A 144,179-nucleotide genomic window follows, 5' to 3' on the forward strand; every position below is an offset into this window, starting at 1 on the left:
TCAGCCTTAGTATTTACTTTCGTGCGTAAATACATTTCCGTACATAATTAAAAAATAATAATAATTAATTAAAAGATTTTGATCTTATCTGGAAAAATAACACTTCACGAACTTACACACCCATTCCGTTACGTTAATACAATCATTGCAACATTAATATGCAGTAAACCATCCCGCTTCAGCGGGGCTTACAATAATATTAATTATCCTTATATTAAAAAAAAAAAAAAAAACCTTGCTTCCTCATAAACACACTCTCGTCTTGTCTTTTGCTTCCTTTCTTCCCGCCCTTGACTTATAAATTTGACTGGCCCGTGATTTGAGATCTCGGTTGCTGCAGCACCTTTGCCGTCAGCATTTGACTGACAGTAGCTTCCGGAAGTTTATGCTGTCGTCTTTCCGTGGAAGTGACGTCGCGCTGTCAACATGTAAGATGGCGGCTCATCACAGGCAGAATGCGGCTGGGCGGAGGAAAGTCCAGGTAAATGTACAGTATTAACGATAACCCCAGATAGGAGTGCGGGCACAGGGGCACGATGCTGCCTCACACCTGACCCTGTGTGGTAGTATCGAGGACAGATGATGTACAGCTGAAGCGTGGGGTCCACTTGACACAGCGCAGTGCTGCGAGGGGACAGGTTCCAATGCTGGTCTCTCTCCCTGGTGTTTGTTCGTCTGGGTTGGATCGGTCATATAAGTACATCTGTAAAGCGGACAAGAGCTAATATCACTGCCCGACCACTAAGTTAACAAACTGGATTTCAAATGTGTAAAATAAAAAGAGACAAAATTAAGCTGAATTGCAAAAGGGCCGGGGTCCTGTTTTTTTAAAAAAACTGTAGTGTGTAGGTCATGCAGTCGTAGAACGGCAACCGTGTTTAGATAGAATTAAGTCGTGTGCAAATCTATGACAAAACATCAGCCATCAGCATGTTGTGTTCTTTTCATTTTGGCAAGCGTTATTTACTGCGTCCGTTTCCTCTTACCGTGATCAGTTCATATTTAGTAAGGTTTGTATGATGTGCAATGCTGCTGTAGTATTGCATATATTCGCAAGTACCTGGTACAATACAGTAAACACTTCATTACGGTTTCTGTAAAAATACAACAATTATAAGGCTTCTGTTGTGGAATAACTCCCCTGGACCGCGAAACATTTCACTTTTCATATTAAACGTTTTATTCATATAATGCAATTACCGGTACTTCACAGATTCCTCTATTTTCAGGTCGTCCGTGATTACAGGGAAATGCTGCATATTTAATTGGATAAAGTTGTATAGTTTTGCAATGTTCAGAATGTGGAGTCAGTTGGCTATTAATAAATAGCAAGCCCGCTGTGAAATTAAACATTTAAATGAATAGCATGCTATTTGTGTATGTATGGTTGCATTCAGTGCGAGAAAAGACCTCTGAATCCATGTTTTGTAGAACATTGGTTTAATGCATGAATCGGAAGTTAGACTAAGGTAGAATATATGGTCATCTGCTGTAAGTTCACAAAAAGTACAATTTGGGGATGCGTACAGTCTTTTTTGGTGCTTGTTGAAGGTTATTTAGAATGAAGGATTAACCTACATGGCAGTTATTTTTGTAAGTGCAGATAAAAATGGTCCTTCCGATGGAGGATTAAGGAAACCCTGTTTGTTCTAGGCCTTGCAATGTGGATTTATTTATTTTCTATTTGGGGAGTGCTAAATATAATGTAAATAATTGCAGCACTGTTGTGGTTACATTGACCCTGCTTTTACATTAAACGCAGCAACTGTAAATGCAAACCCACAGTGACACCGGGTCTCTGTTAAAATGCCTTAAGGGCAGGTCCATAATGTCAGGCATACATTTCAGACTCTGTAGAGGCGAGTAATCATTAGTATAATCATTTCAGACTCTGTAGAGGCGAGTAATCATTAGTATAATCATGAAGTGTTTTTTTACTTTGCATAGTCAACCAATTAGGACTGTAATTCAGACATAAATCATCCTGGGTCAGACCGGGTCTCTGTTAAAATACCTGATGAAATGTTAATGTTTAAAGTACTGTTGCCCTACACTGACTGGCTACAAGATTAGAGAATGTCTTTAAGAGCCCACCATGCATATCTCCCAGCATGCATTGTTTGAGCATCTGAAGGTTTAGTGATTTGAGCCGCTGTACAGTAGCATGCCTTTTGCTTGTCCCAATACATTGCACAAGTGTGCAGGCTCTATCCATCAACTCTATCCATGTATTTTTTCTTCTTTTTTGCAAACGTTGCCATTTGATATGTGCTAATATCCAGTGATGTAAGAAAGGCAATAGAAATATTTGCTTGTGGTTTGTCATGTTTGTAATAAGAAGCTTTGTGATGTTTTTTAATACATGTTCCTGAGACTGGTTTCCTACGGTAGTACTGTATAAAATGAAAGCAACATCAAAACCACCCAATGTCTCTCTGAATGTTTTTAAGTTGGTTGACGTGTTCCCTCTGTCTCTCATGTTTTTGAGTTGCTTGACATGTTCCCTGTGTCTCTCTGAATGTTTCTAAGTTGGTTGACGTGTTCCCGCTGTCTCTCATGTTTTTAAGTTGGTTGACGTGCTCCCTCTGTCTCTGAATGTTTAAGTTGCTTGACGTGCTCCCTCTGTCTCTGAATGTTTTTGAGTTGCTTGACGTGCTCCCTCTGTCTCTGAATGTTTAAGTTGCTTGACGTGCTCCCTCTGTCTCTGAATGTTTAAGTTGCTTGACGTGCTCCCTCTGTCTCTGAATGTTTAAGTTGCTTGACGTGCTCCCTCTGTCTCTGAATGTTTTTGAGTTGCTTGACGTGCTCCCTCTGTCTCTGAATGTTTAAGTTGCTTGACGTGCTCCCTCTGTCTCTGAATGTTTTTGAGTTGCTTGACGTGCTCCCTCTGTCTCTGAATGTTTTTGAGTTGCTTGACGTGCTCCCTCTGTCTCTGAATGTTTTTGAGTTGCTTGACGTGCTCCCTCTGTCTCTAATGTGTTTCTAATCCACTGCACTGCACTGCTGTGGTGTTGCTGCAGGTGTCCTATGTAATACGGGATGAAGTAGAGAAATACAATCGCAATGGGGTGAACGCACTGCAGCTGGACCCCACGTTGAACCGGCTCTTCACTGCTGGCCGAGATTCCATCATCAGAATCTGGAGTGTGAACCAGCACAAGGTACTGTAGCTGTCTATTGATCACTCCCATAGTTGTGAAGAGGAGTGCTGTAAATAGTGTGTATTAATGCTCTTTTGTTGAATTGAAAACACTGAAGTTGTAAATACCAAGTCTTCAAAAAACGAAAAACAAGTTTCTCTTTTGCTAAAATAGCTGAGAGCCCTTTTTAACGGAAAAATAAAATTGCCTTACCTTAAATATATAATAAGACAAACATACAGCTGTAGTTGGGTTGGAGGCACAAAGCAAAGCTGAGTGACTGCCTTCAACCAATAAAGCCATATGTTAATGCAACACAGCGCCTAAACGCTGGAGTGTGTTATCTCGCTTATAAAACGGATACCATTTAAGAAAAAGTGTGTGTGTGTATGTGTATGTATGTGTATGTATATATATATATATATGTGTGTAGGTATATATATATATATATATATATATATATATATATATATATATATATATATATATATATACAGTACTGTGCAAAAGTTTTAGGCAGGTGTGAAAAAATGCTGTAAAGTAAGAATGCTTTCAAAAATAGACATGTTAATAGTTTATATTTATCAATTAACAAAATGCAAAGTGAGTGAACAGAAGAAAAATCTACATCAAATCAATATTTGGTGTGACCACCCTTTGCCTTCAAAACAGCATCAATTCTTCTAGGTACACTTGCACACAGTTTTTGAAGGAACTCGGCAGGTAGGTTGGCCCAAACATCTTGGAGAACTAACCACTGTTCTTCTGTGGATTTAGGCAGCCTCAGTTGCTTCTCTCTCTTCATGTAATCCCAGTCAGACTCGATGATGTTGAGATTAGGGCTCTGTGGGGGCCATACCATCACTTCCAGGACTCCTTGTTCTTCTTTATGCTGAAGATAGTTCTTAATGACTTTCGCTGTATGTTTGGAGTCGTTGTCATGCTGCAGAATAAATTTGGGGCCAATCAGATGCCTCCCTGATGGTATTGCATGATGGATAAGTATCTGCCTGTACTTCTCAGCATTGAGGAGACCATTAATTCTGACCACATCCCCAACTCCATTTGCAGAAATGCAGTCCCAAATTTGCAAGGAACCTCCACCATGCTTCACTGTTGCCTGCAGACACTCATTCGTGTACCGCTCTCCAGCCCTTCGGCGAACAAACTGCCTTCTGCTACAGCCAAATATTTCAAATTTTGACTCATCAGTCCAGAGCACCTGCTGCCATTTTTCTGCACCCCAGTTCCTGTGTTTTCGTGCATAGTTGAGTCGCTTGGCCTTGTTTCCACGTCGGAGGTTTGGCTTTTTGGCCGCATGTCTTCCATGAAGGCCACTTCTGACCAGACTTCTCCGGACAGTAGATGGGGGTACCAGGGTCTGCCAAGTTTGTTTTCTGCCAAGTCTGAGCTGATGGCACTGCTGGACATCTTCCGATTGCGAAGGGAAGTAAGCATGATGTGTCTTTCATCTGCTGCAGTAAGTTTCCTTGGCCGACCTGTTTCTTTGTGCTTCTTCAAAAGAGCTTGGACAGCACATCTGGAAACCCCTGTCTGCCTTGAAATTTCTGCCTGGGAGAGACCTTGCTGATGCAGTATAACTACCTTGTGTCTTGTTGCTGTGCTGTCTTGCCATGGTGTATGATTTTTGACAGTAAACTGTCTTCAGCAACCTCACCTTGTTAGCTGAGTTTGGCTGTTCCTCACCCAGTTTTATTCCTTCTACACAGCTGTTTCTGTTTCAGTTCATGATTGTTTTTCAACCTACATATTGAATTGATGATCATTAGCACCTGTTTGGTATAATTGTTTAATCATACACCTGACTATATGCCTACAAAATCCCTGACTTTGTGCAAGTGTACCTAGAAGAATTGATGCTGTTTTGAAGGCAAAGGGTGGTCACACCAAATATTGATTTGATTTAGATTTTTCTTCTGTGCACTCACTTTGCATTTAGTTAATTGATAAATATAATCTATTAACATGTCTATTTTTGAAAGCATTCTTACTTTACAGCATTTTTTCACACCTGCCTAAAACTTTTGCACAGTACTGTGCGTGTGTGTGTGTGTGTATGTGTGTGTATATATATATATATATATATATATATATATATATATATATAAAAATTACAGTGCCTTGCAAAAGTATTCAGACCCCTGACCAATTCTCTCATATTACTGAATTACAAATGGTACACTGAAATTTCGTTTTGTTTGATATTTTATTTTAAAACATTGAAACTCAAAATCAATTATTGTAAGGTGACATTGGTTTCATGTTGGGAAATATTTTTAAGAAAAATAAAAAACTGAAATATCTTGCTTGCATAAGTATTCAACCCCCACACATTAATATTTGGTAGAGCCACCTTTCGCTGCAATAACAGCTGTAAGTCTTTTGGGGTAAGTATGTACCAGCTTTGCACACAGTGTCGGAGTGATTTTGGCCCATTCTTCTTGGCAGATTTGCTCCAGGTTGTTCAGTTTGGTTGGACGACGCTTGTGGACCGCAATTTTCAAATATTGCCACAGATTCTCAATGGGATTGAGATCAGGACTTTGACTGGGCCACTGTAGGACATTCACCTTTTTGTTCTTGAGCCACTCCAATGTTGCTTTGGCCTTGTGCTTGGGATCATTGTCCTGCTGAAAGGTGAATTTCCTCCTAAGCTTCAGTTTTTTAGCAGACTGAAGCAGGTTCTCTTGCAGTATTTCCCTGTATTTTGCTCCATCCATTCTTCCTTCAATTTTAACAAGATGCCCAGTCCCTGCTGATGAGAAGCATCCCCACAGCATGATGCTGCCACCACCGTACTTCACTGTAGGGATGGTGTGTCTTGAGGCATGGGCAGTGTTGGGTTTGCGCCACACATAGCGCTTTGAGTTTTGGCCAAAAAGCTCTATCTTGGTCTCATCTGACCACAAAACCTTTTCCCACATCACAGCTGGGTCACTCTCATGTTTTCTGGCAAACTCCAGACGTGCTTTCAGATGGTACTTTTTGAGTAACGGCTTCTTTCTTGCCACCCTCCCATACAGGCCAGTGTTATGCAAAGCTCTTGATATGGTTGACTGGTGCACCATTACTCCACTCCCAGCCACTGAACTCTGTAGCTCCTTCAAAGTGATTGTTGGCCTCTCTGTGGCTTCTCTCACAAGTCTCCTTCTTGTTTGAGGGCTGAGTTTTGAGGGACGGCCTTTTCTTGGCAGTGCCTGGGTGGTGTGATGCAGCTTCCACTTCCTGATTATTGATCCAGCTGTGCTCACTGGGATATTATTTTGTACCCTTTCCCTAATCTATGCATTTGTATTACTTTATCTCTATCTCTAACTTCTGTAGAATGCTCTTCGGTCTTCATTTTCCTTCAGATTCACAGCCTGACCAATGATCCTTCAACAGTGGGGTTTTTATCCAGAAAATGTGACAGCAACTTTAATGGTTCACAGGTGGAGGCCAATGGTAAGGTAATTGTGTCCTTGTTGGGCAATTTCTTTCATCGGTGTAAACTGGGAGCTTCCACAGCACAGGGGTTGAATACTTATGCAAGCAAGATATTTCAGTTTTTTATTTTTCTTAAATATATTTCCCAACATGAAACCAGTGTCACCTTACAATAATTGATTTTGAGTTTCAGTGTTTTAAAATAAAATATCAAACAGAACGAAATTTCAATGTACCATTTGTAATTCAGTAATATGAGAGAATTGGTCAGGGGTCTGAATACTTTTGCAAGGCACTGTGTGTGTGTGTGTGTGTGTATATATATATAATGTATATGTGTGTGTATAGAATATTGTGTTCAGTTCTGGTTATCTTGCTTATAAAACGAATAGTCATTGTCATGGAAACGTGCATTATCCAAGTTGCTCTCGCATATCTGCAACTTTCAGTGTGGGAAATACAGTAGTTTGATGTCTTAAAATATCTCTGCAGGATTTTCCCGCACTGAAAGTTGCAGATATGCGGGAGCAACTTGGAAAATGCGTGATTCCCGCGATCCTGCGCTGAAATTCAAGCCCTGAATGTATATGTTTATTCCAAGTTTAATATGTCTTGTATTGATAATTTATTAGTCGAACTGTGCTTCGGCAATAATATGTTCTGCCATGCATTGTACGATTTAACTGCATGGTAAAAAAAACTCCAACAGCCAGTCCGTGTGCAGCATCCAAACATTCAGCGTTATAATGAACACCCTGATTTGTATCCAGGCTACACTGCTCCATTTAACCCCTGATCCTTTTGTGTTTCTGGCAGAGCTTGCACATCATGCCACTCAGTTCCTTGCTGTAAAAAAGCCTTTTCCATTGTTTTCCCCACATGTCATATTCGCTTTCTACAAGTTGCTCTTCGTTGACTGTAAGCTGCTCTTTTTCATTTTCTTTTTCATCATCCATTTCGATTTGGTAATTTCCACATTCATTCACTATTTTTGCTTAAATTTATTTTTTCAGCAGTCATTAACGTTCCAGCCTCTCTAAGTGCTTAAAATGGAAAACCCACCCCTTTAACTCTCTGATTGGTTAAATGTAGCGCTAACACAGCTGTCATGTGGTTCATATATATATATATATATATATATATATATTACCCAGCGCACGCAAGTGATCGAGTCTGCTAGCAGCCCAATCATTCCTTATCATTAAAGGCACAGTAGCATCTGCAAGACAGGCGGCTCTGGGTTTTTCAGCTGGGCGGCGACTTTTATCTGACTTGTATTCTTTTATTGTTTGGTCTTGTTTCACAGACCTTTATTTTATTTATTTATTTTTTATTGTGAAACACTTGGAGATGTCTTTGCCATGAAAGGCGCTACATAAAAATAATTTGATTGATGGATGACTACGATGTATAATGAAGTAAAATGTATAAAAACTGTAAACTGCTAGATTTCAGAAGTACACACAGTGCTTAGCTGGATCAAACTGGTAATTGCTAACGTCAGTGTGGTTATTTAAGTATAATATGGTTGGGAGCACTTTTTTATGGTTGGTAACACTTTTATTTTTTTTAAATTGCAGCAAGACCCCTACATAGCATCAATGGAACATCACACAGACTGGGTCAATGACATCGTACTTTGTTGTAATGGAAAGACTTGTAAGTATTTCACCCTTTGAATGTATCTAAACAGTGTTCTAGTAGTATATGCTGTACCTGTTGGTAATATAATATGGTGTGTTTACTCTGAAAGCATTTGCATGGACAGTATAATAACAACAATAACAATAGAGTTTATTTATTTAGGGTCATCTAGACTGAGGGATGGCAGAAGCACCTTGACTAGGCAGCCCCCTGTATGAAGCAGTCACACATGTTTAGTTACTTTGAATAACAGTTCATTCAGGTTGCACTGTGCACCAAGGGCTCTAATAATCCATTGCAATAATTAATTTTATTAGTACCGAGTCAACAAAGAAAACATGCCTATTCTGGTCTAAAATTCTAACTGCGTTTAAAAAGTAATCAGCAGGCTGTTTGAAGCGAGGTGGCTGATACCTGTAGATCATACCTGTAGTATACAGCAGACAGGAATACTTTTTGTCTGGGCTGACTCAGCAGTTTGTTTTCTGAAAGCTGTTTATTTTACGTTCTGTTCAGCAGCCTCTGTATTAGCTTTTTGTTTAATGTGTGATTCTGAAGCTAAATAGCGACTGATCGTATTTTCTCCAAAGACACATTACATGATGTGCAAAACAGTTACCTCAGTGTGCATGTACAGTTTCTTTGGAAAATATCTTGACACAATCATCAGCCGAAATATACTTTGCTTTTTTTGCTTTGTCATCCATTTCTGGTATTTTACCTCCAATGCTGAAAACTAGATTTTAGCAACCTAAATCAAAACAATGCAGCACTGACTCTGTCCCACCCCTTACTGTACAGCACAGGTCACAGAAAAGCCAGTACAGACGCACTGATAGGCTGATTAAAACATCATTGTCATTTGAACAGTAAACAAGAACGTTAACCGCTTTGGAGTATTTTTTTATAAATGTTATTTGTCTAAGGAAGTTATTTTTTTTTTTTTTACCTGTGCAATGCACACGGGACGGTGAAGGAATAAAAAAAGCCTCTCTACAGAAGGAAGACGCGTAGTTTGCGTTGTGCAGTAGTTTCTTTTTTTTTTCTCTCTGTACTTGTTTGGTATGCATGGCCTCTAAAAGAGATGAATTTCGCAGTGACCCCTCAATTTCCTGATTTCTGCGAAATCGCGATTTAGGTAGACCCCTAGTTATTACACTTTGCTGTGCTTTTACTTTTGCTAAACTTTTATAAGGGTAAGGTACAAAACCCACCAGTGGACCTGCCCAAGTAACCTTCGAATACATTTGAATTGAATGTTATTGCCTTGAGACCTTGTTTTATTCCTATTTGTTTTGTAGTAATATCCGCTTCATCAGACACCACTGTCAAAGTCTGGAATGCACACAAAGGATTTTGCATGTCAACGTTGCGGACACATAAGGTAAACTATACTATATATACTGTGTGTGTGCGTGTGTGTGTCTATATATATATATATATATATATATATATATATATATATATATATATATATATATATAATGTGTGCGTGTGTGTGTCTATATATATATATATATATATATATATATATATATATATATATATATATATATATATATATATATAATGTGTGTGTGTGTGTGTCTATATATATATATATATATATATATATATATATATATATTATATGTGATTTATATATAAGCATATACCTCTGGTCTTGTTTTCGTTGCTCAGGACTATGTGAAAGCGTTGGCATATGCAAAAGATAAAGAGGTGGTGGCATCGGCAGGGCTGGACAGACAGATATTCCTTTGGGATGTAAACACCCTCACAGCACTGACTGCCTCAAACAACACGGTCACCAGTAAGTATCTTGGGGGGGAATAATCCACCAATTAAAATGCATCGTTTAGATTCAAGTAAAGCCATTGCTTATATAGACCATCCACCTTCAGAGCTTCAGTATGCTTAGCATGCCTACACATGATGCATGTAAACTGTACCCTTGCAATGAAATCCTGATGCAGATTAGTGCGTTGTACCTCTATTGTTAGTAAGAACTGCTGACCTTTTAATGCCCCTTGTTGACCCTCTTACAGCTACCGGTATCCCCTACTGTGTCTTTGTTTTATAAAATTGCAGATCAAAGCAAATTGATGTAAGCGGTGTGAGTTTTTAGTCTGGGTGTTATCAAAAAGCTTTTTGTGAGAAATCGCAGTTATAAAAGGTTGTTCCTGTTTTCGAGTGGTATTAATAATCAAATGTTGTTTTGATGTGATGAAGCATTTTACTTTTCTAAGTCAGTGTTATAGGTAGTAGGGAAATTACTTTGCAGGCATTATGCACACAGTATTCTTTATTTTATTTTTTTGAAGTATATCTTTGGTGGGTTTGTGATGTCTGCTATAAGGACCCAGTATTGATCCCAGGGCATTAAGGCTAAGGCAGAGGTCACTAACCCCTGATGATGGGGTGCTAGGTGTCGAAATAGGGCTCAATTAGACTATGCCTTATGAAGTGAATCTGGTACCATGTCATCACCCTAGTTTCTACGCCTGCACTCCCGCCAGGTGTCGGCCAGAAATGTGACAAATGGCTTCATTGTTGTTTTCACCGAAGCGACATTTCATCAAAATTGGGTCTCCTAGGGCAATAGCAAAGCAATTTCACAGAAATGTATCCGCTGAATAAGATTTCCAACCCCATATTAAAAAAAAAAAAAAAAAAAAGTGCTATTAATATATCCAGTGTCTGTATGTGCGTGTATATATGTGTAAATGTTTTTATGTTCTGTGCTGCAAGCACAATTTAACAAATACGAAAATGAATCTTCTGTAAAAGTAAGCAGCATTATTTAGATGGCCTAGGTTCTGGAGTTGCTCTTTCATAAATGTCTTTAGCCCAAACTGTGCCAACCACTGAGTTTTTGCCAAAGAAGTTTACTAAGCCCCGTCCCGTTCTCGTAGACCCAAACAGATCCTCACTGCTAACTCTCTTGACTGCTCTGTCACAAAACAGCTTCCTCCCTGAAGAGGTTTACTCAGCCCCCGTCCCATTCTGGTAGATCCTCACTGTTAACTCTCTTGACATTCTCGTAGACCCTGACTGCTAACTCTCTTGACTGCTCTGTCACGAAACAGCTTCCTCCCTGAGTGGGAACAAGGACTCCATCTACAGTCTTGCCATGAATCAGATGGGAACAGTAATCGTTTCTGGGTCCACAGAGAAGGTTGGTTTCTTTTCAGCTTCTTCTAAACTGGCATTAGACATTATAGACCAGGTTTAACAGGTATAATACATTTAGTTTAGGACCTGAATGGACATTTTAATTAATTTAGTTAAACGATTGAGAACATGGTTGGAACAAAGACCTGGTCAGGAATTGCCCGAACAGGGAGTCGCCCCTACCTGATTTAAAACCTAAATTGTCAAACAGTGTTGGCAGTAATCCTGTTTGGAAATATTTCTGTTAAAAACAATGTCATTTTGATGCAGCTGGTTTAGTTTTCGTTGAAGACATTTTAAATAAATCGTGCAGCTCTATGCAGTGTGTTCAGTCATTTACCGGAAGCAAACTAAACCGGCTGCCAGGTTCCAAATGCAGTGTACAGGAAGTGCATCAATCAGGGAAACGTTTGCTGTATTTATTTTTAAGTGCTAAAGAATATGTAGACATGTAGACACTATTCTTTCAGAAATGGGGATTTTCACAGGAAACTACATATTGTATACATTTCACAGAAATCGTGAAATCTGTAATAACCATGACAAAAATACAGCCTTAAGCAGGAGTATTACATAGTGTTATACAAAGATAACCCTTGCGTACAGTATGTGTAAAGAACATAGAGTGTTGTACATTTACATTGATCTCTTGCTTGCTGAAACAACAGGTTCTGCGAGTGTGGGACCCACGGACCTGTGCAAAGCTAATGAAGCTGAAAGGACACACAGACAACGTAAAGTCTTTGTTATTAAACAGAGATGGAACACAGGTGAGTCTCTGAGAGAACCGTGCAGGTAGAGTGACATGTCCACATTTGAACTAATTCTGTGTACTGTGCACCAGCTTCACGTTATAGCCAGATGCAGGTTTTTTTTTTTTATTTAAATTTTTTTTTTTAAAGAGAACTTTCTTTTGGTTTAAAAAAAAAAAAAAAAAAAAATGAAACTTGCAAAGCATGCGCTTTATGTTAAATAACAAACTTTCCTGCATTTAGTGACGCCGAAGAAATCCTGAATGGATTTCCTTTTCCGTATAATCCTCATGGACATATGACTCTCATTGGTGGGGGGGTACCAGGGCTGGTTGTTTCTTGCTATAAGAACGGGGGCAGTAATGCCTCCTTTTGCTAGTTTGTTTGATGCAGAAAGGTTTTCAGCAAGCAGCAGAGTGCACGCTGTTACAACGTGGTCTGTGCCAGGTGCAGCAGCGCCTCTGCATGCTGTGATTCTGGTTTCAGTGCACTGTGCTCTCTTTGCAGTACACTATCTAACTCCTCTTGGAGCTGGTGCCAGTGTTCACAGGAGTGTTAGAGAATAGAGCAGGGGGAGGAGCCCCAGCTGGTCTTTGATATATCAAATGCAAGCAATCCACCCAGAAAGTCATGGTCACTTTACTGTTTTTACTGTCCTGAAAGTGAAACCTTACTATTTAAATGTGTTTGTTGACAGTCAGAACACAAGTGCAAAATCCAAACGCAAAACCAAAAATATTATGGTATGGTTGTTATTCATATCAAGTATAGAACATTTTTAACTGTCAACATCAGGACAGAGTCACTGTAGTACAGAGAAGGATGTACAGTAGCTACTGAATAATAGACCTGCTGCTTGTACCCTGCAGCGATTGTCTTCGACTCTACAGTCATGCCAATAAGGAAGCTATCTGCACACAAGTCTACTATTACAGCACACTGGTAGGTTTGCCTTTGATCCAGTGCCACACCGTTCTCTGCCATTCAATGCCAGGCTGCCACTCTACACATAGAGATATATGAACTGTGGCTGCCTGCATCGCTGAAAAAGAAACCAAAAAGAAAAACTTACCATTACCATTTTACTTGTAAACAAAAAGGCCTGTTGTTTAAAAAACAGGAATAGCGATATGTGTAACGAGGTAAAGCTAAAAGTAGAAATGTATTTATTTACCTGTAAAGTTGTAAGGGAGGTTTGTGCATGCGGGTGCCCATCTTGGGGAGGGCGTGGCCGGGAGCCCCAGGTTATTAAAGGGCCGGGCAAGCACACCTTCACAAGTATAGGGGGAGGTTTTGACCTTGGAAAATAAAAAAGGGAAAACGTGTTTTTTAACTTTGCTATCGGAATAAACAGCTTCTGAAAATGTTTGTAAAATTAAGACTGTTTATTCTAAAAGATTCAATTTATTAGTTTAGATTGTTCCAGGGGGTAGGAGCCGAGCTAGGTAGCCTGCTATAAATCCCTCCTGGTAGTTAATTTGAGAGAGAGACTCTGTAGATCTGAGCTGAGAGAAGGGTGTTCAGTTATTGCACCACATTGCTGGTTCATGGTTTTAATGTATTTTGATGTATATAGGAGGCTGTGTGATCCAGTGGTTAAAGAAATGGGCTTGTAACCAGGAGGTCCCCGGTTCAAATCCCACCTCAGCCACTGACTCATTGCGTGACCCTGAGCAAGTCACTTAACCTCCTTGTGCTCCGTCTTTCGGGTGAGACGTAGTTGTAAGTGACTCTGCAGCTGATAAAGGCGTCTGCTAAATAAACTTAAAATTAAGGTATTTACAGTATAAAACTTTAAACAAAATATATAAAATATAAAAAGCAACAACATAATGCATTAAAATATATATATATATATATATATATATATATATATATATATATATATATATATATATATATATATACAGTACTGTGCAAAAGTTTTAGGCAGGTGTGAAAAAATGCTGTAAAGTAAGAATGCTTTCAAAAATAGACATGTTAATAGATTATATTTATCAATTAACTAAATGCAAAGTGAGTGAACAGAAGAAAAATCTAAATCAAATCCATATTTGGTGTGACCACCCTTTGCCTTCAAAACAGCATCAGTTCTTCTAGGTACACTTGACAAAGTCAGGGATTTTGTAGGCATATAGTCAGGTATATGATTAAACAATTATACCAAACAGGTGCTGATGATCATCAATTCAATATGTAGGTTGAAACACAATCATTAACTGAAACAGAAACAGCTGTGTAGGAGGAATAAAACTGGGTGAGGAACAGCCAAACTCAGCTAACAAGGTGAGGTTGCTGAAGACAGTTTACTGTCAAAAGTCATACACCATGGCAAGACTGAGCACAGCAACAAGACACAAGGTAGTTATACTGCATCAGCAAGGTCTCTCCCAGGCAGAAATTTCAAGGCAGACAGGGGTTTGAAGATGTGCTGTCCAAGCTCTTTTGAAGAAGCACAAAGAAACAGGCAACGTTGAGGACCGTAGACGCAGTGGTCGGCCAAGGAAACTTACTGCAGCAGATGAAAGACACATCATGCTTACTTCCCTTCGCAATCGGAAGATGTCCAGCAGTGCCATCAGCTCAGACTTGGCAGAAAACAGTGGGACCCTGGTACCCCCATCTACTGTCCGGAGAAGTCTGGTCAGAAGTGGCCTTCATGGAAGACTTGCGGCCAAAAAGCCATACCTCCGACGTGGAAACAAGGCCAAGCGACTCAACTATGCACGAAAACACAGGAACTGGGGTGCAGAAAAATGGCAGCAGGTGCTCTGGACTGATGAGTCAAAATTTGAAATATTTGGCTGTAGCAGAAGGCAGTTTGTTCGCCGAAGGGCTGGAGAGCGGTACACGAATGAGTGTCTGCAGGCAACAGTGAAGCATGGTGGAGGTTCCTTGCAAGTTTGGGGCTGCATTTCTGCAAATGGAGTTGGGGATTTGGTCAGAATTAATGGTCTCCTCAATGCTGAGAAGTACAGGCAGATACTTATCCATCATGCAATACCATCAGGGAGGCATCTGATTGGCCCCAAATTTATTCTGCAGCATGACAACGACCCCAAACATACAGTGAAAGTCATTAAGAACTATCTTCAGCGTAAAGAAGAACAAGGAGTCCTGGAAGTGATGGTATGGCCCCCACAGAGCCCTGATCTCAACATCATCGAGTCTGTCTGGGATTACATGAAGAACACACATTGCATATTATTTATATATCTAGTTTCACGGTTGGTCAACTTGGAATAACCTGTGAGAGTTTATGGAATATTTGTAGACAATCAGTCTGCAAAGACAACTTTTCAGAGTCTGCTTTTGTAAAATGTAAAATTAAAATAACAGAAAACACTTGAAAGAGTTCCCACTTGATCACTATCTCTGTGTGACCTTAAATAAGCAAACCTGCAAATTCAATAACTTTCCAGTCACTTCTGTAGAATCTCCATGTGTACTTGTTTTGTAAATCTATCTGTGAGTGAGAGAGCACGTGCGTTTACTTTTAAATGAATGCATTATAATTGTACAACAACCAAGCTGGTTAAACTGTAATGCTTATTATTAGGAGTTAAAGAATAAACCATGTGTAACATTAATAGATTTAAATGTAACCTAAAGATTTATTTACAATACAGTATTTTGATATGTCCAAGCAGCAACTATATTTATGTTGTGTGTGTCACTGGGGTGAGTTATAAGTTGGAGATTCTGGGGTAACAACACCTTGGTAACGCAGACAAGGAAGCCAGACAAAGTAATTATCAAAAGGAGGTTTAATTATTAATTGTACAATTAATTTTTAGAATACAATTAATTGTATACTAAAACTATTAAAAGCAATCAAATTTAACTATGCAAAAACACACTATTAAAATGGCTAAGCACATAAGCAGGGGTGGAATAAGACTCCCATTGTATAGCAGTAGCAGCCATTTTGGGTTTTCTGACCTGCAGACTTCTTCAGTACAGTTTATACAAGGGCCTGCAGTTAGTAAAACCTGAAATGGACCATCCCTGCATATGCAATTAACAATAAAAGTAATAGCTAATTCAATAACAGCAAAGGTAACAGTAACTATAGCAATAGTATTCAAAATTATAGTTGTATCAATAGCAGCAATGTTAGCAGTAGCAATAGAAGTAATACAGCTATATAAACAGCAACAAGAATGAACAGAATAGCAATAGTTTAAAACAATTCAAATATCCAGGATCCCGCTTCTCAGTGTCCTGAAGCAGTGTGAACTCAAGCAGGCTGCAACAGCTCTAGAGGGAGGGGTGTCGGCTGGACACAGAGGCGTTCTATAAATAATAGTGCAGAGTGAATATACAAAATCATATTGTGATTAAATAATAGTGCAGAGTGAATATACAAAATCATATTGTGATTAAATAATAGTGCAGAGTGAATATACAAAATCATATCGTGATTAAATAATAGTGCAGAGTGAATATACAAAATCATATCGTGATTAAATAATAGTGCAGAGTGAATATACAAAATCATATTGTGATTAAATAATAGTGCAGAGTGAATATACAAAATCATATTGTGATTAAATAATAGTGCAGAGTGAATATACAAAATCATATCGTGATTAAATAATAGTGCAGAGTGAATATACAAAATCATATCGTGATTAAATAATAGTGCAGAGTGAATATACAAAATCATATTGTGATTAAATAATAGTGCAGAGTGAATATACAAAATCATATCGTGATTAAATAATAGTGCAGAGTGAATATACAAAATCATATCGTGATTAAATAATAGTGCAGAGTGAATATACAAAATCATATCGTGATTAAATAATAGTGCAGAGTGAATATACAAAATCATATCGTGATTAAATAATAGTGCAGAGTGAATATACAAAATCATATCGTGATTAAATAATAGTGCAGAGTGAATATACAAAATCATATTGTGATTAAATAATAGTGCAGAGTGAATATACAAAATCATATTGTGATTAAATAATAGTGCAGAGTGAATATACAAAATCATATCGTGATTAAATAATAGTGCAGAGTGAATATACAAAATCATATTGTGATTAAATAATAGTGCAGAGTGAATATACAAAATCATATTGTGATTAAATAATAGTGCAGAGTGAATATACAAAATCATATTGTGATTAAATAATAGTGCAGAGTGAATATACAAAATCATATCGTGATTAAATAATAGTGCAGAGTGAATATACAAAATCATATCGTGATTAAATAATAGTGCAGAGTGAATATACAAAATCATATCGTGATTAAATAATAGTGCAGAGTGAATATACAAAATCATATTGTGATTAAATAATAGTGCAGAGTGAATATACAAAATCATATCGTGATTAAATAATAGTGCAGAGTGAATATACAAAATCATATCGTGATTAAATAATAGTGCAGAGTGAATATACAAAATCATATCGTGATTAAATAATAGTGCAGAGTGAATATACAAAATCATATTGTGATTAAATAATAGTGCAGAGTGAATATACAAAATCATATCGTGATTAAATAATAGTGCAGAGTGAATATACAAAATCATATCGTGATTAAATAATAGTGCAGAGTGAATATACAAAATCATATCGTGATTAAATAATAGTGCAGAGTGAATATACAAAATCATATCGTGATTAAATAATAGTGCAGAGTGAATATACAAAATCATATCGTGATTAAATAATAGTGCAGAGTGAATATACAAAATCATATTGTGATTAAATAATAGTGCAGAGTGAATATACAAAATCATATCGTGATTAAATAATAGTGCAGAGTGAATATACAAAATCATATCGTGATTAAATAATAGTGCAGAGTGAATATACAAAATCATATTGTGATTAAATAATAGTGCAGAGTGAATATACAAAATCATATCGTGATTAAATAATAGTGCAGAGTGAATATACAAAATCATATCGTGATTAAATAATAGTGCAGAGTGAATATACAAAATCATATCGTGATTAAATAATAGTGCAGAGTGAATATACAAAATCATATCGTGATTAAATAATAGTGCAGAGTGAATATACAAAATCATATCGTGATTAAATAATAGTGCAGAGTGAATATACAAAATCATATTGTGATTAAATAATAGTGCAGAGTGAATATACAAAATCATATTGTGATTAAATAATAGTGCAGAGTGAATATACAAAATCATATCGTGATTAAATAATAGTGCAGAGTGAATATACAAAATCATATCGTGATTAAATAATAGTGCAGAGTGAATATACAAAATCATATTGTGATTAAATAATAGTGCAGAGTGAATATACAAAATCATATCGTGATTAAATAATAGTGCAGAGTGAATATACAAAATCATATCGTGATTAAATAATAGTGCAGAGTGAATATACAAAATCATATCGTGATTAAATAATAGTGCAGAGTGAATATACAAAATCATATCGTGATTAAATAATAGTGCAGCGTGAATATACAAAATCATATCGTGATTAAAGCAAAATAAATAATAATACACATGAACAAAAATAATACAAATAAATCAATAATAAGGTGCTGAAGCACACCTGCAACACTTGTAGTACTGTTTTTGATATGTTGTCCAAACAACTAGATTTACAGTAGTTTTTTTATGTTGTCCAAATAACAGCCTACAGTAGTGTTTTGATATTTCCAAGCAACAACTGTATTTACAGTCCTATTTTGTCCAACCAATTTTATTTTCCCTTTTCTCTCTGCCATCTCCGCTTTTCCATGCCTGGAGTTCAGACCAGGTCATTTCCTGTGTCATCCCCTGATCTTTGTAAAGGTTAAACACCCTGGCAGGACAATAGATGTATTTTTCTGTTTGGTCCCTGTTTTAATGCCAATCTGCAGAACAATCGGCCAGACCTCTTTTTCTGCTCTACTCTTTGCTTTGTGGCATCAACACTTTTGTAGAGCAGTAAAAGTACCTGATGGTCCCTTCTTTGGTTTTCTTTAACTGCTGTTGCTGCTGATGTTGTCTGTCCATAATTTCTTGCACAGTTTTTTCAATTGACTCTGGTGTTAAGGCAGTGGATGGAGCAGTAGATGTTAACAGCAGTGCAGGTGGGTTGACAGCTGCAGGTGACACGGTTACCACTGGGACCTGTACAGTGGCACTGCCTTCAGTTAAATTATGCCACAGCAGCTGAGTCTCCTGGAGCTTTTCCGGACTGGTGTTGAGGGATGAGCTGGTGTTTTTCATCTTTGCCAGGTGTTTCACATACCTAGATATGTGCTGCTTGGTTGTTGGATGAAGCACATTCTTTGGATCTATGCAGGAGCTGTTCAGCCATGGCTGAATAATCGTGGTCAACCAGTCTTAAAGGTGTTGTGTGGATTTTCTTTCCAGTAGGCACCTGAGGAAGGGGTGGTGGAGATGGTCTTGCTGGTAGATGAAAGGAAAAAAACAGCAACAGCATGATGTAGTTTACTATATAAGTTATTCTGTCTCTTGTATAAGAGATATCATTGCGCTGTTTGCTTAGCCTGAACTGTTGTGCTTTGCTTTGTGGTCCACGTGTGAGATGACATGTCTTGTACATTAAGAAACTCTCTTCACACTGGTTATTAACTTATTATAAATTAAACAAATAGAAAAGCTAGCCAGCAAATATTTGTTTTGTTCTTGCACTTGTCTGTTTGGCACTTCTTTATATCTGCACAGGTTGCATTTGCTTTAATTGTAATTCAATTGTATTTGCTTTTACTTGTAACTATATTTACACTTTAAAACTTTCAGTTAACTACACTGTCTGTAATGCTTTTTAAACGATATTTACATGGTTATACTAGCACATAACTTATTGTAAAGTATTGCAATTACAATTGTAACTGTAAGTCAACCTGGATAAGGCATCTGCTAAGCAAACAAATAATAATAATAATATAAAATTAGTTATAACCGCATCAATCCACATTAACGGTATTTGGAAACAATATTAGTTTTATATAATATAGTTAGAATAGCTCCTTTTTTGACATTTACTCACTCTTCTAATATTAAACAATAACAACAATAAACACATTCTTACCTATTTCACTCCGAGCTACGCGAGCAAGTTATGTTGTTGATATCTCACTCACTGTAAGTTTAGGCACAGACCTGCACAACGGCGCCAAACCCATGTAGCGGCGGCGGCAGCAGCAGTATTACATCCGTAGTGGTTTAGTACTACCATAGAGAATGAATGGGAAATCGTTTAGGGCGGTTTAGCTAAACAATTCTCGATCGCCGCGCGGGTAATGAATTGCTGTTCTTCACTGCAGCGTACAGTCTGCTGCTCTCCTTGCCCCCGCTGTGCTTTTCACCACTGGTCATATTGTGATTTCTTTAGTTTGTTTAAAAGCAATCGAGCACTGTGTGTTGCAGGAAGTACGCGCCAGCCTTGCTAAAATACCTAAAAACAAAGTTTGTACTTTAAGAGAACGTTGCACTTGGATAATGGCAGGGCTGTGGCAGGCACTGGTTGTCCCTATGATTGAAATGTCTGTTCTCTGTGGTGCAGTGTTTATCAGGCAGCTCCGATGGGACAATCCGCCTGTGGTCCCTGGGCCAGCAGAGATGTATAGCCACGTACCGAGTCCACGATGAAGGGGTCTGGGCTCTGCAGGTCAACGAGGCCTTCACCCACGTTTACTCGGGAGGACGGGACAGGAAGATCTACTGCACAGACCTGCGCAATCCAGACATCAGGGTGCTCATCTGCGAGGAAAAGGCATCGGTTCTGAAGGTAAGGAGCTGCTCATTGGGAAGATGGGTGCCCGACGCCTTCTCTCTGCTCCAGTTCAAGCACGGTAAGCCATGTCCATTTCAGAGACCTGGTATTGATTGTACTAAATCTAATGCCAGGCACGAGAAACTGTTTTTAGAAGGCAAGCAAGGCTTTTTAGCGTTTAATCGCACAAAATGCAGTAGCTGTAATAGATACATTTGTGTTAATTGAATAATCAAATTTGTGAGTTAATTAAATAAACACCATAAATTGGTTTTAAAAAATATATATTAATGCATTTGCTGAAACAGCAATATAAGTGTTTAGTAGCTGAATATTTTTGGTTACTATTCATACAATTTCATATACAGGACTTCAGACGTGAATAATTCCAAAATTAATCACTTACATACTTTAATAATTGATCAGAACACTTAAAAGCTAAAAAAAAAAGAAACATAACCTTTTGTCAGATTGCTGTATCACCTGTTGTCGTACTGTAGGCCCCTTCCCAATTTGTCCTAGAATTACAACTGGCCTCACCCCTCCCCCCTCCCCGCAAAAAATAAAAATCTGAATGAAGTGTCTTTCTTTGGTGTCTTCATTCTGCTCTTGTTGTTTAGATGGAACTGGACAGATCAGCGGACCCCCCTCCAGCTATCTGGGTGTCCACCACAAAGTCCTCCGTAAACAAATGGGTAAGTACAGAGATGTTCTTAACCCATTGAGTGCCATTGTCCTCCTTTTAAGACAGGCTACTTTTGTTTGGAGCATTTGTAACTGGCATCTACCAGTTACTTTCATTTTCTCTTATTGTTATGATAGCTCACTCTCATTTTTGTTCTTTGTTCATTTTTCTTTAGTCCCTGAAAGGTATTCACAATTTCCGAGCATCTGGTGAATATGACAATGACTGTAGCGCTCCCCTGACACCACTGTGCACACAACCTGAACAAGTGATCAAAGGTGAGCTGTCTGAATTGATCAGAGGTGAGCTGTCTGAATTGATCAGAGGTGAGCTGTCTGAATTGATCAAAGGTGAGCTGTCTGAATTGATCAGAGGTGAGCTGTCTGAATTGATCAGAGGTGAGCTGTCTGAATTGATCAAAGGTGAGCTGTCTGAATTGATCAGAGGTGAGCTGTCTGAATTGATCAGAGGTGAGCTGTCTGAATTGCATTCCACTGACCCCCGGATTCAACATGTATACATTACACAATGTACCCACTGTCTATAGGGGAGAGGTCACAGTTAAATGAATGGCTTCCAAGGCAGTCTGTCTAAAAGTCAATTAAAGGGGCAGTTAGATCTGACAGGTGTCTAGGGCTGCTAGATTAAGCCTGGAAGAATTAACCCAGTCCCTCGAGAGCTTGAAGTCAGATGAATTTATCAGCAAAACCTTCTGAGATCAAGGTCTCCTAGGGAGTAGAGTCCTGGGGTAATAGATGACATTCAGTGGCATCAGTCACCTAGTTCAAACAGTTCACTGTACAGTTACTAACCACAAACAAATATGCCATAGGTATTGGACTGTATTATCCAATGTAATAACATGATTGTAAGCTTCCATCATGTCAGACTCGCATCTTTACTTGTGCTTATTACACTGGGAACTCTAGAATGCTTAAGTCGGTTTCAAATGCAGATTTATATTTGGCCTACAGGTTAAATGTGTTGTAGACAAATTGGAAGAGTAGGGCTGAGGATTTTTATGGAATGTTCTTTTTTGTTTGTCCACTAGGGGGAGCTAGTATTATTCAGTGCCACATCCTGAATGATAAGAGACACATACTTACCAAAGACACCAACAACAATGTGGCATATTGGGATGTACTCAAGGTGATTATGATGCGGTTCTGTTCATCGGGTTTTGGATTTACAGAGTCGTGGAAGCATGTTGTAACTCGGCATTTGTTTTTTTAAACAGGCCTGCAAGGGAGAAGATCTGGGAAAGATAGAATTTGATGAAGAAATTAAAAAACGGTTCAAAATGGTGTATGTGCCAAACTGGTTCTCAGTAGACCTGAAAACTGGGGTGAGTCTTGGTGTTTCCTCTATATTGTTAAAACTGTGTTTTACCATGAATTGCAGGCTACTGCAAATATGATTCAGTTACCAACAGTGCAGAATGGCTGGGTAGCATTTGCTCTCTCTTTTATCCAAAAAATGATTTTCCTAAGTGTTGAGTTCCAAGACTGGTACAATATCCAATGTAGTGTTGTCCTTGGCAGTCCTTAGCCAGAAGCCTGTTTTTGAGGGTAAAATGAAGAGACAGCGTCACACCCAGTCACCACATTGGTAGTAAGTGGATCATATTTGGGGTACCACAGCACTTGTGGGAGGGACTGTTCATTAAAATCTCTTGCATGTTTTTAAAGAGGAGATGATATTCTATTCAGAGATACCCGGGTGTAACAGGGGAGATCTGTGCTGACTATCTGGAGTATCCGTGGTTCTGCAGGACGAGGGCAGCAGTCTCGTAAGATCCGTCTGTCAGCCATGGCGATGACATGGAGAGGTGGGGAAGAGGGTGTGTTGGCTTTCCCTCTCTCCTGAGTGGCTGAGAGGCGGGCCTTGGGAGATTGCTCAGCCCATAAGTACTGCACTAGGTTATGCATTCGGGTGGCCATGACCGGGGAAGTCCAGTGACGCTAGCTGAGGAGGCGAGCATAAACAAACACCGAGAGCGAGCGAGAGAATAAAATCAGACGAGCGTGGCGGAGAAAGACAGCCAGCCTTAAATAAACTATTTATTAAAATACATGGTTACGTACCCGAGAGGACGTGTGTAGTTATAGGGGAACCTTGGCCACCCCAGTGTATAGTGCACAGCGACGCGTAGGACGGAGACCCGAGCTGACCGGCATAGCGGCAGTATGGGCACTGCGTAAGCAGCGTTTTTCATTTCGCCTTTGGTTTTCATTATTATTTTTGAGCACCTGTGAGTGTGCCTGCAATTACCTGTGTTGGTAACCTGTGGTTCTGATTACCGTTGCTGGTATACAGGACACAGACAACGGCGCCCTCTGCGGGCTAAAATAAATTAAAAAAGAAAACGAAAATAAATAAAACTGGGCACCTTTGCGGTGTTTACAAATAAAACCTTCTGTCTCCTGTGTGTGTCAGTGAATTGCCCACCACCCTTCCACAACGGGTATTTATTAAGTGAGGGGTCTGAGTGAGGAAAGACAGACAATACAATCCCAGGTAGGCTCGTTGCTCCAGGGGTTAAAGAACAGGGCTTGATACAAGGAGGTTCCTGGTTAAAATCCCGGCTCAGCCACTGACTCACTATGTGTGAGCCTGAGCAAGTCACTTAACCTCCTTGTGCTCTATCCTTCAGATGAGACGTAAAACCGAGGTCCTATTGGATGTGACTCTGCAGCACCCCCTAGTCTCTAAGTCGTGTTGGATAAAAGCGTCTGCTAAGTAATAATAATAATCCCCACCCCTAGTGTTGCAGTAAATCCTTTGAACACTACTGTAAGTGTAACTGTTAGTGGATTGCTAGTTAAAGGGTTCTTTTTGTTATGTAGTCTGAGGTTAAAGCAAGGCTGTTATCAAGCACTGCTGGGTTTAGCTGTGACCCATGTCCTGCTGGACTGTATTCGATTCTCTTGTATTGGATTTATTTTATAGATGCTGACAATCACTTTGGATGAGAGTGACTGTTTTGCTGCCTGGGTGTCTGCTAAGGATGCTGGGTTTTCCAGTCCAGATGGTTCAGATCCCAAACGTAAGTCATGATAGAGCCATATGATATTTCATGAATCATTCCAGCTGCCAGCTTCAGTGTTTCACTATGGAAACTCCTCGGGCACAATTTAAATGAAATTTAATAGAGAAAAGTGTAAAGTATTGCATGCAGGAAATAAAAATATGCATTATAAATATCATATGGGAGATACTGAAATTGAAGAAGGGAACTATGAAAAAGACCTAGGAATTTATGTTGACTCAGAAATGTCTTCATCTAGACAATGTGGGGAAGCTATAAAAAAGGCCAACAAGATGCTCGGATATATTGTGAGAAGTGTTGAATTTAAATCAAGGGAAGTAATGTTAAAACTTTACAATGCATTAGTAAGACCTCACCTAGAATATTGTGTTCAGTTCTGGTCACCTCGTTACAAAAAGGATATTGCTGCTCTAGAAAGAGTGCAAAGAAGAGCAACCAGAATTATCCCAGGTTTAAAAGTCATGTCATATGCAGACAGGCTAAAAGAATTTAATCTATTCAGTCTTGAACAAAGAAGACTACGCGGCGATCTGATTCAAACATTCAAAATCCTAAAAGGTATAGACAATGTCGACCCAGGGGACTTCTTTGATCTGAAAAAAGAAACAAGGACCAGGGGTCACAAATGGAGATTAGATAAAGGGGCATTCAGAACAGAAAATAGGAGGCACTTTTTTACACAGATAATTTTGAGGGTCTGGAACCAACTCCCCAGTAATGTTGTTGAAGCTGACACCCTGGGATCCTTCAAGAAGCTGCTTGATGAGATTCTGGGATCAATAAGCTACTAACAACCAAATGAGCAAGATGGGCTGAATGGCCTCCACTCGTTTGTAAACTTTCTTATGTTCTTAACAGCACCCTTCACTGTGACCTGTGACCTGTAAAAATGAATATGATCACTGCTACATTGTTTGTAACTTCTGGATATATAAATTATGTTTTCCCCCACAAAACCATTTGATCTGATATGACATATTCCTTAGATTTTGCTACCAGGGATGCTTTGGTTTTCACAAAAGCCTTAAGGGTATTGTTCCTGCTTATCTTTCAAGTCATTTGATATAAATAAATACAAGATTGCATCACTTTATTCCATTATGCAACCTATTCAAAAGTGTTGTAGGGTACTGCTCATGTGTTTCCCTAGCTGGCTGCTTAATTCCACTAGGTATTCAGCTGATGCAGAGTTCCTGTGTCTAAGACATCAGAAACAATGCTTCCCATGGTGGGAAAATAAGGTTTCCACTTGGCTAAGTATAGGGAAGCGTCTGGTTTGAGCTGTGAAGATAATTACATGGTGTGCTGGTAGAATAGAAAGCTTGGAGAAGCCTCCTGCTATGAGCAGAATGCTTGTTTATCACCCCGGTCACAGGGGTTCTGGCTCTAGAATTGATTTATCGGTTTGTGCCCATGTTTACAGCACAGGTACAGTCACATCTCTGCAGTGCAACAGCAGAAGCACTTAGATACTCTTAGATAAAGGGAGACAAGTCGGCAAAATCTGCGGTTCGTCATTCCAGCAAAAGCAGGTGATAAAATAAACATGCTTCCTCTACCACAGGGGCCACTTCAGGAAGACATGTCCCTCTGTCTTACCCAGCTGGACTGGAAACTAGAGATGTGCAGGTCATTCAAAAGACTTTGAGTTTGGTAGCAGTCCCAGAAAATATATATCAACCGGGGGCGAGTTTCACAAAGCAGTTCTAGGTAGCAGTCTGTTAAATCCAATTAACTTTCATAATCAAATGAAAATAAAAACACATGTATCCTTTAATCCTATAGACCTGCTGAATGGGTTTCTACTGAGCTTTATCGTATCTTAAAATAATGTTTTTCTAAGCTGGTAGCACTAAGATATCTTGCTGTCTAGCAGCCTGCTAAGTGCTGGCAGTGCTTTGTGAAACTGGCCCCAGAAGATCAGTGTGTGCAAAGAATCCTATTGGTGCCAGTGAATAAAATGGTGCATACAACCACATGTCTTTCCTTCTTTAGTAAACCTGGGTGGGCTGTTGCTTCAAGCTCTGTTGGAATACTGGCCAAGAACACATATCAACCAAGCGGATGAAGAAGAAAATGAAATAAACCATGGTGTGTATCTTCAGTTCCACCGGTTTGTTTAGAATATGCCATGCTGTAGAGCAGATATGACATGATCTGCAGAAACGTGAATCATGCTAACACGTGTCCTTAACACAGGAACTAGGAAGGCTGTCTAGGTCATTGTCTCACTAGTCACACAAAAAGAATTGTGGTAAACCTTTGACTTGCAGGTCAAAATAATGTTTAGAGCAGATGATCCAATATGGTAAAACCTTTCTGCATTACGTACAGCTTTGGCTCCTCTTGCTTTTGATGTAACTCTGGGAAATGGATGTAGGTCATCTATAAACAGGTCCATCTTCTGCAGGAGTATAATCGAAGACATGTTTTACAAACTTGGGTCATGCTCACCACCTTTCACCTGGCTCCGAGCCGCAGCTACGAGGATGATGTCTGCAGCGGCAGCCGATTTGAAGGATCGCACACCTTATTATGTATTTATATTTATTGCATTTATATAGCACATTTTCTACAAAAGTATCGCAAAGCACTGTACAGTACATAGCAGAAAAAAAGAACAAACCACAATACATGTGTATAGCATGTCACACGTACAACTGCCATAATCAGACCATTTAAATAACAGTATACACATAATACAAAAGCAGCAATTTTAAAGTTACATTAAAACCCACTAAGATAAGAAAGCTATATTATAAAAGTGCGTTTTTAGTCTTGACTTGAAAACTGTAACGGTCCCAGCTTCCCTGACAAGCTTCATCTGTTTTTCGTTCAATGATGACAGTTTTATATACTATGTATGAGTCTTCAGTCAGTTCTGCTTCCGCACTTCCTGCTGAGAATTTCTTATAAATCATTTAAGCTGGCAACTTCCAAGTGTTGTTTTAACTCCTCTAGAAAAATCTGACAGCAACTTTGAGCTGTGATCTAGAGTGGCTGTTGTGTTTTTGGTTTTCAGATGATAAAGACCTAAACTTTGACTTCAATTGAATTTGCTTCATGCTCTACACAATACATATTCGTATTCTGTGCTCACATTGTCACATTCGATAGTGGGTGTCATTACCAGTGTTCATTAACAGATGACCCTTTTACTGCTGCATTGCTTGAAATCCAGGCCCTCTCAGTCATACACACCACATGCTTTGTCTTAGTCTTACAGTTGGTGTACAGCTGTATTCTATGACTCCAGTTTGTTACAGGTGGTGTCCAGTCAACATTAACCATTTCAGTGCCACATTCTTGTAACCGCTGAACATGTTATTGATACAGAGCACTTGCTTTAATTGCCTTTACAAGCTGTATACAACTATTGTCTCAGTAAAGTTCCAATGAAGGTGATGTCCACTGTAGAAATCCAGATCTTTCACATTTCCATATTCCTCATGTTTTGAAACTATTCAGCCATTCTGTCCGATATGACATACTTGGTGCGACCCAAATGCTTTGTTTTTGTTCACAAAAACTCCTGTTTCTAGGTGTTTGGTGTTGGTGTTAGTAATGCATGGTGCTCGTGTCGTTTCATATCAGGTGTTTATTTGTGTGTATTGGTTTGCATGCAGGTGATGTGGTTCCCTGATTGAACCATTCAGTCTGTATAGCCACTGCTTTGTTTTCATATATACATGTTTTGTAGTTAACGGAGAACAGGAACCCCGAATACAGAAAGGAAATGGGTATTTCCAGGTGCCGCCCCACACGCCGGTCATCTTTGGTGAAGCAGGGGGGAGGACTCTGTTCAGGTTAGTAACCTGGCCCTGCTCCAGCATTACTGACACCTGAAGCAGGGTTTCTACCTTACTGGATAGCAATGACCAGCACCTTTCACAACCCATCAGCACCTTTCACAAACAACCAGCACCTTTCACAACCGATCAGCACCTTTCACAACCGATCAGCACCTTTCACAACCGATCAGCACCTTTCACAAACAACCAGCTCTGTACACAGCATCATCACCTTTCACAAACAACCAGCACCTTTCACAAACAACCAGCTCTGTACACAGCATCATCACCTTTCACAAACAACCAGCACCTTTCACAACCAACCAGCTCTGTACACAGCATCGCACCTTTCACAACCAATCATCACCTTTCACAACCGATCAGCACCTTTCACAAACAACCAGCTCTGTACACAGCATCATCACCTTTCACAACCGACCAGCTCTGTACACAGCATCATCACCTTTCACAACCGACCAGCTCTGTACACAGCATCATCACCTTTCACAACCGACCAGCTCTGTACACAGCATCATCACCTTTCACAACCAACCAGCACCTTTCACAAACAACCAGCTCTGTACACAGCATCAGCACCTTTCACAACCAACCAGCACCTTTCACAAACAACCAGCTCTGTACACAGCATCAGCACCTTTCACAAACAACCAGCACCTTTCACAACCAACCAGCTCTGTACACGGCATCATCACCTTTCACAAACAACCAGCTCTGTACACAGAATCATCACCTTTCACAACCAACCAGCACCTTTCACAACCAACCAGCTCTGTACACAGCATCAGCACCTTTCACAAACAACCAGCTCTGTACACAGCATCATCACCTTTCACAACCAACCAGCACCTTTCACAACCAACCAGCTCTGTACACAGCATCATCACCTTTCACAAACAACCAGCACCTTTCACAACCAACCAGCTCTGTACACAGCATCAGCACCTTTCACAAACAACCAGCACCTTTCACAACCAACCAGCTCTGTACACAGCATCAGCACCTTTCACAACCAACCAGCACCTTTCACAACCAACCAGCACCTTTCACAACCAACCAGCACCTTTCACAACCAACCAGCTCTGTACACAGCATCAGCACCTTTCACAAACAACCAGCTCTGTACACAGCATCGCACCTTTCACAACCGATCAGCACCTTTCACAACCAACCAGCTCTGTACACAGCATCATCACCTTTCACAACCGACCAGCTCTGTACACAGCATCATCACCTTTCACAACCGACCAGCTCTGTACACAGCATCATCACCTTTCACAACCAACCAGCTCTGTACACAGCATCATCACCTTTCACAACCAACCAGCACCTTTCACAAACAACCAGCTCTGTACACAGCATCAGCACCTTTCACAACCAACCAGCACCTTTCACAAACAACCAGCTCTGTACACAGCATCAGCACCTTTCACAAACAACCAGCACCTTTCACAACCAACCAGCTCTGTACACGGCATCATCACCTTTCACAAACAACCAGCTCTGTACACAGCATCATCACCTTTCACAACCAACCAGCACCTTTCACAACCAACCAGCTCTGTACACAGCATCATCACCTTTCACAAACAACCAGCACCTTTCACAACCAACCAGCTCTGTACACAGCATCAGCACCTTTCACAACCAACCAGCACCTTTCACAACCAACCAGCACCTTTCACAACCAACCAGCACCTTTCACAACCAACCAGCACCTTTCACAAACAACCAGCTCTGTACACAGCATCATCACCTTTCACAAACAACCAGCTCTGTACACAGCATCATCACCTTTCACAACCAACCAGCACCTTTCACAACCGACCAGCTCTGTACACAGCATCATCACCTTTCACAAACAACCAGCACCTTTCACAACCGACCAGCTCTGTACACAGCATCAGCACCTTTCACAAACAACCAGCACCTTTCACAACCAACCAGCTCTGTACACAGCATCAGCACCTTTCACAAACAACCAGCACCTTTCACAACCAACCAGCTCTGTACACAGCATCATCACCTTTCACAAACAACCAGCACCTTTCACAACCAACCAGCTCTGTACACAGCATCGGCACCTTTCACAACTGACCAGCTCTGTACACAGCATCATCACCTTTCACAAACAACCAGCTCTGTACACAGCATCATCACCTTTCATAACCAACCAGCACCTTTCACAACCAACCAGCACCTTTCACAACCAACCAGCACCTTTCACAAACAACCAGCTCTGTACACAGCATCATCACCTTTCACAAACAACCAGCTCTGTACACAGCATCAGCACCTTTCACAAACAACCAGCACCTTTCACAACCGACCAGCTCTGTACACAGCATCAGCACCTTTCACAAACAACCAGCACCTTTCACAACCGACCAGCTCTGTACACAGCATCGGCACCTTTCACAACCAACCAGCTCTGTACACAGCATCAGCACCTTTCACAAACAACCAGCACCTTTCACAACCGACCAGCTCTGTACACAGCATCGGCACCTTTCACAACCAACCAGCTCTGTACACGGCATCATCACCTTTCACAAACAACCAGCTCTGTACACAGCATCATCACCTTTCACAACCAACCAGCACCTTTCACAACCAACCAGCTCTGTACACAGCATCAGCACCTTTCGTAACCAACCAGCACCTTTCACAACCAACCAGCACCTTTCACAACCAACCAGCACCTTTCACAAACAACCAGCTCTGTACACAGCATCATCACCTTTCACAAACAACCAGCTCTGTACACAGCATCATCACCTTTCACAACCGACCAGCTCTGTACACAGCATCATCACCTTTCACAAACAACCAGCACCTTTCACAACCGACCAGCTCTGTACACAGCATCAGCACCTTTCACAAACAACCAGCACCTTTCACAACCAACCAGCTCTGTACACAGCATCATAACCTTTCACAAACAACCAGCACCTTTCACAACCAACCAGCTCTGTACACAGCATCGGCACCTTTCACAACTGACCAGCTCTGTACACAGCATCATCACCTTTCACAAACAACCAGCTCTGTACACAGCATCATCACCTTTCACAAACAACCAGCACCTTTCACAACCAAACAGCTCTGTACACAGCATCATCACCTTTCACAACCAACCAGCACCTTTCACAACCAACCAGCTCTGTACACAGCATCAGCACCTTTCACAAACAACCAGCACCTTTCACAACCGACCAGCTCTGTACACAGCATCATCACCTTTCACAAACAACCAGCACCTTTCACAACCGACCAGCTCTGTACACAGCATCAGCACCTTTCACAAACAACCAGCACCTTTCACAACCAACCAGCTCTGTACACAGCATCAGCACCTTTCACAAACAACCAGCACCTTTCACAACCAACCAGCTCTGTACACAGCATCATCACCTTTCACAAACAACCAGCACCTTTCACAACCAACCAGCTCTGTACACAGCATCGGCACCTTTCACAACTGACCAGCTCTGTACACAGCATCATCACCTTTCACAAACAACCAGCTCTGTACACAGCATCATCACCTTTCATAACCAACCAGCACCTTTCACAACCAACCAGCACCTTTCACAACCAACCAGCACCTTTCACAAACAACCAGCTCTGTACACAGCATCATCACCTTTCACAAACAACCAGCTCTGTACACAGCATCAGCACCTTTCACAAACAACCAGCACCTTTCACAACCGACCAGCTCTGTACACAGCATCAGCACCTTTCACAAACAACCAGCACCTTTCACAACCGACCAGCTCTGTACACAGCATCGGCACCTTTCACAACCAACCAGCTCTGTACACAGCATCAGCACCTTTCACAAACAACCAGCACCTTTCACAACCGACCAGCTCTGTACACAGCATCGGCACCTTTCACAACCAACCAGCTCTGTACACGGCATCATCACCTTTCACAAACAACCAGCTCTGTACACAGCATCATCACCTTTCACAACCAACCAGCACCTTTCACAACCAACCAGCTCTGTACACAGCATCAGCACCTTTCGTAACCAACCAGCACCTTTCACAACCAACCAGCACCTTTCACAACCAACCAGCACCTTTCACAAACAACCAGCTCTGTACACAGCATCATCACCTTTCACAAACAACCAGCTCTGTACACAGCATCATCACCTTTCACAACCGACCAGCTCTGTACACAGCATCATCACCTTTCACAAACAACCAGCACCTTTCACAACCGACCAGCTCTGTACACAGCATCAGCACCTTTCACAAACAACCAGCACCTTTCACAACCAACCAGCTCTGTACACAGCATCATAACCTTTCACAAACAACCAGCACCTTTCACAACCAACCAGCTCTGTACACAGCATCGGCACCTTTCACAACTGACCAGCTCTGTACACAGCATCATCACCTTTCACAAACAACCAGCTCTGTACACAGCATCATCACCTTTCACAAACAACCAGCACCTTTCACAACCAAACAGCTCTGTACACAGCATCATCACCTTTCACAACCAACCAGCACCTTTCACAACCAACCAGCTCTGTACACAGCATCAGCACCTTTCACAAACAACCAGCACCTTTCACAACCAACCAGCTCTGTACACGGCATCATCACCTTTCACAAACAACCAGCTCTGTACACAGCATCATCACCTTTCACAACCAACCAGCACCTTTCACAACCAACCAGCTCTGTACACAGCATCATCACCTTTCACAAACAACCAGCACCTTTCACAACCAACCAGCTCTGTACACAGCATCAGCACCTTTCTAACCAACCAGCACCTTTCACAACCAACCAGCACCTTTCACAACCAACCAGCACCTTTCACAAACAACCAGCTCTGTACACAGCATCATCACCTTTCACAAACAACCAGCACCTTTCACAACCGACCAGCTCTGTACACAGCATCAGCACCTTTCACAAACAACCAGCACCTTTCACAACCAACCAGCTCTGTACACAGCATCAGCACCTTTCACAAACAACCAGCACCTTTCACAACCAACCAGCTCTGTACACAGCATCATCACCTTTCACAAACAACCAGCACCTTTCACAACCAAACAGCTCTGTGCACAGCATCATCACCTTTCACAAACAACCAGCACCTTTCACAACCAAACAGCTCTGTACACAGCATCGGCACCTTTCACAACCGACCAGCTCTGTACACAGCATCGGCACCTTTCACAAACAACCAGCACCTTTCACAACCAAACAGCTCTGTACACAGCATCAGCACCTTTCACAAACAACCAGCACCTTTCACAACCAACCAGCTCTGTACACAGCATCAGCACCTTTCACAAACAACCAGCACCTTTCACAACCAACCAGCTCTGTACACAGCATCATCACCTTTCACAAACAACCAGCACCTTTCACAACCAACCAGCTCTGTACACAGCATCATCACCTTTCACAAACAACCAGCACCTTTCACAACCAACCAGCTCTGTACACAGCATCAGCACCTTTCTAACCAACCAGCACCTTTCACAACCAACCAGCACCTTTCACAACCAACCAGCACCTTTCACAAACAACCAGCTCTGTACACAGCATCATCACCTTTCACAAACAACCAGCACCTTTCACAACCGACCAGCTCTGTACACAGCATCAGCACCTTTCACAAACAACCAGCACCTTTCACAACCAACCAGCTCTGTACACAGCATCAGCACCTTTCACAAACAACCAGCACCTTTCACAACCAACCAGCTCTGTACACAGCATCATCACCTTTCACAAACAACCAGCACCTTTCACAACCAAACAGCTCTGTGCACAGCATCATCACCTTTCACAAACAACCAGCACCTTTCACAACCGACCAGCTCTGTACACAGCATCAGCACCTTTCACAAACAACCAGCACCTTTCACAACCAACCAGCTCTGTACACAGCATCAGCACCTTTCACAAACAACCAGCACCTTTCACAACCAACCAGCTCTGTACACAGCATCATAACCTTTCACAAACAACCAGCACCTTTCACAACCAACCAGCTCTGTACACAGCATCGGCACCTTTCACAACTGACCAGCTCTGTACACAGCATCATCACCTTTCACAAACAACCAGCTCTGTACACAGCATCATCACCTTTCACAAACAACCAGCACCTTTCATAACCAAACAGCTCTGTACACAGCATCATCACCTTTCACAACCAACCAGCACCTTTCACAACCAACCAGCTCTGTACACGGCATCAGCACCTTTCACAAACAACCAGCACCTTTCACAACCAACCAGCTCTGTACACGGCATCATCACCTTTCACAAACAACCAGCTCTGTACACAGCATCATCACCTTTCACAACCAACCAGCACCTTTCACAACCAACCAGCTCTGTACACAGCATCATCACCTTTCACAAACAACCAGCACCTTTCACAACCAACCAGCTCTGTACACAGCATCAGCACCTTTCTAACCAACCAGCACCTTTCACAACCAACCAGCACCTTTCACAACCAACCAGCACCTTTCACAAACAACCAGCTCTGTACACAGCATCATCACCTTTCACAAACAACCAGCACCTTTCACAACCGACCAGCTCTGTACACAGCATCAGCACCTTTCACAAACAACCAGCACCTTTCACAACCAACCAGCTCTGTACACAGCATCAGCACCTTTCACAACCGACCAGCTCTGTACACAGCATCAGCACCTTTCACAAACAACCAGCACCTTTCACAACCAACCAGCTCTGTACACAGCATCGGCACCTTTCACAACCAACCAACTCTGTACACAGCATCGGCACCTTTCACAAACAACCAGCTCTGTACACAGCATCAGCACCTTTCACAACTGACCAGCTCTGTACACAGCATCGGCACCTTTCACAACCAACCAACTCTGTACACAGCATCGGCACCTTTCACAAACAACCAGCTCTGTACACAGCATCAGCACCTTTCACAACTGACCAGCTCTGTACACAGCATCAGCACCTTTCACAAACAACCAGCTCTGTACACAGCATCGCACCTTTCACAACCGATCAGCACCTTTCACAACCGATCAGCACCTTTCACAAACAACCAGCTCTGTACACAGCATCATCACCTTTCACAACCGACCAGCTCTGTACACAGCATCATCACCTTTCACAACCGACCAGCTCTGTACACAGCATCATCACCTTTCACAACCGACCAGCTCTGTACACAGCATCATCACCTTTCACAACCAACCAGCACCTTTCACAAACAACCAGCTCTGTACACAGCATCAGCACCTTTCACAACCAACCAGCACCTTTCACAAACAACCAGCTCTGTACACAGCATCAGCACCTTTCACAAACAACCAGCACCTTTCACAACCAACCAGCTCTGTACACGGCATCATCACCTTTCACAAACAACCAGCTCTGTACACAGCATCATCACCTTTCACAACCAACCAGCACCTTTCACAACCAACCAGCTCTGTACACAGCATCAGCACCTTTCATAACCAACCAGCACCTTTCACAACCAACCAGCACCTTTCACAACCAACCAGCACCTTTCACAAACAACCAGCTCTGTACACAGCATCAGCACCTTTCACAAACAACCAGCACCTTTCACAACCAACCAGCTCTGTACACGGCATCATCACCTTTCACAAACAACCAGCTCTGTACACAGCATCATCACCTTTCACAACCAACCAGCACCTTTCACAACCAACCAGCTCTGTACACAGCATCAGCACCTTTCATAACCAACCAGCACCTTTCACAACCAACCAGCACCTTTCACAACCAACCAGCACCTTTCACAAACAACCAGCTCTGTACACAGCATCATCACCTTTCACAAACAACCAGCTCTGTACACAGCATCATCACCTTTCACAACCGACCAGCTCTGTACACAGCATCATCACCTTTCACAAACAACCAGCACCTTTCACAACCGACCAGCTCTGTACACAGCATCAGCACCTTTCACAACCAACCAGCACCTTTCACAACCAACCAGCTCTGTACACAGCATCAGCACCTTTCACAAACAACCAGCACCTTTCACAACCAACCAGCTCTGTACACAGCATCATAACCTTTCACAAACAACCAGCACCTTTCACAACCAACCAGCTCTGTACACAGCATCGGCACCTTTCACAACTGACCAGCTCTGTACACAGCATCATCACCTTTCACAAACAACCAGCTCTGTACACAGCATCATCACCTTTCACAAACAACCAGCACCTTTCACAACCAAACAGCTCTGTACACAGCATCATCACCTTTCACAACCAACCAGCACCTTTCACAACCAACCAGCTCTGTACACAGCATCAGCACATTTCACAAACAACCAGCACCTTTCACAACCAACCAGCTCTGTACACGGCATCATCACCTTTCACAAACAACCAGCTCTGTACACAGCATCATCACCTTTCACAACCAACCAGCACCTTTCACAACCAACCAGCTCTGTACACAGCATCATCACCTTTCACAAACAACCAGCACCTTTCACAACCGACCAGCTCTGTACACAGCATCAGCACCTTTCACAAACAACCAGCACCTTTCACAACCAACCAGCTCTGTACACAGCATCAGCACCTTTCACAAACAACCAGCACCTTTCACAACCAACCAGCTCTGTACACAGCATCATCACCTTTCACAAACAACCAGCACCTTTCACAACCAAACAGCTCTGTGCACAGCATCATCACCTTTCACAAACAACCAGCACCTTTCACAACCAAACAGCTCTGTACACAGCATCGGCACCTTTCACAACCGACCAGCTCTGTACACAGCATCGGCACCTTTCACAAACAACCAGCACCTTTCACAACCAACCAGCTCTGTACACAGCATCAGCACCTTTCACAAACAACCAGCACCTTTCACAACCAACCAGCTCTGTACACAGCATCATCACCTTTCACAAACAACCAGCACCTTTCACAACCAACCAGCTCTGTACACAGCATCATCACCTTTCACAAACAACCAGCACCTTTCACAACCAACCACCTCTGTACACAGCATCAGCACCTTTCTAACCAACCAGCACCTTTCACAACCAACCAGCACCTTTCACAACCAACCAGCACCTTTCACAACCAACCAGCACCTTTCACAAACAACCAGCTCTGTACACAGCATCAGCACCTTTCACAAACAACCAGCACCTTTCACAACCAACCAGCTCTGTACACGGCATCATCACCTTTCACAAACAACCAGCTCTGTACACAGCATCATCACCTTTCACAACCAACCAGCACCTTTCACAACCAACCAGCTCTGTACACAGCATCAGCACCTTTCATAACCAACCAGCACCTTTCACAACCAACCAGCACCTTTCACAACCAACCAGCACCTTTCACAAACAACCAGCTCTGTACACAGCATCATCACCTTTCACAAACAACCAGCTCTGTACACAGCATCATCACCTTTCACAACCGACCAGCTCTGTACACAGCATCATCACCTTTCACAAACAACCAGCACCTTTCACAACCGACCAGCTCTGTACACAGCATCAGCACCTTTCACAACCAACCAGCACCTTTCACAACCAACCAGCTCTGTACACAGCATCAGCACCTTTCACAAACAACCAGCACCTTTCACAACCAACCAGCTCTGTACACAGCATCATAACCTTTCACAAACAACCAGCACCTTTCACAACCAACCAGCTCTGTACACAGCATCGGCACCTTTCACAACTGACCAGCTCTGTACACAGCATCATCACCTTTCACAAACAACCAGCTCTGTACACAGCATCATCACCTTTCACAAACAACCAGCACCTTTCACAACCAAACAGCTCTGTACACAGCATCATCACCTTTCACAACCAACCAGCACCTTTCACAACCAACCAGCTCTGTACACAGCATCAGCACATTTCACAAACAACCAGCACCTTTCACAACCAACCAGCTCTGTACACGGCATCATCACCTTTCACAAACAACCAGCTCTGTACACAGCATCATCACCTTTCACAACCAACCAGCACCTTTCACAACCAACCAGCTCTGTACACAGCATCATCACCTTTCACAAACAACCAGCACCTTTCACAACCGACCAGCTCTGTACACAGCATCAGCACCTTTCACAAACAACCAGCACCTTTCACAACCAACCAGCTCTGTACACAGCATCAGCACCTTTCACAAACAACCAGCACCTTTCACAACCAACCAGCTCTGTACACAGCATCATCACCTTTCACAAACAACCAGCACCTTTCACAACCAAACAGCTCTGTGCACAGCATCATCACCTTTCACAAACAACCAGCACCTTTCACAACCAAACAGCTCTGTACACAGCATCGGCACCTTTCACAACCGACCAGCTCTGTACACAGCATCGGCACCTTTCACAAACAACCAGCACCTTTCACAACCAAACAGCTCTGTACACAGCATCAGCACCTTTCACAAACAACCAGCACCTTTCACAACCAACCAGCTCTGTACACAGCATCAGCACCTTTCACAAACAACCAGCACCTTTCACAACCAACCAGCTCTGTACACAGCATCATCACCTTTCACAAACAACCAGCACCTTTCACAACCAACCAGCTCTGTACACAGCATCATCACCTTTCACAAACAACCAGCACCTTTCACAACCAACCACCTCTGTACACAGCATCAGCACCTTTCTAACCAACCAGCACCTTTCACAACCAACCAGCACCTTTCACAACCAACCAGCACCTTTCACAAACAACCAGCTCTGTACACAGCATCATCACCTTTCACAAACAACCAGCACCTTTCACAACCGACCAGCTCTGTACACAGCATCAGCACCTTTCACAAACAACCAGCACCTTTCACAACCAACCAGCTCTGTACACAGCATCAGCACCTTTCACAAACAACCAGCACCTTTCACAACCAACCAGCTCTGTACACAGCATCATCACCTTTCACAAACAACCAGCACCTTTCACAACCAAACAGCTCTGTGCACAGCATCATCACCTTTCACAAACAACCAGCACCTTTCACAACCAAACAGCTCTGTACACAGCATCATCACCTTTCACAAACAACCAGCACCTTTCACAACCGACCAGCTCTGTACACAGCATCAGCACCTTTCACAAACAACCAGCACCTTTCACAACCAACCAGCTCTGTACACAGCATCAGCACCTTTCACAAACAACCAGCACCTTTCACAACCAACCAGCTCTGTACACAGCATCATAACCTTTCACAAACAACCAGCACCTTTCACAACCAACCAGCTCTGTACACAGCATCGGCACCTTTCACAACTGACCAGCTCTGTACACAGCATCATCACCTTTCACAAACAACCAGCTCTGTACACAGCATCATCACCTTTCACAAACAACCAGCAGCTTTCATAACCAAACAGCTCTGTACACAGCATCATCACCTTTCACAACCAACCAGCACCTTTCACAACCAACCAGCTCTGTACACGGCATCAGCACCTTTCACAAACAACCAGCACCTTTCACAACCAACCAGCTCTGTACACGGCATCATCACCTTTCACAAACAACCAGCTCTGTACACAGCATCATCACCTTTCACAACCAACCAGCACCTTTCACAACCAACCAGCTCTGTACACAGCATCATCACCTTTCACAAACAACCAGCACCTTTCACAACCAACCAGCTCTGTACACAGCATCAGCACCTTTCTAACCAACCAGCACCTTTCACAACCAACCAGCACCTTTCACAACCAACCAGCACCTTTCACAAACAACCAGCTCTGTACACAGCATCATCACCTTTCACAAACAACCAGCACCTTTCACAACCGACCAGCTCTGTACACAGCATCAGCACCTTTCACAAACAACCAGCACCTTTCACAACCAACCAGCTCTGTACACAGCATCAGCACCTTTCACAAACAACCAGCACCTTTCACAACCAACCAGCTCTGTACACAGCATCAGCACCTTTCACAACTGACCAGCTCTGTACACAGCATCGGCACCTTTCATAACCGCCCAGCTCTGTACACAGCATCAGCACCTTTCACAAACAACCAGCACCTTTCACAACCAACCAGCTCTGTACACAGCATCGGCACCTTTCACAACCAACCAGCACCTTTCACAACCGACCAGCTCTGTACACAGCATCAGCACCTTTCACAACCAACCAGCTTTGTACACAGCATCGGCACCTTTCATAACCGACCAGCTCTGTACACAGCATCATCACCTTTCACAACCGACCAGCTCTGTACACAGCATCAGCACCTTTCACAACCGACCAGCTCTGTACACAGCATCGGCACCTTTCACAACCGACCAGCTCTGTACACAGCATCATCACCTTTCACAACCGACCAGCTCTGTACACAGCATCATCACCTTTCACAACCGACCAGCTCTGTACACAGCATCATCACTTTTCACAACCGACCAGCTCTGTACACAGCATCATCACCTTTCACAACCGACCAGCTCTGTACACAGCATCATCACCTTTCACAAACGACCAGCTCTGTACACAGCATCATCACCTTTCACAACCGACCAGCTCTGTACACAGCATCAGTGAGCAATCACAAGGGGGTAAAGGGCAAGTATTGGGACCCTGTGAAAATCTTATTGTAAAGATTGGCGCTCATGTAAATGTTCTAGACTTTATTTTTATATAGAAATCAACAGTGGTTTAAAAGAGCTTCATGAATATTAAACTGTGTTTCATTCAGGAGTTAACATCATTTCAGCCAGCTAATCCCTGGACTCGTACCCATTGTTCACATTTCCATTGCCTACATGGGCCATACATGTGTAGTTTTTATAGAAACCCCCTTTTCAACAGTCATTTCTTTTCATTTTTACTCTTGTTCATTTCCCCAGCAGTGTGTTCTGGGTCAAATCATTGGTTATTGACAGGAAACAAGCCATTGAAAGGGTGGGACAATGTTCACTCTCCCAGTGCAATGAGCCAGGAAGTGCAAGACAATCTAGAAACATGGCTTGAAAACAAGCACTTTCTTGAACCTAGAGAAGTACCAGATACCGGCGTTTAAAATGGAAATAATGTTTGCTAAAAGACGTGTTTCAATTCAAACTGCTTCTTTTAGACCTATATAATAAATGGCTGTGACAGACAACAGGAATGCAGTGATGTTTAGTTAGTTAGTTAGTTACTTCAAAGCTTTGTGAAAAGGCCCCAGTATTGGGAAGCAGGCTCTCCCAGTTGTTTGAGGGGAGTGTATGGGGTCAATAAAGGTTAAACACATTTGTGAGCACACTTGAGACTGCTGTGTTTAAGCTCAGCTGCAAGGTGAGAGGATGTTAAAGGAACAAGGAATTGATAAAGTGGGGTACATTGGACCTTGTGTTGAAGAGACATGTTAGAGATATTGTTAGGAAAACAGAGTGTAAGCAGAGTTCACAAAGTTCAGCTTCACACACACACAGTTAGGCAAGATATATAAGACAGGCACTTGAGAGTGAGAGTGAGAAAAGCTACCTGAATCCTCTCCTGATGACACACCATCTCCATACCTGAGCTACCTCCCAGAACATCAGGTAGCTGATCATTATCTGATTTCTGTTCATAACTCTGTGCTACAATGTTGTGTCTAATGATAATGTTTAAGCTACATGCGTGTCACTTTAGAATATTGGAATCAGTACATGGAAACTTACTAGCACAGTAATTGGTGTTGTGTGCACTCGATTACAGACATCAAATTTGTTTCCTTAAAGGAGTGTAGTTCAGAATTTCTGTAGCACTGTCATGTAACACTAACATTCTAATGAAAAAGTGGGTAAATGGAGGAATTCACTTTTCTTTTTATTTGTGTGCTTCCTCTCTCAGATTACTGTGTCGAGATTCAGGGGGTGAAACAGAGTCCATGCTTCTCAACGAGACTGTTCCACAGTGGGTTATTGACATCACTGTGGATGTAAGTACACCTCTATTAATGAGTCAATAATAGATCACTAGTTTATTTATATATAGTACCCGTATTAATGGTGTTCTGCACTTCTTGGCTGCAAAAAAAAACAGAAGTGCATTAGAAGTGTATGATTGTTGCCGTGCGGTGAGTCCCAAGAAACCTGTGCAAGTGGCTTTGCCCAAGCTCTTTCAGGCAACTACAGTATCTTGAGGAGGCATCTACCAGCATGAGAAGAGTTCACAAGCTTCCTTTGAATTTCTCATACGCTTTAGATACATATCAAAACAAAATTGCATGCCCTGAATTTAGCCTCTAAAGAGCCTCCATTGGATAGTAAGCTGTATATTAAAACCATGTCGCACTGGAACTGTGGAGGTTCTCCTCAACATTATGCATGCTGTTAATTCAGATGTCAATTTCGTGATCAGTGCCCTCATAATTGAATTGAACAACTCTCTCTCTCTCGCCTCTTTTAACTTACAGAAAAACATGCCTAAATTCAACAAAATCCCTTTCTACCTCCAACCTCATTCCTCTTCAGGGGCGAAGACATTAAAAAAGTAAGTTGACTCAGCATGGTGCTTGTTTGATGCATTAGGATGACTGGCGGATTACCTTGTGCTGTAGGTATAGGAACCTTTTCATTAAACTTTCAACCAAGTTATTTAAAGGCTGGTTTGATGATTACATAGTTTTGTATGCATCTGTTCTATTATGACAAGTTTATAAATATTCTCTACTTTTGATTAAAACATTTAGGGGAAGGTTTAGTTTTGCCAAATGGGCATCGTTAAAATGTAGGAAATGTAGTTAATTAGTAGCATGCTAAAAAAAATAACAATGTCCAGCATTTATCTACAGGAAACTGATTCCTGCACCCCAGGTCGTTTATTTTACATTGAATACAACATTGTTTTTGATCAATGAACGGTCAGCAAGCTGGGAAGTGACTTGGCTGTGTGCTGCTGCGATGCTGAAGGCTGTTTGTTTCACTGCTTCTAGGGATCGACTATCAGCTAGCGACATGCTGCAGGTCAGGAAGGTGATGGAACACGTGTACGAGAAGATCATCAACCTGGACAACGAGTCCCAGATAACCAGCGCCTCCAATAACGAAAAGCCCGGAGAGCAGGAGAAGGAGGAGGACATTGCCGTGCTGGCAGAGGAGAAGATTGAGCTGCTGTGTCAGGACCAGGTTTGTAGACATGCCCCTCCCCCTCCGACTACTCCTGGCAGAGGAGGAGATTGAGCTGCTGTGTCAGGACCAGGTGTGTAGACATGCCCCTCCCCTTCTTGCCCCCCCCACTGCTCCTGGCAGAGGAGGAGATTGAGCTGCTGTGTCAGGACCAGGTGTGTAGACATGCCCCTCCCCTTCTCACCCCCCCACTGCTCCTGGCAGAGGAGGAGATTGAGCTGCTGTGTCAGGACCAGGTGTGTAGATTTTACTAAGATTGTTACAGTAGCTGGATTTCATGTCTACAGAAGCAATGAGGTGTTCTGATAAACACATCTGTACTGTACATGAACATACCGATAGTGTGTTAAAGGAACATGTGTTTGCTGCTGCAGGTTTTGGATCCGAACATGGACTTGAGAACAGTGAAGCATTTCATCTGGAAGAGTGGCGGAGACCTGACCCTCCATTACCGACAGAAATCTACGTGAATAAAGGAGGGCCAGGAGTTCCAACACCTGCTCGTCCCTATCAGCCACCACCAGCCTGTACTGTTAATTAGCGTAGCGGTTCCCAGAGTAGCACCGTAGAAGCCCCACACAACCCTGTGTTAGCTGTGTGCTTCAATGAGCAGCCCTCTACAGACCATTTCCAACTGTATCGAAAAGAGGACGTCTCTTCATGCTGTAACATAAGAACATTACAGAGTATATAATGACATTTGAAATCACTGTTGTATGAATCAGAAGGACAGAGAAAATAAGAGGGGGGGGGTGGTTGGATTAAAAAAATAATTTCCAGGACCACCTTTTTTTTTTCTTTTTGAATTCCTAGTTGTCTGTCTTGTTTAGAAGGATAGAGAGTCTGATTTTACTAATATTGTTTGCAAGGCGCCATGTTGGTCGCTTGTACTCATCAGCGTTAGGATTGTGATTGATCGGTAGGCGCACGCTTTCGTGTTTCACTCTGGTTTTTGCTGTACTTGTTTCTAACATTGTGATCCACACCCTGTTTTTATCTTTTCATATTTGAATGAAGAATGTGGACATTCAGTAACAGGAAAAAGAAAACAATCCTGGCACGTTCTTTTGTCGAGTAACAATGGGCAATGACCTGGCATGCATCGCTCACCTCATCATTACTATTGAAATGCATTAATTCACTGTAGCAAGAACCAGAAGACAACCCCTTAAGCACTGAGACAGGGGGAGGGGACCGGACCTTCTTCACACACAACTTCTATGGCTTGCACTTTCTTTTAGAAGATAAAGCCACATAGACCTGTTGTTTTCTTTTTGTAAATGATCTGTACCGAGGAACACATGAAAACCAAACCTTTTTTTTTTTTTTTTTTTTGAGAGACAAATACAAGTAAAGTTTATTATTTTCAATAAATCATTTGACTTTATTATATACATTTGACTTTCTTTTGTAGTTTTCTGAGCGCACTCCAATATGCATTTTTCTTATTTTTTAAATCTCTCTATATCTATATAGAGCAGGATTGCAAGTGGGTTTCTTCATGGTGAGAATGCTGATTGCCACTCAGTCTGCTCTGGGGGCTCTTCGTGTAGAAAACATGTTGCCCTTGTTATTATCCATTTGCACAGTGGGAGCTTGTCCATTATTTTGTATCTTTTTGGAAAGCGAAACTGTCATTGGCAAAAACGAAGAGCTCAGTTTGTGTTTTTTGTTTATGAATTAAGCAAATCCTATTTTAACTGCGCTTTGCAAATTTAAGTGTCGGATGACAATGAAAGTTATTGAACTAGAGAATATAACAGATTATAGCAAATATAGTATATTTCAACTTTTTTAAAAAAAGAAGTTATTTTCTTTTGTTTTTTGTCCAAAATAAATAAATAAGAAGCACCTGTTAAGTCTAGTTGTTGTACAAGCTGTATATGAAGTTGAAATCTATGAGGAATATGTAAAGCTGCCATATCCACAACCCCTGTATTATTTCTGCTCCCTGTGTTGATTGTAACTATATCTAGTATATTTTGGTTTAATATCTGCTAAATAAATTGACCAATTTAAGTTTGCCTTTACATTTACACAGCCTTGGTGTATTCTTATTGACCTCAAACAGTTCTGTTCTGCCAGTTACACTTCTGAATGTGTACAATCCATGTAGACTCTTCAAATCAGTGTTTTTGTCAATGGCAGCTGCAGTGTGCTGTGAAATTCCCAGTCTAATACCACTGATAGTGGTGCCTGCAGTGTAGAGGGCAGGTGCTTCATGAGTACTGCACTGAACACACTGCTAGTCGATGAACTTGACAGATTAAGCAATACAAGCATGTGTGCATTATCACAGGTTAAAAGATAGCGAGAAGAATCCAATCACTTGGAAAGGGTCAGGGTCAGTTCCAATTCCAATTCCAATTCCCATTCCCTTTTCATCAATTCTAACACGTGATTGATCAAAATTGCAAATGGCAGTATTCTGTTAGAATGAGCTTCTCACAGCGGCATCACATTACTTCAATGGAAGTGCCTGTTAATCCATTTAAATTGGCTTCAAGTGAAAGCGGTTGAACTGGCACAACAATTGAAAGACGGGCTAATGTAACATTGTACTACATTCTTTCAAACACATGACATGTTCTCTCTGAGCCGTTGCGCTAACCCTGACCCTGACCCATCTCTTTTGCACTGTGGTTAAGACGCTCGCTTGTGGTGCGCGGGGTTGCTGGTTCACACCCAGCCTCCGCCCTGTTAGATATACAATGAATCTTTTCTGTTGGATGGAAGACCAAGGATCACAGATAATTGAAGGTAGTTTTGGTAACTCCACTAGTTTCGTATCAATGGGCACTGTGCAGACCGAGGTGCTGTCCTTTAAATGGAAGATATGCTTCGAGGATGATCAACATCCTAGACTGGGGAGGCAGAAAGCACCTGCTTAGCACAGTGATGCTTATGACTAACCCTCAATCACATTCTTCAAATCTTTCACAAATCACTTCCAGGATGCTCTCATTTCTGAGCCGTGGAAAACAAAAACACAGACACCTGGCTCAGTGCCATTTCTAAAATAAAATGAGACACAAAAAAGCGCCATTGAATATTCCTACTGGCCGGTGAACAGAACTGAAGCAGAGCAGTGCACAGGAGGGACTAATCCTCCATTGTATTCCTCACTCTCTACCAGGCTCAACATACATTGTGGCATGCACAGGGTTCTGGTCCTTGCTGCACTGTAGCTATGCAACACATAACAACTATATACCCACATCCTGCTTTACTACACAGGGGTGTATTATTACACTACCACGTTGACAATGACCCAGGAGTTAGTCAAACTAACCTTTCACAGAACACTGACTGTGTTGTCACCAGTTATAATTAAGGCTGTTGAAATGACTAAGGGAAACAAGGTTAGTTAGATCAAACGTGGTTTTCAGTTTGGTTGTAAATGTAAAGTACATTTCACAGCAGGGCAATAGTAAATGCAGTGAGCAGGCCACGCTATACACGATGTGTTCATTTCCAAGGCTAATAATGGGAATTAATGTTTTCCAAGGTCAGGCAGTTTAAACAACAGCATGCGTCTCTTAATTTCATTTACTGTAAGTTGATCAGTTATGCACCAGGTAATATTAGTATATCCCCCCTATTCTTTAATGTGAATTCATTTCATTTGAATATCTGATGTTCAGCTGCTCTGCTGCTCAGTAAACAGGAAGGCTTGCCTGGAGCTCAGCTGATTGGATGGTCCTGATTGGCTGGGGGGGCGTGCCCGGGAAGCTCATGCCTGTTTAAGAAGGCTTGCCTGGAGCTCAGCTGATTGGGAGGTCCTGACTGGCTGGGGGGGCGTGCCCGGGGAGCTCACGCATGTTTAAGAAGGCTTGCCCTCAAAAAAATCAAGCAGGTTAGTTAGACACGATCTCCCTTTCCTAAAACCATGCTGACTGTCTCCCAGGATATTGTTATCATATAGGTAATTTTCCATTTTGGATCTTATTATAGTTTATAGTTTATTACAATTTTGCCAAGAAGAATGGGCAAATATTGCACGATCCAGATGTGCAAACCAGGTAGAGACTTTCCCCAAAAGAATCACAGCTGTAATTGCTGCCAAAGGTGGTTCTACCAAGTACTGACTCAGGGGGGTGAATACTTATCTAAACCAAGACATTTCAGTTTTGTTTCATTTTTCATTAACTGTTTCACAATAAAAATTATCTTGCCTCGTCAGTGTTGAGTAGGTTGTGTAAATCAAAGGGGAAAAGAAATACATTTAAATGTATCAAGATTTCAGGTTGTAACACAACAAACTGTGAAAACGTCCAAGGGGGTGAATACTTACTATAGGCACTGTACATAGATAGATAGATAGATAGATAGATAGATAGATAGATGTATGTATGTAAATTAATTAAATGGTTTACGTGCACATATAAACAAAATCTGCTGCTAGCGGGAGGGGAGCTGTGTTCAGGGTTCAGCGTGCAAGGAAGTACACTGTGCTGCTGTGAGGCGCCAGTCGCGACAATCTTCCTGTGAAAAAAAACATCAGGGTCAGTGTGGACGGTGTCTACAAATTAATTCAGGTAAGAATTACATTTTAAAATACTAATTTCTAAATTACTAAATATGTCTGTTGTGCATACATTTTCATCTAAATGAAAAAATGTTGTGTAGAGTTGAGTTTTAAACGTAATCAGTCAGGCTTATAAATCCAAGGTTTATTTAAAACAGAAAAGGTATGAATATGAAAACGTAAAATGACTGACTGCACTGAAGGAAAACGGTTAAACAAGAAGTGGTTTCATTCAGTTTGATTAACCTTTCATTTTTCTGAAGTTCAAATACAATATTATACAGTTAAATTCAGATGCAATGTGAACACCTTGAAGTGGAAAGAAGGATCTGAACTGGTAGTGCGATAGTGTGATGAGGGGTGCAGATCAACACACAGTGCAGGTACCTTGACCTTGTGTAGGGTTGTAAGGTTTATATTTCAATGTGCAGGTACCTTGTGTAGTGTTGTGATGTTTATATTTATATGTGTAAGTATTTGTATATATTAGGATAAGACTATACAGCGTATATTGATGTTATTATCATCACACACTCACATGGTGTCTGGAATATGGATACACCTGTAAGGAGAACTAGTTAAATATGCAGTGTGCCACTGAAATGATTCTGTTGAAAATAAGAACATAAGGAATGTTTGGGAATGAGAAAAGGCCCCATCCCAGTTAGCACACCATTCTCTCGTATTGGGGAGAACTCATGTTAGAGCACAGAATCTAGTCTTTAATGTTCCCACTCCCCAGTAAAGAAAATCATTTTAATGAATGGCTGTGTAATACAGCAAAAAGCTCAAAAATTAAACAAAGGAAGTGGAAAGGTTACCGGAACAAGCTGAACAATGAGCCAATGTGATTTTTTGCCAGTCAAATTGTAGAGCCTAAATAAAGTTTTGAGTCAACACAAGCAGATTTTTAGCAGCCACAACTGTCCCAGATATAACAGATTCAGTTCCACTGCATACTGTCAGGCGTTTAAATAGTAATGATTTCCTTTGTATGCTGCGTACAGACATTGTACGTTTTTGACATTTACACCAACAATAGTCACCACATAATAGTAAGTGTGGTTAGGTCACCTTGTGGAGAACGGAGCCGGTACCTGGAGTACTGCCATGGTTAAAGCAGAATAAACAGCAGCAGCACGCTGTAAGAATGGTTATTATTGTATTAACAGTGGTATATTAAAGCAGGGTACCATGCCAGTTCTGAAAACAGCACTGCCGCTTTGGATATGGTTGGCAAGGCTGGTACTGGCAGCCTCTGAAAGGATTGGTCCTGTAATGTGGGGAGGAGATGCCAAAGCACAACTCCATTCATTTAACTTGATTAATAGAAATTATTGGAAGAAAAGAAAGATCACATAAATAAAACAGCAGGAAATCTCATCACACAACAAATGGCGTTTTATCCTTGCTTGCAACAATGTACTATATGTAGCCATAAGGAACGGCTTATTGAGTATAGAGAAAATACATTTTCACTAACGTTTGACTTTCAGGTTGTCAATATGTATTACATTATTGCTAAAAACATTATGTGCATTACACTATGTAACACAATTTTTGTTCCTGGGTAGAAAGTGTTATTTCCTAATTGCTTATGCCTCAAAAGTATAGAAAATGGCTATTATTCCCCACAAACTTTGCTTTTGTGACCAGGACAGTGATATTTTGAAATGTACCTATTTCCAATGAGAAAATGGGCGAATTTGTGTCTTTTCGTTCACATAAAGTCAGAAAAAAACAACATATGAATCCAAATCAACATGTATTTATACTAAAGTAATACAACAATGACTACAAAAGATTTAGAAGTGAGTAGTTTTTCGAGATATACGATTATACTGTAAATCACTTTCATGAATCAGCCCCCAAATGTAGTCTCCCATCATGTTCTCGTTATACTGTCCTTGGTAGCGACGTTCAAAGTCCAGTATATCCTGGTGGAAGCGCTCGCCTTGCTCCTCCGAGTACGCTCCCATGTTCTCCTTGAATTTATCAAGATGAGCATCAAGGATATGGACTTTGAGGGACATCCTACAGCCCATTGTGCCGTAGTTCTTCACCAGAGTCTCAACCAGCTCCACATAGTTTTCGGCCTTGTGATTGCCCAGGAAGCCCCGAACCACTGCGACAAAGCTGTTCCAAGCCGCTTTCTCCTTACTAGTGAGCTTCTTGGGGAATTCATTGCACTCCAGGATCTTCTTTATCTGTGGTCCGACGAAGACACCGGCTTTGACCTTTGCCTCAGACAGCTTAGGGAAGAAGTCTTGAAGGTACTTGAAGGTTGCCGACTCCTTATCTAGAGCTCTGACAAATTGTTTCATAATGCCCAATTTGATGTGCAGTGGTGGCATCAGCACCTTCCGGGGGTCCCAGCCGTACTCATCATACTTCAAGGCGTCCAGCAAGGTCTTGATGCTGTTGTAATCCTCTTTGAGGTGCACCGAGTGAGCCAGGGGAAGAGACGGGTACTTGTTACCATTTGGAGCAGCACGGCTTTGAGGCTCCTGGATGAGCTGTCAATGAAGGACAGTATAACGAGAACATGATGGGAGACTACATTTGGGGGCTGATTCGTGAAAGTGATTCAGTATAATCGTAAATCTCGAAAAACTACTCACTTCTAAATCTTTTGTAGTCACTTTTGTATTACTTTAGTATAAATACATGTTCATTTGGATTCATATGTTGTTTTTTTCTGACTTTATGTGAAAGTAAAGACACAAATTCGCCCGTTTTCTCATTGGAAATAGGTAAATTTCAAAATATCACTGTCCTGGTCACAAAAGCAATGTTTGTGGGGAATAATAGCCATTTTCTATACTTGTGAGGCATAAGCAATTAGGAAATAACACTTACTACCCAGGAAACAAAAAAAAAAAAAATTGTTACACGGTGTTATCATCCAACCTTAATACACAAGAAATAAAACATAAAACTGATTTTATTTTATTAATATATTTTTATTGGCATGTATGGCCCTGTGCATTAATATTTCAACTTTGCTCAGCAGCTACAAGGACACAATAGCCCTAAATCCCCCAAATTAACAGAAATATGGCAACGACAAATCTACCTTCAGTGTTACACAATACCTACTGTACACTTTTGACAGCCAGTTTAGTAAGCAAATCATACTTTGTCTACAATTATAAAACCCCATCCCTCACAAAACACAGCGAAATGTGCTTTAAAATAACGTAGTGTTTTCCTGCAGTATTGCCAAACAACTGTGGACAAAACAAAGAAATCATATAGAGATGTCTGTCAACAATGCAGTTTGATCACTTGTAAAGAAAACCAAAAATGATATTAGGCAAAAGATAGCTATTATGTGTAGGTTTCTGTAGAAGCCATACCTGAAAGTAGTTTATATATGGTTGCATAGTTCTGAAATGCTTATCCAGTACAAACTGCAACGAGTAACACTGACTAAGATTCTGCTTACATCCCATATCAGGCCTTCAGCGAAACATGCCTAATATCAAAAAGAGTTGCATAAATATAAAACATACAGTAGCTGCATTTTCAATTTAAATATATATTATATTTATAATGTGTTACCTTTATTTTGTTTAGAGACAAAACATTTCATGTGACACTTAAGCAAGTTTAAATAATGATTTAAAATATTGCTGCTTAAGAAGTGAATTGTTTTATCTAAAAGTTAAGAAGGTCATTCTGACAAGGATGCCCACGTTCATCACCTGAGCAACTGTAGTAGCTTTAACTCCTTGTATTGGTATGCAGTACCAAATGCATACGGCAACAATAGCCCGGGTGCTTCACAAAACTGGCCTTTATGGGAGCATGGCAAAAAGAAAGCCATTGTTGAAAAAAACTCACATCAAATCTTGGCAAGAGTTTGCCAGAAGGCATGTGGGAGACTGAGACCAAGTGGAAGAAGATTCTATGGTCTGATGAGACCAAAATAGATCTTTTTGGCCTCAACGCTAAGCGCTATGTTTGGCGCAAGCCTAACACCGCACATCATCCTGAGAACACCATCCCTACCGTGAAGCATGGTGGTGGCAGCATCATGCTATGGGGATGCTTCTCTGCGTCAGGGCCTGGAAAGCTTGTGAAGATAGAGGGCAAAATGGATGCAGCAAAGTTCAGAGAAATCCTGGAGGAAAACCTGCTGAAGTCTGCAAGAGACCTGAGACTTGGGAGAAGATTCATCTTCCAGCAGGACAATGACCCCAAACATACAGCCAAAGCCACACTGGAGTGGCTTAAAAACAAAAAGGTCAATGTCCTGGAGTGGCCCAGTCAAAGCCCGGACCTCAATCCAACTGAGAATCCAACTTGATGGAGCTTGAGCAATTTTGCAAAGAAGAATGGGCAAAAATTGCAGTGTCCAGATGTGCAAAGCTGGTAGAGACTTATCCAAATAGACTCATGGCTGTAATTGCTGCCAAAGGTGCCTCTACCAAATATTGACTCAAGGGGGTGAATACTTATGCAATCAATTATTTTCTGTTTTGTATTTGTAATTAATTTAGAACAATTTGTAAATTTTATTTTTCACTTTGACATTATGGACTTTTTTTGTGTTGATCAGTGGCAAAAACTCCTAATTAAATCAATTCTGATTCCATGTTGTAACACAATAAAATGTGGAAAAGTCCAAGGGGGGTGAATACTTTTGAGAGCCACTGTACTTGCTTAGATCGTAACAAGATCTCTAGCTGTACACACGTCAATGTTACTATATAGAGTTCAGGACTTTGGCTTACTAAGCAATGAACTTTCATTGAAACCTTGAAGAAATCCCAGAGAAAATCAACACTGACCCATCATCCGATAATGCCTGCACAACAAAAACGTTTGTTAGGCAATACAATTAAGCAAACGTGATTACTTTAGAATATGGAAATCTTCCAAACAAAAATCACAGACCATCTAATTTATAAAAAAAAAGAAAGAAACCTTAAAAATTCCACATCATTCCACGTATCTCGTAAATGAAGTACAAACCGTTCCGACCTGCATACAAACTGAACCTCAGTTTGTCCCAGTGCCTGTTTGTGGAATTCTGAAAACCTTCTCTTATGATCCTAAAAACAAAATAATGACTGCAGTATTACCTATTAATATTGTTGAAGCACTGGGTGCGTTAAGTAAGTGAGCCACTCCGAGCAGCTCAGTGAAACAACCCACTGAACAGATGAACAATGATCACAGTGAGGGAAGAAATTCTCGCTCTGAGCAGCTCAGTTAATTAACACACCCACAGGCTTTAAAAGGGGCGGGGTGTTAAACCTTCACCCAATGCTTTGACTTTCTCAACAAAAGAAGCCAATGCTTTCAGTAAAGACATCTCCTACTGCTGCATGCTCTCTTCTGCACTAATCTCCGGCTGTGAAAGGTCCTCCCCACTCTGCTCTTTCTGTATCGGCATGTCCGTGTGATCCAGGCTCTGGCTGTCCCCCGTGGAAGTGCTGCTCGGTTGTGGGAAGGTGGACTCCAGAACGCACTGCAATGCAGACTCTACCACAGAGGCTTTGAGCGGCAGATCAATTGATGAAGGCAGAGGCTCCGGTGCTGACTTTTCAGACTCATCTAAACAAAATAAAACATTGTTATTTTTCTGCATTTCTCAATCAATTGAAGTCATTGCAGCAAACTAAATAGTTCCATCATTTTTCTCTGCCTTGCACATCCATTCATCAAGTCCAAATCAATATTTATGAGTGCACTATGACGTCAGTCTGTACATTTTTTAAAATCCATTGGCTCCTAAGGCAACAAGTTTGTCTGGTGACCTGAAACATGTATTTTTACTTTAACACATGATGATCTTGTAACGATGTCTGTTTGCAAGCCATGTTCTTAGCCTGTCTTGTAATTTCTGGGGCATTTCACCTGGAGGGGACCATTTTATCCCCCACCCTTTCACTGGCTTCTTTCCTGCCTGTTTCAGATGTGTGAATAAAAAATATCAAAACTATCGGACATATGTTGAAAGAAAATGTGCGATATGGACAACAGCAAGTACAGCAAAGGAAAGGTAGACACTGTAAACGCTACAGGGGCTTCTGTAACCCCTACAGCATGCAATGTGTTTGAAATAATCTGCACAAAACCTACAGGTCCTGTAACAAAAATGAAGACATCTACCAACATAATACATTCATTTAATGCACATTTTTTGAGAGGAAAACAAAAACCACGCGGGAAACCATCTTACCAATAGAGGGGTTAAACTCATCACTCAACACTGACCCTTCTTCTCCTAGCAAGGAACTGCCTGCCACGTCACCAGCAGAGGAAGACAAACTCAGCATCGCAGGGAGGTCTGCAGACATCTCGGTGAAACCTGCAATTACTGGAAAAGTTCAATCTGGCACTTAAAACGCTTCCAACTTAGCTCTGCAGATGGTGATCTTTAGCTACAGGTGTCAGCACTTAGAAGGGGAGGTCCCAGTTCAGGTATTGCTTGGGCATGGTGTAGACATGCCTCACCACACTGTTCTCAACAAAGACTCAGCTCCGTGTCCACTAAAGGGGCATTTCATGTTAAAATAAGCAATACTGATATAGCTGACAGTATCCTGATGCATACTGACATGCCAAATGGAAATGTGTTGTCCTCAAGCGCTCGTCAGTCCTGAGATATGCTCCTTCAGGATTTTACATGACATGGATTTTGATGATATTGCTGTTTGATTGCCGTTTTGTGAAAGTTCGAAGGAGTCTATACTTAAATACGGTAAACTTCAGAAGATTTACTTTTTTTTTTTTTCCTGCAATGGGTTATCAACTTTACTGTAACCCCAGACTTCAACGTGATTAGAAAAAATATATATGAAGATTCTGAGATGGTGGAGCAACCCCCTCTGCTTGGCTTCACATGAAACAATAAGGATTCTCGGGTACTGAACTGGTTAAGAATCCTAGGAGGGGTGGTGATCGGGATAGAATACTGTTACAAAAAGATGTGAGATGGGAGCATGTGCTTCAAACTGAATCTCCAGGAGGGTTAAATTAGGAACTTGCATTGGTTCCATTTTGTAATAGTATTGTAGCACAAAATGCATTCCACTGAAAACCGACTTGTGTATTGTTTTACGTGTAATATTTTTTGACCAAAGCACCCAAAGTGAATGTTGTCAGCTGAGGTTCCAAGTGTTCTTTGGCATTGAGAAACTCTTTGATAATTTATTAAGCTTTAACCAGTTCCAACACAGCTGAGCACCACTCAACAAGGCAGCCCCATAGAGTGAATCAGTCAGTACAATCTGTACTGCATGGAACAGGGGAAGTGAAGTGACTTTACTATTAAAAGCTACCTGGATCCATGACCCTCTGAATAGGGGGTGGTAGTAGAGAGATCTCTGTTGGCTGGCTTGGTATATCCTGCTCCAGGGTCATTGCTTCCTCCAAGGTTTCTGACTGTACTGAAGGGGCAAGCAGTGCAACCTAGCATTACAAATCAGAGAAAAGGAGAATAAACTCTGTTAAAAATAGTATAGGGAGGAGAGGAGGAAAGATGGGAATACAGAAAAAAATCAAATCAACAGGGTGTTCCAAAGGTCCTGACCCCCCCCCGCCCAAGACAGTGAAGTCACAAACCTCAGTGTAGCCATTACTTGGAACTGTGGCCAAGGTACCCTCTTCAGGCACTGGGGTACCCTCTTCAGGCACTAGGGAGGGTGGTTTGACCTCGACTGTCTTTGGTGTTACAGGAAGAGATGGGATTCGGTGCAGGTATCCGTAGCCAATACCACACCCTAAACTACCAATAGAAACAAGAAGAATTAAGAGCTGCTGAGCACTACAAGTATCACTTGAAAACCAAGGCAATCCAGGGGAGATGGGCAGAGTGTATTCAGATGCAATATCACCTTTATCTACCCACTGCAACAGCTGACTGAATGTAAGCCACAAGCAAGCATGGCAGGGACTTGCTCAAGGCCAAACACATTTATCTTAGTGTGTACTGTAGGGAACTTCATGCTGATCAGGTCCCTTCAAGTGCACCAGTGCTGTGATATTTTCTAGTTATTTCCTCTGTGAGATGAAACATTTCTGACTAAATTAATTATTACAAACTAGTGCAATTTTTTTTTTTTTTATAATTATTATTATTATGGTCATTCTAACCTAAGAGACGTTACTGCTTGGCAAGGTCAGCTGTACGAGTTGCATCTAGGACAGAGAACACACTGTGTAACAAAGATTACAGGAAATACATATTTTATGAGAGAGGACTAGATGGGCATGGCTTTAACTGCTCCCTCTAGAAGGGTGGCCACTCCAGAGCAGGCTTCAGAAAAGGGGAGTAAGTGAATAACCCGTCTTACCTCGATTCTGTGGATTTCTATATATTCTGTGACCTTTCTATATAAAAATGAGAGGCAAGTACAGGAAGCCCAGTAAAGACAGTGCTCCACCGTTACAAGACAGCCCTTTATGGTGCAGAACCGGTTCAGCTGTATGGATGTTTCTCCTACTGCGTTCTCATTATAGGGTAGACCACAAACAGCATGGTCTCTTAACTACAGCTCTGACTGCATGTGTTGCAGTGCACACCTGCATGAAACTGTGATCCCTTTTTGGAAGTGGCATTGCAATAGCCCCTGATTGTTACCTTCCTTCCCCTCCCCAGGCTCCATTGGGTGTAACCACAACCTCTCGACACAGATCAGTCTCAGTGTTGTAGACCAGCAGCTTCAAGGGCTTCCCCTCATGGGACTCCACCAGGGAGAAGAAATCCTCAGACTGGAGCACAGGATAACAGTGTTAATACAAAACACAATCTTCTATTGAAATATCACATTTTAAAAAGCATACAGATTAATTCACAATTTAAAAAAAAATAATAATAATCACGTTTGAAAATAAAATGCAGCCTATTGTAGTAACAGATACAGAAGGGCACCTGAGATTTTAAAGTCTTTATCTAATTTGTGTGCAAGTTACTTTTGAGTAGCGATTTTATTGGAAATTCCAACACCCTGCCTTAAATAAATATGTAATCAACTTTCAATGACAATACCTAGTTTTTCATTAGTCCAAATATATATATATATATGTAGTCCAGGAGGGGCGAAAGGACTACATTCCCCAGAATGCCATGGGAGGGAGCCAGGATGAGGTTCACATGGCTCTAATAATTAATGAGGGACACCTGCCGGGGATTAACAGGCAGGTATTTAACAGGGAAAAATTGTTTGTTCAGGGCAGTCTGTGTGAAGGCAAGAGGCTGTCAGGGTATGACGATCAGTGTAGAAGCAAAGGCTGTGTGTGAAGCCTGGAAAAAAAAGGTGCTGTGTGAAACCTTTGTGTTGTGTGTTCATGTGTAACAGAGTTCTTTAATCAGTAAACAGCTTAGCCATCTGATCTAATTAAACTTAAAAATATAGTTTAGTACTCCATGTGGGAGTTAGGGTTAGGTACTGTGTGAAACCTTTGTGTTGTGTGTTCATGTGTAAGAGAGTTCTTTAATCAGTAAACAGCTTAGCCATCTGATCTAATTAAACTTAAAAATATAGTTTAGTACTCCATGTGGGAGTTAGGGTTAGGTACTGTGTGAAACCTTTGTGTTGTGTGTTCATGTGTAACAGAGTTCTTTAATCAGTAAACAGCTTAGCCATCTGATCTAATTAAACTTAAAAATATAGTTTAGTACTCCATGTGGGAGTTAGGGTTAGGTACTGTGTGAAACCTTTGTGTTGTGTGTTCATGTGTAACAGAGTTCTTTAATCAGTAAACAGCTTAGCTGTCCGATCTAGTTAGAAATTAAATATAGTTTAGTACTCTGTGGGAGTTAAGTTTTTTTTTACCTCAATTGTGTAAATAATAAAAACAGCACAAAAGTGCAAACTTCAATTACTGTGTGTGGGTCTGCTTACAAGGGGCAAACAAACCTAAAAATCAGTGAAATCTCTCTCTCTCTCTCTCTCTCTCCTTTATTACAATCTGCAAAGACCTTTTTTGTTTTTATCACAGCTTCTTGATTACTTGTCCCATGTCTGGGTGGATCATTTTTGGCAATTCCTTTCAACAGATAAGCTTCAACCTTGAGGACTGTGCTCTTCACAGCAGCCTCTTCAAAGTCCAGCAACGCTCAATTAGATTCACAAATGGAGATGTTTTCAAACATCATGCATGTTAGGGGAATAAAGTACTTAAATTAGCAAAGGCTGGCAATACTTAATGGCACCAGAGTGTGTGTAGTACTTACATCTTGAATCACCTGGTCTGCTCCGACTATGTAGTCTGTATGTGCATGGAGACCAGCTAGAGATGCTGGAGAATTGGGATCGATATCCTGAAAAGAGGAAGTCTCAGTTAGGTTGCTGCCAGTTAACAGATTGCCCTTCCAGTAGGCCCCTTCAGCTTTCTGTAAAGCAGTATACATGGATATCATTGCAATAACTTAAATAAATGCAATTTTAATATTGTGTGCCTTATTAGCAATGGTATACAACATGTTCAAAAAGGCATCATTTACAATTTATTCGTATAGGATTTTACTTAATGTTTGCTGCCACCTGGTGGGCAAATCTTTTTACTGTGTTATTCTGAATGTTTTCTTATTGCCAGGAGAGTGAAGTTGTCCACTCCAGGTCTTTGTTGCAACCATGTTCTAAAACATGGAATTGCACCATTTAAAGATCCACTCAAGTCTTAATGAAGGCAAATTAACAATACCTATCTAACCCTGAGAGGAATGGCCTCCAGGACTGGAATTCCCTTGACTTCTTACACTGCAACAAATATGCTGGATTTATGTTGCTTAACCCAGGACAACAGTCTATATAGACTGGCATGAATCCCGTCTGCTTGTAAAACTCGCTTGTGGCTTGTGGCTTTAGAGCTTTTAACCTCATCTCACCCACAGGCACCAGGACACAACCTGCAACGGCAGTGTATCACACAACACTGCCCGTTACACTTGACTGTGCTTACCAGCACATGCCAGACATGTTCACTGGCTCCTTGGAAACTGCAGAATCTGACACTGGCCCCCAGCAGCCCCTGGCCTCCCCACATGTTACTGGGAACGACCTCCAGCTCTCGCATCTTCAGCGCTTTAATACTGTACACCTCCAGCTTCACAGGCTTCTCCACATTCGCCTTCAGCAAGTCTTTCAACGTGTCATTCTCTTTGTTCTGAAGAAAACACAACCAAAGAAAATGTAGCAGTATATTTTTTGTGGCCAACGTTTTGTATCAATAAATGTACAATATAAAACGAAGACTTTGAATTAGCCAATCCATCTTTGGATGCACTGGTAGTTCATCTCTAACATAAAAGAAAAAAAAAAACATGAAACAAATGTCCTCCCCAGTGTTACAAAATTGAACAGTTATGCTGTACGTCCTAGAGGACCTGGAGACATGTATTTAATGCATATTTTACATTTGCATCTTCTATATCTTTTTTTGTGAAATTATCAAATAGACATTGATGTGTCCAAAGGTTTTAAAATATGTATAGGTTACTTTTTACAAGAAAACACAATTAACTTTATTGAGAGTTTAATAGAATGCAGCTTGCAAGCAAGTAGTCATTATTATTAACATGGTCAGAGTTTAAAACAAAGTGGCAGTGAAATAGTTAATGTTCACTTACAGTATATAGCATCCTTCATGCACAGCCATCCCAGGATGCTTTACAAAACCATAACTTTTTAAACTAGATTTAATCAAAAGCTAACCTTACAATATCAGCTGAACTAACCTTGCAAATGCAAACCGTCTCTGCACTCCTGATTATACTTGGGAGAGAATTTCACTACGAATTTAGAGGCCAAAAGAAAATCTATAGGAAACTGGACTAGTCACCAATGCAGGGACCACAGAAGTGGAGTCAGTTGTGACAAGTTTGCATGAGTCAGTATGCTATTTGCAGAGTTCTATTGAACTGATCTATTTAGTGAGCCAACTGGTAGGCTGGCAAACAATGAGGTACAGAAATCAACGTCTTCATATGAACTTGTGACAGAAGTGAGCGCAACCATGCAACATGTCTCAGAATACACAAGTAGTTTGGAAATTGAACAAATAAGATTATCGGATGACAAGGTAGAATCCAAAATAACTTCCACATTCTTCCACATAAGGACCCTCTTCAGCTGCTCTACTGTGCATTGTTGTGTGAAAACACTCAGTGCTTTATTCCCTGCAATGTGGAGAACAAACACACATATAACCTGGAGAAACTATTCCTGTGTTACTAAGAAGGTGGTACATCTCTTGAAATGACATTCCATGAAGTGTCTGAACAGAAACAAACATGTCTGCTCTTATATTATTATCTGCCACGCCCAGTCTTCACTCTATACAGGTGAGGCCCATAGGAGATTCACTTAGCAAAAGTTTGGATAATTTCCCCGATGTTGAGTCTAAGAGATCACTGCACACAGCCTCTGTTGTAATGTATTACTTTATATCACTCAGTTCGTGGCATGGGTGTACACATATGTGGCAGCTTCATGAACTAGACTTCGTCAAATAGTTACCAGTCTTGTATGTCCAATGGCAACGATGAAATCAAAAAATGGCTCCAATCCAGCTCTCTCAGCCGGGGAACCTTCTTGAACCTGAAAATAAATAATTATTAAAAATAAAAAATAAACTCTAGTCCCATGCATAGAGTGTATTTTGACTTGGCATTCCTCAATAATTGCTGTCTATTTTCTTGGGGGTGGAAACGTGTCTGTTTTCCCAGAATACACTGACGCTGCCCCATCGTGGCCATGGAGTAATTCGTGCTTGGCACCTAGTACCTGGTATTGTCAAAGTGGTTTAGATTTACTTTCCCGCTAACTGCATAGGGGATACACAACTTTATATATGAAAACATGTTCTGCAAGCGTCACAATGGAATTACTGCGGCTTGCTTAGTAACCCAACACAGTTAAACCTATCTACTAGTACTCCTTACGTGTCGACAAGGTGGCCACGGAACAAGCACGCAGTGAAAGTGTTTAGCAGTACTGCATTTTAACAACCCCCGTCACAAACACAAAACAAAACGTGTGTGTGTACCCCTGGCATGTGACTAAGAGCCCCGTGCACAGTGCAATTGTATTATTTTATTTACTGTGTAACTGCAGAGCTACACACGGTGGAAATGCCACCTCACCAGCTGACTTGGAGAAGACGGGCCCAAAACAAACACAAGCTGTGCTAATATACTGTAATATAATACTGACCACAGCGAGTATACCACCAGCTAGATAAACGATTATTAGTTTAAGTGTGCAGTAACCACGTACCCCGTGTACGTGGTATCCATCTGTCCCTCCTTCGGGTGCGTCTGTGCTCTGCGTCAACCCCATGTCTTTCTTTATGTGAAGTTTTGGTATAAAAATAGAATAAAGTAAATAAAGAAATCAGGAAGGCGGATCTTGCGTTACTCCGGGGCCATATTGCAAACTCGCCACGTCAGCCAAAACAAATCAATTGACGATACAAGATTCAGTTTCCTAAATCGCAGCTCCCGGTAGTTTTTGAAACTGAAACCCTATTTTCGCCATTTTGGCTCCACCTGTGCTCTTTTTTTTAGTACACAATGCTCTATGTGGATCCAAAATGGCGCCAGTTTCATAGTAAGGGCATCCTCGAAAAATGTTTATTTATGTATGGGTGCTTTTTGTTTTGAGAGCAGCTCTCAACAATGAACTAAGGCATTTGTCCCTTTGCTTAATCATATGATGCAAATAAAAAAAAAAAATTCTCCATTTTCATTATTAATATTTTGTCAAACGTGTTGCCGTGGTTATATCGAGTCCACGGCTAGATGGTAAAATTCAAAAACACTAAACGAACACTCTGCTCGTTTGGTCTGTAATCGATGTTTGTCCCGTGCGCTGAGCGGTTGAAGTTGCTTAGCAACCAAAGACGCCAAAAGCAATCTGACAGACGCAGCGAAGGCGCATTATTTATAACAAATAAAATCAAACCTGGCAATAATAATATCACACAAAATCACGAGAACAAATTGAAATGGCGGACACTGACCCAACATGTTTGGTATGTACAGTATAGCAACGGAATTGATTTGAAATTCAAATGCAAGTTTACTTATAATTGTATTACCTACACGTTCAGAAGTTGGTTCATTTCAGTTAACAGCTCACATCATGTGTATATTAAAATGGAAAGCACTTTCAGTTTCACAGTTTTTAAAGAACACATTTTTTAAACTAGATTTTTTTTTTCTTTTCCAAATGCAGTGATCTACAAATATCTCAGCTTGAGGTGGTGTATTGTTGATTTCATAGCCTTTATTACAGTTAACACACCATGTATTTACAATCAATATGTGAAATCATTAGTGCGTTTGGTCCCATAACTGCTTTGTAAACCGGATGGCACAGTGTAAAACAAAACAAAGGCAATCCACTGAACAGAAGGCTTTGTGTGTATTTACAGTCAACCATTGATATAAATCAACCTTTCTCAGATATCTTTTTGTTTTGTTTAGGCATCCCTTACTTACTATTGCCAGGAGAAATACTACCGACATGTAATGAAGATTGCAAGTGAATATCTGAAAAGCTACATCAACGACCCAGTGCTGCTGTTTTTTAAAGCCTATGGAATATTAATGGAAGGTAAGTTGAAATACATTGATGTGGAAGGTAAGTACACTATGCAAGATCATTCAACTGACATATTTTTATGCACATACACAAAAAATTACAATAAATGACAATATGTTTGCACAAACCTTACCCAGAGTGCCAGTATTCCATGGGAGTGAACTTGTCTTTATCTTTTTACATGATTCTAACCACTGTTCCTCCATCACAGGTCGTACCCAAGAAGCCATTAGAGAGTTGAATCAAGTAAAGCACAAAACAGATGTGTCCCTTTGTTCCACTATGGCCCTCATTTATGCTCACAAACAAAGTGAAACTGTTGGTGGGTATCTGCTTCGTTGTTATATATTTAACATTATAGAACTATGATAGTGGTCTCTATTCACAAATATTGAACTCACGAGTGTGCGTGAAACTTCAAAGACTAAACAGCAACTATTTCTGAATTTCAAATTTCAATGTAAATCATCATGAAAGAGTGAAAACAATTATGAATGAAACCAAGAAGAGGTTAAATAGTCAACCCACTTTACTTTAAAGATACTGAAGGAGATTGTTTTCATTTCATATAAATAATGACGTTTTGCTTATTAAAAGACCGAGATGCCGTTGTGGAACTAGAGAGTGAATTGAAAATAAACAGAAAGACTGCTCGAGAGAAGCCTCTGTACTATGCTGGGATGTTTCTGTGGCTGTTGGGGCGCAGTGACAAAGCCAAGGAGTATATTGACAGGATGCTGAAGATTGCAGACTCATCAAGAGAGGTTGGTAGATCCTAAAATCCATATATACTCAGTGTTGGGGAGTAACACAGTCCAGTACATGTAATGCATTACTGCAATCTGATTACATTTTGTAAGTAACTTGGCACTGTAACAGTTCCGTTTTCATAACATTAAAAAAAAAAGCAGAATGGCTAATACATAACGTGGAAAAGAGCTTCAACAGTGCAATTCACAGCGCACATGCAGTAATGAGCAAATCCATTCAAATGGCTAAGCTGAGTCCGGGGGCGCTTCCTACGACTGGAATGGAGTACCCATCACCTGGAACCCCAAAAAAGGGCGGCGCACAGATAATTCTCAGTTGACAATTGGCAATTACTGCAATACACTATTTCAAACATAGCAAAAACCTTGACTGGGTTTTTGAAAAGTAAATTTCAGAAATGTATTCCTGAACATTTTGCCATATTGCGTTAATTTGAACACAACCCCAAAATGCATGTATTATTTTCTCTCTCTCTCTCTCTCTCTCTCTCTCTCTCTCTCTCTCTCTCTCTCTCTCTCTCTCTCTCTTTTTCTCTCTCTCTCTCTCTCTCTCTCTCTCTCTCTCTCTCTCTCTCTCTCTCTCTCTCTCTACGCACGGGGCGGGGCACCCTGCCACATGGTCTCAGTCTGTAGCTTACGTTTTTCACATTCAGAGGATGCAGTCGCTTGTAATATGTGTTATCATGCTAGTCCTATGATGTAATAATTCTCACTGAAGGTATGGGGGTGGGGGGTGGGTTTAGATTGATACATGTATGAATGTTAACGTTATATATTTGAGAATATGTTTGTATTATAAGATTGCATGTTATTTGAAAAATGAATACCAATATTTATTAAAACATTTTTTTTCTATAATTACTGATATGATTTGTTGCCTGTAACATTTTTTTTTAATCAGCCCCTGTCCTGTCCTTACCCAAGGTATATGGGTTTGACTTGGAAATTATTGGAATGTAGAATTATGCTTACCAAAAAGAAAAGCATGTCAAGTGATTGCTTGCTTTAAAATGAATTACAAATGAAATGTTCCATTTCCAATTGTGTGCAGGGTCTTGTTCTTAAAGGATGGATAGAACTGAACTCTGACAAGGAGTTTAACAGAAACAAATCCATCAGATATTTTGATGACGGAGTACAAGACTCGAAAGATGCGATTGGCTTGATGGGAAAGGTATGCACTGTATATCTGACATCTACTTGAACAGTGAGTCGTGTGTGTTTAAAAGCATACACTCCAAAGAGATGAAGCAATAACTTGTTTTTGTATCCGATGCTCAATCTACAGGTTAAGTATTTCATGAAAAGACAGAATTATGCTGGAGCCCATGAAATTGTGAATCAGATTGTTGTCTCGCATCCCAGTTTTCTGCCATCACTGATCATAAAGATGAAGCTGTTTCTAGCACAACAAGATTGGGACCAGGCGCTTGAAACAGCCCAGAGGTAAGTACAAAATAAACAGATTGAAGTATTAACAAACAAGACCTAACCATATATCTATATTTGTGGAATTCATTTAGAAATGGGCCAAAAATAGATATATTTCCAGGCCTCATCATTTATTAGAATTGTGAATGATTACCTCCTTGTACATTACACTTAAAAACAAATTCGAGCTTACGTGACAGCTGCATGGTGCTGACATGTGACTGACGGAGCAAGCCCTGCTAGTGTGGATGTGCTTGCCTCATTTAGAGACCATGCATATGTATGGGGGTTTGGTTTATATGAACTCATTTATTAATGTTACTGTATTTATTTCAATGTGCTGTTTGTATGTGTTGGTTGTACACTCTATTTATTTTGATTTATCACAAGCCCAGGGACTTCCAATGTAAATTAGCTTATAGCTAAGTCTGGGTACAATACATCTTGTGACTTGTCATGAATGTTAAAAATTGTACATTGTCCCTGACAAAGAAAAAAAAAATAGGCTGAACCTCCAGGATGCTGAGTTCTGTTCACAAAGACAATGCCATCAAGTGTATTTATATTTTCCAGAATTCTTCAGAAAGACAGGACTAATGTGGACGCTCTCCAGACTCTGGTGGTTCACAGACTTGCAAAGGATGGCAACCTTGCTAAGGTGAGTAAATTAAACATTTCCACAATACCAAACCAATAAATTTTTTATTATTATTATTGTTATTATTATTATTATTATTATTATTATTATTATTATTATTATTATTATTATTATTATTATTATTTAAACAAGCAGTGTAAAACTGAGAATAAGAGAAAAAAACTGTAGGGTTTTTACATATGCACACAAATACACACACACACATATATATAAATGAGGTTTTTAATAATAGATGGGCTTCAAATGGGAAAATAATTCCATCTACGTTTACCAAAGGTCGAGTAATTTATAAACTCACAAAAACCAGAGATGGCATTGTTTTCCTGTAACTCATTGAAGAGGCACATATATTATTTTTTATAATACATGGATACCCTTGTGATGCTGATATTAAAGAAGACGAGGTTCAGCAGTACAGCTGGGGTTTTTTAAATGTAAGTTAATGTTTCAGTGCTGTACAGACGTTTTATGTCGTTATCCGTTAGTGCTTCAGCTTTATTTGGATGATCGTCTTTACCTTGTTTTAATTCCCCGTTCCTCTCCAGTTTCTCTGAGATACGAATGTACCAGCTTTAAATAATTTTTTCGTATTCTCATTTTGTTGATCATTAATGAACATTTCTATACTGTGAGTGTTTTCGAGTGATTGAAAACGAGACGTTTTGTGATTGAATTGAAAGTGATGGTCTCGAGGAGTAGAATGGGTCAAAGTTCAAGTATATTTTCCTCTAGAGGAATTATTACTACTGTGGTATTATGCCTTTTTTTTAATGGATCAGGATGCAAATATAGCCTTCATCCATGTATTTTATATATATGTATGTGTATGTATATATATATATATATATATATATATATATATATATATATATATATATTTAGGCATCTTAAACAACTTCTAAAAAGTCTCATGCATTTTACCATTTGTGGCTGTGTGTTCCTTTTCTCTTACTATTTTTAATTAATTGCATGTGTGGCCTATTAAAGTAATCAATTCAATTAGACAATCACTCATTTGCCTATTTTGACAATTTTCCAAGATTTTCAGTTACAATGGTTTGATTTCATATGCACAACAAATCAAAACTACAGAAGCAATGGGGTGTTCTAATACATGTGCACACTGCTGAACTACAGAAGCAATGGTGTGTTCTAATACATGTGCACACTGCTGAACTACAGAAGCAATGGGGTGTTCTAATACATGCGCACACTGCTGAACTACAGAAGCAATGGGGTGTTCTAATACATGTGCACACTGCTGAACTACAGAAGCAATGGGGTGTTCTAATACATGTGCACACTGCTGAACTACAGAAGCAATGGAATGTTCTAATACACGTGCACACTACTGAACAGCAGTGTGGAGTAGTGGTTAGGGCTCTGGACTCTTGACCGGTGGGTCGTGGGTTCAGTCCCAGGTAGGGGACACTGCTGCTGTACCCTTGAGCAAGGTACTTTACCTAGATTGCTCCAGTAAAAACCCAACTGTATAAATGGGAAATTGTATGTAAAAATAATGTGTTATCTTGTAACAATTGTAAGTCGCCCTGGATAAGGGCGTCTGCTAAGAAATAAATAATAATAATAACTACAGAAGCAATGGGGTGTTCTAATACATGTGCACACTACTCTATACATATATCTTTATACATATATAAGTAGCTATCAGCTTTTCATAAACACCCCGTAGCCTGTAAAACATTCTCACTGTTTACTGTTGTTGCCTCCTGTGCATTCCATAGTGCTGTGAATTTGTAAACACAGCTGTTGTTGCTTAGATATTATTTGTTCTGGTGACTGGGTGCTGGTATAAACCTGTGTCATGCAGGTACATTATTAGTGTGTGTGTGTGGGCGTGTGTGTGTGTGGGCGTGTGTGTGGGCGTGTGTGTGTGTGTGCGTGTGTGTGTGTGTGTGTGTGTGCGCGCGCACACTGCAGCATTTTATCAAAACCCTTCTTTTCACACTGTATCAGGCTGCTGATTCTGTACGAGAGCTGATTAGTGCACTTGAGACTGCTGAGCCTTGCAATGCAAGTCTTCACCTGCACATCATAACTCCTATTAGCAGACTGGTGAGTCCTCTTCTTTAATGGCAGCAGTTGGTGCTTTAGTGCATTCTCTAGCTATACAATAACTGCTTTTGTTAAGTTAAACTTTTGTGATATATGATACCCCCTGCAGTCACTGTGTGTATAATTGTACCACGATAAGCTTCCTGTCTATGTATCTATTTTATAATGCTTAAATGTTTTTTTCAACGTTTTAACAGGGCAACTTCTCGTACTCCATTGAGTTCACACAAACTGTTTTAAAATTTCTAAAAATTCAAACAAAAAATTGTGACCGAAAGGGATATGTTGGATTTACAGCGTTTTTATGCTTAAGTTTACAGACCACAGTGAATCTGTCAGTATCATGTTTTTAATACATTTCATCTTATAAAATTAAACCCTTTTAATCCCAAATTTATGAGGCCTTTTTGGAGTAAATAAAAACATGCTGATGGTATTTCTTTGGCTTTTGTTTTGTGCTTCAGTGTGGAAAGAACCCAGCAATTCAGTCCCAGATATATGGGTTAGCTCAGCGTGCATTCCTGATGGCTCCCACTGATGCAGACATTGCAACTGAGGTGGGCTACCTGCTCACCCTGCAGGGCAACATCCAAGAAGCTGCAAAATGGTACTCAAATGCAGTGAACCTGGATGGAAATAGTTTACCTGCTCTAGCAGGTGATTCAGCAATACCTCTTTGAATATACCATGGGCCAAAGTTCACTTGTTCTTCATAATGATAATAGTAATCATGCTTGCTTTTCCACTCAGGCATAATTCGATGCCAGCTCTTGGAAGGACAGCTGGTGGAGGCAGAGCAACAGCTGGAATTCCTCAGGGAAGTTCAGCAATCCATTGGGAAGTCAAGGGTAAGGGGCTGCATACTGCTGCTAGTTTACAGTGCTGATCATTTTATGCTAATTATACTAAATGTATTTGAATATCCATGCTTACTCGCACACATCATTCACAACACATTACGCCAGTCCTTAAATCACTGCACTGGCTTCCTGTTAAAATCAGGATTGGTTTGAAAATTCTGCTTATTACTTATAAGGCCCTTCATGGTTTTGAGCCTTTATATTTACAGGAGATGCTGGTACCTGATGCTCCTAGTCACACCTTGAGATCAGCAAATGCTGATGCTGGTACCTGATGCTCCGAGTCACACCTTGAGATCAGCAAATGATAAACTTTGGTAGTTCCAAGAAGTGGTCTTTGTTTATTGTAAAGTACCCTGGGATGCTTCAGATGAAGAGTACTATATAAAAGCACATTGTATTGTATTGTATTGTATTGTATTGTATTGTAATATTCCATTAGAACTTACATTTTTTAACCTATAGGTATGCAGCATGTGTTGAGGTTGCCCCTTCTCCAGAACATAAGTTTCTAAACTCAATTGGCAATGATGGTCCTCCTATTCTTTTTAATGGGGGTATGTGACATCACAGCTGATGTGGTATCTCAGGACATTCAGAACTACCACCTCATCACTAGTCAATACATCACTACTTTATCGCCCTCAGTAACAGTGGGACCAGGAGAGAAGTTAGTTACACAACTGAATATACTGTACCTATACCAGGCGTGCACTGTTGTTTCAGGGCTGAAGTTCTAGTGCAATGGTACCCTGGCTTTTATTTACAATTTCAACTGAGAAAATGGTCCTAGTGCTCGTGCATATTTAAAACTGCAGTTTTAAATACTGTACACTTGGTCTGCCCAATCATCAGATCCCAGATGAAACCGGTCTTTGTTGAAGTGAAATTTACCAGCACCTCCAGGTATGCAGACCCTGTCTCATTTGCTTCGTAGACGATACAGATGATGTGCTGAATGTGATCTATTCATTGTCAGGAAGTGGTGTACCTTCAGGCAGTACTGGCTTCCAAGCAGGGCCAAGATGAGGAGGCAGTGAGCACCCTGCTGAAGGAAGCTCTGGAGCTGCACTTCTCTGCCCTGGAAGGGCTTCCACTGGGAGGGGAGTACTTTGAGAAACTCAACCCTGCCTTCCTGCTCGAGGTAGTGAAAGGGTATTTAGACTTCTGTCCAAACAAGGTAAATGAAAAAAAGAAAAAGCAATGGAGTATTTGAAAAGCACAAAAGGGAAACTGTCATGCAATGTAATCTCTATTCTGTGGTTAAATACGGTCTATATCCAGTATTAATGTATTATCCCTGATGGGGATGAATATTCCAGAGATATAGGGGGTGTGGTGAATGCCTTGGGGGGGTGTGGTGAATGCCTTGGTGTGTGCACATGTTATATTTGTTTCAATTATATGTTGGTAAACATTGTTGTAATGCAAATTGACTGGATATTCCTTTTCACGTTACAATGAACTGTAAATATGTTATTAATATTTGTGATATATATATATATATATATATATATATATATATATATATATATATATATATATATATATACAGTGCCTTGCGAAAGTATTCGGCCCCCTTGAACTTTGCGACCTTTTGCCACATTTCAGGCTTCAAACATAAAGATCTGAAACTGTATTTTTTTGTGAAGAATCAACAGCAAGTGGGACACAATCATGAAGTGGAACGAAATTTATTGGATATTTCAAACTTTTTTAACAAATAAAAAACTGAAAAATTGGGCGTGCAAAATTATTCAGCCCCTTTACTTTCAGTGCAGCAAACTCTCTCCAGAAGTTCAGTGAGGATCTCTGAATGATCCAATGTTGACCTAAATGACTAATGATGATAAATAGAATCCACCTGTGTGTAATCAAGTCTCCGTATAAATGCACCTGCACTGTGATAGTCTCAGAGGTCCGTTTAAAGCGCAGAGAGCATCATGAAGAACAAGGAACACACCAGGCAGGTCCGAGATACTGTTGTGGAGAAGTTTAAAGCCGGATTTGGATACAAAAAGATTTCCCAAGCTTTAAACATCCCAAGGAGCACTGTGCAAGCGATAATATTGAAATGGAAGGAGTATCAGACCACTGCAAATCTACCAAGACCTGGCCGTCCCTCTAAACTTTCAGCTCATACAAGGAGAAGACTGATCAGAGATGCAGCCAAGAGGCCCTGATCACTCTGGATGAACTGCAGAGATCTACAGCTGAGGTGGGAGACTCTGTCCATAGGACAACAATCAGTCGTATACTGCACAAATCTGGCCTTTATGGAAGAGTGGCAAGAAGAAAGCCATTTCTTAAAGATATCCATAAAAAGTGTCGTTTACAGTTTGCCACAAGCCACCTGGGAGACACACCAAACATGTGGAAGAAGGTGCTCTGGTCAGATGAAACCAAAATCGAACTTTTTGGCAACAATGCAAAACGTTATGTTTGGCGTAAAAGCAACACAGCTCATCACCCTGAACACACCATCCCCACTGTCAAACATGGTGGTGGCAGCATCATGGTTTGGGCCTGCTTTTCTTCAGCAGGGACAGGGAAGATGGTTAAAATTGATGGGAAGATGGATGGAGCCAAATACAGGACCATTCTGGAAGAAAACCTGATGGAGTCTGCAAAAGACCTGAGACTGGGACGGAGATTTGTCTTCCAACAAGACAATGATCCAAAACATAAAGCAAAATCTACAATGGAATGGTTCACAAATAAACATATCCAGGTGTTAGAATGGCCAAGTCAAAGTCCAGACCTGAATCCAATCGAGAATCTGTGGAAAGAACTGAAAACTGCTGTTCACAAATGCTCTCCATCCAACCTCACTGAGCTCGAGCTGTTTTGCAAGGAGGAATGGGCAAAAATTTCAGTCTCTCGATGTGCAAAACTGATAGAGACATACCCCAAGCGACTTACAGCTGTAATCGCAGCAAAAGGTGGCGCTACAAAGTATTAACTTAAGGGGGCTGAATAATTTTGCACGCCCAATTTTTCAGTTTTTTATTTGTTAAAAAAGTTTGAAATATCCAATAAATTTCGTTCCACTTCATGATTGTGTCCCACTTGTTGTTGATTCTTCACAAAAAATTACAGTTTCATATCTTTATGTTTGAAGCCTGAAATGTGGCAAAAGGTCGCAAAGTTCAAGGGGGCCGAATACTTTCGCAAGGCACTGTATATATATAGGCAGTGAAAGAAAGTGAGATATGTTAATCTAAATCCTTGGCAGATTCAAATGGGGGGGGGGTACTTTTTGTGCCAAAAATACATCAAATGGTTACAAATCCTCTTGTTGCAAAACAAAAGTCTACATTGAAATAAAATGCAGGTTGTTATCTGTGACTCATTTTGTGAGGAGGTAAGGTGAGGTAACCTTTTAAAATAAGGCTCAGCTGAAAATACAATTACAGTACTGTAGGACAAAGTGACCATAGTCCGAGTTTCAGTGTAGTCGTGGACTACCCTCTTATCTCTTCCTTCATCCTCATGTGAAGTTTATAGTCTTGTTCCTTTTCCTTTTTCAGCCCTGGATCCCTGGCCAGTCCTTGCCCTTTGTGCTGAAGCACTCAGCTATGATCCTAGACCCAGTGGTTAAAGCTGCCCCTGCTCTGCTGGAAGCTGTCTATCTTTTGGCCAAAGTTAAATATCTCTCAGGTAAGAATTCTTCAGTGTTATACATGCTGTGCCTGTCTGATACATCACCATGGCTGTTTTGGGTCATATATTTGTAACAGGCAGAGTTGTATGATACCCTGCTGTCATGGATTGTCCTGTCCCCTGTCGGTTAGATGAGATGAGGTTAAACGTTTTATAACCACGAATGCAGACGAGTCTGGCGTTTTTGTATTGTGGTTAAGATGCATGCTTGTGGTGTGCAGGGTCACCGGTTTGCACCCAGCCTCAGCCCTGTTACATATTCATAGATTTCTGTAGACACAATTTAAACCTTGAATAGATGCTGGTTGTGTTAGTCACACGATCACTTCAGTCCCTCATGCCTTCATAGTTGAGTTACTCAGGGTAAATCATTTCTAAAAATCAATACAATAAAAAACGCCCTCTCCCTAGTACATAAATAAGCCACCGTATGTAGTGTATACAGTATTGCACATGCTGTGTCCCAATTACTGTTCCAATTATTGTTGGAGGGCAGTATCTACATTATATACATGAGATGCAAAATCTTGTCTACAGCAATGTCATTTCTCCATTTATGGCATTGTGCTCAGATGGGAGAAACTCCCTTACTGAGCCACTAAGACTCCTTCATACCTTTAAATAAGCTTCTTTTCTTATTTGGGTCCTGGACTATGGGGATTTGTTCCAGATACTGATGACCGTACCTGCTTAGTTTCTTGGATATCATGAAATTAGAATCTGAGGTGTGTATCTGTGTAGAGTTCATCTTTGGAGAGTTGTTGTTTTAGTTCTTTACACTTTTGTCTACAGGTGATTTTGAAGCAGCCCAGAGCTGCTTACAGCGCTGCCTGGAACTCGACAGCACCTTTGCAGAGGCACACCTTCTAATGGCTCAGGTTTACCTCTCCACGGGGGATTTCAAACAGTGTTCGCACTCTCTGGAGATGGCTGTCAGCTACGACTTCAAGGTAAAGCCCTACCATAGGCATGGCTAGCTAAGGTGGGACCTTCTTGATAAATATAAAAACGGCTCTTCTGGAGATCAAACATTTTATTTAAACACACTGTAATTCTTTCTATTCCTTTTTCCCCCATTAGGTTAGAGAACTACCTGTTTACCACTTCATCAGAGCCAAAGCACTTAAGAAGACAGGCAATCTTCCAGAAGCCATCAAAACCCTGCAGATGATCCTGAATCTGCCGGGGATGAGGAGAGGTGGAGCTGGGAAAGCAGCAGGGGCCCCCAGCAGCTCTAGCGACCGTGTCTCTGTGTACCTGGAGCTGGCAGAGGCTCTGTGGCTAAACGGGGAGCAGGTAAGAAAAGAACAACAAATAAATGACTTTTAATCGTACTTTTAATTATCCCCTTCCAGACTCACACAAGGTTCTTCAGTCTTTGCTTGCCTCAGGCTGTACAGTATTTCTGCAGTTGAAGAGCAAGTTTTATTCCCACAGCATGAAGCTACCAAGATAATGCAAGATGCCATTGCTGAGTTTACTGGAACCCCTGATGAGATGCGTGTAACTCTTGCTAACGTCGATTTAGCCTTGAGCAAAGGAGACACTGAGACTGCTTTGAGTGTACTCAGAAACATCACACCCACTCATCCCTACTACACTGAGGCTAAAGAGAAAATGGCAGATATTTACCTGCATAAACGGAACGACAAGGGACTCTACATTGGATGCTATAGGTAATTGAAGGGCAATTCCGTTTCTGTACTTAAGCTTCTTTATAAATCACAAATCTTACAGCTCATCTTAGTTATGATAAATGTATAATATGAATGTGTATGATTATTATTATTATTATTATTATTATTATTAACAGTGAATATGGAAAAGAAGAGTATATGTTATGTAACTTGTAATAGCACAGCTCAATGTATTACTGTAGTTGTGATTTAAACTTGGGATAGCAATGAGATTTTGTTTTCTTTGTATCATCTTTGCAGAGAATTATGGGACCGGGTGCCAGGTGCACATTCAAGTCTTTTACTGGGGGATGCTTATATGAAAATCCAAGAGGTATTAATATTCATTTCTGTCAGTTCATATATATTCAACAATTCAAAGAGTCAACCTTGTCATGGCTAACACTTATTGTATGCTGTGTATTTCCAGCCTGAAAAAGCCATTGAGATGTATGAACAGGCACTAAAGAAGAACACAAGAGATGCAGTCCTGGCAAGCAGGACAGGCCAGGCTTTAGTTAAAACCCACCAATATAATAAGGTATCATTGTGACATGCAGCTGACCTTCAATTGTGAGGGCTTGTTGTTAGCAAGTGAGCATGAAGGACATATAGCGAGAGTATATATATATATATATATATATATATATATATATATATATATATATATATATATATATATATACAGTGGCTCTCAAAAGTATTCACCCCCTTGGACTTTTCCACATTTTATTGTGTTACAACATGGAATCAAAATGGATTTAATTAGGAGTCTTTGCCACTGATCAACACAAAAAAAGTCCATAATGTCAAAGTGAAAAATAAAATCGACAAATTGTTCTAAATTAATTACAAATACAAAACAGAAAATAATTGATTGCATAAGTATTCACCCCCTTGAGTCAATATTTGGTAGAGGCACCTTTGGCAGTAATTACAGCCATGAGTCTATTTGGATGTCTCTACCAGCTTTGCACATCTGGACACTGCAATTTTTGCCCATTCTTCTTTGCAAAATTGCTCAAGCTCCGTCAAGTTGGATTCTCAGTTGGATTGAGGTCCGGGCTTTGACTGGGCCACTCCAGGACATTGACCTTTTTGTTTTTAAGCCACTCCAGTGTGGCTTTGGCTGTATGTTTGGGGTCATTGTCCTGCTGGAAGATGAATCTTCTCCCAAGTCTCAGGTCTCTTGCAGACTTCAGCAGGTTTTCCTCCAGGATTTCTCTGTACTTTGCTGCATCCATTTTGCCCTCTATCTTCACAAGCTTTCCAGGCCCTGACGCAGAGAAGCATCCCCATAGCATGATGCTGCCACCACCATGCTTCACGGTAGGGATGGTGTTCTCAGGATGATGTGCGATGTTAGGCTTGCGCCAAAAATAGCGCTTAGCATTTAGGCCAAAAAGCTCTATTTTGGTCTCATCAGACCATAGAATCTTCTTCCACTTGGTCTTAGTCTCCCACATGCCTTCTGAGTTTTTTTCAACAATGGCTTTCTTTTTGCCATGCTCCCATAAAGGCCAGTTTTGTGAAGCACCCGGGCTATTGTTGCCATATACACAGTGTCTCCCAGCACAGACGTGGTAGACTGTAACTCCTTTAGAGTTGCCATAGGCCTCTTTGTGGCCTCCCAGACTAGTGCCCTTCTCGCCCAGATACTCAGTTTTTAAGAACGGCCTGTTCTAGACAGATTCACAGTTGTGTCATATTCTCTCCATTTCCTAATAATGGACTTTACTGTGTTCCGGGGGATATTCAATGCCTTGGAAATGTTCTTATATCCTACCCCTGATTGGTGCTTTTGAAGAACCTTATTCCGGATTTGCTTTGAATGTTCCTTCGTCTTCATGATGTAGTTTTTCTTAGGAAATGTACTAACCAAGTGTGGGACCTCCCAGAGACAGGTGTATTTAACCTGAAATCATGTGAAACACCTTAATTGCACACAGCTGGACTCCATTCAACTAATTATGTGACTTCTAAAGACAATTGGTTGCACCAGAGCTTATTTAGGTGTGTCATAGCAAAGGGGGTGAATACTCATGCAATCAATTATTTTCTGTTTTATATTTGTAATTAATTTAGAACAATTTGTAGATTTTATTTTTCACTTTGACATTCTGACCTTTTTTGTGTTGATCAGTGGCAAAAACTCCTAATTAAATCCATTTTGATTCCATGTTGTAACACAATAAAATATGGAAAAGTCCAAGGGGAGTGAATACTTTTGAGAGCCACTGTATAGATAGATAGATAGATAGATAGATAGATAGATATACACTGCTGTGCTAAAGTCTTAGACATGTTGCATTTTTCTACTCTGATGCATTATGAGCATCAACAATTTACTCAAAGCCTCCACTAATGTTTTCTACTATTATAACAACCTTGACGTGCATAAAGAAGGAAAAACATTGAGTGAAATCAATCAATCAATATTTATTTAATATTGTGCCTTTCATAGTGGACCACCATTACAAAACGCATAACAGCTTGCATCACTTGATTTTCAAGGTGTGGTATCTGAAGCATAATCAACAAGTACAGAGAAACATCATGTGTAATTGACAAACCCAGGACTGAAAGACCCAGAAAGCTGTCTACCAAGGATGAGCAATACTTGAAGATAATATGGGCAGCAGTGTGGAGTAGTGGTTAGGGCTCTGGACTCTTGACCAGAGGGTTGTGGGTTCAATCCCAGGTAGGGGACACTGCTGCTGTACCCTTGAGCAAGGTACTTTACTTAGATTGCTCCAGTAAAAACCCAAATGTATAAATGGGTAATTGTATGTAAAAAATAATGTCATATCTGTATAATGTGATATCTTGTAACAAATGTAAGTAGCCCTGGATAGGGTGTCTGCTAAGAAATAAATAATAACAATATCTTTAAGGAATAGAAAGAAGGCAAGCGTTGAATTGACAACAGAACTGGCAGAAGGCACAGGTGTCTTTGTCCATCCATCAACAGTCCAAAGCACCTTTGACCATTGTTCCATAGTCCAATTTCTGTGTTCTTGTGCATCTTTTAGTCTTGTTCCCCTTTGTTAACAGAGGTATTCTTACTGCAACACATCCTTTAAGTCCTGATTTCTAGAGTAACCTTCGTACTGTTGATGGATGGATAACAACACCTGTGCCTTCTGCCAGTTCTGTTGTTAATTCAATGCTTGTCTTCTTTCTATTCCTTAAGGATATTATCTTCAAGTATTGCTCATCCTTGTTAGACAGCTTTCTGGGTCTTCCAGTCCTGGGTTTGTCAATTACACATGATGTTTCTCTGTACTTGTTGATTATACTTCGGATACCACACCTTGAGAATCAAGTGATGCGAGCCATTTCACTCAATGTTTTTCCTTCTTTATGCAAGTCAAGGTTGTTATGTAGTGGATTTACTCTCCTCTATCCAAAGAGACTCAGGATTCAGGTTGATTATCAGCTCCAGATATTTTAATCAATGTATACAAGGGAAGAGTCTTCAAGAGACTGTTAACACAAGTGGGTTTACAGTTGATATTTATACAGTTTGTACAAGCTGGAAAGTAGGGTGTGACTGGTGTCTGTGTTACCAGAAAGTTCAGTAGAACAATGGGATGGCCAGTAGCACAAGATAAGATCAAAACAGAGCCAGTCTTATCAGAGGGCCTTGGGTGGGGGGCAATATTGTCCAGAAGCTTGGGGGTTTAACTGTTAGGCTTTAGCTGATGTAATCACTGTCTGTTGTAGACTGAAAGGCACTTCATATTCAGTTAAATATATTTTGTCAGAATTCCATAAATTTCCTTCACAGTCCCTCCTTTTTGGAGCGTCGATAATTCTTTATCCGAAGATACAAAACCAGAGGTCACCAGTACATGGTTTGTTTTAGCGGGGGTCGTCTTTACCACAACCCGTAAACCCGCTCAGTCTTCTCTTCTGATCCTTGTTCTCCTCTTCTCAGTGGAGTGTAGTCTTGCTGGTTTTAGTTCTCATGTCCTCCTGTAGGCAGGTTGCGCACCATTGCAGCTGTTGTGAGGTCGGACAGTAGTGTCCGTTGTCGCTTCAAGATGTATTTCACATAGCAAACAACGACCAATGATACAATCAATGCTACCGCGGCACAGACAGAGGAAATGTGTCCTGTCATATTCCACCAGTCTGCCCAGTCAGTCCCGACATTGCCCCCTAGCCCACACAAGATTCCCCATCCACAAGTTTGTGCATTTGCCAAGATAATCTTGCCTTGGTTACCAGCCAGTGATGCTTGTGCTTGTGCTACTGACACCCCTTTCCCAATTTTATTCAGTTCCTCCTGTATGTGGTGCAAAGCTCTGATTAATTGTGTGGGGTGTACCGTCGCCAGCCAAGCAGAATCCTGGTTGATGAGGGTACTTACATTCATGTCAGGGGTAGGGTGGATTGTTAGATGGCCAATTTGTACAATCCCTTTGGGTTTAAAACACATACTCGACCTCATTTTGCAAGTTTCTACCTTATTCCTGACTGTCATGCTACCTGCAGAGGTCACCAAGCACCAAGTACCATTTCAAGGTTGTGCACCTTTTTCATATCCATTTGTATCGAATATTTTAGCAGTGAGCATAATTTTAGAGGAGTTAGTACTACCTAAGTGATCACACAAAATATTTACACCAAATTCAATACATTCTGCATTTTGCAGATATACAGTGTTACCACGTGTGGTGTTCCCTACCCACGCTGCATCTGGAACAGCCACTCGTTTTCCCATAAAACCCCAACACTTTCGACCCTAATGGCCTTGCCTGCGGGCTCTTTCCCCACCATGTATGGTACAGTTATTGTAAAACATAGTCCTTCACATCGTTCAGTATTAGTTACAATGTTATCCTTCAGAGCGGATACCACTGGGTATCCGCTCTTCTCTAGTTGTTGTAATACATCATCTTTCCAGAGGGGGGAGAGCCACCCTCTGTCTAAGTCCCTAATGGCAAGCATTACATCATGTGTTAAAGAAAGACCTAATCTAAAGCAATTTTCTTCTCTTATAGTTTGACTAGCATCATGTTCAATTGCTATCATTACCTTCCTAACAATATTTACAGTCATTCGTTTCCCTTGAGCCAAGATTTCAGATGCAGAAACCAGTTTCTGAACCTCGTCCGGTAAAGACTGGTCTCTGTTCTGAGTCCTGCACGACATCAAGTCCAGAATTAATTGCCCCAGACCAGCCTGCCACGTTGTCAAGGGGCCCTGATTTGACCCTTGATCCTGCGTTGGCCTGGTAATATATATATACACATACGTATATACACATACATATATATATATATATATATATATATATATATATATATATATATATATATATACATATTTTCTCTTTCAATGTATCATTCAACAATATTACATTTAGGGCACCTGGCATAAAATTGCCTAGCTTTACTCCAGGCCCACTCTCACTAATGTTTTGTGCTATGTTATTCCTGTGTATAATGTTTTGGTAAACCCCACGGGAACAAGCCCATCTCGGGTACCTGGCCATACATCAGAACATTCTGGTTTGGGCATATTCATTTTGCATCCAGGTGCGTACACACCTCCACTGTGGCGTGTCAATTCAAATAAAATACCCTGTGTTCTGTTCAGGGGTGAGCTACACAGACACATGTTGTTACTCTTTAGTTATTTATTAGTGTAATACCTCCCTTTGGGATAACCCCCCAATTGCCATATTAACACTCATGCAGTCAGATGCCCTGTCTTGTTCCTGTTTCGTATGGCTCCTATTTACTCCACAGGGACACTCTAACCCACTAGAATTCTCTGTCTAAGTTATCACCCAGTTATAATAGTAGAAAACACTATTGGAGGCTTTGAGTAAATTGTTGATGCTCATAAGGTATCAGAGTAGAAAAATGCAATATGTCTAAGACATTTGCACAGCAATGTGTATATACAGTGCCTTGCGAAAGTATTCGGCCCCCTTGAACTTTGCGACCTTTTGCCACATTTCAGGCTTCAAACATAAAGATATGAAACTGTAATTTTTTGTGAAGAATCAACAACAAGTGGGACACAATCATGAAGTGGAACGAAATTTATTGGATATTTCAAACTTTTTTAACAAATAAAAAACTGAAAAATTGGGTGTGCAAAATTATTCAGCCCCCTTAAGTTAATACTTTGTAGCGCCACCTTTTGCTGTGATTACAGCTGTAAGTCGCTTGGGGTATGTCTCTATCAGTTTTGCACATCGAGAGACTGAAATTTTTGCCCATTCCTCCTTGCAAAACAGCTCGAGCTCAGTGAGGGTTGGATGGAGAGCATTTGTGAACAGCAGTTTTCAGTTCTTTCCACAGATTCTCGATTGGATTCAGGTCTGGACTTTGACTTGGCCATTCTAACACCTGGATATGTTTATTTGTGAACCATTCCATTGTAGATTTTGCTTTATGTTTTGGATCATTGTCTTGTTGGAAGACAAATCTCCGTCCCAGTCTCAGGTCTTTTGCAGACTCCATCAGGTTTTCTTCCAGAATGGTCCTGTATTTGGCTCCATCCATCTTCCCATCAATTTTAACCATCTTCCCTGTCCCTGCTGAAGAAAAGCAGGCCCAAACCATGATGCTGCCACCACCATGTTTGACAGTGGGGATGGTGTGTTCAGGGTGATGAGCTGTGTTGCTTTTACGCCAAACATAACGTTTTGCATTGTTGCCAAAAAGTTCGATTTTGGTTTCATCTGACCAGAGCACCTTTTTCCACATGTTTGGTGTGTCTCCCAGGTGGCTTGTGGCAAACTGTAAACGACACTTTTTATGGATATCTTTAAGAAATGGCTTTCTTCTTGCCACTCTTCCATAAAGGCCAGATTTGTGCAGTATACGACTGATTGTTGTCCTATGGACAGAGTCTCCCACCTCAGCTGTAGATCTCTGCAGTTCATCCAGAGTGATCATGGGCCTCTTGGCTGCATCTCTGATCAGTCTTCTCCTTGTATGAGCTGAAAGTTTAGAGGAACGGCCAGGTCTTGGTAGAATTGCAGTGGTCTGATACTCCTTCCATTTCAATATTATCGCTTGCACAGTGCTCCTTGGGATGTTTAAAGCTTGGGAAATCTTTTTGTATCCAAATCCGGCTTCAAACTTCTCCACAACAGTATCTCAGACCTGCCTGGTGTGTTCCTTGTTCTTCATGATGCTCTCTGCGCTTTAAACGGACCTCTGAGACTATCACAGTGCAGGTGCATTTATACGGAGACTTGATTACACACAGGTGGATTCTATTTATCATCATTAGTCATTTAGGTCAACATTGGATCATTCAGAGATCCTCACTGAACTTCTGGAGAGAGTTTGCTGCACTGAAAGTAAAGGGGCTGAATAATTTTGCACACCCAATTTTTCAGTTTTTTATTTGTTAAAAAAGTTTGAAATATCCAATAAATTTCGTTCCACTTCATGATTGTGTCCCACTTGTTGTTGATTCTTCACAAAAAATTACAGTTTCATATCTTTATGTTTGAAGCCTGAAATGTGGCAAAAGGTCGCAAAGTTCAAGGGGGCCGAATACTTTCGCAAGGCACTGTATATATATATATACAGTATATGGCATTTGTATCTACTCTTGGAAATCAATTCCACTGGCTTAGAATTATTTTCAATCTGCCATTGACTTTGCCTTATGCAGTCTGTTGATTGGGGGAACCCATTCTTTCTTATAGTACTGGCTTTTAAGGCTCTATTCTATGTTTAGATGTCTCCATATTGTGTTAAGATGTTAATAGTTTGTACTGTATGACTTTAATTTGTTTCTTGTTTGACTTAACAAACATGGTAAGATGCACACAGACGGGATTGTTCTTTTTTTATGTATTTACTGCAGTGTTTTCATTTGGACGGTCTCTTTCAGGCTATTAATTACTATGAAGCAGCGTTAAAGATCAAAGGGCAGGATTTCCTGTATCATGACTTGGCAGAGCTGTTTCTGAAACTCAAGCAATACGACCAAGCCAAGAAACTTCTTCAACAGGTTTTGGAGCATGACTACGGTAAACGTTTGTATGGCAGTGGTGCATTGTTTTTATTTTAGTGACACAGCGCACGTCCCATTCTCTGAAACAAATCCACAATCTGATCCTTCGTAGTGATTGCAAGTGCTTTCGTTATGACAGATGTGATTACTTAATCACTGATGCTTATTACTTTAGTCAATGCAAAAACGTAAGCACTGGTATGTCTTCTAATATACACAATTCTTTTTGTTGATCTAAAGCTGAGGGAACACAAAGCCACTTTGTGGTTTGGAACTTGGTTTCAGGATACTAGGTTTCAAGCCACTCCATGGCACACCAGGTGAGACTTGGGGTTTGATACAGTTAGAGACCCTTTCACACTGGCATTCCTACCTGGGTCCGGACCCGGGTTCTGGGTATCCGGGTCACAATCCCACGTAATGTGAAGCCACGTACCTGGGTCGTACGCGGGTTAACCCGGGTCCCAGCGACCCACCTCAGGATGTGGGTCAACACTCTTTGACCCTGGTTGAGCGAGATAAAATGCATGACGGCGGACGAAATAACAAACAGCCACGCCTGCGTGAAGGCTTCACTGCCGCAAGGAATGTTTTGGTTTTTCTGTTTAGCCATATTTTAGTTTCTTGAGACACACCACAAGCCAGCTTGCAGCAGGGATGAAGAAACATTTGCTCTAATCAACATTTGGGCGGACGGTTCAATCCAGAGAAGCTTGGATGGAAGCGTCAATAACAAGCTGCTTCCAGGGCACTGATACGCGCATTGTGTACTTGCGTCTGTCACCCAGGTCAACCCTGCTTTATCAAAAGCAGTGTGAAATCACGTACTCGATCCACATGACATGTGTAAACAAGGGAGCATGCCAGTGTGAAAGAGGCGAAAGTTGCCTCAGACTAGGTCCCCTGGTCTCCTGGAACCAGGTTTCAAGCCACTGTTCCTAGTGCATGCTCTAGTGAAAAAGAAGATTTGAAGTCTTTCAATCAGTTGTTTTTTGTTTGTTTTTTTGATGAGTACTGCTACTATGTACTGTGATGAACCTTCTAAACACAATTTTTTAAATGTGTGTTTCAGCAAACGATTTGACTTTGATGATGAATGGCGTCAAGTATTTAATTCTTCTGGCAAAGGTGTACACACAGTCAGGAGACCTGAAAGAGGCTATAGAAACATTAAGCAAGGTAAAGGAATGAGTAAAACAGCCCACACAGTCTAACATAACTCATGAGCAAAAGCTTTGTGAGTAGAACCCTTAGGGATTGTGGCAAAGAGGTTAACAGTGTGCAGGTGCAGGTGATCAATAAACAGGCAGACAATGATAATACAGGTTTATTTTGGAATCCAATTGCCTGATGGCGAAACAGCAGTAAATAATAACAATGTTAACAGGCAATACAGTGGCGTGTATTGCTCTGTTTTAATCCACGGGTCCCGAAATAATAATAGTCCCGTTCCTAAACACCCACACGTAACACAGACACAAACACAAGTCCACAGTGCGTGCTCTAGTGCTCGTAGTCAAAATACAGTTCCGGATGATACAAATTCCAGTGATGTTGTCCGGGTTTAGTGCTGGCCTTTGGCAACAGCTCCGGATCGTGTTAGCCGTCTAAATACAAGTACAATTTAGACATGACAAACAAAACACTCACGGTTCACAATACATTTCTCCTCTCGGTCTAGCATTAACTATAGCAAAGGAACAGATCACATCACTACACCCCCTTAAATACCGTCAAGCATGACCCCTTGGTTAACGAGTGCAACCGCTCCTCCAATCCGTGGATGCCCCATCGTTTCCCTTCCGGGTCAATGATTTAGTGTACCGTGGCTCCGCCCCCTTTCTAGATGGCCGACTTCCGCCTAACCTTGGGCATTAAATGTTGGGCCATCCAGTCCAGGCTACTCTGTTCCCTTTACACAGCGCCCTCGCAGGCCGGGAGGGAGATCTAACACCAAGAATCATTCGATCTCTGTCACAGTTATCTATTTGCAAAATGTTTTAGGCTTGGTTACATGGTGCGATATGCAAGCAAATGTGTAGCAATGTGTAGAAGTAACTTGGTTAAAACACAACTAACCTTAGCCCTAACCCTAACCCAGCAGGCGATGATGGGTAAATAGAAATAGACTAACAATTGTACTTTGAAGAGACCATTTTGGCCATGTCCAGTCCTATCACTGGCATGCGACATTGCTTTGTTAGTGTGCTGGCTATTCTCCTACCTGGATATCCCTTCTTAGTTGCTGACATCATTATTGATTGCATGTGGCTGTTGAGTGCTCCCATTAAACACGGTTTGTTACTCAGAAATGTTTTATTCCATGTCACAAGTGAGCAGTTTACACCTCTATTTAAAAGGCGATAAATTCATATTAACAAATGAGAAAAAACTTAAGCGTGCTTAACAAACCTTAAATTAAACTACTGAGATTTTTGTTTTGTAAGATATGACAGGATTTCATCCTTTCTTTAAAACATAACTATTTGACAATAGGTCACTAAGTGTCAATTACCCTTTACAAAAAAAGGTATTTGTCTAATTATGCTCACAGTGTCTTCCAGAGTGGGTGCAAGCCATTGTGTTTGTATCATGGAGACATACAGTCCAGTTTTATAGAAGAGAGTTGAATAAATAGCCAGGTAGCATTGTCCAGGCTTTGTTTTTCAATCCGTTCTCTTTTTTTCTTGTTAGGCTTATGATGTTCAGTCCCGAGTTCTGAGACGTCTCTCAGTAGATCAGCCGGAGAGGATGCCCTCCCAGAGAAAAGTGGCTTCTTTAATATGTTCTCAGATAGCCCAGCAGGGACAGGCTTTGAAGGAATATGAAATGGCTATCAAATATTACAAGGAGGCTCTGACGTACTCTGAAGCTGACAGCAAAGTCAGGTTTTTTTTTTTAATACCTACTGTGTATGAAAAGTCCTAATAAAACCCTTAAACCTTTTTTTATGCACATTTATGTTTAAATCGCTAAAACCCTTTTCCTGTACACATGTATATATACAGTTCAAAATCAGTATATATGTATGGTATATTGTATGTTTATTTATATTTTACCATTCTAAACCCTTAGATAATGCTGGAGTTGGCTAATCTATACCTGGAGCAAGGAGATGTGGATTCTTGCCAGCACCAATGTGCGATGCTGCTCAAGAAGGAAGATGACAATGAAGATGCTGCTATGGTATTGCTGCATCACCAGCCAAGTCTCATTGCTATGTGGTGAACAGCAAGGGATCACGTTCATTACTTTGAAGACAAGGAGATTTCAAATATCCTTTTTCATATTCAGGGTATTTTCTGAAGCAGGTGAAAGGGCATTTCTATAGAGAGGTATAAAATGATGTTTGCATATATAAAACAAGCAAGTGCTCATAACAACAGCCATACTGCAATTGTTTTATTCCTCTCAGAAAATGTGTCTCTTGTGTTTGCACCAGCTTCAGAATAAAGCCCTCAATGTTCTGGCAATGAATATGCTTGAGGAACGCTGTCAACATCAAGGGTATGAATGTTTTAGAGTAAGAGTGCACATGCTTCTGTTGATGGACCTTACTGAGTAAATTTTAAGGGTGTGTCGATACTTGTCTATATTTTCAGAGCAATCGCCTTTAAGAAATGTGAAGTTGTTAATTATTAATTAAATAGAATAAAACGTGTTAATTACTCAACACAAAACAATACGGTCCCTCCATTTCCCTTGTTTACACAATTATTGAGTATCAATCAATGACAATCTTGACAGTTTTGCTTAATATAGAACCTGTTCGTAACCAAACTAATTAAAACTAATTTATATTTTACAAGCGATTATTTATTGTATCCTTTTGATATGAAATCCTTTGTTTTTTCACTTTCCTTAGTTTTCTTACAAATGTGTCATCTTTGCAGTGGATTGTGGGATTGTAGTCCTGGGAAAGATGTTATCTCCAATTATAAACTTAACAAAGAACTACATATCCCAGTTTCCACATGTTCATGTTTTAAGGTTAAGGAAAAGTCACGTTTATGCAACGAATCAGTTGCATTTGTTAGTTTTGCAACATATTTCCATTGCCAGTTGTCAGTAGGGCCTCGATACGGCAGTAAAAATGTCCGTGCCCCGGATGAGAGGAAAATTCAATTCCAATCGGCTTTTGAAACACTCAATGCAGAAGGCAATTGCCATTGAGTGGTACTCAACTGTAAAGGTGAAGGAAGGGCAGCTTTGTTTGTTTTGAAATCAACACATTCATTACTAGCTGTGATTTGATTGAGTTAATACCTGCCGACAGATCCTTCTTAAAGGCAATTTCTTGGAAACTACAAGTATCAGCGCACCCCTAGTAATTATTGAAACTTTGAAAGATGTTCACCCAGTGAAGTGCATTCACCTTTTTCCCTTGAGAGTGAACCCACAGAACATGAAGCGTTTCTATTAATGATCGTAATCCTTGAATGTGACTTCCCTTGTAGATGATGGCAGACCTCATGTTCAGAAGACAAGACTATGAGAAAGCAATACTCCATTACAGACAGCTGATGGAAAGAGCATCAGGTAGAACAGCTAACCCCTGGAATCATGCCTGGCAAAGTAGTATAATTCTTAGCGTCTCCCATGGGACCACAAGGTACAATCTTGGGCCAAACACATCATGATTGTATCTGTTTTTTTTTTACCTTAATAGGTAACTTTTCAATCTTGGCCAAGCTAATTGATTTACTGAGGAGAACTGGTAAACTCGATGATGCACCAGCGTTTCTGGAAATGGCAGAAAAGACATCTACCAGGTCTACTCTTGAACCAGGCTACAACTACTGCCAAGGGCTATATTTGTGGTATGTACTGCTTGAATACACTCCTGAAAAAGTTATACTCGGAGCAGAGAGATCTTGAGCTTTCAGGATCTGGCTTACTGTGTCACGTGAATGCAGTTTATGCCTTTAAGTGAAAAAAACTGACATAATGTTACAGGTCAACATACTTCTACAGTATAGAATTTATAGAATTAGAATTTAGAGAATGGAATGATTGTGTTTTACTCTTTGTTGATTGCAGAGCACATTCTCTCACAGTTCAGTCATAATAAATATGTTGCAGCAGTTGGTAGCTCAATCGTAGATTCACCCAATGAGATATGTGTCTAATATTGCTATGTGATGCAAGAGTAAATAGAGAATGTTACATGAATATTGATTTTAGCAAGAACATGCAAGTGGGTTAATTACTGATGTCCTTTCCAGTTAAATAAATCCTTCACTCCTATTAATCACCATAATCAGTAAAGAGAAACTAGTAAATGAAGGGTAGGAAACCTCAATTAGATACATTTGTATAGAAATGAACTTTATCCTCAATGAATCTAAGCATCCACTTAGCAATGCACTTAGAGGCTGTGTGGTCTAGTGGTTAAAGAAAGTTTAAGTCTAGTTGTAACCAGAAGGTCCCCGGTTCAAATCCCCCCTCAGCCACTGACTCATTGTGTGACCCTGAGCAAGTCACTTAACCTCCTTGTGCTCCATCTTTCGGGTGAGACGTAATTGTAAGTGACTCTGCAGCTGATGCATAGTTCACACACCCTAGTCTCTGTAAGTCGCCTTGGATAGAGGCGTCTGCTAAATAAACAAATAATAATGCAGCATCCTTTGGAACTGTGTGGTCTTCATTCTTATGTTATATGAAAAGAGCTTACTGCACAAATATATATATGTATATGTGATTTTATTCAGGCATATGGGACAGCCGAATGAGGCACTGAGGCATTTGAATAAGGCCCGTAAAGACACAGAGTGGGGACAAGATGCTGTGTACAACATGATCCAGATATGTCTGAATCCAGACAATGAGACCATAGGAGGAGAAGTGTTTGTAAGCATTGACGAGGAAACCAGGTAACACCATCCATGCATAGAGCCCCATTAAGAAGTCTCTAATGGTACTGCACAATGCAAATTACACAGAAACACAGCTTATCAATACATGCATAGCTATTGTAGTGGGCTGCTGGGCAGGTAACATGAGGTCAAAGTTTTGTTAGACAGACTCAGTGGACGGCCCAGATATATCTATTTAGTTACTGTTACACTCAGTCAACTACTAGAGAGAGTTCATTACAACACGCTGTATTATGAACCTATAAAAGGATCTGAAAAAGAAGGTTCAGCTACTAGAGAGAGTTAATTACAACACGCTGTATTATGAACCTGTAAAAGGATCTGAAATAGAAGGTTCAGGTATCAGATTAAGATACATCTCTTTTCCACTGGATTAACAGCAACAGCAACAATCTCTTGAAAGAAAGACAAGAGTCAGAGGAGATGGCAGTGAGGACAGCACTGAACTTACTGAAGGAGTATCACCCACGCACGCTGCAGGGAGAGAAGCAAGTGCTTCTGCTTCAGAACTGCTGCTTGATGGCTTCCAAAGACAAGACCAATGTTGAGAAGGCTCTCGTTGCATTCACTGAAATGGCTTCATCTGAGGTAAGGATGTATTGGTTGTTTAATATTTAGCAAGAATCACTCCCCTAGCGCTTACCTGACCTGCTCATACAGGTCCCATAGAGGTTTCTTAAAAAGGAGGTTATTATCTTTCATTCCCTACCTGCTCAATACAGGTAATGTCTGCAGTCTTTATTGACTGTGTTTTATAAGTTGGTCCTTTGAGTCCATATGTGTTAACAGTGCTAAATACCTCTGTAAGTATTACAAGTATCATACATGTGGTTGATGCCAATAGTGTTTGAATGATTCCAGAAGGAGCATGTGTCAGCCCTCCTGGCTATGGCACAAGCCTTCATGATCCTGAAGCAGACTCCCAGGGCCAGGAACCAGCTGAAGAGAATCACAAAAGTAGCCTGGAATGCAGCCGAGGCTGAAGACCTGGAAAAGTGCTGGTTGCTGCTGGCTGACATTTATATACAATCTGGCAAATATGACATAGCAACGGACTTGCTGAAACGCTGCCTACTGTACAACAAGGTGAGGCTGAAGCTTTGGGTTGAAGGTCCCGTCATAGTCATTCAGCTTGATCTTGTGTTGTTTTGCTGGGATACTTGATGCCTATATCTAAATGCATGTAAGGGCCCAGAAAAAAGAGAAAACAATCATTATGTAATGTTACCTTACGTAAGGTAGACCAAAATGAGTGCTAATCAGGGTCTTTAAAACCAGCCGACTGTCTGTGATGCTTATGTACTGTAGTATCAATTACATATGTATGTTGTCCAGAAGTATCAAACACTACTGAATTTAGAAACACTGAAAGAAGCATAATACATTTAATGACAAATATTCCAACAAGAAGTCTTTTTCAGTGTCTTCAAATGTCTTCTTTGTTGCATTTTGTGCAAATATTGATTGTAGTAAATACAGTGGTTTCCTAAAGTAGGTCACATATTTTAACCAGCCCTTACAATAGTTTCCCATAGTAAAAGCATAGTAAAGTGTGATAAAGCACAGTGAAAGCATGGTAAAGCATAGGTAATCACTGTTAAAGCCCATAGAGGTATGGTAAAGCATACTGAAATACATGGTAAACCAGGGTTAACTACGGTATAATCATGGGGGAAAACTGCAAAACCACATGGAAAAATACCATGGTAATCCTTTAAAGGAAAAGCCCATTGTTTTATACTACTGGAAAATGTGCTGCATGAACATGCTGTGTAATGTTTTGAGTTGCAGCTACCGTATCTAGCAAACAAACAAAACACTTTGCATTAGATGGCAGCATTTTCTCAGTTTTCAAGTGTTCTCTTCTCGTTTTCATTTGAAAAGTTTACCTACTGGAGTTGGGGTATAATATTAGATGGAATTGGTTAAATCTATAATGTAGTGTTTTAGCCTATTATAATAAAGCGAGCAATAACTAATTGTTTGCTTTTATTTAAAAACAATAGTTGGGATGTTTCAAGTTAATCATTTTGTTGAATAGTAGGGTTCTGGAAGTTTGGATCTAACCCTAAGATGTTGTTGTTTTTCTTTTCTGTCTTTCAGTCTTGCTGTAAAGCATTTGAATATCTGGGCTTCATTATGGAGAAGGAGCAATCTTATAAGGACGCTGCAAGTAACTATGAAATGGCCTGGAAATACAGCAACAGGGTGAACCCAGCTATAGGTGAGCTCCCTATTATCATCCTTTTAGCTACCTTTTGACCCAGCGCCACTGATAGAAACACAAAGGCAAGGGCTTGTGAATGTGGATGACATACAGTACAGTATACTGAGTAGTATGTTTGACATGCCCGACAGAAGCCAAAAATAATATAAAAAAAGAATCCTGACTTCATGTCTATGTTTTGTGGCTGCATCCTTGTTTTGGGTTTTGCCTCCCAAAAGCATTCACTAGAAGACCACAGCAGCGCCCCCTGCTGTTGTTTTAATGTTTTTTTTCCCTGTTTTCTTCTGCCACCTAGAGGCAAGAATAATGAAGTACAGCTGATTTAAGGTTTTTTCAGAAAATGCACACTTGCTGCAGTGCAGGGTTAGTAACATGTGGATTCCACTGTAGTGATGTACTAGTTGAGTGTGTTTATTCAGCAGCTGTCATTGTGTTTTACAGGTTACAAGCTTGCTTTTAATTACCTGAAGGATAAGAAATACACAGAGGCAATACATGTCTGTCACAAGGTATGTCATGTTTTTTAAGTATAAAGATCAGACTTAACACAGACTCTGTAGTCATGAAATCCAATCCAATCAAAATGTTTAAACAGTATCTCAATGCACTGTTCAAGAAAGTCACAATAAAATACATTTCTATAGAGAAACAGAGTCAAAGGAAAGCAAGATCCAAAATAAAAACAGTTTGGTATAATATAATGTTAAAAAGAACTCAATATTCATTGCATTTATTATTTCTCTAGGTTTTGACTGACCACCCTGATTACCCAAAAATTCGAAAAGATATCCTGGAAAAAGCCCAGTTCTCTCTTAGGCCATAAGATAAGGATGCATGTATATTGCCAACATAGTAAAAATATTTGGGACAGAATCATTTCTCGACTCATTTTAAAATGTGTTTATTAAATATTTTGTTGTGTAAAAATGGGATAACATTGTGTGTAATAAACACGTAGCCCTTTGCTGCCCAGTGTCCAGTCTATTGAGACAATAGTTATTGAATAGGTATGGGAACATACCCAGGGCAGTGAAGGGTTAGGATTACAATCAAACCGAAACAAGTAGCAGTATTCCATGTTGTAAAAGAGCAATGTTATACTCTTATTCTGCAGCTGCTTCGCTATGCAATTTGATATATGATGAATATAGCAGCAAGATTTAGCCTATATTTCCATGTCTGTTTAACACCACCAAACTATTGATATTATTAAAAATATAATGTAACCATGTCTCTGATTTGATATTTCTAAGCCTGGCTTCTATGCTCCATTGATATGAAAAATGAAATATTTACCCCTGTTTTTTTCCCCCAGTTTTGAATGTCTGTGGCAAAGTGGTAGATTGGTAGCAGGTGTATAGCAGGTGCAGTGCGGATGCAGTAATTCCAAATAACAAACAGACCACAAAGTACGGGTGAAATGAGGGTTTTAATGATTAGAAATCCAAGTGTCTGATGACCAGCCAGAAAACAATAATGAGCTGGCAATACACAGCGATGTGTATTGTGAAGTAATAAAAAAGGGGTTGCAGTCCCGCAAACAATAAACACGGTACAAAACACACACAATTAGACACACACGATCACAGGTCCAAAGTGAGTGCTCTCAGTGCTTGTGGTAAAGTACAATATATTACGTGCTATTGGTGAAAACAAGTGCTGTGGTGATCCGGCTTTGTGCTGGACCCTGGCGACAGCTCCGGATTTGTTTAGCCGTCTAGTGCTATTTAACAAAAAAACACAGACAGTTACTAAACTGAAAACATCAACAAAACACTCACAAACTCTCTATTTCAGTTTGGGGATATCTCCCGGTCCTTCCAGTCTCCTCGTAACACTGAAACCCAAGCGAAGAAAAAGATTTACAATTCTCCGGCCCCTTTTATGCGTTTATGCATGACCCCTTGGTAAACGATTACAGCTGACTCTATTGCTTGCAGCTGCTACCTCATTTACCTTCCAGGTCAATACGTTCCCGCATTGGAGTCTCGTCTTTTTCCAGGCTGACTGACCTCCCGACCAAGAGAATAAACTGTCAGACCTGTCCAAAGCCTTTCCCTTTAGCTACTTAGTACCCTCACAGGTCGAGAGGATTTACAACCAGAACTCATTATATTTCCGTCACAGTCTAAGTATGTTCCCACATTGCAGCAAATTCCCAAAACAGCTCAGAAGAAGTGAAAGTCAGTGGCAGTCCTTGAATCCCACATCCAAGCCAATCACCTCTTTCCACCCAGGGGCTCCCCCCCGAGTGGACCTCTATAGAGCTACCAGCTCCTGGAGGAGTGCAGGTGTGTGCTTGAGCTCACAGTGTCTGGACAGTAGGGTCCTCAGTAGAGCTATCATCTCCTGGAGGAGTGCAGGTGTGTGCTTGACCTCACAGTGTCTGGACAGTAAGGTCCTCTGTAGAGCTACCAGAAGTCATTTTTAGGGCAAAAAATGGTTTATTATTAAATATCCTTATGCCAAAGTAGTCCCATTTATTATTTTATTATTACTTATTTCTTAGCAGACGCCCTTATCCAGGGCGACTTTCAATTGCAAAAAATGTGGATACGGATACCTGTAAGAGTAAAATCAAATACAAGATACAGTGAATAGTTATAATTAAGAGCAGTAGTTGAATACAGCAAGGTATGTAGCAGTTCAGTGAAAGTACAGTTGGGTACCATATAGTCCAGTACAGTCGAGATTTTGAACTTTGAACTACACACTAAGTTAAGCTGAGTAAATTGATTTAATTGAAACATGCAAAAGTAAGTAAATATATTTTACTTGTGTTGAATTGTACATTGTCATTGAAAAGTTTCACCAGGAGTAGGGTGGCCATCTGGCTCCAGATTTACCGGACGCTTTGAGACAGAACGGATTTTCAGAATTCCTCTGAAACTGAAAGTAATTGATGTGTAAATTATCTACACCTTTGCTGAGATTAATCCTGTGGCAGAATTGCTGTGCATAGCAAACAAGTCACACTGATCAGCTGCTTCCCATCAGATCAATAATGATTAGCTACAGATGAATAGATGAGAAACGGGACCATGCTTTGCTTGGGAGAGTATTTGCATATTATTGCCGATTGACTATCTACGAACAGAAAATAAATAGCGACTAAGTGTCTGCAAAAAAATAAATTCATTCTTATTATAATTATAGAATTGTTTTGTCACAAATAAATCTAAAACCTGTTTTCCCTTGTACATGGTGCGATCACCTTTTTTGAGTGAAAGGTGTATGCGGCAGAGATAGATGTCTCTTTGATAGAAACAGTTTAATATATCTGAAGTCTTCCCACTGATGATGGGAATGGGAATGCAGAGATGGAAGCTCTGCTAACAAGATTTAAGTTTTTGCAGGTATCAGGCTTTTAAAGACACACCTGTGGTGACTTTGACAGACTCACTGAGAGCAGAAATTGACCCAAGACTGTGACAGCTACTGGAAGCAGGCTGAACTTTGGGATACAAATTGAACATTTGTGAAACTGCATGTGTGTTAAAATGTTGTAATAAGTGTACTGTGTTTTAAAGAATATAAAGCCAGCTGAAATACTAAACACATTGTTAAAACACACTGTTCGTACAAAAAGTTACTATATGCTATGTATTAACCTATAGTTATGTGAGAGCTTTCTATATTCCTGTTTATTCTGTTATAACAGTGAGAAATATTATTGTATCTTTGTAAGTCTGAGTAAAAAGGGAGCTAGGTTGGGGTCACACTGACCAAAAAACACCTGTGAAATGAGCTAAGCTTGTCTTTGTCTGAGCTACTGGTGCCAAGGTTTATAACCTTGAGCAGAAAGGCAGACGTGAGCATCAAGTTTCTTATTTAGAGAAGTAAGCTTGATCTGAAAGTAGTGTTTAAGCTAAACACAGGTATTCTAGAATAATTCAAACAGAATATACAGTAAGTATAAATGTTTTATTTCAACAGAAGAACTGTAAGAGTTTGAAACTAAGAGAATATAGTGCAGAAATGGACTTAAAGTAAAAACTTCAGTCAAAGCAGAATGGTACCAGTCTGTGTCAGGCATATAGTAGGCTTGCCAAAGAGAAGGTCATTAATCTTGGTAACCTTTGCTTGCTTGCGGTACCAGATGGGGGGGGGGGGGGTAACTGAAGGAAATAACTTTTTGGCAACTAATGAGAGTTTTAATGTTTGGGGGGTTTGAAATCCAAGGTTTCTATAATGAGTGATCTTTTACATATAAGAAATACCTCCTGGTACAGGAAAGGGGAGTCAGTGGTGAACTATATATGGCTTCATTAAATCATAGAAATTAATGAAGACCTGGTAAAAACAAGTGAGGGGGAGCCATAGCATAGGACCATGTTATGCCATACATCTGAGAAAATGCTTACAGAAGAGTCTTCTACTAATGATGGATGACCTCGACAGAGAAGCAAAAAATCTGTTGTTTTTTTTTTTAGAGCAGTCACATTTAGTTTAAAGCATTGATAGCAAAATGGGACTGTTATATTTTGACTATGTTCCTGATAGACTGGATTTGAGTGAGAATAATTGGATATATAATTGTTGGAATAATTAAACCAAAATATTGTTATGTATTAAACACATCTCTTTATATGTATTCTTCTATACTCCCACTGTATTCACATGCATGCTGTGTTCAGGAACTCCCTGGTACCAAAAAAGAATAACATCAGTTCAAAAGTTCACCTTACATATTTTGGAGATGTAGGAGAGGTGGACTAGGGGATGATGGATAATTAATCTTATGGAAGGAGTTACTGAGTGTTTTGAAAATGTTATTCACTTGAAGGACATGAGCTGTTAAGGCTGATTAATGTTTAAGATTTAATTATGGCTTCTGACTTAAAAAGCGAAGCAAAAACTATAAAAACCGAGGTAAAATCCTAGTCAAGTGTCACACAACTTGCTAACTACAAGCTGATGTGATCCATGCTCTTAAGATCTCTGATTGAGCCGATTGCTGTTGGTGTCGTATTTAGAAGTCTTTGCTTCTGTCTTTATATTATATTCTACACTTCCATATACACTGGAAGTTAAGCATATATTTTTAATCTGTATCTCTTTTATATTGATGCATTGTTATAAGGTACAGTATATGACTTATGTTGTAGTCTATGAGATTGATATATTGGATGTTTTAGGACTTATGAGCTTATGCATGCATAGCCTTAGGGCAAAACATGTTGTAACCATAAACGTAGGTATTAATGCTATTATACCTGTTAAGGCACTGGACCTCCCAGGTAGCCTGTCAGCTGGGATTCGATGTAGTCTGTAACTACTCAATCCATTTTTAAGCATTTAATAAACCGAAGGGGAACTAATACTACTCTGATTCATTAAAACTTCAAATTGAATGAGACTGTGTGAATTTCTTGATTATTAAAAGTCATCTGGATATGTTGCAAGCCCAGTGCATGAACGATCCACTTACAGGAGTTCGAAAGATCTTTATGTCCTCCTAAATGTCTCCCCTGAGTTTAAGAGTGTGCTTAGAGTATATATATATAATCCCGTTCTGTCTCAAAGTGTCCGGTAAATCTGGAGCCAGATGGCCACCCTAACCAGGAGGTGGAGCTGAATTCTTTTTTTTTTCTGTGCGTGCAAGACGTTGTTTCACCATAACGGGGAAAAAAATTAAATATTTTCCAGTAGCATTTACAAACAGCTAAAAAGAAGTGACAAAGTCGAGGTGAGCGAGTATAAAGTCAGTGATTTTTTCTTTCTTTTGGTATTTGTTCCTGTTTTGCTATCTTCCAGTTCATTTAATCGTTCTTCATCCAAATCGGCATGTCTACTTACTACTTTTGAGATTTTTATTGCTGGTAATTGGTCACTCAGTTTTATAGTTACTGTACATCTGTAACTGTAAACAACATGGCTACCGGCACTTTAAATTCACAAGGCTCCAGCTGTCCATATCCATCTAATATACGGACAGCTGGAGCCTTACTCGACCAATCACATTGCTTGTTTCACCTTCCATTGCCAGACCTGGATTATAAGATTGATTATTATACATTCCTCTGTACAAATAGTCAACATATATTGCCATAAACATATTGTAATGAATTGATATCTCAGCCCATTGAATCGAACAGCAAAGCATGCGATTGAAAGACGAACATCTTACCATTGAACTAAACAGCCAGCTCTGCAGTGCAGAGGTGCGCACACGTCCCATCCGACGCCAGCACCGTTCACTCATCAGCTCCTAGCAGGATTCATTACAATATGGATATCAGCACCGTTCACTCATCAGCTCCCAGCAGGATTCATTACAATATGGATATCAGCACCGTTCACTCATCAGCTCCTAGCAGGATTCATTACAGTATGGATATCAGCACCGTTCACTCATCAGCTCCTAGCAGGATTCATTACAATATGGATATCAGCACCGTTCACTCATCAGCTCCTAGCAGGATTCATTACAATATGGATATCAGCACCGTTCACTCATCAGCTCCTAGCAGGATTCATTACAATATGGATATCAGCACCGTTCACTCATCAGCTCTAGCAGGATTCATTACAATATGGATATCAGCACCGTTCACTCATCAGCTCTAGCAGGATTCATTACAATATGGATATCAGCACCGTTCACTCATCAGCTCCCAGCAGGATTCATTACAATATGGATATCAGCACCGTTCACTCATCAGCTCCTAGCAGGATTCATTACAATATGGATATCAGCACCAAAAGATACCAGCATTACTGTTATTGCACAAAAAAAACTCATTATATTGCAATAGGTAAATATTTGCAGTTTGGTTGTAATAATGTGAGCCCCGTTAACGCTGGTGGGAAGAGAACACCTGAGGTGATGTCCAGCGTATGTGGGAAGTGGAAAGGTGCCGCACACCATCTGAGGTTATATGAGGTGGTGGATTTAAATTGAATGCATCCCTGCAGGTTCCACTAATAATACATTGAATCTGTGTCTGACATGGTGTAATGCAGTCAGTCCAAGCGCATTCCCATTGGGAATTTGGGAGGTTTCTTCAGGATTATATTCTATATATATATATATATATATATATATATAGTGAAGGATTTTAGTCCTTTGGGTTCTTTTTCAGCACTTTACTGACCCAGCCACACACAAACTTGATTTTTCAAAGCGCTTGCATGCGATTTTTAATAAACAATAACAAAGAAAACAAAAGAAAAACAAACACCTAGCTCTATTCGAGCACCAACTAAAACACAGGAACCTAAACTATCTTGCAGGACAGCTAAGCCGTTTACCTGACAAACAAAACACCACAAACCACACAGGTTTAACACAGAACACCAAAAGTTTTTTACACTACCTTTTGCTTTTACGCTTGAGCACACTATCAAGCAGGCTTCTATACACACGAGCAGCCCTGAACAGATTGCTGCTGCCTTTAAATACCCTGAACCTGGCTCTACTTTACAATGATCACCAGGTGCAGGGGATAATTCATGATAAAACAATTAACAAATATAATTGAACAATAAAACAAAACAATTAAATTAAACCAATGTGCATTTGCACATGTTTTTTAATGCAGGGAGGATATTAACCCCCTCCCTGCTGTACTACTATTTATAGTATATATAGTATATAGTATATAGTATTTATAGCAGCAGTAATCCTTCTTAATATGTAGTTTTCTTACCATGTACTGGGAGCTTGATTAATGGGTCTGTTATCATCAAGGTCAAACATGGCTTTAGGAAAAACACAGTTTGGAAATGCAATATATTTCCATAGCCATGAAGTAGAATTGAAAGGAATACTTTATTGCCTCTCAATGTGAATGTGTTATCCCATGATCTGTTAATGATTGCGTATGACTGTTTCTATACTCACGCATATTTGGCATGTTTAATATTTAATAAAGTCACCTGCATTTCTTTGGTGGTCTCTGAGCAATCCTGAGTGAGGCTGTATGTGTGTAATTTGGCAAAACTAAAAATACTGTGCTTCTTGTTTTGAGACTACAGTATTTGCCTTTTCAAACTATTTTCTCACCCTCTGCAAATTCTAATTTACCCCTTGTACAAAGATGCAAAGAGGAGCATAGATTTTGTACAGTTGTAACAGTAAAAGCTCAAATCTGGTAAATCTTTTTACTGCCGTTTTACCAGTAATTGTCAACATTTTCCAAGTAAGGTGGTAAAAGTCCATAATTCTGAAGAAACAGATTGCTTTTCAGACATTTACCAGGTACTAAGAATATAAGAACATAAGAACATAAGAAAGTTTACAAACGAGAGGAGGCCATTCAGCCCATCTTGCTCGTTTGGTTGTTAGTAGCTTATTGATCCCAGAATCTCATCAAGCAGCTTCTTGAAGGATCCCAGGGTGTCAGCTTCAACAACATTACTGGGGAGTTGGTTCCAGACCCTCATAATTCTCTGTGTAAAAAAGTGCCTCCTATTTTCTGTTCTGAATGCCCCTTTATCTAATCTCCATTTGTGACCCCTGGTCCTTGTTTCTTTTTTCAGGTCAAAAAAGTCCCCTGGGTCGACATTGTCTAAACCTTTTAGGATTTTGAATGTTTGAATCAGATCACCATGTAGTTTTCTTTGTTCAAGACTGAATAGATTCAATTCTTTTAGCCTGTCTGCATACGACATGCCTTTTAAACCTGGGATAATTCTGGTTGCTCTTCTTTGCACTCTTTCTAGAGCAGCAATATCCTTTTTGTAACGAGGTGACCAGAACTGAACACAGTATTCTAGGTGAGGTCTTACCAATGCATTGTAAAGTTTTAACATTACTTCCCTTGATTTAAATTCAACACTTCTCACAATATATCCGAGCATCTTGTTGGTCTTTTTTATAGCTTCCCCACATTGTCTAATGAAGACATTTCTGAGTCAACATAAACTCCTAGGTCTTTTTCATAGATTGGTTTATTTGAGGTAACTGATTAGTGTGGGAAGTGTTGATCCATGCAACATTTGTTTCGAAAGCTTTGCAATAATGTGGGAATCCACAGCTGCATAAAAAGGAGTTGCTGGTAAATAGCTACCCTGCAGAATATTCTCCAGATTGAATGAATAAACCCTTAACCCTTACACTTTCTAATACGTACCGTACCATCAATTCTAGCTTCATGACACATTTACTTACTTATTTAGGAAATATGTAACTGGTTTCCTATGAAAGTTTGATACATTCATAGGAAGTAAAAGCTATCATCTGAATTGAACCCTAACCCTCATGAACCCAACATGTAGACGCAGGACTTGCTGAGGTGCAGTAAACCAGTCCTATAGGGTATTGAATGGACTTGATGAGGTGCAGTAGCATGTGTTCACTAAACCAGTCCTATAGGATATTGAATGGACTTGATGAGGTGCAGTAGCATGTGTTCAGTAAACCAGTCCTATAGGGTATCGAATGGACTTGATGAGGTGCAGTAGCATGTGTTCAGTAAACCAGTCCTATAGGATATCGAATGGACTTGATGAGGTGCAGTAGCATGTGTTCACTAAACCAGTCCTATAGGGTATTGAATGGACTTGATGAGGTGCAGTAGCATGTGTTCACTAAACCAGTCCTATAGGATATTGAATGGACTTGATGAGGTGCAGTAGCATGTGTTCAGTAAACCAGTCCTATAGGGTATTGAATGGACTTGATGAGGTGCAGTAGCATGTGTTCACTAAACCAGTCCTATAGGATATTGAATGGACTTGATGAGGTGCAGTAGCATGTGTTCAGTAAACCAGTCCTATAGGGTATCGAATGGACTTGATGAGGTGCAGTAGCATGTGTTCAGTAAACCAGTCCTATAGGATATTGAATGGACTTGATGAGGTGCAGTAGCATGTGTTCACTAAACCAGTCCTATAGGATATTGAATGGACTTGATGAGGTGCAGTAGCATGTGTTCAGTAAACCAGTCCTATAGGGTATTGAATGGACTTGATGAGGTGCAGTAGCATGTGTTCAGTAAACCAGTCCTATAGGATATTGAATGGACTTGATGAGGTGCAGTAGCATGTGTTCAGTAAACCAGTCCTATAGGGTATTGAATGGACTTGATGAGGTGCAGTAGCATGTGTTCAGTAAACCAGTCCTATAGGATATTGAATGGACTTGATGAGGTGCAGTAGCATGTGTTCAGTAAACCAGTCCTATAGGATATTGAATGGACTTGATGAGGTGCAGTAGCATGTGTTCAGTAAACCAGTCCTATAGGGTATTGAATGGACTTGATGAGGTGCAGTAGCATGTGTTCAGTAAACCAGTCCTATAGGGTATTGAATGGACTTGATGAGGTGCAGTAGCATGTGTTCACTAAACCAGTCCTATAGGATATTGAATGGTGGAGTTGGGTTTATTCAAATTCATTTACAAAGCGTTGCTGGTTACAGATAATAATGTCATGCGGATATGTTGGCGTCATTCGTGGCAGTGGAGATATGTCTCGAGAGTGGGTTTCTAGATATTTTAAAATTGGTATTATAGTACATAACAGAGAGACCTATAGGTACAAAATACCCAGACTAATGTAAAACATGACAAAAAGTAAGGAAACTCTAGAAACTTCTGACACACTATACAGGATGCCTTATAACTGCTCTTTAGTCTTCATCAATTCCAATTGCATTACAAACAGGCTGAACAATGCAATCTCATGCAAGCTTTCTTATCTTGACCTCGCTTTAAAATAACAGCAGTCCTGTTTCAACGGAGTGGAACTTATCAAGCAGTGCTCTATATAAGTCAATAGGGAAGCCTCAGCGCTCTCATTTCAAGTCAAACGGTTCAGAATGTGGCATTTATTGATCCTGGCTCTCCTGGGTAAGTCGATTTTAAATCAGTTTATTTTAACAGTTTAGATTCATGCCTAACAAATTGCTATTATTATTATTATTATTATTATTATTATTATTATTATTATTATTATTATTATTATTATTATTATTTATTTATTTATTTATTTCTTAGCAGACGCCCTTATCCAGGGCGACTTACAATTGTTACAAGATATCACATTATTTTTTACATACAATTACCCATTTATACAGTTGGGTTTTTACTGGAGCAATCTAGGTAAAGTACCTTGCTCAAGGGTACAGCAGCAGTGTCCCCCACCTGGGATTGAACCCACGACCCTCCGGTCAAGAGTCCAGAGCCCTAACCACTACTCCACACTGCTGCTATTTGAAGTAATTTAGCAAAAGCAATCGAATCTTGTAGGTGACTGTTGCCATTAATTTAGAAACTGCTAACCAGGGCTAGCGATACTAACGGTATATACCTTTGATATCCTTCAGGGTCAGTCTCTGGAGAGGGAGCTGTGGATGACTTCAATGTCATAAACAAACCAAAAGCCCACAAGGTTGTCGGAGGGGAGGAGGTTGAACCCAATAGCTGGCCTTGGCAGGTAAGGGTATTTTGTAGTTGTTGCAATGCAAATATAACAAGTTCTGTACTATACAATAGAGCAGGAGTCTCCAGCCCTGGTCCTGGAGAGCCCCAAGGTTTTCTAGGTGTCTTTACATCATCAGTGGCTGAAGATCTGGAACACCAATAATTGGTGCAATGAAGGAAGTGAGAGGTCGGTTCAAATGAAAGCCAGCAGCCCCAGTAGCTCCGCAGGACTGGGGGACCCCTGCAGCAGAGCCTTGCAGGGACAGGGCCCCTGGCTGCTGTAAAAGTAGGGCCAGTCAGGAAGCGCATGCCAGACATTATCAACTGTGATGTTTGTTTATCAAGGACAAATAAGATACTAGCTATTCGACTGATGATTTAGTCTGGTATTGGAAGAGCCTAAAATATGCTTGATATTCAGGTGATTTGATCTAAAGTTAAAATGGTTGATATTCAGGTGATTTGATGGTGATTTGATGTAAGGTTAAAGTCATTGATATTCAGGTGATTTGATCTAAGGTTAAAGTGATTGATATTCAGGTGATTTGATGTAAGGTTAAAGTGATTGATATTCAGGTGATATGATGTAAGGTTAAAGTGATTGATATTCAGGTGATTTGATCTAAGGTTAAAGTGATTGATTTCAGGTGATTTGATCTAAGGTTAAAGTGATTGATATTCAGGTGATTTGATCTAAGGTTAAAGTGATTGATATTCAGGTGATTTGATCTAAGGTTAAAGTGATTGATATATTCAGGTGATTTGATCTAAGGTTAAAGTGATTGATATTCAGGTGATTTGATCTATGGTTAAAGTGATTGATATTCAGGTGATTTGATCTAAGGTTAAAGTGATTGATATTCAGGTGATTTGATGTAAGGTTAAAGTGATTGATATCCAGGTGATTTGATCTAAGGTTAAAGTGATTGATATTCAGGTGATTTGATCTAAGGTTAAAGTGATTGATATTCAGGTGATTTGATCTAAGGTTAAAGTGATTGATATTCAGGTGATTTGATCTAAGGTTAAAGTGATTGATTTCAGGTGATTTGATCTAAGGTTAAAGTGATTGATATTCAGGTGATTTGATCTAAGGTTAAAGTGATTGATATTCAGGTGATTTGATCTAAGGTTAAAGTGATTGATATATTCAGGTGATTTGATCTAAGGTTAAAGTGATTGATATTCAGGTGATTTGATCTATGGTTAAAGTGATTGATATTCAGGTGATTTGATCTAAGGTTAAAGTGATTGATATTCAGGTGATTTGATGTAAGGTTAAAGTGATTGATATCCAGGTGATTTGATCTAAGGTTAAAGTGATTGATATTCAGGTGATTTGATCTAAGGTTAAAGTGATTGATATATTCAGGTGATTTGATCTAAGGTTAAAGTGATTGATATTCAGGTGATTTGATCTAAGGTTAAAGTGATTGATATTCAGGTGATTTGATCTAAGGTTAAAGTGATTGATATTCAGGTGATTTGATCTAAGGTTAAAGTGATTGATATTCAGGTGATTTGATCTAAGGTTAAAGTGATTGATATTCAGGTGATTTGATCTAAGGTTAAAGTGATTGATATTCAGGTGATTTGATCTAAGGTTAAAGTGATTGATATTCAGGTGATTTGATCTAAGGTTAAAGTGATTGATATTCAGGTGATTTGATCTAAGGTTAAAGTGATTGATATTCAGGTGATTTGATCTATGGTTAAAGTGATTGATATTCAGGTGATTTGATCTAAGGTTAAAGTGATTGATATATTCAGGTGATTTGATCTATGGTTAAAGTGATTGATATTCAGGTGATTTGATCTAAGGTCAAAGTGATTGATATTCAGGTGATTTGATCTAAGGTTAAAGTGATTGATATTCAGGTGATTTGATCTAAGGTTAAAGTGATTGATATTCAGGTGATTTGATCTAAGGTTAAAGTGATTGATATTCATGTGATTTGATCTAAGGTTAAAGTGATTGATATTCAGGTGATTTGATCTATGGTTAAAGTGATTGATATTCATGTGATTTGATCTAAGGTTAAAGTGATTGATATTCAGGTGATTTGATCTAAGGTTAAAGTGATTGATATTCAGGTGATTTGATCTAAGGTTAAAGTGATTGATATTCAGGTGATTTGATCTCAGGTTAAAGTGAGTTGCCTGTCTGAACCAGGTCTTTTTTGATTGATTGTGCCAGTCTTTTAGTAGCACACGTTACACTTTCTTTAAATGTAATATTCTACAGCATATCCTATCTATTTGTCCCATTCGTATTAAATGTTGTAGAACTCATGTTCCAGACATGTTTCACTATTGACTAAAGCTGAAGAGGTGAGATCGCTTTATCATCCAAAGAGCAGCAGCGTTGGTGTTTCCAGCACACATGTGTAAAAGGCTTTGGTGTGACTCACAAATGTGAAGTTAGCCGCTTTGTAACCTGAACCAGTTTGGTTTGTAGGTCTCTCTGCAGTACACCTACCCCAATGCAGGAGGCTGGGCTCACACCTGTGGAGGAAGCCTGATTTCTCCCTTCTGGGCCATGACTGCAGCTCACTGTGTGGATTTGTAAGTTCAATTGTGATCACAGCTGATCACGCTAACCTCATAACAGTATTATTATTATTATTATTATTTATTTCTTAGCAGACACCCTTATCCAGGGCGACTTACAATTGTTACAAGATATCACATTATACAGATATCACATTATTTTTACATACAATTACCCATTTATACAGTTGGGTTTTTACTGGAGCAATCTAGGTAAAGTACCTTGCTCAAGGGTACAACAGCAGTGTCCCCCACTGGGGATTGAACCCATAACCCTCCGGTCAAGAGTCCAGAGCCCTAACCACTACTCCACACTGCTGCCCATATAGAGTACTCTCAACAGAACCCCGTGCTGCAGCACCTGTAGCATACCCACAACGCTTTGCAGCTGACGTATATTCTTTAAACTGCTGTGTACGTCTGCTTCTTTCTTCCTATCATTTCAATTGAACCCTAATACTAGCCTTAATCCGACACGTATGAAGCATGAATTGATCAGGTGCAGAAGCAATTCTTTCTTTCTTTCGTTCTTTATTTCTTTCTTTCTTTCTTTCTTTATTCATCTGTTGTTCTTTCTATCTATCTATGTATCTATGTATCTATCTATCTATCTGTGTATCTATCTATCTATCTATCTGTCTATCTATCTATCTATCTATCTATCTATCTATCTGTCTATCTATCTATCTATCTATCTATCTATCTGTCTATCTATCTATCTATCTATCTATCTATCTATCTATGTATGTAACAGTGTTTAAGAGTGCAGATCCCTTGTATTGTGAATGGACTGTGATATGGTTTTCTAGTGATGATGGTGCTACTTACCGTGTGGCTCTGGGTGAGCACAACCTGTTCGGGAATGAAGGAATTGAGTACCACAGGACTGTGGATAAGGTCATCATACACCAGCAATGGACTGGCTCTTTAGCTAAAGGGTGAGCTACAGACTGACCTTTCTGAATGATAACTGAGGGCTAATGTTAAACTATTCAATTTATTGGGAAGTAACATTTTTTAGGTGTCTAATTACTGTGTATTTACATGGTAGTTACTTAGGAAATACATGTATACTGACACATCATTACAACGTTATTATGCATAGTTACAATGTACTTAATGTGTACATTTATTTTGCATGATATAAACCAAACCCTAACCCTCACCCTATCCCTAACCCTAACCCTAACCCCTTTCTGATACAATTGTGCACTTACATATATCATGCAAAAAGATTTATACATTACATTGTAACTATGCATAGTACTACATGACTACAGTACAAGTACACAGTAATTAAAGACCCTTCATATAAATCTTTCTTAAACACTGTGTTTGTTTTCAGGTTCGACATTGCCCTGCTTCACCTGGAGAGGCCTGCCTTTGACAGTGGCGCTGTAAAGATTGCAGTGTTACCCCAGCCCGGAGACATCCTGCCCAGCGGCTTCCCATGTTACATCACTGGTTGGGGCCTCACAGAGAGTACGGGCGCTTTGCAGCACACTCTCACCAACATATACCACAGGAATAACACGTGAATATCTTCTGCACCTCCTCCGAGTCCTGAAGCAATTCATTTTCAATTCAGCCCTGTTCATTCCTCATGATTTCAAAACATTTCTCCTCCCCGTTCCTCATGAATTCACTGTTCATTCTTCACTAATTCATACCCTCTCACTCACCCTCCAGGGGATTGGGAGAAGTGTCAGTGGGGTTGGGAGCTGTTGATTCAGGCATGAACGCATCATGCCTCATACATGAGAGCAACATCATGTGTTACAAAGGAACATGGAATGAATTTGGGTAATTAAATCCACATGAATTAAGATGTTTGAATTGAAAATGAATGAGTCCAGAACTCAGAGGAAGTGCATGAGATATTCAGGTGTTATTCCTGTGGGATTCAGTCAGAATGCATCATGAACTTGCAGCCATGCTTTGTTCCCTTAGTTATAAACAGTGAGAGAGGGAAAGTAAGGGAATGAACGAGTCTGGTATCCATCCTTGTCAGGACTGTAATTGGAGTCGGGGAGGTGGTGTACTGGGTAGAGCAATCACATCTCACCTGCATGACACAGGTTTCTACCAGTATTCTAACAGGCTGCTCATTCCTGTTACACAGGGTGATGAGTCGATGCATGAATGATCGATGGGTTCACTGTCACAGCTGCAGTATTTTAACAGGCTGTTCATTCCTGTTACACAGTGTGATGAGTCGATGCATGAATGATCGATGGGTTCATTGTCACAGCTCCAGTATTCTAACAGGCTGCTCATTCCTGTTACACAGGGTGATGAGTCGATGCATGAATGATCGATGGGCTCATTGTCACAGCTCCAGTATTTTAACAGGCTGTTCATTCCTGTTACACAGTGTGATGAGTCGATGCATGAATGATCGATGGGCTCATTGTAACATTCCTGTTACACAGGTGGAGGGGAGGCCTCTCCGGTGCTGCTCCAGGCCCTCCTCCCTGTGATTGACACCCTGACCTGCTCCACTCGGGAATACTGGGATTTCTACTCCAGTGACAAAGTGATCTGTGCCGGGGGGGATGGAAGTCTGGCCGGGTGTCAAGTAAGTACATCAAAGACTCAGTACACTGACCAGTCCCAGATACTCTCTCTATCTCATTTACAGAGGCTGTGTTCTGACTGTGTAAGTACATGAAAGACTCTGTACACTGACCAGTCCCAGATACTCTCTCTATCTCATTTACAGAGGCTGTGTTCTGACTGTGTAAGTACATGAAAGACTCTGTACACTGACCAGTCCCAGATACTCTCTCTATCTCATTTACAGAGGCACATGCATGGAGTCATATGGTAACCCTACCTCCACACAAAGTGCACATGCTGTGTTTTAATACCTCCAGGAAAAAAAACCGATCATGCCATGTCACATGCAATGTTCACACACGTTCCCTCTTATCAAAATAATTACAGGCTGCTTGTGGAATATCTGTGCTAAACTGTGGAGGGAGCTGCTGTACCTGTTTCCCAGTGTTCTCTGCTACCTCTCTTCACTCAGGGTGACTCCGGAGGCCCGCTGAACTGTCTGGTTGAGGGAGTGTGGCAAGTCCATGGCATTGCAAGCTTCGGCCCCATCATCTGTAACACCTACAAGAAGCCAACGGTATTCACTCGGGTCTCAGACTACATTGGCTGGATCTGGGAAGTAAGTCTCTGCTGTTAACATGCAGTTCATGCCCATTCATATCTATTAAACACATTCAAAAACGCTCAAATATGTTTAAACAAACTCAATAAACAAGATCATGTCATGGACTTGACTTGATCATGTCAAGTCCAGGAGGTAATGCATCTACAACTGCTGTTTTGGCACCATCTGGTGGCTGGAGGCTGAAACTACTTTATTATAACCACCTTTTCTTGGCAGCAATAACTATAATTGTTTTAATTTATTTTAAATGCATATATATGCAGGGAGTTATTATACTTCCCAAAAAATATACATTTTCCAAAATGTAAATATGTAATATGAAAAAAAACCCTCTTCATACACATAAGGGTTTGTTTTGTCCATATTAAAACATACAGTACAGTATGTATATAGCTTATGCTGTATACTGTGTATTATATGTACATGACACAACAACAGACACCTGACCCGGGTCACAGAGCTTTAACTCTAGTTAATTAGAACCTTGTTATTAACAAAATGCACTTTGACATTCATAAACTGCTGGACTGTTGCTGGCTTCGTTAACAACAGTCTATAAATATCAAACTGTTTCAATGATCCAGCTATGAAGCAAGAACCTATTGGTGATATTGGGAGTTCCCTCGGAGATCATGCTAGAGTCAAGCAAGACCATGAATGCAAGTTTAAAGCAGGAGCTGTGCCAGGATGATACGAGGATAAGGAAGGACGCCTGCCTTGCACACACAATGCCAGGGTTAGGCAGAGATGATGCAAGGATCACACAAGGAAATAAATCAGTGGTTTTGTGCAAGGTGTACATCAATCAATCAGTCTGTATTACTTACACAGCACCTCTCCTGACAAACACACGCAGTCGCTCCTTGTCTCTGTGATGTGTCGTACTTGCACAGTGTGCTTCTCATGCTTTTGCATGCCTTGCTTGATTCTAGCAGAATCCTTGTGTTTTTTGGGGGTAAAGGTAGAGTCATTTGAAGTGTGTCAAGCTAATCAATACTATTAAGTGACTGACATCAATGCTTTTTATTTTATTTTCAGACAATGGAAAGCAATGGTGGTGCCTTCTAAGTGTTCATATCCAAACCCTGCTTGTTCAAGTGACTCTGCAGCTGATGCACAGATCACACACCCTAGTCTCTGTTAGTCGCCTTGGATAAAGGCGTCTGCTAAATAAACAAATAATAATAAAAACAAACACTCCTTTAATCACAACTTTCTTCCTGTTATGTTTTTTTTTATATATTTTTAAGGAAAAGGTAATAATAATGGAAAACAAGCTTATCTGGTGTAAATGAATACAAAAAGCCCTTTTAAATTCCTTTGATTTCTCTGTTCATTTGAACTGGGTTTAACAGTTTTCCACAGGTTTCTGCACGTGGTCCTTGCCTTTTCGTCTATGAATTGCACGTCACAAAGGGGACAAACACTTGCTTTTTCTCAAGACTGTACACACTGTAAGCTGCAGTCAGTTATCCAGTTATATTATTCTAAAGCAGTTCTCACTTTGAGCACCGGATGGCAGTGTTTACTTGCAAATGTAAAATGCTTCCACCTATGCCCTATTTGTCAAGGTGTTTAAAGCTAAGTGCATGTTGCATCACTGCTGTGAACGTAAATAAATAATAATGATTAAAAGCATGCATCTTGCATTGTGGTGCGAGTACCTTCATAATTCTTGCCCAATTTATTTTAAATTTGAAACACTTACCTTTGCGAAAGTGCATAACAAGACAGCCGATATCACAATCTATTAATCTAGTCCTGTGCAGTACGCCAGTCAAATTAAAGGGCCTATCAAGGAAAATTCCACTGAATGAATAGTTTTGGTATCTGAACAGTTTCTAGATTGCTGTTGGGTCAAATATTCAAACAAAAACATATTTGAAATGTCTCCAGAGTCAGAAATACCACATTATTCTTGATTAGTATTTTTGCAGTTTTACCTCTGGTTATACTCTGCATTGATCATAGTTTGCCCTGGTTTGTCATTTTTATCAATATGCTTTACCATACCTCGCTATTCTTTTCAATGCTATGCTTATGCCTTCTTACACTGCTATACTTTTACAATGGGAAGCTCTTACAAGAGGAGGTCTCAAATACAGCCACTCTCAGTGATAACCTTCTTTAAAGTGGTAGTAACCCAGGTCCAGCAATCCCAGCACCCTATACCCTGAAGTATCTTCAGAGGGGATCGGCAATCCCAGCACCCTGTACCCTGAAGTATCTTCAGAGGGGATCGGCAATCCGAGCACCCTGTACCCTGAAGTATCTTCAGAGGGGATCGGCAATCCCAGCACCCTGTACCCTGAAGTATCTTCAGAGGGGATCGGCAATCCCAGCACCCTGTACCCTGAAGTATCTTCAGAGGGGATCGGCAATCCCAGCACCCTGTACCCTGAAGTATCTTCAGAGGGGATCGGCAATCCCAGCACCCTGTACCCTGAAGTATCTTCAGAGGGGATCGGCAATCCCAGCACCCTGTACCCTGAAGTATCTTCAGAGGGGATCGGCAATCCCAGCACCCTGTACCCTGAAGTATCTTCAGAGGGGATCGGCAATCCCAGCACCCTGTACCCTGAAGTATCTTCAGAGGGGATCGGCAATCCCAGCACCCTGTACCCTGAAGTATCTTCAGAGGGGATCGGCAATCCCAGCACCCTGTACCCTGAAGTATCTTCAGAGGGGATCGGCAATCCCAGCACCCTGTACCCTGAAGTATCTTCAGAGGGGATCGGCAATCCCAGCACCCTGTACCCTGAAGTATCTTCAGAGGGGATCGGCAATCCCAGCACCCTGTACCCTGAAGTATCTTCAGAGGGGATCGGCAATCCCAGCACCCTGTACCCTGAAGTATCTTCAGAGGGGATCGGCAATCCCAGCACCCTGTACCCTGAAGTATCTTCAGAGGGGATCGGCAATCCCAGCACCCTGTACCCTGAAGTATCTTCAGAGGGGATCGGCAATCCCAGCATCCTGTACCCTGAAGTATCTTCAGAGGGGATCGGCAATCCCAGCACCCTGTACCCTGAAGTATCTTCAGAGGGGATCGGCAATCCCAGCACCCTGTACCCTGAAGTATCTTCAGAGGGGATCGGCCTTCCCAGCACCCTGTACCCTGAAGTATCTTCAGAGGGGATCGGCAATCCCAGCACCCTATACCCTGAAGTATCTTCAGAGGGGATCGGCAATCCCAGCACCCTGTACCCTGAAGTATCTTCAGAGGGGATCGGCTATCCCAGCACCCTGTACCCTGAAGTATCTTCAGAGGGGATCGGCAATCCCAGCACCCTGTACCCTGAAGTATCTTCAGAGGGGATCGGCAATCCCAGCACCCTGTACCCTGAAGTATCTTCAGAGGGGATCGGCAATCCCAGCAGCCTGTACCCTGAAGTATCTTCAGAGGGGATCGGCAATCCCAGCACCCTGTACCCTGAAGTATCTTCAGAGGGGATCGGCAATCCCAGCACCCTGTACCCTGAAGTATCTTCAGAGGGGATCGGCAATCCCAGCACCCTGTACCCTGAAGTATCTTCAGAGGGGATCGGCAATCCCAGCACCCTGTACCCTGAAGTATCTTCAGAGGGGATCGGCAATCCCAGCACCCTGTACCCTGAAGTATCTTCAGAGGGGATCGGCAATCCCAGCACCCTGTACCCTGAAGTATCTTCAGAGGGGATCGGCAATCCCAGCACCCTGTACCCTGAAGTATCTTCAGAGGGGATCGGCAATCCCAGCACCCTGTACCCTGAAGTATCTTCAGAGGGGATCGGCAATCCCAGCACCCTGTACCCTGAAGTATCTTCAGAGGGGATCGGCAATCCCAGCACCCTGTACCCTGAAGTATCTTCAGAGGGGATCGGCTATCCCAGCACCCTGTACCCTGAAGTATCTTCAGAGGGGATCGGCAATCCCAGCACCCTGTACCCTGAAGTATCTTCAGAGGGGATCGGCAATCCCAGCACCCTGTACCCTGAAGTATCTTCAGAGGGGATCGGCAATCCCAGCAGCCTGTACCCTGAAGTATCTTCAGAGGGGATCGGCAATCCCAGCACCCTGTACCCTGAAGTATCTTCAGAGGGGATCGGCAATCCCAGCACCCTGTACCCTGAAGTATCTTCAGAGGGGATCGGCAATCCCAGCACCCTGTACCCTGAAGTATCTTCAGAGGGGATCGGCAATCCCAGCACCCTGTACCCTGAAGTATCTTCAGAGGGGATCGGCAATCCCAGCACCCTGTACCCTGAAGTATCTTCAGAGGGGATCGGCAATCCCAGCACCCTGTACCCTGAAGTATCTTCAGAGGGGATCGGCAATCCCAGCACCCTGTACCCTGAAGTATCTTCAGAGGGGATCGGCAATCCCAGCACCCTGTACCCTGAAGTATCTTCAGAGGGGATCGGCAATCCCAGCACCCTGTACCCTGAAGTATCTTCAGAGGGGATCGGCAATCCCAGCACCCTGTACCCTGAAGTATCTTCAGAGGGGATCGGCAATCCCAGCACCCTGTACCCTGAAGTATCTTCAGAGGGGATCGGCTATCCCAGCACCCTGTACCCTGAAGTATCTTCAGAGGGGATCGGCAATCCCAGCACCCTGTACCCTGAAGTATCTTCAGAGGGGATCGGCAATCCCAGCACCCTGTACCCTGAAGTATCTTCAGAGGGGATCGGCAATCCCAGCACCCTGTACCCTGAAGTATCTTCAGAGGGGATCGGCAATCCCAGCACCCTGTACCCTGAAGTATCTTCAGAGGGGATCGGCAATCCCAGCACCCTGTACCCTGAAGTATCTTCAGAGGGGATCGGCAATCCCAGCACCCTGTACCCTGAAGTATCTTCAGAGGGGATCGGCAATCCCAGCACCCTGTACCCTGAAGTATCTTCAGAGGGGATCGGCAATCCCAGCACCCTGTACCCTGAAGTATCTTCTGAAGGAATGGCAGACAGGTCAGCTGTGCTGTATGGGCAGGGAGAGGCCAGTTTATACAGTACATTAATCAGTTTATACATTACATTAATCAGAGTTTATACAGTACATTAATCAAAGTTTATACATTACACTAATCAGAGTTTATACAGTACATTAATCAAAGTTTATACAGTACGTTAATCAGAGTTTATACAGTACATTTCTCAGTGTTGAACAGAATGATATATCTTACCTGAGGAGACTTTCCTAAATATTCCCTCAATGGATTCATCGCTGCAGGTTCACTTGTATACCCTTTGTGTTCATGCTTTACACGTTTCTTACATAAAGGCAGACTTTGTAAAATACATTTCTATAGATTACCAAATTGCTTCTTCCTGGTCTCCCTCAAATCAGATCATTAATTATCAAGCTGCAGCTCAATGGAACATCTGCACACACCCAATCAAAGTAACAACAAGCACAGAAAAATATATTGAGCAGACAAGTGGGTCAGTGATGTCCTATTATTTAAGAAAATAGATTTTAAAGCGCTGGTGTAAGGTGACTGTAAGGTGATATAAAGTAACAGTCTCCAGTTATTAAGAACTCATATCCAGACTTGCTGTGAGTCATTGCAGCTTGTAAGCTGCTGCTTATTTCCACTGGTATGCAAAATGTGTCAAATGAGTCACCCACACACTGTCTGTAATTCACTGCACATTCTCATCAAGTGCCATTGCATCCCTATTAGTGACTTCCACACGCTGTCTGTAATTCACTGCACATTCTCATCAAGTGTCATTGCATCCCTGTTAGTGACTTCCACACACTGTCTGTAATTCACTGCACATTCTCATCAAGTGCCATTGCATCCCTATTAGTGACTTCCACACGCTGTCTGTAATTCACTGCACATTCTCATCAAGTGCCATTGCATCCCTATTAGTGACTTCCACATGCTGTCTGTAATTCACTGCACATTCTCATCAAGTGTCATTGCATCCCTGTTAGTGACTTCCACACGCTGTCTAATTCACTGCACATTCTCATCAAGTGTCATTGCATCCCTGTTAGTGACTTCCACACGCTGTCTGTAATTCACTGCACATTCTCATCAAGTGCCATTGCATCCCTATTAGTGACTTCCACATGCTGTCTGTAATTCACTGCACATTCTCATCAAGTGTCATTGCATCCCTGTTAGTGACTTCCACACGCTGTCTAATTCACTGCACATTCTCATCAAGTGTCATTGCATCCCTGTTAGTGACTTCCACACGCTGTCTGTAATTCACTGCACATTCTCATCAAGTGTCATTGCATCCCTGTTAGTGAGTTCCACACACTGTCTGTAATTCACTGCACATTCTCATCAAGAGCCATTGCATCCCTGTTAGTGACTTCCACACGCTGTCTGTAATTCACTGCACATTCTCATCAAGTGCCATTGCATCCCTGTTAGTGACTTCCACATGCTGTCTGTAATTCACTGCACATTCTTATCAAGTGCCATTGCATCCCTGTTAGTGACTTCCACACGCTGTCTGTAATTCACTGCACATTCTCATCAAGTGTCATTGCATCCCTGTTAGTGACTTCCACACGCTGTCTGTAATTCACTGCACATTCTCATCAAGTGCCATTGCATCCCTGTTAGTGACTTCCACACGCTGTCTGTAATTCACTGCACATTCTCATCAAGTGCCATTGCATCCCTGTTAGTGACTTCCACATGCTGTCTGTAATTCACTGCACATTCTTATCAAGTGCCATTGCATCCCTGTTAGTGACTTCCACACGCTGTCTGTAATTCACTGCACATTCTCATCAAGTGTCATTGCATCCCTGTTAGTGACTTCCACACGCTGTCTGTAATTCACTGCACATTCTCATCAAGTGCCATTGCATCCCTGTTAGTGACTTCCACACGCTGTCTGTAATTCACTGCACATTCTCATCAAGTGTCATTGCATCCCTGTTAGTGACTTCCACACGCTGTCTGTAATTCACTGCACATTCTCATCAAGTGCCATTGCATCCCTGTTAGTGACTTCCACACGCTGTCTGTAATTCACTGCACATTCTCATCAAGTGTCATTGCATCCCTGTTAGTGACTTCCACACGCTGTCTGTAATTCACTGCACATTCTCATCAAGTGTCATTGCATCCCTGTTAGTGAGTTCCACACACTGTCTGTAATTCACTGCACATTCTCATCAAGTGCCATTGCATCCCTGTTAGTGACTTCCACACGCTGTCTGTAATTCACTGCACATTCTCATCAAGTGTCATTGCATCCCTGTTAGTGACTTCCACACGCTGTCTGTAATTCACTGCACATTCTCATCAAGTGTCATTGCATCCCTGTTAGTGAGTTCCACACACTGTCTGTAATTCACTGCACATTCTCATCAAGAGCCATTGCATCCCTGTTAGTGACTTCCACACGCTGTCTGTAATTCACTGCACATTCTCATCAAGTGCCATTGCATCCCTGTTAGTGACTTCCACATGCTGTCTGTAATTCACTGCACATTCTTATCAAGTGCCATTGCATCCCTGTTAGTGACTTCCACACGCTGTCTGTAATTCACTGCACATTCTCATCAAGTGTCATTGCATCCCTGTTAGTGACTTCCACACGCTGTCTGTAATTCACTGCACATTCTCATCAAGTGCCATTGCATCCCTGTTAGTGACTTCCACACGCTGTCTGTAATTCACTGCACATTCTCATCAAGTGTCATTGCATCCCTGTTAGTGACTTCCACACGCTGTCTGTAATTCACTGCACATTCTCATCAAGTGTCATTGCATCCCTGTTAGTGACTTCCACACGCTGTCTGTAATTCACTGCACATTCTCATCAAGTGTCATTGCATCCCTGTTAGTGACTTCCACACGCTGTCTGTAATTCACTGCACATTCTCATCAAGTGTCATTGCATCCCTGTTAGTGACTTCCACACGCTGTCTGTAATTCACTGCACATTCTCATCAAGTGTCATTGCATCCCTGTTAGTGACTTCCACACGCTGTCTGTAATTCACTGCACATTCTCATCAAGTGCCATTGCATCCCTGTTAGTGACTTCCACACGCTGTCTGTAATTCACTGCACATTCTCATCAAGTGTCATTGCATCCCTGTTAGTGACTTCCACACGCTGTCTGTAATTCACTGCACATTCTCATCAAGTGTCATTGCATCCCTGTTAGTGACTTCCACACACTGTCTGTAATTCACTGCACATTCTCATCAAGTGTCATTGCATCCCTGTTAGTGACTTCCACACGCTGTCTGTAATTCACTGCACATTCTCATCAAGTGTCATTGCATCCCTGTTAGTGACTTCCACACGCTGTCTGTAATTCACTGCACATTCTCATCAAGTGTCATTGCATCCCTGTTAGTGACTTCCACACGCTGTGTAATTCACTGCACATTCTCATCAAGTGCCATTGCATCCCTGTTAGTGACTTCCACACGCTGTCTGTAATTCACTGCACATTCTCATCAAGTGCCATTGCATCCCTGTTAGTGACTTCCACACGCTGTCTGTAATTCACTGCACATTCTCATCAAGTGCCATTGCATCCCTGTTAGTGACTTCCACACGCTGTCTGTAATTCACTGCACATTCTCATCAAGTGTCATTGCATCCCTGTTAGTGACTTCCACACGCTGTCTGTAATTCACTGCACATTCTCATCAAGTGTCATTGCATCCCTGTTAGTGACTTCCACACGCTGTCTGTAATTCACTGCACATTCTCATCAAGTGTCATTGCATCCCTGTTAGTGACTTCCACACGCTGTCTGTAATTCACTGCACATTCTCATCAAGTGTCATTGCATCCCTGTTAGTGACTTCCACACGCTGTCTGTAATTCACTGCACATTCTCATCAAGTGTCATTGCATCCCTGTTAGTTACTTCCACACGCTGTCTGTAATTCACTGCACATTCTCATCAAGTGTCATTGCATCCCTGTTAGTGACTTCCACACGCTGTCTGTAATTCACTGCACATTCTCATCAAGTGCCATTGCATCCCTGTTAGTGACTTCCACACAGCTCATTAAAATGTTCTCTATTTTGTGGCTCTTGATGACGTAGAGGGCTCATCCACAAGCCTCTCCTGGGTTCAAATTCAGCTCAGGTCACAAGTCAGGTATGCAAGGTGGTCTGATCCTTCATCTCAGTTAACATTTGGTGCAATTCAGTGCAATTGTCAGTCTCTATTTTAAGAGCAACTTGGGTTTGTGAAGAACACCTCAGGACTTGTCGTGTATCCTTTATATTCTGACCTGCATGAAAACCTCATGGCGTGTGGATGTACATTTACAGCAGTGTGATCATTTATTACAACCCCTCAAGATTTCTCATTTATATCCTGACCTGAATGAAAACCTCATTGCGTGAGGATTTACATTTCCACTCAGTACTCCGTGACCACTTTGTGCTTTAATTAGGCATCCTAAACAACTTCTGAAAAGTCTCCTGCATTTTACCATTTGTGTCTGTGTGTTCCTTTTCTCTTACTATGTTAAATTAATTGCATGTGTGGCCTATTGAAGTCATCAATTCAATTAGACAATCACTAATTTGCCTATTTTGACAATGTTCTAATATTTTCAGTTCCAGTGGTTTGATTTCATATGCACAACAAATCAAAACTACAGAAGCAATGGGGTGTTCTAATACATGTGCACACTGCTGAACTACAGAAGCAATGGGGTGTTCTAATACATGTGCACACTGCTGAACTACAGAAGCAATGGGGTGTTCTAATACATGCGCACACTGCAGAACTACAGAAGCAATGGGGTGTTCTAATACATGCGCACACTGCTGAACTACAGAAGCAATGGGGTGTTCTAATACATGTGCACACTGCTGAACTACAGAAGCAATGGGGTGTTCTAATACATGTGCACACTGCTGAACTACAGAAGCAATGGGGTGTTCTAATACATGTGCACACTGCTGAACTACAGAAGCAATGGGGTGTTCTAATACATGTGCTCACTGCTGAACTACAGAAGCAATGGGGTGTTCTAATACATGTGCACACTGCTGAACTACAGAAGCAATGGGGTGTTCTAATACATGTGCACACTGCTGAACTACAGAAGCAATGGGGTGTTCTAATACATGTGCACACTGCTGAACTACAGAAGCAATGGGGTGTTCTAATACATGTGCACACTGCTGAACTACAGAAGCAATGGGGTGTTCTAATACATGCGCACACTGCTGAACTACAGAAGCAATGGGGTGTTCTAATACATGTGCACACTGCTGAACTACAGAAGCAATGGGGTGTTCTACTACATGTGCACACTGCTGTAGTTCTGAACAGCCTACATTAAGTTCCAGTACAGCATGCTGGATGCACTGCAACATATGTTTGATCCCATCCCCAGAGCTCAGGACACTTCAATAGACTTGACAGTGGGGTGGCACTTTTTGCAGCGCATTCCACAGAATGCACAATAACGTACCAACGTACCAAACAGACACAGCCCTCCTCCCTGGCTGCACCGCTGTTACCTCACACATGTGGAGCTCTCCATCTGCACTCTGCACTCACAGTGACAGCACGCGTACCCCTCCGCTATACTGTGATCTCAGACTGCCATGAGCAGCTCCACATGCTGCGCTCTGACTTCTTTATTATGACAGCATGTTTTATTTTTCTAATTTTACTTCTGTAACAGTATTTCACTACCCTGTTACTGGTATAAGCATTTCAGAGTTGTCAGGGCCTTGTTTAAATATATAAATTGGTGCATCATTATTATTATTATTATTATTATTATTAAGCGTCCTGAATATGTTTCTGCCTCTGATCTCCTGTTTATATGTTGCATGTCTGTTATTTTAAAGACTCGCTGTGCTTCTGACAGGCTTGGGATCACTTCCTTTTTCTACATCCCTTTACGCTATTTGTATCTGGTTTCATGTGACTTCCTCCGGAGGACGGGGGCTTGTTGAGAATCGAGTCTGCACATTATTGCACTCCGCTCTCCAGTCTGGTGTGCTCATTTTCTTATGTCCACTTGATTACACTTCATCTGTGTTTAATGGAGTTTATTAAAATAGTTCTATGCATTCCAGGTACTGTAAGTTCAACAACACTCTCAAGAAGTAGTTTTCTGTGTGAAGTATTGCATTACTGCCTCGTGTTTTCTTGCGGAGTATCTGCAGTATTGTTTTGCCATTTTTTCATTTACTCCCCTGACAGCTTGCTCAGTTGCCACAAATTTGTTTAATTAGCACAATATTTAGGTCTCCCAACCAAACTGTTGTTTTAAAAAATAATAGGTTCCATGTTATTTGTAGCTATATGTGTTCTTTAAGCGTCAGATCTATGCAAATGTTCCTGGGAACTAGTAGGAGGTCCTGCTTGGTTTTTAAAAAATACAAACAGAAAACAACAAATCATTTTGAAACTAGTCAAATAAAGCAAGCTTGAATGCTGAAAGAGTCATTTATGATTGTTTGTTTTCTTCTAGATAATCGGGTTGAAACCGAAAATGTATTTACGTTTCATGAAACTGAAATTTCAAGCCCCTAGTCTAGTTGTGGTTCTGAAAGGAGGCGTCAGTGGCTGGGGGATACACCAGCAGCAGCCATGTGCAGAACAGCTGTTAGGCCACAAGCCACCTGTGCAGTTCAGTAGCTGCATTTACTTCACTCTGAGACCTTCAATGTTAAGAAATATTAGGCTAGTCTTATTCTAACATTGAAGCAGACTGAGCAACTCCACTAATCATGAAACCCAGGTTTTAGGGATGACCCAAGTTCAAAACAGGCTACATCAGTGACTAACAAACTAGTCCTGAGGATCCCCTGTGTCTGCTGGTTTTCATTTCAACTGAGCTCTCATTTACTTACTCGACCCTTAATTGAACTGGTAATTTGCTTAATTAGACCTTTTTTTGTTGTTTAAATCGTTTCAGCTCTCGACAGTTGCATATTTCAAGTTAGCTGTAACATTTTATAAGTAACTTGAACTCTGCTACTGTTTAAGCGCAGAAAACAATTAAAAAGGTTCAATTACGAAAATTACCAGTTCAATTAATGGTATAGTTAAGTAATTGAGAGCCCAGTTGGAATGAAAACCAGCAGACACAGGGGGTCCCCAGGACCGGGGTTGGGAACCACTGGGCTATATATTTGGATGAAGCAGGAATGGTCAAAGTTGGCCCCTCCACTTCTGGTCTTTGTTCCAGCCCTATTCTAAATTGTTTAATTGAACCAATGAAACCTCCATCCAGCCCCTGGAGTGGAATAGTCCTCCAGGATCGTGACTGGACACCCCTGGTATAAAGCAAAGTCAGCGCTCGCTGTAGGTTCAAACACAAAGGTACTCCACCCTAACCTTTAGCTAGTGTCCTGAAAGGCTCATACTTGTTTTGTACAAACATTCTTCTCTGTCTACACTAGCAATAGCATCCTTTTGCTTGCTTTTGGTATTTCTGAGATATTATATTGTGAGCATTCAATGTTATTGACACAACCTGACCCATGGTTAAGTATACCGTCCTACCAACACCCCCCTCTCTCTCTCTCTCCTTAAACAGGGTCACAGACTACTCCAGTGGCACTCAACTCTGCCCTCAAGACCCATTCCAGTCCTGGTGTTTATTCCAACCCGGTCCTAAATTACTTACTTGCCTCTTAACTGCTTCAATTAAAGACATTAGAACCTGCTGGGAATTAAAAACCTGGACTGGATTAGATCTCGAGGGGCGGAGTTGAGTACCACTGAACTACTCAAAGCCGGGATGGAAGCAAGACTCCCATTCCATAGCAGTCTGATCCATTCCTGGTTTACTTTGAGTTTAATAAGCCACACCGAGCCTGGGAAACAGCTATGCAATCAGAGTCTGTTTTCTATCCCTGCAGACCAGTAATGCAATGCTCCACAGTTCTGGTAAAAGTCATTAAATAAAAAATAAAAACACACACACAAACCAATTTCCAACAATCATTTTTTATTTGAAGTAATAGAGATGTCTTCATATTACTTGGATTGAATGAGCAGCATTTATAAAACAGAATGCATTCTTTACAATGAATGTAAAAAATTGTGTTTTTTTTTTGCTCTGCAGTACCTTAAGCAAATAATAAAAAAGAAATATTTACAATATATAAAAAGGGAAAAATAAGGTCATTGTGAAATAAACAAGATCAACACAAAACAATAAAATAATAATTTGATTACATTAATAAATATCCAGGTTTTCTTTTTTTTATACAACAATAGTAGACAACTTATTTACAGAACCTGGTGCCCTCTTGTTGGCACAAACACAAAAAAATCAAATAAATTATACAAAAACAAGGCAGCAAAGCAGTTCTACCTGCAGCAGATCATACTGCAGATGAGCTCTATGCAGAAAACCCTAGGAATGTGCGCCTAACCAGCACCTACTGAATGCCTGTCAAATACAAACCACTTGGTAAATGGGATTTACTCCTGTTCGATATGTAGCGGTGCCCTAAACAGTTTGAACAGTCTACTGTATACAGTAACTTCTGACAGGGGGCAAACAAATATTATCACTCTTCAATTGCATATTCATAGTAAAAATTACAAAATAGATACCATATCACTTGATTGTAAACCCTGCGATATATGCATTAGTGTTGCAAAGCCTTAAGGTTGCATTTTTTTTTTTTTTGCAGGTTAAAAAATGTTTGCATATATTTTTGTTCTGGGAATTGCCAAATCAATAAGCGTGTTGAGTGTAACCTGGCCACAGTGTAAAATCTTTTGCCCCAACCTTACACTGTCAAACGAAACTGGTGCAGTTCAGAAAAAAAAACTATTAAATATATTAATCCTTCCTGACAGTCAAATAGATTAAATTATTGACAACAATAACCTTCATTACTATCAAATAAAATAGTTATGTTTATTATATATTACAAATCTTTCAGAATTTGCAAAATAGTTTATTTTAAATAGTTTATTTTTTTTTAGCACAAAAGGTATTTTAAAAAGACAAATGTGACTCCTTCTAAAATAGTCTTTGATTTTCTTAATACAGATTAATTTTGATTCTATATGCAAATTATTTACAAAAATTATAAATATCTGACACGCTATATATTAAGCAAAAATCGACCCATATACCTCAACATTTTACTTTTGCATTTTGAAAAGTACCAAGAACCAATTGCACAGTCCCACAGTAAATAGAGCCCCCCTGGATTGTGCTGGCTGCTGTGGATGGTTCCTCTGCATAACAGGCACAAGACTGGGCCACCCTGGACAGAGTGACCAAAACACTAATTAAATAAATTCGAACCAAATCATGTAAATCCAAATGCACTAAAACAAGGAGACAAACTAAGAGAGTTGCGCATTTGCCGGCTTCTCACTGTAACACCTGCTCAGCACTACAGACGTCTTATATGCCACCCCAGCAGATTTCTTTCTTCCGAGATCAGAATCCACAGAAGCTAAACTGGGAAGTTTCATTAAAGAAAGGTAAACGGTTGAGGAAAGCGGTGCTACTAAAAAACAAGATTGCACTTTCAAAAAGCCCACCTAACAAAGCCACAGGGCCTCCGTTCCTCTAAATAAATACATGGAAGCTGCATAAAATAAATTCGAAGATGTAATACTTTTGAGGTATTACAGATTATAGTTTGTTTTAAACATGGAGTTTTAAAGCATTACGCTGGTAATAAATATAAATGTTCAGATTATGATTGCTGTAACTCAAAACAGTGCTGCACACCACAACTCCAAAACCCATGTGCTGCTCAGGAATCTTTCTCAACACATCAGAAAGGAAACCATGTGACAGCTTTGGTGCTGTTACAATAGAGCTCAATGCTTGCCGGGGGTAAAGTACCTGAAATCGCATGATAGTGAAGCTGCCCAAAGCACCAGGTAACAAAACCAGCAACAGCCACCGCGATGAGCAGAGCGAATGGCTCTAGCATTAGAGAACTGCACTGCGCTATCATGGGACTGAACTGCACTGCGCTATCATGAGACTGAACTGCACTGCGCTATCATGGGACTGAACTGCACTGCGCTATCATGGGACTGAACTGCACTGCGCTATCATGGGACTGAACTGCACTGCGCTATCATGGGACTGAACTGTGCTCCGCTATCATGGGATTTGGTATTTTTCTATAAACCGCTATAAGGACAGTGGTGCCCCGGTTGAGATTAAATCCAAGGAGAAGTCTGTGGTTGCACTTAATTTTCCTTCTTAAGATGCCTTTTAGATGCACTCTGAATGCAAGTTTAGGAAAAAATATAATAATAATAATAATAATAATAATAATAATAATAATAATAATAATAATAATAATAATATTTCTTGAAAAAATACTAGCAACAAAATGTTTTAAAAAAAACATTATATATACACACATGGCAGCTTTTACAACAAATGCACTCAGAACTTGACTAAAGCGTCATTGTTAAAAAACAAAAGCTCCCCAGCCTTTTGTGATATATCTGCACACCTTGGGTTAAGAAAAGGCCAAAGAGTTTGAGTAGAATATGTGTGTTAGCTGCCAGTTTGTACTTTTACTGTGCACAGTTTGATTCGTACAACATTTTTTGGAGGCTAAGTAAGAAATATATATATATATATATATATATATATATATATATATATATATAAAAAATCACAGCTTTCTTAAAATCAATCAAGTCTTCCAATAAAATGTCAAATGTAAAAAACATATACAGTCCTCATTAGTTTCTCTCTTTTTTTAAATTGTCAGTTTTTGTAAAGATTGAAACTGTGCTGTATTTTACACCTTCACAGATTCCATTATTGATGACTTAATGGCTTCTTCAAGGAGCTGATTGTCTGTAAAAGCAGCGGGGGGTTCTGGGATGGATTCCGACACGCCAATCAGGGACTCCAAAAAGCACGTGCCGGGGTCCCCGTTTTGGGGGAAGCTGGGATAACTGGGGAGCTGGAACTGAAGAAAGCTGTCCAGATTCTCATATTCTTTCAAGGAGTTATAAAGAGGACCAGGGCTATAGTCCGGAAATCCATGGAAGAACTCAAAATCCGAGTCCGACGAGAGGCTGAGGTCCATGTAGCTCGGAGACGAGTGATCGATCGAAGGGGACGGGGTGCTGGGGAATGCCTGGCTTGAACCACTGCTGTGGAACATCGTAGTGTCTTGGTTGGCGTTTTCATCCAAGCACTCTGAAATGCTGGACATGTGGTCGCACACATGTCCGCTACTCCTGTCCCCTCCATTCGTGTTGTGTTGGGGGCCCTCGACAATATTATCGTTAAAGAAGTCCAAGGTGTTGAAGCAGCCAAAGTTGACCTTTCGCTGCCGGTCACAGCTATCACCACTACAGCTGCTACTGCAGTCCTCATTGTCCGAGTCATTGAAGCTGAGAATCCTGGCCAGCCCATTGTCATCCACATCAGACTGTGGCTTGTCAGACTGAGGGCTGCTGCTGCCAGCACACAGCCCCGAGGAGTACTCGCTCTGGCTTGAGGAGCTGGAGGAATCTGTCATGTCGCTGCTGCAGCTGTTCTCTCCGATGGGGTCCAGCTCGGCACTGAAGTGAAAGCTGGGGCTGCCAGGAATGGCCCGGAGCTCCTCCTCCAACTGGAAACCAAAGGGGTTCTGCTGCTGCTGCCTCCTCCCACACTGCTTCCCGGTGTCCGTGCTCTCCTCCAGCCACTGTTTCCCGGTGTCCGTGCTCTCCTCCAGCCACTGCTTCCTCCCACACTGCTCCCCGGTGTCCGTGCTCTCCTCCAGCCACTGCCTCCTCCCACACTGCTCCCCGGTGTCCGTGCTCTCCTCCAGCCACTGCCTCCTCCCACACTGCTCCCCGGTGTCCGTGCTCTCCTCCAGCCACTGCCTCCTCCCACACTGCTCCCCGGTGTCCGTGCTCTCCTCCAGCCACTGCTTCCTCCCACACTGCTCCCCGGTGTCCGTGCTCTCCTCCAGCCACTGCTTCCTCCCACACTGCTCCCCGGTGTCCGTGCTCTCCTCCAGCCTCTTCTCCAGCTCCAGCTTCATGATGGTGTGGATGTAGTGTGTCTGAACGCGGCTCGAGTTAAACTCAATCCGGCCCTGCGTGTTCCCACAGCCGTCCTTTGTGCAGCCACAGGGAAACGAAGAATGATCCATCTGCGGGGAGGGGAAGAGACCATTGTTAGAGCCAATTCCTTTGAAATACTGATAAGACGTCTTTCATTCACAGCCAGTCCTAACCATGGGAATAACTAGCTATGATGACACAGAGGTCGTGTCCTCGCTTGTTTTTTTGCATCATCAATGCTGATGCTCATGTAAAGATTCTGGTAAAGTAAAAAATAGTCCTTAACTCTGTTGGTTTGCTGTGTAACACAGATTTGGAGGTTGAATAGTAAATACCAAGCAGTCAAATAAATACTGCCAGCTACAGCTTGAAACCCAAGTTTGACCTGTGTAGAATGTCAGCACTGGTTACGACACTGGTCCTAACAGAAGCCCTACCTGGCACTTGATCCCAGCCAAGCTGCAGCTGCAGGTCTCAGGCTCGCAGAAGCCCTGGCAGTCGCAGCCACAGTCCTCCCGGGAGAGCCGGATGGCGTGCAGCTCGCGCTTCTCCTCCTTGTCGATCTTCTTGACACCAGCGGCCTTCAGCAGCGCATGCCGTCTCTTGGATGGATAGGGATGGAGGAAGAAGCCACCCTCGAAGTCCACTCCGCTAATGTCAATGTCATCTTCAGATATGTCATCCAGTGTCAGCTGGGCGGCCTCGTTGGACTCCGCAGTACCATTTTTAGCTAGCTGTAAAACAGTATGGCATATTGAGGTTCAATGCAGCTGTTAATTACTACTGTATGACTTTGAAGGAACACGTTCATGAAAAAAGAAGAGCCTGCAGGGAGGAGACTGCCTTGTTTGCCACCACTCTGAGCAGCAAAAGAATGGTATACACGCCTCAGTGACGTACCTCTTGCTTGAGGACTTCCAGTTTCTCCTCCCGGAGACGATCCTTAAGCTTCTCCCTGCGGAGGTGCTGCTGCTCCTGAGCAAACTCAGACAGCGTGTACTGCCTGCAGGCGCTGTGCTGCCTGCCCATGCCAAGGGTGCAGCCCCCCCTGCTGGCCACGCTGGTGAAGCCCTGGCAGCGCGGGAAGAAGAACACAGTGACCTGATCGAATTGCACGTTGTTTCTCCGAATCCGCTTGGCTCTCTTCAAGATTGACGTAGCTGAAAAAGGAGGGGGGGAGCAGAGTGTTAAAACAAATAAGACATTCATAGATCAATAGTGTTACCGTTAAGGGAATGAAAAGATATTGGGGTAGATTCTGAAAGCTATTGACACCTGAATCATTAGCGCAATGCAAAAAAAAAAAAAAAAAAATTAAATATGAAGAAATGTAATATTCAAGCCCCTGAATTAAAAGTCTGGTTTGACAAATTTATTGGGTGCGTTTCTCCTTTCTGAAAAAAGACGCATTGGAGTAAATAGCTTTGAGAATTTTTCCGGGTTTAAAAGGCATGTCGTATGCAGACAGGCTAAAAGAATTGAATCTATTCAGTCTTGAACAAAGAAGACTACGCGGCAATCCGATTCAAACATTCAAAATCCTAAAAGGTATAGACAATGTCGACCCAGGGGACTTCTTTGACCTGAAAAAAGAAACAAGGACCAGGGGTCACAAGTGCAGATTAGATAAAGGGGCATTCAGAACAGAAAATAGGAGGCACTTTTTTTACACCGAGAATTGTGAGGGTCTGGAACCAACTCCCCAGGAATGTTGTTGAAGCTGACACCCTGGGATCCTTCAAGAAGCTGCTTGATGAGATTCTGAGATCAATAAGCTACTAACAACCAAACGAGCAAGATGGGCTGAATGGCCTCCTCTCGTTTGCAAACTTTATGTTCTTATGTAATGTAGTTCATTGTCTTTCATCCGTGAACTTGTTTTTCACTTGCAGTGTGTATGGATGATATTCTCTGCACAAGACAAGTCAAAGCCATGCCATACAACTATATAACTATCCACCCAGTTAAAGTAAGCTTCACAACTAAACCACACAATTTAATAGACGCTATACTTTCTGTAGCTTTCTCGCAATTTATAAAAAAGACTACTTGGCATACCTTGGCTATGTTTTAATTGAACATACATCTGTTTAGTTATGGTATTAAAATGAGCTATGTTATGACTAGTAAAGCATGGAATGTTTTACAAGGCAGTCATCCAAGGTGACTGGAAGAGTAATTTTAAGGGGTGGGGCTGAAACAGCTCAGACACTCGCTCATGTTTCCCTCTAACCATCTCAATAAACACAGTGCAGCCAAACAGCTGCTGCCATGGTACTTCCCAGGGTACGCCACCAGGTGGACCCAGAGCTGTTTGGTCAGGCAGAATATTGCAGAAGTTTTATAATCACACACAGACCGAGCAAGATTTTTGTGTTGCTTTAAAGAAGTCCATTAATCAGTGAAGTACAGTAATGAGTGCAGCTTCAAACAGAACAGCATTTGCTTTATTAATGTCAGTCTGCCACTCGTGTGTAGAGGAAGAAGTAAATGTGTTTTACTGCCTCTCTGAAATCCTGTGACCGACCTCCCTCCCCCACTCACTCATACATATCCTGTGTGTGCACAAAATGGGTAAGCAATTGCACTCCCATGTTTTCTGTGAGTTGATATGACTGCGAGACTTGCATTTACAGAACACTGTTCAAGGAACAGGTGCTTGTTGGGGCTGTGTCTGCTGCACTGCCTGCTACAGAAACCACATCTCACATTGAAAATTAACTCCAGTAATCAGGCAATGAAAATGAACCAAGCTGGTGGTTTCATGCACTGTACCTGCACACTAGCTACATGAAAAGCTTTCAAAGCCAGGCCAACCACACCTGGTTCAATACTAGGCTGCGGTTTCCCTTTCATAGGGATGGGGGTTAAAGTCCCCCCCACCCGTTTCACACACACAGTGGCTGTGATTCTTTCAACAGGACCACGAGGGGACTTGACCTACAAGGCATTCGGAGATGGTGCTTTTATTTGCATAGTGTTTCATTGTGCAAACTGGCTGTGAGGAAAAGCACACAAAGCCTCAGTTTAATATTTCTAGAATGCATTCCTGTGTAAAAAAAAAACAACCTGATAAATGCAGAGTTAATGTAATAAACCTGTAGCACAAATGAGTTCTTCTGCAAACAGAGCCCCCCTCCCCCACACCTAAACACTTTCCAGTGCAAGCAAGGATATGAAGCTGCACGGTTTGAGCTGAACTGCATGCTCTCCCTTACTCGGCAGCCTCTGACTGGATGTCTGCCAGGGAGCCAGTCACAGTGCATGGTGTTCTGTGTGCCAGCAGTGGCAGCGCACGTCACTGAAGAGCCTTGCAAGCTGGATTCCTGCCCAAGTGCTGGAGGACCGGGGCCAGGAACTGTCTGTCCTTTATCTCTGCTCACGAGATCCGTGCAAGGGCTTTTGTGTACACACTCACAGAGATTAGCACATGTTGACGATCTGTTAACAATGCCTGGCCTCTAAGTTATTATTGCTCCTGTTGTATTGTTTTTTGTTTCATATCGCGAGCAGCTACATTTAAAAGAAATCGCCCTGAAAATCTGCAAACGAAACACTTAATGACGTTTCTAAAGTTCTTAATTCAAAGAAGGTTGTATCCTTGTTACTCTCTGTGTTTTCATGTGCTTGGAATTGCTCATCCGTTCTCTTTGCCAGCATATTGTTTGGTTTGCAAACGGATTTCCAGTTGGAATAGAAGGTTACAGCAAGGTTAAAGAACCCCCCCTGACTGCAGAAACACTTACTGGTGAAATGAGCTGGCAAGGAGCTGGGATTGCTGGGCCTGGAGTCCAGGGTCTCGGGGGAGGAGCTCTCCCCGTCCGACTCCCATCCTGAGGAGGAAGAGGGGGAGGAGGAAGAGTAGCAAGGGTCCTCGTCCAGCTTTCTCTTGAGTACCCCGCTCATGGTTGATGTGAGCTACTCAGTCAATCTGCTGGGACAATGGGAGAAGGAACAGGTAAGGGAGTGAAAACCACTGGATACATCCCGTAAGAAGCAGACATTATCAGCAGAGGACATTGATTTATTTATTTTATATATATCACAGAGAGAGAGAGAGAGAGAGAGAGAGAGAGAGAGAGAGAGAGAGAGAGAGAGAATAGATTGATAAAAAGAGAGTTCACCATTTCACAAAACACAGCTGCTGTTGGAAATCAATGGCACTGGTATTGTGATGGCTACACAGTACCATTTGGTTGAACAAGTGTACTGAACATTATGATCAGATTCATTGAGCTATCCTGCGATTTGTTTCTGTATCCTAGTGCACACCACTGGAGAATATAAATCTGTTTAGGAATAGTATTAATCATTCAAGCCAGTGCTCACACAACACTCATCTTGGACCCCTGTTGTTAGCTGGTTACCAGTGCTCTAATAAGCTACAGTCAGTCCTGCTCATTCATTAGCAAAGAAGCAAGTGCCAGTTTGCCAAAGCATGCTACTGAATGAAGCGTGAAGTACACATGCATCAGAGTCACAAACACAGTCGAGTAGAAGGCATGTCAAACAGGAGCCCATGTGCCTAAACTGCAGCTCGAAATACAGAAGGGAGTCAGGTACATTTAAACACTTATCTTTGAGACCCCTTTTCAATCAGAATGGAATGCAAAACCCATTCAGAAATCAGAGACACACACAGCAGGTATGGATGTTTGAATCACATAGAAATTATATTAACCGTCAACAGTCCACAAATACTACTGTACCTTAGTACCAAGGCAGGGTTGCAAAGAGATCCCATTACTGTGCAAACCTGCCCTTTCTGACCCTTTGGGGTTGGTCAACTGAGCTGGAAATCCAAAGCAAACACAGACATTGCATAGGGGCTCTGCTAGGTTACTAACAGAATCCCTTGCATGCAAACAGACAGGTCCTTCAAAAGGAATACAATTAAAGGAACGCCACGAAATCAGTACTTTTACATTTAGATTTGCTCATTCAAAACGGTCTCATCCTGGAAATATAGCATACTTTCAGCTTGATGGGCATGTACTGTACACACCCCATCCTTTATCAAGTGTAACTCTCCCCATTTTCTCTCTCTCTCTCTCTCTCGAGTAATACAAACCAAGAAGGAATACAGCAGAGTCATGAAACATGCGTGCGGAGAGGAGAGCTTCTTTAAACTCTCAGTCACAAGAAGGGCTGATCCTGTGAGGAAGGGGGGGAAAGCCAGCACTGCATCACAGCTGATGCGATGTACTGTAACTGTGAGTCAGCATGACTCAGGGAGAGCGTAAGGAACCATCTATTATGGCAGTAAAGCACTACTGCCTACAAATTCCTGGCAAAAGGCCGGTGGTTCAAAGTCAACCACAGATTACACGCAGTGCAGTGTGTAGGAGTGAATGACGACTGTCACCTTTATCCATGACGTGCTCCAGTGGGGGCGTTTCGGATGACTGGTTGGAATTAGTTCGTTTCACAGCTTACAGGGGAGATCAAACTTGTTCGGTGGCTCCCAAAGTGTCAGTCCCTCTTTCTTTCTCAGAAGATGCTTGTTAAACATAGTTAACATACGCTGCAAAGAAGTGCCCCCAAAAGACAGTGTTAGCTGTAGAGAAGCCCAATGGGATTGAAAGTGTCGGTACTCTAGAATTCCTTTCTAGAATGTGTGTTGGGGGAGGTGCTGATCTACTTGCCATCCTTTCAAAGCTAACCACACTGACCTATCTACAAGTTATGCAAATCGGCATTGACAAATGATTCAACGGCCAGGACAAATTATAATTAAAGGATGCAAGAATGCATTTTAACCCTCACAGTACACTGTGTTGTCCACATGCTGTTTTACGTAACTGAAAATCCTATAATTAGGCATTATGAATGCTCTAGGATTATAGACATAAGCAATGCTTTCTTAGCGTTATTTTCTACCAATAATGCACACTTCTCTATTTGGAGACATTCAGATTTCTGTTGCCCTTCATTGCTTCCCCAAGCTCAGTATACCAATATACTTTAGTTTCAACCATTTTTTTAAAAACTTTTTAATATTTTCAGCATTTTGCATATTTCAGAATACCATTTGTTGCAATAGCTTGTCTGCTTCCAATTTAGCCTTTTTTCTAAACCGCTTGGATGAGGCAGTTCTTTTTATTGCAACATTTGAGATTGTTCTGCATGACCGGAGGCCATGCCAATCCATTTAATTCTTAACTTAATCCTGAACAGGTGGACAGATAGCAAACATGGCTTCTCTCCAGAAGTTTCAGCGCTTAGATGACAACTGGCCACCTGTTTTAACAATGCAGGTCTCTCCACATAACACTCTACTATGCTATTACAGTGAAAAATCCCTGCAATTACAAGACGGCAAATATATAGATTTAGTGCACGCCATTATTAATCTGAAATGCTCCATGCACAGTTTGCTTTCAAACCTGAGCAATAAAAGAAACTGCTCAATTTGACACATTCAGTTAAGTCTGGTGTCAAACAAAGTTCACACAGCCTATTTAACATGCAAGTACACACATGATTAGCCCAAGTAACTGCATCGTGGGGCAAAGAATTCAAATGACAGCCAAGAGAAAGGGGTTGCTGGAGAGGATGGGAAGTGGAACTCCACTGTTAAACACACGCACACAGTTCTTTAAGCATGCATTCTATGTTGGATTGGATTTAGTTATTTTGCTTGGCTGCTGGAATGGGAATGCTCTTTGTCAGCAGAATTATAAATGATTGGTGCTTGTTTCTAGATCTATCTATCTATCGCCTATTTCTAAACCTATCAATTCTTTTTTTCAGAATATTTAATCTGCGCAAACTTTATAAATCTGTCTGGAAACAGGGGTCTTGGGGGTCACTTTCTTTGGTGTTCTGCCAGGTAAGGTAAATAAAGAGGGGCATGAAGGTTAAAAAGGAAAGTCTATATATTTTCTAATCTTCAGCCTCCCTGTTACCGTGGGAAACGTGTTTCACCTCCTGTCTGAAGCCCCGAGCGAAGCAGGTTTAAGCAGAGTGGTGTGAAGCCGGGCCGAGCCGAGAGCTCACCTGTTCTTCACCACCCGTTACCCAGATGCTGCTCCTGAAGGGAAGCAGGCACCTTGAAACAGGCCTTCCTGTCAATCCGTTTCCATGGCAGGGGAAGACATGCAGCCTAAACCGAAGCGCTGTGTCCTGGGTGTTCACCTGGCAACGTATGCCAATAGCCTGATGTGCATCTGTTTCATGCAAACTACCTGGGGGAAAAATGGGACTGATTTGCATGGCAAACAGCGAGAGAGAAAAAATAAGTGTCTTTCTGTTTTGTACAGTTGTGGTTATGGGGTTTCCATGCCGCATTTGACAATGCTAGAAAACATGTTCAGATTAAACTATGGAAATAAATGTTTTTTAGTGCAAATCATCATACATTGCCTTTGGGTGAAAAACACATGGCAGAGTTGCTGAAGGTTTTTTTTTCTTTTTTTACAGTTTACTCTACATCCTGCTGCGTGTTACATACAGTACCTTTCAAGTAATACATTAAGTGGGACATGACCTGTTGTTTCTCTGCAATAGTTCAATGCATTTTTTGTTTTTTTAATGGATCAAATTCTCATTCTAATAAGAGACATGACAGGTAGTCCAAGAACACTAGAAATAAAATACATTATTATTATTACACCAAAATGACACTACAGCTGGGAGGACTGTGCTAATAAATATTTGTGTTGCAGGACTTAATAAAAAAGCTACTTTCAAGCAGTAGAATGATAATGATTTCTGAGTGATCAGCTTCATGTAAATAATGAATCTGACTGTGGGAGAGTTTAAACATACTGTATCTTTACAGTGCCATAGCAAACCAAGAGAACAGTACCTCCACCTTTCTAAACTAAGTGTTCAACACTGCCACCTTGTGGCACACCACCAGAAATGGAACAGCTCTCCCCCGAGTAACCTGGTCCCTACACAAAACTACAATGCTTCCAGGCTACATTCTGCCAAAGAGACATTCTGTTCCTTGGCTCCAGTTCCTTACTCATTCCAAGCAGGGAAAAAAATAAAGCTTTTAAAAACAAATACAAGAACGACGGATCAAACCCACTGGCACCACAACTCCCCTGTCCTGGGGATTACACGACAAATATTTAACCCAGATGTGCTCCCTCCTCTCTCTCCCACTCTCTGTGCTCTGCTGCCGATCCCCTGGAAAAGGAATTCAGTCCTGACATTTCCCAGTGCAACACCATTTTTGGTGCTCCTTAAGAATTCTGCAACTCTGTGGGATTAATGGAATGTGAGAGAACCCGTTTCATTCCATGCCTGGTTTCTGCAGCTACTGTAAGCAAGGTGTGATTTTCTTTGTTCCAGCTAATACTTTAAAAGCAACAATTTCAAGAGTTTTCTAATGAACAGATTTAAAAGCTTCCCCACCCCCAAGAAAACAGAGCTTAAGACAGGTCTTTGAAGGCACTAGTTGGCCTTTTGTTTTTAACTACATTCTACTGATAAAATGAACACCCTGTACATTCTGATAAAGGGGACTATTCATTTGATAGGTGCAGGCTTCCTAGACCAATCAAGTTTCACTAATACAGGTTATGTAAATTTGTCAGATTTGCATATTTGAGGAGAATGCACAAACAACATTTCAATGACCTGCAAGGTGCTGCTTCCTTCTACACTGTAGTCCACAGGGCAGGGATTACCCCTGTCAAAGACCCTGTGAGAATTTTAAGAGAGGAATTTCCCAGGGTGACCCTGCTAAAGGGGACACTTGAGACCTTTGTAAAACTCTCAAGCCAAGTAATAAAAGCACAGGCATGGGTACATGGGCAGAAGGTGACAAAGGATTCAGTGAAAGTGCTAATTAAGCTGTTCTGATGAAGTCACAGAGTAATATTTACCATTGAAAAACAAGCCCCTACCTCCCTCCCATTTGGCGCTGTTCACAGTATCTAGTTGCATCAAGCTGGCGTTTCACTGAAAGCTGTAGTAAAAACGTGCCGTTGCACACAGGGCTAGCATGCTATCTCATCTCAACGTGACAGAATGTGTCCATCCTGGTCATTAGAACATGCATGCTTTAAGAGGCCATGCCAGTTCCCATGCAGAAGTGATATACATTCTGTATTTTTACATCACAAAGGAGCTGGAATATTGTACTGTGCTACAGCATACCGTGGAAATATTTTTAAATTTCCATTTGGTCACTATGAGGAACAATGTCATACGTTAGTAATTTTCCTTGGGTATTTTGCACCGCTCTTGCTGTAGTACTGTGTGGTGTTTGTGAAAGACCCCATCATCCCCATTAGACTAACGAAGGAGATGGCTCAGCGTGCAGCCTACATTCAGAAAACACAGATCATTACACCCCGCTGCTTCAGACCCCGGCCGCTTCATTAACTCGTTTTGGACTGCCCGTTTGAAGTTCGCATGGAGTCTAAGAAATGACTCGTTCTCTGATTGATCCAATCATTTAAAAAGAGTATGGTAAACACACAACCGCAAGACGACACTCCTCATTGAACATCACAGGTATTTAGCGTTAAAGACAATAATCAGACAAACATCTTAGTCTATTAACACAGGTATGCAGGACCTTTGGTGATGCAATTGAATATGTCATTAGTGGAATTAACGACCATGGGTAGCTGGACTGTTTCGCATTTTTTATGCACAACATAAGCAAGAACACAAAGGATCCCTCTTTTTAAAACAATTGGTATTAACGGTTAGTTACTGATGTATCGTTATTGTGGTTTCAACTAGCCCACGAAAGCTGTTGATTTACCCAAATCCTCTTCACACCTGAGGTTCTCACCCCCACTGATTAATGACAATTACTGCAACAGCAACACCGTATTGTGACGAGCCTCCGTGACCTCAGCCAGCTGCTGCGTGGGACAGTCTCTCGCGTACACTGTGCAGAAGAGTCAGTTCTGTAAGGGCTAGTACTGCACACTGCGATACACAGGCACGACCGCTTTATCCTATAAATCATCAGCCTGCAACAGCGTCTGACAGCATATTACCTCAATTAGCATAGCGAAACGCCACACAATGTATGCGCTTGTTGCGAAGACCGCTGGTACCCAATCCATCACAGAACTGTACCCCTCCTTGCTATGCACTAGACAACAATACTACAGTATTTGGAATGAATCGGATTTTCCTCGGCGTACCGCTTTCAAGACTACTGGCTTTGGCAAACGTCTAGGTATTTTTTTTTCTATTGCTGTGAAGCGCACAGGCAGATACTGCTAACGTTAGCTATTTCTAAATAAAGCGATTCATTTTGGCCAGCAGCAAAAAAAAAATTTAAAAAAAAAAAGCTAGTTACAGAAATAATCAAACAAGCAAACAAACGCCATACGCAGATTAATGCTACTAATTTTATAAACAAAACGTGTAGCTCGATAACACGCACATTTCTCAAATAACCCGCACAATGTTACATCTGACACAGATGTTATTTAAGAAGCGTACATTAAAATAAAAACTAAAAGCAAACTTGTACCTTCAACCCTCGGACTGTATCAACTAGCCCGAACTTCCTTAACAAAACAGAATGACCGCAGCTGCTTATTTTTCCAGTTACACGCGCCACATAGCATTCCAACTATTTGGCAGTAGTCCAGAATCAAGGTCTTTAAACACGTTCAGTGTTAAAAAAAGCATCAAAATTAAAAGTTACCTACCAACAGTTTGTGTATCCGTCCACCATAAATGAAAGACAACAAAAATCCTTTTGTGTTTGTGAAACGAATTCCTCCCAAGCGAGCTCAGCCTCGCACAGTCTAGACTGCTGCTGGTCGTTGTTTCTTTTTTTCTTTTTTGTTCGCCTCGGTCTGTGATCGTACCAGCCGACGCTCGCGTTGTCTGATTCAACTTGCTCAGCAGCACCACCTTTTCGTCAGTGGAAAACACCCTGTGTGTGACGCAGGCAGTGACACGGGGAAAGGGGGAGAGAGAGAGAGAGAAAGAGAGAGTCTGCCCACACGGCTTCCTGCCTTCCGAGTACCGACCCCAGCGCTCGCACATCCTGACAGCCAATCAGCTGCACTGCCTGTCTCGTCTCCCCCTTGCCCTGGGACCTGTTAACACTGCCTGAATGGGAATAATAATAATAATAATAATTATTATTTATTTCTTAGCAGACACCCTTACCCAGGGCGACTTACAATTGTCACAAGATATCACATTATTTTTACATACAATTACATTATTGTTTACATACAATTACCCATTTATACAGCTGGGTTTTTACTGGAGCAATCTAGGTAAAGTACCTTGCTCAAGGGTACAGCAGCAGTGTCCCCCACCTGGGATGGAACCCACTCCGATCAAGAGTCCAGGGCCCTAACCACTACTCCACACTGCTGCCCTGGAATGCAAAAAGGGAGGGGGAGGGGAGGGGAGGGGAGAGAGGGGCGAATGGATGAGTTCTGTTCTGCTGCCGCCTTGCCTATACATAGAGCGTTAAAGTATGTAACGGGGAAACTACCAAAGATCTACATTATTGATTAAGATGTCACCTATTATACAAAAAGCCACTTCTTGTATATCCATTAAAGAAGTGAGACAAGTCAGTTCTGAACCTCTATCACCCCCACCCTCACACTCCCCTACCCCCACCCTTTCCTTCCTGCTCACAATAGTGTTAACAGCTTTGCTGAATGACTGGGTGGGGCATTTAAGAACATAAGAACATAAGAAAGTTTACAAACGAGAGGAGGCCATTCAGCCCATCTTGCTTGTTTGGTTGTTAGTAGCTTATTGATCCCAGAATCTCATCAAGCAGCTTCTTGAAGGATACCAGGGTGTCAGACCCTCACAATTCTCTGTGTAAAAAAGTGCCTCTTATTTTCTGTTCTGAATGCTCCTTTATCTAATCTCCATTTGTGACCCCTGATCCTTGTATCTTTTTTTCAGGTCAAAAAAGTCCCCTGGGTAAACATTGTCTATACCTTTTAGGATTTTGAATGCTTGAATCAGATCGCCGCATGTCGTCTTTGTTCAAGACTGAATAGATTCAATTATTTTAGCCTGTCCGCATACATCATGCCTTTTAAACCCAGGATAATTCTGGTCGCTCTACATTAATGTAGATAAGAAATAGCAGAGGACCTAACACTGATCCCTGTGGTACACCACTGGTTACCTCGCTCCATATTGAGGTTTCTCCTCTAATCAGTACTTTCTGTTTTCTACATGTTAACCACTCCCTAATCCATGTGCATGCACTTCCTTGAATCCCTACTGCATTCAGTTTGAGAATTAATCTTTTATGCGGGACTTTGTCAAAAGCTTTATGGAAATCTAAATAAACCATGTCGTATGCTTTGCAGTTATCCATTGTCGATGTTGTATCCTGTTGTTGTCTTTTACCCAGACAATGATTTTCTTGAGTGGTGTGTGTCAAGACTGGTACGATATTGTGCAGTCCTTGGCAGTCCTGAGCCAGAAACCTATTTTTTTGGGTAAAATGAAGAGACAGTGTCACACCCAGCCAATCCTACATTGGTAGTAAGTGGATCATAGTTGAGGTACCACCACTGCACTTGTGGGAGAGACTGTTCATTAAAATTATTTTCTATTCAGGGATACTGATATTTAGTGAGCAAGCAGAGTGAAGTTATCCAGCAATAAACTCCCCATCCCCAGTTTCACTGCTTTCCTAGAAAAATGAGAACATTTCAAGGGGCCATTCTACTTGTGAGATGTCTTGCTGATTAAGATATTTAGCATATTACTAAAGAAGAGACGATTATCCATTCAGAGATACCCGGGTATTTAGTAAGTGAGGGGTCTGAGTGAGGAAAGACAGACAAGACAATCCCACCCCTAGTCCTGCTGTCAATCATGTGCTGTTTCCAAACTTTTGAACACTGCAGCCAATGTCACAGGAAAAAATCTATGAGCAGCACATGCACAGTGATCACACCAGCACACACAGTGTACTTCCTGTGTAAATACACAAGCTGCGCTACAGCCAGCACACTACTGCATTGTAATCAGGGTGCAAGTTTGTTTTCTATCCATTACAATTGGACTTTTTCAAGATTTTAGCTTCTTTCTTCTTATGCATTTGTTTTGCGGTGGACTTCAGTTGCTCATGAAATATGCTGCCCACAAGCATGCCAGTAACCATCCTCTAACAGTACCCACATGGGCCCCCATGCCCATCACATCCTGGTCCATGCTCTCCCGAGACGGCATGTCTGCAGATGTGCCCATCACATCCTGGTCCATGCTCTCCTGAGACAGCCTGTCTGCAGATGTGCCCATCACATCCTGGTCCATGCTCTCCTGAGACAGCCTGTCTGCAGATGTGCCCATCACATCCTGGTCCATGCTCTCCTGAGGCAGCCTGTCTGCAGATGTGCCCATCACATCCTGGTCCATGCTCTCCTGAGACGGCCTGTCTGCAGATGTGCCCATCACATCCTGGTCCATGCTCTCCTGAGACAGCCTGTCTGCAGATGTGCCCATCACATCCTGGTCCATGCTCTCCTGAGACAGCCTGTCTGCAGATGTGCCCATCACATCCTGGTCCATGCTCTCCTGAGACTGCCTGTAGGCAGATGTGCCCATCACATCCTGGTCCATGCTCTCCCGAGTTGACCTGTCTGCAGATGTACCCATCACATCCTGGTCCATGCTCTCCTGAGACGGCCTGTCTGCAGATGTGCCCAGTGGCAGTTTTCTTTTTGAGCTGAGCCACATCCAACTCAGGAAATCTGAGATAAAAGGCTTCTGCATAAACCCTACCTGCTAACAAGGGTTCTTACTAGGGTTATTATTTCAATTCCAATTCAATGCACTGTATTGATATAGCGCATTTTATACCACAGTGTCTCAAAGCCCTCTGCATGTCTGTCAGTTAAAACAGAAAAGTGCAATATCATGAAGTAGGAAAGATTACAAAGTAACAATAATAATAATAATAATAATAATAATAATAATAATAATAATAATAATAATAATATACAGTAACAACAAAAAGGGGGTACAGTAGTTTACCCCTTGGAATGTGTTTTTGGGAGCATATATAGAAAATCAATAGCTATCAATAGAGTCATCCAGGAGTTCATCCATCGTCCAGTGGCAATCCTGGGATGACTGCGCTCGGATAGGCAGTGGATGCAGTGCTGTAAAATGCTCCAAAACAGCTGGTTCTTGTTGATCAGACTAACTCGCTTGCATCTGAACATGGAGATGATTCACTGGTTTTTCCCCATCAGTGACTGCGTTTGTGGCTGGCTTCAGATAATGGTTTAATCATATTACTGCCTTCCATTGTGCGATTCACCAGCTGAAATGAGTAACCAAAATCATCTGTATGCTTTAAATTAACAACGTTTAAAAAACAAATGCATATTCTTATTAACGTGTGATTTGTATGTTCTGCACGCTCTGCTATTTCAGTTATTTTTTTATTTAGTAATGCACTCCATTTTCTCTAACACGTACATTGTGTTGGTGGCTACACAATATAGACATTCTTTATTTTGATCTCTTTTTTTCTAACTAATAAAAGTAAAATGTACCACCACACGCCGGCAAGTAGTCTGCCGCCAGAAGGGGTCAAACTAAAGGCAGAAGGAAACAGACCCTCCCCTACTCTTGGTCAGAGACCAAAGCACTTCTCTCCCAGCGTGACGCAGTGTGCTGGCTATGGAAATGGAATCATTCTTTAATGACGCTGGTCTGTGGGAGCTCTGTCACTGGAACATTGAGCAGGATATAAAACAGCCTGTCTGTTCTCCCCTCTCTCCGGGTGAGGTTGTCTGTGTGTGTGAGCGTTGTTCTACTGTAACAAGGCGGTATCACAAAACAAGCCCTGTCAATATGTTTTGTAACAAATCATTCAGTGAGAATGTACAGTATTTAACGGGCTTCAGCAGCTTCAAACGGGTCCATCATGAGCACTTTCTCTTACCGCTGCTGTTTTAAATTGATTGATTTATTTGTTCTTTTCATCTTATATTTTTAAATAAGACATCGGCAGATTAAATGTGCCCAGGGCGATACAGACAATCACCCTCCAAGGCGCCTTGCTTTAACTAACATGGAATGCCATTTTCCCCTCACATATGTATTTTTTGAAGCAATCAGTTCTCAGACAATGCTATCTTTCATACAAGCTTGATTCTGTTCAGCCCTCAGGCTAAAATCTCTGTTCAATTGCAATTCAGACACAAATATGCGCTGCCGTATTATGTGTTTCCATTCGCCGCGCGAACAGCAATTAAGCAGTGCCTGAGTTTTATTATTATTTTATTTTATTGTCTTGTGGAATTTTCTTTTGTCTTGTGGAAGTTTTTATTTTTTATTTTTTTGTCGTGGAATTTTTTTTTTTTCATTGTTTTGCTGCATCTCTTGTTAACGGGGGGAATAACATGTTGTGTTTCGCCTTACTGAATCGAGAGAGAGAGAGAGAGAGAGAGAGAGAGAGAGAGAGAGAGAGAGAGAGAGAGAGAGAGAGAGAGAGAGAGAGAGAGAGAGAGAGAGAGAGAGAGAGAGAGATGTATGCTTGAATTCCTCTCTCCCTACAGAGACGTCAAGCCAAGTCCTTGTTTATTAATATCCGGCACCGTTTATGCACTGCGTCTTATTTCAAAGGAAATGCTTATATCTTTTTTAGACAGTGGACAGAAAATAGGTGATCAATCATTAGAAATGTGCTTTTTCAGAGGAAAAGGCTATTTGCATTTCTTGTATTAGTGATCATACTTTTACCAATACCCTACCCAATTAAGAACAATTATTTATATATATATATATATATATATATATATATATATATATATATATATATATATATATATATATATATGTGTGTGTATAGAGAGAGAGAGAGAGAGAGAGAGAGAGAGAGAGAGAGAGAGAGAGAGAGAGAGAGAGAGAGAGATATCTCAGGGAAATAAGTACCACTTCACTCTAGGCAACACCACCCTAGAGCACATCAGCAGCTACACATATCTGGGTCTGACCATCAGTGTATCAGGGAGCTTTAACCTGGCAGTCAATGCACTAAAGGAGAAAGCATGCAGGGCTTTTTATGCCATAAAGAGGAGGCTCTATAATATAAATCCCCCCGTCAAAATTTGGCTCAAAATTTTTGAAAGTGTAATTCAGCCAATTGCGCTCTATGGCAGTGAAGTGTGGGGTCCAATCACCAACCAGGACTACACAAAATGGGACAAACACCCCACAGAAACCCTGCATGCAGAGTTCTGCAAAAACATCATGAAATTACAAAGAAAAACACCAAACAATGCATGCAGGGCTGAATTAGGCCTTTATCCATTGATTACACTATGTAACACAATTTTTGTTCCTGGGTAGTAAGTATTATTTCCTAATTGCTTATGCCTCAAAAGTATAGAAAATGGCTATTATTCCCCACAAACTTTGCTTTTGTGACCAGACAGTGATATTTTGAAATTTACCTATTTCCAATGAGAAAACGGGCAAATTTGTGTCTTTTCGTTCACATAGTCAGAAAAAAAGAACATATGAATCCAAATTAACATGTATTTATACTAATGTAATACAAAAATGACTACAAAAGATTTAGAAGTGAGTAGTTTTTCGAGATTTACGATTATACTGTAAATCACTTTCACGAATCAGCCCCCAAATGTAGTCTCCCATCATGTTCTCATTATACTGTCCTTGGTAGCGGCGTTCAAAGTCCAGTATATCCTGGTGGAAGCGCTCGCCTTGCTCCTCCGAGTACGCTCCCATGTTCTCCTTGAATTTATCAAGATGAGCATCAAGGATATGGACTTTGAGGGACATCCTACAGCCCATTGTGCCGTAATTCTTCACCAGAGTCTCAACCAGCTCCACATAGTTTTCGGCCTTGTGATTCCCCAGGAAGCCCCGAACCACTGCGACAAAGCTGTTCCAAGCCGCTTTCTCCTTACGAGTGAGCTTCTTGGGGAATTCATTGCACTCCAGGATCTTCTTTATGTGTGGTCCGACGAAGACACCGGCTTTGACCTTTGCCTCAGACAGCTTAGGGAAGAAGTCTTGAAGGTACTTGATGGCTGCCGACTCCTTATCTAGAGCTCTGACAGATTGTTTCATAAGGCCCAATTTGATGTGCAGTGGTGGCATCAGCACCTTCCGGGGGTCCACCAGTGGCTCCCACTTGACGTTGTTCCTCCCCACAGAGAACTCGGTCCGCTGTGGCCAGTCCCGCCTGTGGTAGTGTGCCTTGGTGTCCCTGCTGTCCCAAAGGCAAAGATAGCAGGGAAATTTGGTAAAACCGCCTTGGAGACCCATCAGGAATGCCACCATTGCAGCCTCTTGATGCCATCTCAGAAAAATGCAGATATGTATCCACTTAGGCAGCTGGAACTAAACTGAACTGGTGGGCTTAAGGCCCCTGTATTTATACTACTGTTTATATTACTGGAAAGTTCTAGAAAGTTCTAGAAGTTACTCCAAGTTTACTCAGCACTGAATCTATCTGGAATGTTCTGGAAAATAGGTAAATTTCAAAATATCACTGTCCTGGTCACAAAAGCAAAGTTTGTGGAGAATAATAGCCATTTTCTATACTTTTGAGGCATAAGCAATTAGGAAATAACACTTACTACCCAGGAACCAAAAAAAAAAAAAAAAAAATTGTTACACGGTGTTATTAATATCCAAAAGAGCATTCAAATACTGGATTCAACTAAAAACTAGTGACCCAAACTCACTCCATCATAAAGCCCTGCAATACCAAGAGCTCAGCCCAGAAAAGAGTCCCCTCAGCCAGCTGGTCCTGAAGCTCACCAAGCTGAGCAACACTGACATCAGTCAGCTTCAGGACAGCACTGCAAAAACAATTCCAATTAGTGTAAACCAAATTATAAAACACCTGAAACACTCCTATCTGGACCATTGGGATACAAACACTAAAACACAAAACAAACTAGAGTGCTATCGGACCCTAAATAGAAATCACACCCTGGCAGAATACCTGGTAACTGTCAGAAACACAAAGCAGAGGCAGATCCTGACCAAATACCGGCTCAGTGACCACAACCTGGCCATTGAAAAAGGCCGACAGAGGCAAACCTGGCTAGCCAGGGAGAACAGGCGCGGTGATCACTGTGAGACAGGAGAGGTCGAGACAGAGATTCACTTCCTGACACACTGTGAAAAATATAAAAACATAAGGGACATTTTCTTCCCCAAATACTGCGATGTAGTCCCAGAATTCCCCAAAATGTGTGATACCCAGAAGCTGTCAATCCTGCTGGGGGAAGACAAACTCACAGCCAGACTGGCTGGTCAATACGTGGAGACCTGTCATAGCCTGAGGGACAAACTGTGAACACGTCACACTAGAGAGGGAAAAGAGAGAGAGAGGGAGGGAGGGATTCTGTTTAATAGAGGAAGGGAGGGAGGGAGGGGGGATTCTGTTTAATATAGAGGGAGGGAGGGGGTACTGTTTAATATAGAGGGGAAGGGAGGGATTCTGTTCACTATAGAGGGAGGGAGGTACTGTTTAATATAGAGGGAGGAGGGATACTGTTTAGTATTAAAAAATGTATTTGTCTGTATATTTGTCTGTATATTTGAGTCGGTTATTCCATGTATGTGCTTTGGCAACACAATTCTTTTTATTGTCATGCCAATAAAGTCAATTTGAATTTGAATTTGAATTTGTTTCTGAGTATCTGGGTGGGTCCCATGTCTTTATCCTAGTATTTTTTTTACAGTTTTGTTTGCACCAGAGCGAATGTAACAGGTTAGAATTTGTGTAGAAAAGCTTTAGGAAAGTGTTATGAAGTAGGGAATATATTTTTAGATGTACAGACTTGTGAACACAAACAATGCAAGGATGTATTTATTGCAGTGAAGCACTCTATTACCATGGTAACGTATGTGTATGGACAACCACAAAAAGACATTAACTGCCATTGTGCGCAACCAGGATTTTACCCCTACAGAGCAGGCAGCAAACACACTGACAACAATGCGTCAACAATTAGGACAGACATGAAGGCAGCTACAGAAAGCTCTGTGCTGTAAACAGCTATTACTTCAGTAAAGAGGGGTCAAGCTGAGGGAACACAAAGCCAGTTTGTGGCTTGGAACTTGTTTTCAGGAGATGAGGTTTCAGGTCACTGCGCGGCACACCATGGGAGACAGGGTTTTCTACAGCAAAGCTGCCTCAAACTAGTGCTGAGGGAATACAAAGCTACTTTTTCAGGAACAGTAGCTTGAAACCTGGTTCCAGGAGACTGAGAGACCAAGTTTGAGTCAACATTGCTGTGTCAAACCCTAAGTCTCCTGAAACCTTGTCTCCTGAAACCAAGCTCCAAGCCACAAAATGTTCTCAGGCCTTAGGTCTCCCTGTCTCCTGGAACCAGTTTTCAAGCCACTATTCCTGAAAAAGTGGCTTTGTGTTCCCTCATCTTTAGTTTTCTCAGTTTGGAATACATCTGAGGAGGAAAGTGTTAACACAAATACGCTTGGTTAAAAATAGCACACAGCACTGCCACTCTCCCCAGTCAACTGCTGCGTTCACACCCATCTCCATGACTACTCTGCTTCCAGTCTAGCAGTGCTGTTCACAGGCAGTGTGTCAGATCTATTAACACTCTCCCCTGCTCAACACACACTAGCATGTCTCTCTGTAGCTGCTAGTGTTATAAGAGACTGAGGTGTCCTGATTCGAGAGCAGACGCCAGTCCCCATGTGATACTACATCCTATATATCAGCACAAACAGACTTACGAATCCTATTTAATAGGCAGTACATGGTTTAATTCACAATGCTGCTGTTGCTTATTCTCAAAACACACCTTTGGGTTGATTTGTCCACTAATTTTGTCATTATTTTTCTTTTACAAAAATATTACAAATTGCATGGTCAGTGAACATGTTTGATATATATATATACACTACTGGTCAAAAGTTTTAGAACACCTCCATTTTTCCAGTTTATATTGAAATTTACGCAGTTTAATGTCTCAATGTACTCTGAAATTAAAGCATAGAACAAATAAACAATTGGAGATAAAAAAGAAATCATGGAATCGTTTTGTTTAACAAAATTTAATCTAAATTTTTGACTCATCAAAGTAGCCACCTTTTGCAGATATAACAGCCGAACACACTCGTGGCATTCTTTCTACAATGGAAATCAAATATTGTTCGGAAAGTTCTTCCCAACACTGTTGCAGAAGTTCCCACAAATGTGTTGCACTTGTAGGTTGCTTTGCTTTCACCCTTCTGTCC

General features: G+C 41.2%; 5 protein-coding genes across 9 annotated transcripts; 3 read left to right on the top strand and 2 right to left on the bottom strand.

Annotated features, from left to right (window-relative positions):
* The first annotated feature begins 312 nt into the window (after nucleotides 1–312).
* LOC117400304 (WD repeat-containing protein 48) lies at nucleotides 313–45,624 on the top strand. The gene is made up of 19 exons (XM_034000059.3): nucleotides 313–481; nucleotides 3,021–3,161; nucleotides 8,168–8,246; nucleotides 9,533–9,615; nucleotides 9,912–10,041; nucleotides 11,318–11,406; nucleotides 12,071–12,172; nucleotides 20,677–20,901; nucleotides 21,507–21,581; nucleotides 21,747–21,849; nucleotides 22,623–22,720; nucleotides 22,809–22,916; nucleotides 24,521–24,617; nucleotides 26,616–26,711; nucleotides 28,321–28,426; nucleotides 42,312–42,399; nucleotides 42,877–42,953; nucleotides 43,396–43,588; nucleotides 43,963–45,624. Exons 1-19 carry the CDS (start codon nucleotides 386–388, stop codon nucleotides 44,056–44,058), a joined length of 2,082 nt encoding a protein of 693 aa, XP_033855950.2. The 5' UTR covers nucleotides 313–385; the 3' UTR covers nucleotides 44,059–45,624.
* Nucleotides 45,625–51,058: 5,434 nt separating this feature from the next.
* LOC117399653 (Golgi reassembly-stacking protein 1-like) lies at nucleotides 51,059–61,541 on the bottom strand. 2 transcript variants are annotated; one of them, XM_033998960.3, is made up of 9 exons: nucleotides 61,352–61,541; nucleotides 60,593–60,673; nucleotides 59,037–59,240; nucleotides 58,309–58,395; nucleotides 56,713–56,843; nucleotides 55,695–55,857; nucleotides 55,412–55,541; nucleotides 54,310–54,438; nucleotides 51,059–53,681 (listed from the first exon to the last, which is right to left on the bottom strand). In XM_033998960.3, the coding sequence occupies exons 1-9, from the start codon at nucleotides 61,412–61,414 to the stop codon at nucleotides 53,443–53,445; spliced, it is 1,227 nt and encodes a 408-aa protein (XP_033854851.3). In that variant the 5' UTR covers nucleotides 61,415–61,541; the 3' UTR covers nucleotides 51,059–53,442. The 2 variants fall into 2 exon arrangements, with proteins under 2 accessions (XP_033854851.3, XP_033854850.3); XM_033998959.3 differs by having other exon boundaries at nucleotides 54,310–54,447.
* Nucleotides 61,542–61,683: 142 nt separating this feature from the next.
* On the top strand, nucleotides 61,684–93,969 carry LOC117399815 (tetratricopeptide repeat protein 21B-like). The gene is made up of 29 exons (XM_033999198.3): nucleotides 61,684–62,108; nucleotides 62,563–62,692; nucleotides 62,892–63,002; nucleotides 63,278–63,444; nucleotides 64,502–64,624; nucleotides 64,739–64,896; nucleotides 65,455–65,539; nucleotides 67,517–67,615; nucleotides 68,080–68,272; nucleotides 68,366–68,463; nucleotides 69,455–69,655; nucleotides 72,006–72,135; nucleotides 72,931–73,088; nucleotides 73,219–73,434; nucleotides 73,576–73,814; nucleotides 74,076–74,148; nucleotides 74,245–74,355; nucleotides 81,687–81,825; nucleotides 82,882–82,988; nucleotides 84,504–84,692; nucleotides 84,885–84,995; nucleotides 86,267–86,348; nucleotides 86,479–86,629; nucleotides 87,521–87,682; nucleotides 88,066–88,273; nucleotides 88,547–88,771; nucleotides 89,789–89,909; nucleotides 90,354–90,421; nucleotides 90,658–93,969. The coding sequence occupies exons 1-29, from the start codon at nucleotides 62,082–62,084 to the stop codon at nucleotides 90,733–90,735; spliced, it is 3,960 nt and encodes a 1,319-aa protein (XP_033855089.3). The 5' UTR covers nucleotides 61,684–62,081; the 3' UTR covers nucleotides 90,736–93,969.
* A 6,117-nt stretch (nucleotides 93,970–100,086) lies between these two features.
* Nucleotides 100,087–108,467, top strand: LOC117400728 (elastase-1-like). The gene is made up of 8 exons (XM_034001027.3): nucleotides 100,087–100,707; nucleotides 101,184–101,293; nucleotides 103,739–103,845; nucleotides 104,640–104,768; nucleotides 105,176–105,312; nucleotides 106,263–106,408; nucleotides 106,862–107,008; nucleotides 108,053–108,467. Exons 1-8 carry the CDS (start codon nucleotides 100,677–100,679, stop codon nucleotides 108,080–108,082), a joined length of 837 nt encoding a protein of 278 aa, XP_033856918.1. The 5' UTR covers nucleotides 100,087–100,676; the 3' UTR covers nucleotides 108,083–108,467.
* An 11,447-nt stretch (nucleotides 108,468–119,914) lies between these two features.
* On the bottom strand, nucleotides 119,915–135,007 carry LOC117400615 (uncharacterized). Of its 4 annotated transcripts, XM_059023371.1 has the most exons (6): nucleotides 134,627–135,007; nucleotides 127,736–127,920; nucleotides 124,890–125,149; nucleotides 124,427–124,723; nucleotides 123,660–124,078; nucleotides 119,915–123,581 (listed from the first exon to the last, which is right to left on the bottom strand). In XM_059023371.1, exons 2-6 carry the CDS (start codon nucleotides 127,893–127,895, stop codon nucleotides 122,726–122,728), a joined length of 1,992 nt encoding a protein of 663 aa, XP_058879354.1. In that variant the 5' UTR covers nucleotides 127,896–127,920; nucleotides 134,627–135,007; the 3' UTR covers nucleotides 119,915–122,725. The 4 variants fall into 4 exon arrangements, with proteins under 4 accessions (XP_058879354.1, XP_058879351.1, XP_058879352.1 ...); XM_059023368.1 differs by having other exon boundaries at nucleotides 119,915–124,078; nucleotides 134,627–135,006; XM_059023369.1 differs by having other exon boundaries at nucleotides 119,915–124,078; nucleotides 127,736–127,923; nucleotides 134,627–135,006.
* Between the last annotated feature and the right edge of the window lie 9,172 nt (nucleotides 135,008–144,179).

The sequence above is a fragment of the Acipenser ruthenus genome, chromosome 4, assembly GCF_902713425.1.
Source record: "Acipenser ruthenus chromosome 4, fAciRut3.2 maternal haplotype, whole genome shotgun sequence".
Lineage (NCBI taxonomy): Eukaryota > Metazoa > Chordata > Actinopteri > Acipenseriformes > Acipenseridae > Acipenser > Acipenser ruthenus.

Bases quoted from the DNA above. Each gene is read 5' to 3' on its own strand.
- LOC117400304 (XM_034000059.3), top strand. From the start codon at position 386: ATGCTGTCGTCTTTCCGTGGAAGTGACGTCGCGCTGTCAACATGTAAG. The intron at 9,616-9,911 runs GTAAACTATACT...TTCGTTGCTCAG, and splicing joins CAACGTTGCGGACACATAAG to GACTATGTGAAAGCGTTGGC. The intron at 26,712-28,320 runs GTGTGTATCTTC...CATGTTTTGTAG, and splicing joins AGAAAATGAAATAAACCATG to TTAACGGAGAACAGGAACCC.
- LOC117400615 (XM_059023368.1), bottom strand. From the start codon at position 127,895: ATGAGCGGGGTACTCAAGAGAAAGCTGGACGAGGACCCTTGCTACTCT. The intron at 125,150-127,735 runs GTAAGTGTTTCT...CTCCTTTTTCAG, and splicing joins CTTGCCAGCTCATTTCACCA to CTACGTCAATCTTGAAGAGA. The intron at 124,724-124,889 runs GTACGTCACTGA...ACTGTTTTACAG, and splicing joins TGGAAGTCCTCAAGCAAGAG to CTAGCTAAAAATGGTACTGC.
- LOC117400728 (XM_034001027.3), top strand. From the start codon at position 100,677: ATGTGGCATTTATTGATCCTGGCTCTCCTGG. The intron at 100,708-101,183 runs GTAAGTCGATTT...GATATCCTTCAG, and splicing joins ATTGATCCTGGCTCTCCTGG to GGTCAGTCTCTGGAGAGGGA. The intron at 107,009-108,052 runs GTAAGTCTCTGC...TTTTATTTTCAG, and splicing joins ACATTGGCTGGATCTGGGAA to ACAATGGAAAGCAATGGTGG.
- LOC117399653 (XM_033998959.3), bottom strand. From the start codon at position 61,414: ATGGGGTTGACGCAGAGCACAGACGCACCCGAAGGAGGGACAGATGGA. The intron at 59,241-60,592 runs GTAACTATTTGA...TGTTTTCTTCAG, and splicing joins CCATTGGACATACAAGACTG to AACAAAGAGAATGACACGTT. The intron at 55,858-56,712 runs GTAACAATCAGG...TTCTATTGGTAG, and splicing joins GCCTGGGGAGGGGAAGGAAG to TTTAGGGTGTGGTATTGGCT.
- LOC117399815 (XM_033999198.3), top strand. From the start codon at position 62,082: ATGGCGGACACTGACCCAACATGTTTG. The intron at 68,464-69,454 runs GTAAGGGGCTGC...ATTCATTGTCAG, and splicing joins AATCCATTGGGAAGTCAAGG to GAAGTGGTGTACCTTCAGGC. The intron at 86,630-87,520 runs GTATGTACTGCT...GATTTTATTCAG, and splicing joins TGCCAAGGGCTATATTTGTG to GCATATGGGACAGCCGAATG.